The sequence below is a fragment of the Harpegnathos saltator genome, unplaced genomic scaffold, assembly GCF_003227715.2.
Source record: "Harpegnathos saltator strain DR-91 unplaced genomic scaffold, Hsal_v8.6 scaffold837, whole genome shotgun sequence".
NCBI classification, from domain to species: domain Eukaryota; kingdom Metazoa; phylum Arthropoda; class Insecta; order Hymenoptera; family Formicidae; genus Harpegnathos; species Harpegnathos saltator.
Window position 1 is genome coordinate 98,703 of NW_020230690.1, and position 144,179 is coordinate 242,881.

Here is a 144,179-nt window from a genome sequence, read left to right on the forward strand (position 1 = left end):
TTCATTTGAGCTCAATTTTTCAAACTTATAATAATCGATAAGATATTATTTAATTTTAGTGTGATGATACTTAACTACTGAGTTTATTGAGAAATAAATAAATAAATAAATAAATGCACACTCTTACAACTAAAATTTATTTCAGTAATGACTAATTATTTTCACCAGAAGATGGTAAAGTTATGAAAATAAACAAATTTACTCTGCGTGTTGTCCCAACAACTAAAGTATCAGTAGCAGGACAGTTGTATAAAGTAATAAATGCCATATTTCATCATGGATCGTGCATTGCAAGTGGTCATTACATAAGTATATTGTAAGATTTAAAAGAGATATCGTCTATATCTTTATTCCTTTCTCTTTTAATCTCTCTTCTTCTAGACCCTCCTCCTTAGTTAGAAAAAGGGGATGTTCAGGATGTAGAGGTTCCGAGCGATTAATATGAAACTCTTCTTATATTGAACAAGAATATAAGTATATATATATTTTAAAAGAACACAAATACAATTGTACCCGACACCGCAATTTATACCAAATATATCGCTTTACAAAGCTTGACGATCTACAACTTTGTCTTTCGACTCGACTCTATTTTTATTATCCGTCTCAACGTTAAATGGCAAAAAGCGCTGCTTCCGTCCGTTAGTCTCTTTTTATCTTTTCTCCATCCGCCGAATCTGAACTGTTGGGACCGGCCTTTCTCCCATGGCTCCCTCGGAATAGGCTGGTGCTGTCCTCCCTCGTCTGTATCTTACAGCTTGGCCATTCTGCTTCAGCTGCGTCCCGCGGCTGGTGCTGACCAAGCTTAAATAAGGGCGGATAACTGTGCGTCTGCTCTTCTCCGCCTACGTTGCTCGCGAGTTTCTTAATCTACGGGTTATCATACGCTTACTTCGCTCGCTCATTCGTTAACAATGAATTGCCGTCCGAAATTTTAATCCACGGCTTAATTTTATCTACTGATAAAATAGTATCTAATGGTCATGCTCGGTGATTGAAACCGGGTATATCTCGTACGACATATCTGTTATATCCTAATACTTTAGATATTCGATAAGATCCTTTATAATTTGCTTTCAGCTTTGAACTTTGTCCGGTTTTTGTACGACTGTCTCTAATTACGACTAAATCTCCTATCATGTACCGCGACGAAATTCTGTGTCGTTTATCGTAGTATTTTTTATTATACGCTTTTACAACTTCGTCGGCTTGTTGTGCAAGCTTCGTTTCGTTCGTCATTGACGTCGGTGATTTCTTTGACCCATTCACGAGTAAATCGTGCGAGTGCCGCGTCTGCGTGACTACGTTTGTCGTAACCTAGCAACGATTTGGATGGTGAACACTTAATGGATGCATGGTACGTGTTATTGATAACGTATTGCGCATGTCTTATTTCTTTTTCCCATTCTTCGGGTGTACTACTATCTTTTGTTAACACGGCTTTCAGAAAACGATTCGTACGCTCAACCATGCCATTCGCCCACGGTGATGCTACTGCTACTTTGAGATGCTTAATACGCTGTTCGTTTATGAATTCATTAAATTCGGTCGACGTAAAAGCCGTTCCTCGGTCGCTGACTAATTCGTTTGGATTTCCGAACGTACAGAAAATAGAGCGTAGATGTTTGATTACTTCTTTCGATCCGGTGGATCGAGTGGGAAAAAGCCACGTAAACCTTGTGAACGCATCTACTGCTACTAGAATATGTTTATTACCCTGCCTTGTCGATGCTAACGGCCCAAAGTGGTCAATGTGAAGGATTTCCATTAGATTTCGCGATACTGTTTCTACATGCAGTTCTCCTTCTTTATTTCGCGGTGAGTTATTCGTTATTATACAAATTATACAATTTTCTATATGATCATTATTTTTTTCCGTATCGATGGGAACCAATAATTCTGAATAATTCCCTGCACTGTCTTTTCGAGTCCGCAGTGTCCCATTTGATCATGATGGACCCTAATCACATTTACCGTCATCGTTTGTGGTATCACGAATTTTAGTCTTTCATCCTGTTTCCTATACAACAATCCGTCTACCAACGCGAATTTGGGATCATCCTCGAATTCCAACCGTCTACAAATCGCTTGAAGCTGGGGATCAGCTAGCTGCCTAAACTCCAGCTCTCTTTCTAATGGCATTTCATCTATATATCCTACATTTCGACTCAAGGCGTCCACGTGAGCCATCTTTTTACCCGGCCGGTGAGTCAATTTAAAATTGTAATTTTGCAAAGCCAATGTCCAACGTGCTATTCGCGGATTTAAGTTGGCTTTATTTACAGTGTATACCAGTGCATTACAGTCAGTGACTACGGTGAAGCTTCTCCCGTACACATAAACGTGGAACCGTTCGATCGCTCTAACCACCGTCAACATTTCAAGCTCGAAGCGGTGATACTTGGCCTCAACCTGATTAGTCGTCTTGCTGTAGAAAGCAATGGGTGCCCACACCCCGTCTTTTTGTTTTTATAATAATATCGCGCCCAGCTCCTGGATACAAGCATCGGTATGGATCTCCGTTTCCGCCGCTGGATCATACAGCCGCAGAGTTGGAAGCAATGTAAGCTCTGTTTTTAAAATATTAAAGGCTTCCCGACAATGTGGACTGAAGTCAAATACCGCGCCTTTCTTTAGTAGGTCTTGTAGAGGCCTAGCCTTTAACGCGAAATCTTTGATAAACTTTCGGAAGTACCCGGCCAATCCTAAAAACTGCTGCACCTGATGCGTTGATCGCGGTTCGCTAAACATTCTAATTGCCTCGACATGCCGTTTAATGTAATACCGTTCGCTCTCACGATATAACCCAAAAATTCGACTTCTTTGCGCAAATCAAGCACTTGTCATAGTTAAGCTCAAATTTATATTGTTTTAAAATAATCAGTACCTCTCTAATTATTTCGAAATGTTCGGCTATGTTATCCAATGCGATCAAATTATCAATATACACAATAATCTTCCCAGCGCTAATTAACGGTTTCAGGATTTGTAATAGTCTCTTTTGAAATTCGGCCGGTACTTCGCTATAGCCAAAGGGTAATTTTTTGTATTCATATTGGCCGTCTGGTGTGCCAAAAGCAAAATATTTTATGTCGCGCTCATCGATTTTTATATGATGGAAACCGTCTTTTATATCCAATAACGTAAATATGAATTTATTCGCCAGTTTTGCCAAGCAATCTTCCATTAGCGGGAATGTGTATTTTTGTTTTTCTACACGACTATTTAAAGCTCGTAGATCGACACATAATCGCATGCTACCGTTTCTCTTTTTCACCGGTACAATCCTAGCACAATAAGGCGATATACTTGGTTTAATAATGTCGCGTGCTAATAGGTTGTCAATAATATTTTTGATCTCGTCGCGTTCGACGAACGCAAACCGACGCAGGGCATACGCGTATATCGACTTATCTTTCAAGGGTACACGTATCGCGTGCCCGTCTTCGATCTCCTCGATTTCTTTGTTATTTATCGATAACAATAGATTTAGCAACCTTTCTTTTGTCTGTCTATCATAATCTATTTTGATATCGTCTAATCTATCGTTAACGGTTTTATCTAGGCCTTCCTCAATACATAAAGGCAATTGTTCGAATAAACAAACTCGCTCTACTTTTTCACTTCGTGGTCTGAAGACAAAAGAGATTCTTTCTTTATACAGAAAATCGCGTCCTAATATTATTTCTCCTTGGAAAGATTGTCTCGATAATACAAAAAGGTCGACATCATATTCTACGTTTTTTGTTGGCTCGAGTTTTAGCTGTATTTGCGCTATTCCTAAAATTGCCAACGGCTGCGCGTTTAAATTGTATAATTTCGTTCCGACCGATCTTAATATCGGTATTCTCGGCTGTATATATATTTTGTATAATTTTTCATTAATAAATGATACTGGGTTGCCTGTGTCAATTAGCGCTTTAATTTGGCATCGCTCACCCATTATAGCTGCGACCGGCACAAAGGGCTCGCTGACTCGCAGTTCCTGTTCCTGCTCCGGCGCTACCTCCTGCTCCTGCACCACGGCTACCGGTTGTCTCGGGGCATCATCTCCTGCCGCTCGACGTCCTCCTGCATAAGCTGGCGCCCTTACTGGAACAGCAGCTCCTTCCCTTCTCTTCAAGACTGGACACTCGAACTGCCGGTGCCCTTTTTCTTTACAAAAGAAGCACGTTGGCTCATTCCGACATTCCTTGTGGGGATGTCCTTTTCTATTACAATTTCGGCATTTTATCTCTTTAGATCGTGCAATATTAGATCCGATCGGCGCTCTCCTTTTTGTCTCGATCACGCCCTCCGCGATTCGTCTCATCTTGGTTAAAAAATCTTCGATCGTCTCCGACGATAACGACAAAGCTGTAGCTCTCAGCGCGCTCACCGCTATTCCGCTTATCAATAATTGTATCTTATTTTGTACCGACAATTCTGCTCGCTGCATCAGCGCTAATTTGTCCAGGGCGTATTGGTCAAACGTTTCTTTTGCCGCGTTCCATTTTCGATTCTCTATTTTATTTACAATTTTATAGAAGGGAATTTCTCGATCGAAAATTTTAAGTAACTAAATTTTAAGTCCTCTCTTACCCTTCTCCATGTTTGCAGCATCGGTCCGTACTGTGCGTCATACCATTTCCTGTTCATTTTTTCGACTTTTAATTGCTGTTCTTTAAATTGTAATCGCGTAATTGGCATGAGCTGGATCCCACTTCTGAAAAATTTTGCTGTAAGATTTAAAAGAGATATCGTCTATATCTTTATTCCTTTCTCTTTTAATATCTCTTCTTTTAGACCCTCCTCCTTAGTTAGAAAAAGGGGATGTTCAGGACGTAGAGGTTCCGAGCGATTAATATGAAACTCTTCTTATATTGAACAAGAATATAAGTATATATATATTTTAAAAGAACACAAATACAATTGTACCCGACACCGCAATTTATACCAAATATATCGCTTTACAAAGCTTGACGATCTACAACTTTATCTTTCGACTCGACTCTATTTTTATTATCCGTCTCAACGTTAAATGGCAAAAAGCGCTGCCTCCGTCCGTTCGTCTCTTTTTATCTTTTCTCCATCCGCCGAATCTGAACTATTGAGACCGGCCTTTCTCCCGTGGCTCCCCCGGAATAGGCTGGTGCTGTCCTCCCTCGTTTGTATCTTACAATATGTAGAGAAAGTAAATCTGATTGGATTGAAGCTGATGATATGCAAATAAGTAAAAAACACTGGCCCAGAGGCGCTACAAATGTTTGTATTCTTTTCATGGCAAAAATTTAACACGTTTATTAATAGTATCCAATATTAAAAAAAAATATCTTTTTAAAAGTTATTATTAACATAACATAAGTTTTTATAATATATGTACATAAACTTTTAACAGTAAAAATTATGTCGTTATAAAAATTATACAAGCGCAACACATATTGTGTTATTTTTAGAAATTTTAAACTCAAGTTATTTTTTTAAGGCATATATGCGTACGTAACTTAAGTTTTTACAAGTAGAACTTATAACTATAATAAAACTCTACAACACTATTCTACTGTACAAAAGAAGTGATATATTAGAACAGTAGCGCCAATTGAGAAACCTAACATACAGGGTGTTTGATAGCTGATCATGCAGACGAAAGATGAAGATAGATTGGGTGTAGCCGAGAAGAAAAGTCATGTACCATAATGTCAAATTGGCAATAGTTACCGAGTTATTAATTAAAACATGTGAACCAACGAGCGCGTAGAGAGCGGAGAACGGCCGCAGTAAGCACGTAGACATTTGATACAGGCGGAATCAACGTAAGCGACAAAAGGTGATCGCGCGCGACGAGGAGCGAGCGAGAGATTTTTCTTTATAGCTTTTTCCTTATAGCTCGCTCGCTCCTCGTCGTTCGCGCTCGCTCGCTCTTCGTCGCGCTCGCTCGCCTCTTGTCGCTTGCGCTCGCACGCTCCTCGTCGTTTGCGCTCGCTCGCTCCTCGTCGCGCGCGTTCGCCTCTTGTTGTTTACGTTGCCTATCGCCGCGCGCGCTCGCCTACCGTCACTCGTTGACTCCGCCTGTATCAAATATCTACGTGCTTACTGCGGTCGCCCTCCGCTCTCTACGCGCTCGTTGGCTCACATGTTTTAATAAATAACTCGATAACTATTGGCAATTTGACATTATAGTACATGACTTTTCTTCTCGGCTATACCCAATCTATCTCCAACTTTCGTATGCATGATCAGGTATCAAACACCCTATATATATATGATTATTGTATACTTCATGTTTTTAGAAATCTCAAATTCAAATTATTTCCTTTTTTAAGATATATATTATGTACATAACATATATACAATTTTTACAAGTAAAATTTATATAAAACTTACCTTTTTAAACAAAAAGGTAATAAAATCTATATAAAACTTACGTTTTTAAACAAAAAGGTAATAAAAAGGCGCCAAATACAAGCGCAACACGTATTGTGTTATTTTTAGAAATTTTAAACGCAAATTATTTTTTTAAGGCATATATGTGTAACATAAGTTTTTACAAGTAAAACTTATAACTATAATATCAGGTGTAGTAAAAAGAAATCCATTATTTTTCTAATAGATGGCTTTAGTTATCTGTATCTCGTGTTGTATAAGTCCGATCGGGTTCCACTAGATGGCGTTAGAAAGATGAGATTTCGTACTAAAAAAACTTTTCTGACAGTTTTGTGATTAGTTGACTGAGTTTTGTTTGAGCGCGCGTCAAAGATGGACACTAGCAAAGAGAAAATACGCTATATTTTAGTTTTTCTTCGATAAAGGCGAAAACGCAAGCCAGGCGGCTGAAAATGTGAATAGTGTTTATGGTCCTGATACTATAACAGCCAATCACGCGCAATTTTGGTTTCGTCGATTCCGTTCCGGTAATTTCGATGTCAAAGATGCACCACGCACTGGAAGGCCAATTGTCGAAAAAATCGATAAAATCATGGACATTGTCGAGTCCGATCGTCATGTAAGCACTGTTTCGATTGCCCAAGAGCTAAAGATTGCACAAAAAACCGTTTGGAACCATTTGAATAAGGCTGGATATAAAAAGAAGCTCGATGTATGGGTGCCACACGAGTTAACGAAAAAAAACCTCGTGGACCGAATTTCCATCTGCGAATCGCTGCTGAATCGCAACAAAATCGACCCATTTCTGAAGCGGTTGGTTATTGGTGATGAAAAGTGGATCACTTACGACAACGTCAAGCGAAAACGGTCGTGGTCGAATCGCGGTGAGCCGGCGGAAACGGTGGCCAAGCCAGGATTGACGGCCAGGAAGGTTTTGCTGTGTGTTTGGTGGGATTGGCAGGGAATTATCTACTATGAGCTGCTCCCCTACGGCAAAACTCTTAACTCGGAATTGTACTGTCAACAATTGGACCGTCTGAAGGAAGCAATCGCCCAGAAGCGGCCAGCTTTGGCCAATAGGAGAGGAATTGTGTTCCATCAGGACAACGCCAGGCCACACACATCGATAGTGACTCGCCAGAAGCTCCGGGAGCTTGGTTGGAAGGTTCTTATGCATCCACTTTATAGTGCGGATCTGGCACCAAGTGATTACCATCTGTTCCTGTCCATGGCGAACAATTTTGCTGGTGAAAAATTCGCTTCAAGAGAGGCTTGTGAAAATCGACTGTCTCAATTTTTTGCCAATAGGGACGAGGGCTTCTATGAGAGAGGCATAATGAAATTACCTTCAAAATGGCAACAAGTTATCGAACAAAACGGCGCATATTTGACCTAAATCGGATCGTTCTAACTATGGTAATTAAAGCCTTCAATTTCATGCAAAAATAATGGATTTCTTTTTACTACACCTGATAAAACTCTGCAACACTATTCTACTGTACAAAAGAAGTGATATATTAGAACAGTAGCGCCAATTAAGAAACCTAACATAAACCAGGTTTATGCATAAGTGTTTTCCGGTTTAACTAAGAGATGGCGCCAGCGAAAAGTACGCAGCGTATTAATTTCACACATACGTAATTCTGTTCGTCTGACATTAAACTACAAACATACACAAGTTGAGTCCGCCAAAAACTAGCGTCTTTGTTTTATCATTCAGTGATCATGTCGAGTTTTGTGCCTGAAAAAGAACATTTGCGGCACGCATTGCTTTTCTTATTTAATCAAAAGAAAAAGGCTGCTGAAAGTCAACGTTTGCTGGTAGAAACATATGGTGAACACGCTCCATCGATTAGAACATGTGAGACATGGTTTCGACAATTTAAAAGTGGTGATTTTAATGTGAAAGACAGTGAGCGCTCTGGTAGACCACAAAAATGCGAAAACGAGCAATTGCAGGAGTTATTGGATGATGACCCAACTCTAACTCAACGGCAATTAGCAGAAGCATTACATGTATCACAAGAAACAATCAGCAGGCGTTTACGAGCAATGGGGAAGATCAATAAACTCGGTAAATGGGTCTCACACGATTTGAATGAACGTCAAATGGAAAATCGCAAAGTCACTTGTGAAGTGTTGCTTCAACGCCACGAAAGGAAATCATTTTTTCATCGAATTGTGATGGGTGACGAAAAATGGATTTATTTTGAAAACCCGAAGCGGAAAAAATCGTGGCTTTCACCTGGCGAAGCCGGTGCTTCAACACCAAGGCCAAATCGCTTCGGCAAGAAGACCATGCTCTGTGTCTGGTGGGACCAGAGCGGTATTGTGTATTATGAACTCTTGAAGTCCGGCGAAACCGTTAATACACAACGCTATCGCCAACAAATGATTAATTTAAACTACGCATTAATCGAAAGACGATCGAAATGGGCCAGAAGACATGGCAAAGTGATTTTGTTACACGACAATGCGCCGTCTCACACAGCAAAACCAGTGAAAGAAACCTTGAAATCGTTTGGATAGGACATCCTTCCGCACCCGCCGTATTCGCCAGACCTGGCGCCATCTGACTAGCACCTCTTCGTATCAATGGGGCACGCGCTCGCAGAGCAGCACTTCAGCAATTTCGAGGAAATTGGAAAATGGCTCGACGAATGGTTTGCCGCAAAAGACAAGCAGTTTTTCTGGCATGGTATTCATAAGTTATCTGAAAGATGGGCGAAATGTGTAGAAGCCAATGGCCAATATTTTGAATAAAACAAAAATTAATTTCCCTTGAAAATTACGTGTTTTTTTGTACCAAAAAACCGGAAAAAACTTATGCATACACCTGGTATATATGATTATTGTATACTTAATATTTTTAGAATTCCTTTTTTAAGATATATATTATGCACATAACATAAGTTTTTACAAATAAAACTTATCAAATTATTTTTCTTTCAAGATATATATGTACATAAGCTTTTAAAAATAAAAATTATATAGTATTATAAAAATTTAACAGTTTATTAATAGTGTCCAATATTTAAAAAAATATCTTTTTAAAGGTTATTGTTATTCAGGAAGAACCTAGCTACAAAAAATGTCCATGGCATAAATTTTTACAAGTAAAATTTATCATTATTTATTAGAGCACTGAGTTATATGGTTATTTTACTTGTTATTATAACAAATTAATTATTATAACAATGCAATAAAAAATATTGTATACAAATAATCTTGGCGCGGCTGCACCAAAAACTATATTGAATTAAAACTTGTTTAATACATACATGACAGCATTTTTATTATAATAAATAATAATATGTACTTATAAATTCCCTCTATACATATACGGTGTAATGTTTTATTTAAGTTTATATAGTATTATATTAAATTATAAACCTTCATTATAGAATATAGATATCGAATGTGTATATATTCTACATATTTTGATATTTTTTTATTCAAAGATGTTATTCTTATTATAATTGACGAAATGTCAATGATATCTAATTTGACTTTTATGTACATATATCTTTAATATAGTTTTTGGTGCAGCCGCGCCAAAATTACTTATATTAAATATTTTTTATTGCATTGTTATAATAATTAATTGGTTATAATAACAAGTAAAATAACCATATAACTCAGTGTTCTAATAAATAATGATAAATTTTACTTGTAAAAATTTATTCCATGGACATTTTTTGTAGCTAGGTTCTTCGTGAATAACAATAACCTTTAAAAAGATATTTTTTTTAATATTGGACACTATTAATAAACTGTTAAATTTTTAGAATATAATATAATTTTTATATAATTTTATATATATAATTTTTACTTTTAAAAGCTTATGTACATATATAAAAGAAAAATAGCTCAATGAATGGTTCGCTTCGAAGGACGAGTCGTTTTTCCGTCACGGAATGCAACAACTGCCAGACAGATGGAAAAAAATAATAGCAAGCGATGGCAAATACTTTAATTAGTACACTTTTTCATGTTTTTTCATACTAAAGTCTTTTTTTGGAAGAAAAAACGGACCGAATTAATTCATACACCTAATAACAAGTACTAATCTTATAATTCATTATTATTATGCACTTCAAACGGTCAAAAGGATAATGTTTATGGTCGGAATTTGTTTTTTTATGTTGTAAAAGAAAAGGGAAGGTGTAAGTTGAATAAAAAGTTAGCTGTTTTTCTAATATTGGACACTATTTTTTTAATATTGGACACTATTAATAAACTGTTAAATTTTTATAATACTATATAATTTTTACTTTTAAAAGCTTATGTACATATATATCTTGAAAGAAAAATAATTTGATAAGTTTTATTTGTAAAAACTTATGTTATGTACATAATATATATCTTAAAAAAGGAATTCTAAGTATAAAATATTAAAAATATTAAGTATACAATAATCATATACACTCAAACGCAAAAAACCCGGTACACTAAAAATTTGGGAAAAAATTACAAAATTTCAAATCATCATAACTTGGTAAATAATGAAGATACAAATATGCGCAGAAATGCAAAATGAAGCTTGAAACGTCCTCTTTAAGAATATCTGAATGGCAATTATGCTCGGCCATTTTTTTCAAAATGGCGGATGATAAAGTGAGAGGATGCAAAATTGATAATCAAAGGTCCGTGTTTGCGATGGTGCATGGTGTGCATCAGGTATCGCAGCGTAATGGGACCAAATGCACATGAAAGTATAGAGTGTTATCTTTAAAATGCTACTTTACCGAGCTCGATGTGATCATTTTTCACTTTGTGTTCCAAATTTTGCTAAAAATGCGGTTTTCTTGTTAAATTTGCATATTTCAGTGAATAAGTATCGCATCAAGCTCTATAAAGAAGTATTTTAAAGAAAACATTCTATACTTTTAGGTACTTTTCATCCCATTGAGCTGCGACACTTATTTTACTCCATGCGCCGTCGCACGCTCGAACCTTTTTTTAGCAACTTTTCATGTTCTCCTTTTTATCGCCCGCCATTTTGAAAAAATATCGTTGCGCACAATTTCGATAGATCTTTCGAAAAGTACGGTTTCAAAGCTTTCAAACCGTTTTTGAAATTTGCTGCTAGGATATTTAGGTGTCGAGATATTCAATTTCGAATTTGCAACAAATGTCGATTCAGCGAGGCTTAAGGGACTAAGAGGCTCTGTGGTTCGTTTGGCTCTTTCATAATTTCAATAGCTGTGTTCATGTTTCTCTATATAATAATTTACATAACCAGCACAATATATTAAATGATTTACATTTATTATTTTGAAAGCCAGGGAAATGAAAGTAAAATTCAATTTAGATTCTTCATTTTGCGTAATCGATATTACGATAAGCTGTCATTAGCTCAAATTATGGTTGTAAGTCTTCCCAATATAAATCGCATGAAGTTTTACTGGTAGAAAAAGTCCCATTGTATGTAGTGTGTGTGTGTGTGTTTGTATGCCACAAGGATAAGGAGCCCGTGGTTCGTCAGCTCCACAGTATTTCAAGATTTCACTCCCTCCTTGTGGTGTGTGTGTGTGTGTGTGTGCGTGCGTGCGTGTGTGTGTGTGTGTGTGTGTGTGTGTGTGTGTGTGTGTGTGTGTGTGTGTGTGTGGTGTTACAGCAGAGATAAGGACCCCGCAGTTCGTCACTCCTGCAGTAATTAATGACTCCAAACCCTCTCTGCTGTGTGTGTGGTGTGTGTGTGTGTACTAATAGTGGGTATGACTGCCTCGTGCGCGTATTACCTCATTCATACGATCAGGCATACTCCTTATTAGTCTTTTAATTTCATCCTGCGTAATTGTATTCCATTCGTTTTCGAGAATTATTCGCAGTTCCCGCAGTGACTGAGGAGCAGGTACGTGATTTCGTACTTTCCTGCCGAGGTTGTCCCATAAGTGTTCGATTGGATTTAAATCTGGACTATTTGCTGGCCAATCGAGTCGATTTATGCCAACTTCATCGAAGAAATCAAGCACTCTTCTCGCAGTGTGTGGTCGAGCATTGTCTTGCATAAACAAGAAGTTCTCTCCGATGAAGGGTGCGTACGGAACAACATACGGAATGAGTGTCTTCCACGTATACATCTGCGTTCATATTCTTGTCAAAAAAGTGCAGATCTGTATGAGCATTAGCTGAAATTCCTGTCCAAATCATTACAGAGCCTCCATTGTAGTTATGCCTCTCACTTACCGTACAGTCTGCAAATCGTTCTCCACCGCGACGATAAACTCGTTCTCGTCCATCTGGAGAATAGACACAAAAACGAGATTCATCGCTAAAGAGTACTTTGCTCCAGTCTGCGTAAGTCCAGTCTCTATGCTCAACTGCAAAATTGAGTCGAGCTACGCGATGGTGACATTTAAGCAAAGGTACAGCTGCTGGCCTGCACGAAAGCAGATTTTGTTCCTTTAATCTTCTCCGAACGGTGTTAACGGATACATTAATGTTGCGGACATCCCTTAAATTGTTTCTAATTTGAACAGATGTTCGATGTCTGTCTCTTAACGAATTTGAAACAATAAATCGGTCATCATTGTGATTGGTACATCGAGGACGTCCCGAACCAGGCCTTCTATGGAAAGAATTGGTTTGTAAGTACCTGGCATAAGCACGTTGCACAGTTGACATTGACAAATCAAGTGCCTGAGCAACGTACCTTCGACTTCTGCCATCTTCAATTAAAGCAATAACTTGAGCAGCCTTTTCAGGATTTATCGTCGCCATAATCGACGCAATAATTTCGATGCGAAACAATCAATTATGGTTTAAATTGATGAAGTTGCACGAAGCAACGTGCCTCGAAAGGAAAAGATCACGGAAAAAGAAAAGTCGCACAAGGCAGCGCTTATCGGAGTGAACACGTTCGGAAAAGGAAAATTGTTTGTCTTTGTTTATTGTCTTGGCACATACATTTAAGAAAAATCCAGTCAAGCCAGGCGTTAAAGCCCGGCGCACCGACAGAATCTCAGTCAAGCCAGAACGTAAGCCCGGCGTACTGACAACAAACTCGCGAAGTCCAGCGTACAAGAGATAGTGCCATTATCGGCGGTGGACCGTACGAAGGCCAAAAGCTGTACGAAGGCAATCTCTGATCGTCTCTGCGGGCACTCTTATATGCCCTGGGCAGCTCGAACTCGCGTGCGAGCCGAGGGGCTCGCGCGCGCGACAATCCAGATCGCCGCGTCGCGGCGGCTCCGTGGACTAGGAGCGCCAGGGAATTTCGACGTTCAGGTGGCGTCCAGCGACTCGGCATCCCGCGCGCCGGGTTACCGCGAACTCAGGCGCGATCCTGAACAGCATATTCAAGCTGTGCACCATAATGGCCAATCGTACGGAGAAGGTAGAGAGCTAGGGACAGCATCGCGAACTAAAGTGTATACCACAGTGATCATGCGTAACTGAAGGGTAAGGAATAATAACTTTTGATAAAAATTAAATTTCCAATTCGCAAAATTGTGTAAATTATTGTATAGAGAATAATGAACGCGTCTATTGAAATTATGAAAGAGCCAAACGAACCGCAGAGCCTCTTAGCCCCTTAAGCCTCGCTGAATCGACATTTGTTGCAAATTCGAAATTGAATATCTCGACACCTAAATACCCTAGCAGCAAATTTCAAAAACGGTTTGAAAGCTTTGAAACCGTACTTTTCGAAAGATCTATCGAAATTGTGCGCAACGATATTTTTTCAAAATGGCGGGTGATAAAAAGGAGAACATGAAAAGTTGCTAAAAAAAGGTTCGAGCGTGCGACGGCGCATGGAGCAAAGTAAGTGTCGCAGCTCAATGAGATGAAAAGTACCTAAAAGTATAGAATGTTTTCTTTAAAATACTTCGTCGTAGAGCTTGATGCGATACTTACTCACTGAATTATGCAAATTTAACAAGAAAACCGCATTTTTAGCAAAATTTGGAACAACTCAGTGAAAAATGATCACATCGAGCTCGGTAAAGTAGTATTTTAAAGATAACACTCTATACTTTCATGTGCATTTGGTCCCATTACGCTGCGAAGCCTGATGCACACCACGCACTATCGCAAACACGGACCTTTGATTATCAATTTTGCATCCACTCACTTTATCATCCGCCATTTTGAAAAAAATGGCCGAGCATAATTGCCATTCAGATATTCTTAAAGAGGACGTTTCAAGCTTCATTTTGCATTTCTGCGCATATTTGTATCTTCATTATTTACCAAGTTATGATGATTTGAAATTTTGTAATTTTTTCCCAAATTTTTAGTGTACCGGGTTTTTTGCGTTTGAGTGTATATATGTTAGGTTTCTCAATTGGCGCTACTGTTCTAATATATCACTTCTTTTATACAGTAGAATAGTGTTGCAGAGTTTTATTATAGTTATAAGTTTTACTTGTAAAAACTTATGTTACACATATATGCCTTAAAAAAATAATTTGTGTTTAAAATTTCTAAAAATAACACAATACGTGTTGCGCTTGTACTTGGCGCCTTTTTTTACCTTTTTGTTTAAAAAGTGTAACGGCCGAACTCCGCGGTTCGGTCGCTGCTACGCGTTTCGCGCGGATAATGCTCGTCGGAGTCCGGATTCGAGGAGGAGTAAAGCAGCGAGACACTTGATAATGGCAATCGAAATAACTTAGTTTTATTGTATGCTTACTGGGATACAAGAGTTCGGCCCCGAAGGCGGTGTCGCGGGTTGCGTCTATAAGGCGCGTCTATAAGGCGCGTCGGTACGGTACGGTGCGGTGCGGTGAGCGGTACAAGCGCTCGTACGGACGGATAGGCCGTGCGGAAGGCGGGGCCTATTACGCGACGCGTGTAGATCGTAACGACGGTAACGGCGCGGTGATCGGTCTCGCTTCGCGACGCTGGGTGTCTCGGACAATTATCGCCCAATACTCGCTTCGGAATTGCTCGCGTAAAAATGGTCGCCGGACCGGAGATTTCGATTCTCGGTCGAACGCACGCACGCGAGTCGCGGGAGACGCGAGATGATTTCGTCCGTCGGGGCCGAAGACTCTCGACAGAGAAGGCGTACGCACCTTCCCTTTTCCCTACGTTCGTGGAGGAAAGCGACCAAGTGCTGCGGACACTCAGCGGAGACGGCGAACACACCGTCCCGGGTTCCTGGTCGCTAGACGGATCGCCTAAAGGCTGAGTACGCTCAGCGGAGTTCGCCGACGGACGAACCCCTGACTCGAGGCGGCGGGTAAAGGCGAGAGACTGTCGAGTACGCTCGACTGAGCACGCGTACACATGAGCCCAGGAAGACGGGAGACGGCCAAGTATCGAGAACGCTCGATCGAGACTGCGGACGCACAATCCCGTGTTCTTAGTCGCCGGTCGGGTAGTCGGAATACGGAAAGCAGAGCGAAACGGTCCGGATCTTCTAGCTATCGGCATAGAACGTCTATCTAGAACGGCGGTACGGATCGGTCTGGTGACTAGAAGCTCGATCGCCGCCGTTTTATAGTTGATCACGCTAGGATTGATACGGCGGCGATCGAGCGGCGCGCCTATCGACGCGAGGCACGGTGACGGCGCGTGATCGCGGCCGCGCGCGCTAGCGGCAGCGCGTGATCGCCGCGGCGCGCGATAGCGGCGGCGCGTGATAGCAGCGGCGCGATCGTTTCTGTACGTTAGGGTGGCGCAAAGCGCCGTTCTTCGGCCCGACAGGTGGTCGGTCGGGCCGGTAGTAACGAGGTGCATCTGCGCCTCATTACAAAAGGTAAGTTTTATATAATATATGTAACCGCCAAATTGATATGGGATATTCCGTGAACTATTATCGAGGTCCCTACAGAACCAGAATTTGCAATCCGGCCGTCCAAAATTTATGAAAAATAAATGAAGTGTCCGCCGTACCAAGCATCGCAGCGAATCACTCCAAAAATTATTTTACGAGATGCAAAATTTCGCCTCGTTGACGATACGTATAATTGTTAAACTGTTATAGCATCTTCCTTGAACTATCCCCGAAGACCTTACACAGCTAGATTTTACAATCCGGTCGTTAAAAATTTATAATATATAAATAAAGCATCAGCCGTACCAGGAGTTGCAGCGAGTCAGATGGAATACCATTTTACAAGAAGCAATATTTTGTCTTTTTGACGATACGTATTATTACCAAATTAATGCAGCATCTTCTTAGTACTATTCTCGAGATCGCTATAAAGCCGGATTTTGCAATCCAGTCGTAAAAAATTTATAAAATATAAATAAAACGTCCGTCATACCAGGCGTTGGAGCGAATCAATCGAAAAATCATTGTAGGAGATATAAAATTTCACCTCGTTGACGATATGTTTCACCGTCAAATTGTTATAGCATCTCTAAGAAACCTACAGAACCAGATTTTGCAATCAGGCCGTGAAAAATGTATCATAAGTAAATAAAGATGTATGAAGCGTCGGAGCGGATCACGTACAATATCATTTTACAAAATGAGATATATTACTTAACTAATGTAATATATCATCATCATATTGTTATAGCATATCTCTAAAACTATTCCCAAGATCCTCACTAAACCAGATTTTGCAATCAGGCTGTCTAACTTTCATTATAAATAAATAAAGATGCATCAAGCGTCAAGGCGGATCACGCGAATACAATTTCACAAGAAGAGATATTTCGCCTCGTTGGCGTTATATATAATATATATATACTCTTGCTACGTCTGCAAAGGTAATAAAAGAATTTCATAATATGCACTTTTTATAAACTTATATATAAACTTTATTTATATATATATATATATGTGATATAATATAAACTTTTATTGAGTGGAACTGAATATACATACATATTGGGGGTTACCTATTTATTTATTTAAATTTAAATAGCTTTAATTTGTAATATATATGATTCTAATAAAAACATTTATATTTTTATTTGTGACTCATTTAATTCCTGAAATAAAAAAATTATGGCGTTAAAGCGACAAATTTTATTTAATTCTTGGCGTCAAATTTGTGTCAAACTTTGACAGCAAAGTTTGCTGTGGATTTGGTGTCAATTTGGTATCGCGGCTGCCACCAAGATTTGCTATGGATTTGGCGTCAATTTGATATCGCGTATGACGTCAAAGTTTGCTGTGGATTTGGCGTCAATTTAGTGTCGTGTGCTGGCGCCAATATTTGCTGTGGGTTTGGCGTCAATTTGGTATCGCGTTGATACCAAGGTTTGCTGCGTATTTGGTGCCAATTTGCTGTCGGATTATGACATCAAGGTTTGCGCTGTATTTGGCGCCAATTTGCTGTCGGATTCTGACACCAAGGTTTACTGTGGATTTGGCGCCAAGGTTTATCATGTATTTGGCGTGAATTTGTTGTCGGGTTCTGCCACCAAGGTTTGCTTTTTATTTGACGCCAATTTCTTGTCGGATTTTTGTCAAGCCTTGCTCTGTATTTGACGTTAATTTGGCATCAAGTTGTGTACGCAAAGTTTGTTGCATATTTGTTAATAATTTATCGACATCATTTGAAATACCAGGTTTTGTTTCAAATTTGTGCTGTTTTTGCTGACAAAATTGTAGCATGTGTTTGGAATTATTTGGCATTACAAATTTGGCTATCTGGGATATTAACATAAGTATTACCAGCCTGAGAACAGAGTGACTTTATTATAATGTTGTCTTAGAGTTGTTTTTTTACATTTTTCTCCAATGTAAAACAATCTAACACTAAAATATTTTTCACATATACATTTAATCAAATGGACTCTGTGATTAGATAAGGGATTTTGTTCAATGCTGTGATTAATTAATTCCAAAAAAATATTATCGTTGTTGACAAAACATGTTAACACTTTAGAAGTCAAGTAATTTATTGATAATTTACCTTGGACATTTTCATTTTCTTTTAATGTAAATCTTAATATAATTTCACATTTTTTGCATACAATATAAACATCAGTAGATGGAAAAATTAAATTACATCTATTTTTAATGTTTATTAAACTAAAAATTCTTTTATCGTTATTAGTAGATTTTAAGGAAGATAAGCAGTTTTCGCATAAAATTATATTGTATAAATATTTTACTACAAATCCTGCAACGTAAGCAATTATTCTTTCAGAAAATTCAATGATTATTCGCATATCACTAATATAAGAATGGTTTTCTAAAATTTCCGTAACATTATTCCAGTCATAATATTCATTGTCTTGTAATCGATATGTCGGAGTAGAATTATTTATGACATCAATAGAATTTTGTGATGAAATATGTATAATAGAAATATGTTCTAAAGAAATACAATTACCTGAATTTATATCTTTTATTTCCGTGTGAATTAATAATTTTTTAAATGCTGATTTAAACTGAATAACTGTTGGGTTATTATTATGCCTACCGTGTGCTCTAATGCAACCAAAGAAGGTTTCCAAGTGATCTTGGCTAAATTTATATGTAGGTATGTACAATAATCATTTTTGCTTTACACATATATCTTCATACATATTTTTCAAATTATGTATACAAATGAAAAACCCAATAAAGCCAGTTTTTCGAGAACATGTGAGCACACTTTGATATGTTGTAGTTTTAGAATTATACAATTTTAATCCATTTATATAATTTGAGCATTCAGTTAATTTCTGAAAAACTTCGTATGCGTTTTCAGCATTTAAAGCTTTTTTAAAATGAAAACCTTTAATACTATGAGAATTAAAAATATCAAATAAATTATTAAAGTTATTAATAAACTTAATCGTAGCATCGCAATCTTCGAATTCGCTTAAATGTAATTCATATTTACATAGCTTTAAAGAATCAGCAACAGATCTGCTAAATAGTTGCGTGGCCAAACGCACTTTCATTTTCTGCCGGGTATAGTTAATATAAGCTCCTCGCAATTTGTTCCCAAGATGCATTCCTTCTGCTTCTTGATATTCATGTAACTTTTCAAAGTAGTTCCATTGAATTTCACAGTTATGCTCATCCAGTAACACTTTATAATCTCCCAATGTGTTTCTCACCAGCTTTAACAAGTGACAAGGATCGAAAAAAATATATATCTTTGTTTTAGAATTTGGATGAAGGAAACTCATTTCTGCATTCGGATCAAACGTCGAGAAAGATGGCACATAGGTTTTCCTTTCTTCTTTCGTATTAGGAGTTTCTACAGGATTATTATATGTTAATTGTATAGCTGCAGTAAAGTTTGATGAAAGACCATCACAAGTAATTGATATAATTTGCATATTTGTATCATGTAATAAGGATAAACATTGCAAAATTTCTTCTTCTGTTCTTGCTCTGATGTAATGTTATTTATAAAAAAATAACCAACAGGTATTTTCCAACATTGATTATAACACACTACCATAAATACTAAAGCTTCTTTTGCTACTGATGATCTATCAGTATAGTTATTGTTACCAAAATCGACATATCCAACAAATTTTTTTCCATCAAATGCAATATGTTACTTAATAGCCATTTCATCAAATATTATAGCACCAAGTAATTGATATTCGCAAGATGCAGTACGATTCTTTATACATTGGAAAGCTTCGTTAATAAATCCTGGTTCTGCGGACACCGAACAATACCATTTAGATAATGTTTTTGGATGTGGTAAATAGGAATTAAATTGTTGTCGAACAAAATTATAGGCCCGTGGTGAATAAAAATGGAGCGATAAAGCAAATGTTCGCAATTCAGGAGAATATTATCGGGATACAGGCTGTTTCTTAAGGGTTTTCATTTGTCATTTCAGTAATTCTTGATTGCACTCACCAATATCTGCCAGGATCTCCAATTGTTTATCAGTCAACAAATTTCTTTTCGCAATGTGTCAATTATGTTAATTTAGTTATGTACTTAATTTAGCAATTCTTTTCCTCGATCGTTTTACCATTAAATTTAAAATTTTTAACTGTTGGTCATAACGTTTAACTTTGTTCTTCCATATTGCACGAATTTCTCTTTTTGTTGGTGAATTAAATATCCGCTCCGGAGATACAGATGTCGATCGAGATACCATAGAAACTTTCTTTTTCATAGGTTCAATAACTGAAACAATATAAATTCAAGTTAATACAATTATATATAAACAATACTATTAATATATTTTTTCTATATATAGAAAAACATGGTTTTTTTATAATGTGTAAAACATTCAATACACAAAATTAAAAAATCACAAGCATACTATAATAAATTAGATAAAACCACTAATTCAGATTCTAATCATATCAGGTGTAGTAAAAAGAAATCCATTATTTTTCCAATAGATGGCTTTAGTTATCTGTATCTCGCGTTGTATAAGTCCGATCGGGTTCCACTAGATGGCGTTAGAAAGATGAGATTTCGTAGTAAAAAAACTTTTCTGACAGTTTTGTAATTAGTTGACTCAGTTTTGTTTGAGCGCGCGTCAAAGATGGACACTAGCAAAGAGAAAATACACTATATTTTACAGTTTTTCTTCGATAAAGGCGAAAACGCAAGCCAGGCAGCTGAAAATGTGAATAGTGTTTATGGTCCTAATACTGTAACAGCCAATCATGCGCAATTTTGGTTTCGTCGATTCCGTTCCGGTAATTTCGATGTCAAAGATGCACCACACACTGGAAGGCCAATTGTCGAAAAAATCGATAAAATCATGGACATTGTCGAGTCCGTCCGTCATGTAAGCACTGTTTCGATTGCCCAAGAGCTAAAGATTGCACAAAAAACCGTTTGAAACCATTTGAATAAGGCTGGATACAAAAAGAAGCTCGATGTATGGGTGCCACACGAGTTAACGAAAAAAACCTCATGGACCGAATTTCCATCTGCGAATCGCTGCTGAATCGCAACAAAATCGACCCATTTCTGAAGCGGTTGGTTATTGGTGATGAAAAGTGGATCACTTACGACAACGTCAAGCGAAAACGGTCGTGGTCGAATCGCGGTGAGCCGGCGGAAACGGTGGCCAAGCCAGGATTGACGGCCAGGAAGGTTTTGCTGTGTGTTTGGTGGGATTGGCAGGGAATTATCTACTATGAGCTGCTCCCGTACGGCAAAACTCTTAACTCGGAATTGTACTGTTAACAATTGGACCGTCTGAAGGAAGCAATCGCCCAGAAGCGGCCAGCTTTGGCCAATAGGAGAGGAATTGTGTTCCATCAGGACAACGCCAGGCCACACACATCGATAGTGACTCGCCAGAAGCTCCGGAAGCTTGGTTGGGAGGTTCTTATGCATCCACCTTATAGTCCGGATGGCACCAAGTGATTACCATCTGTTCCTGTCCATGGCGAACAATTTTGCTGGTGAAAAATTCGCTTCAAGAGAGACTTGTAAAAATCGACTGTCTTAATTTTTTGCCAATAGGGACGAGGGCTTCTATGAGAGAGGCATAATGAAATTACCTTCAAAATGGCAACAAGGTATTGAACAAAACAGCGCCTTGACCTAAATCGGATTTGACCTAAATCGGATCATTCTAACTATGGTAATTAAACCTTCAATTTCATGTAAAAATAATGGATTTCTTTTTACTACACCTAATATATATATATATATATATTTATGATATAATATAAACTTTTATTGAGTGGAACTGAAAAGTACCGATTGTTCATTGCAACACAGATGTATCAACGTCAACGTTTTAAAAATGTGGCACTGAAAAGTACCGATTTGCTTCACCCTCTTCGGATAGAATATGTGTGGTATATGTGTGTGATGTGAGGCGTAGGAGCAGCACACTACTCACAAGTGGCCCTGCGAAATATGTGTGATGTGTGTGTGCCTTTATGTGTGTGCGTGTGTGAGCGTGTATGTGGAATCCCTCTCTCCTGCAGCAATCCCTCTCTCCTGTGGCAATCCCTCTCTCCTGTAACCATGGATTGTCGCATCTGTAAATATTCTGTAAATACAAAAGTTTTTACCTTTTCAAAAAATTAAAATAAAAATAAGTATTATCATAACTGTCGTAATCAACATATTACCGTTTATTTTCTTCTTGTTTCTTTATGTATTTTCGGGCTCTTTCTCTTGTTCTTCCTCACGATCATCGCCCCATAAGTCCCTCTGGATCCTTGGTCCTCCTGCCGTTGTCCCTCGTCTTCTGTGCTTGTGCCGCTCCTTAGCTGTTCGTAAGGCCGCTTGCATTTGAGTTTGGAACTCGGAACGCAGAGGCCTTTCGAAATGCCGATTACGACATATACCATCTGGAAAATTATAAGTTATCATTATATATCATGATATGTATCATATAGATGCCGAAAATATTATCATGTGGCATGCATCGAACGTAGTGATATCATAACGACGTACTTGCTACATCTGTCAAGATAGAGTTAAGTGACATGAATATATAAAAGCCATTTCTTATATCAAAACTTAGACGATATTCAGCCTTACACATAAATTTGCAGATTGGGTAAGTTACTATCATTTTCATAAGTTCATAATAAATAACTTATATGTTAGGCTTAAAATCGTTAAAGTTGTGTTGCAAAGAATGGTAAGGCATTTATAGATTGCCGGTAATTATTCAGTTCAGGCCCCTCACCTCCGATTTGGCTGAAACTTACATATATTGTGTATTTTGACGCGTAGAAACTGAATCTACCCAGTAAGCAAAATGCTAACAAAATGCGCGCAGATTGACGCCAATTTCGATCAGATCTCCAGATCAAAACCATAGCCATCTGTGTCCTCATTAGGCTCGTGTTTTGTCGACAAGACCTGTATGACAGGCCGTGCGAGCAGATTGTCGGCAGAAACCGCGCAGGTCCTGCTGCCAAACTACACGTAGAGTCTGCGCGTAGAGTTTGCTCAGTTTCTGCCGCCAATCTGCCGTCAAATTACTGCAAGTCTTGTGCGGTTTTTGCTACAAATCTGCCGTCAAATATCTGACAACAGGATCTGGCGCATATTTGACCGCAGATTGGCGGCATAATTTGATATAACAGATTCTGTGTTAAATTTGTTGCCTATTTGCCATCAAACTATGATAGCAGGCTTTGTTCGAAATCTGCTCGCGCAGGTTTGGCTATCTGAGTATAAGTCAAAATCGTCGCTCTGCATTGTGAATTGAGATATAGGATCAGTTCTTTATAGCTGCACTCTGCTGAACTAATGCAATAAGTTAAAATCTGACAACTATATTTTTTCTCACTGTAAGTTATTGCATTAGTTTAGTAGTGCAGCTACAAAGAATTGACCCAATAATGGTTAAAGTTGACTAGGATGACAGGTTAGAAAACATGTCATACTAATGAGTTAATAGCAACACTAGTATACTCTGCCACCCAAACAGCAATAATTTTATAGTTTCTAGATATACTTTAGAAGAAATGTTAGATTAAAACAATTAAATCAGAATATTTATCAAAGTACCCAGCAAACACAATGTTACATGTAACGTACATGTTAGTTGTAATTTCTTATTAAATCTTTGTATTCTTAAATGAGTATATATATTAGATTATAAATAATAAAAACATTTATTAAAAGATATATAAAAACGCAGGTGAGCACGCGCAGAGTATACTAGTGTCGCTACGATTAGTTGCTGTGAAAGATTTCCTAACCTGTCATACCAACTTTAACGTTTCATATCTCGCTTCACGGTGTAGAGCGACGACTTTAGCTTACAGATTCGGTTTCTACGCGTTAAAATACATAATTTATGTGAATTTCAGCGAAATCAGAGCTGAGGGGTCTAAACTGGATGATAATTACCTTACCCAGATAGCCAAACCTGAGCGAACAAATTCCGCGTGAGAGTTGACATCAAGTGTTGATGGCAAATAGGCAACAAATTTGCAATAAACTTTATGTTATCAAATTTTACTGGCAAATTGCCACCAAATGTGTAACAAGGCTTGGTGCGGAGCATCTTGCAGTAAATTTGCGGCAAAAACCGTGCAAATTTTGCAGCGCATAACTTAACACCAAATAGGCACCAAACACTAAGCAATACTTGCGCACAAGACACGAGAGCAAATTGGCAGCAAATCCGCAGCAGGCCTTGCACTCAATCAGCTGATTGAGATGGTTGCGACGTGTGTTGGATTTTAAATGGTTCCTAACCTGTATATTGATAAATTTTAATTGCAATTTTGCATTTAAAAAGAGAAAGGTGTATATAGAAATAAATATTTGACAAAACAGACTGTATAATTTACTATACAAACATATATACATATAAGATCACGATATTCGTAATTATCGCTATTTACATGTAAACGAAAAGCGAGAAATGAAATATATGCGATGGGACATTAACTTGTGCATTCGTTGCAACTGATGATTCATCTCGTCCATCTCTTTCTGAAGACTGCAAAGTGGAAGTGGTATTTTAAAAGGATATCTCACGTATCATTTCCACACTTGGGTGAAAAGGTAAATATCTATAATTATGTTTTATATTGTAGATACTGTCAAAGCATTTCTTGAGAAGAACAAAGTAGGAAAATATAATGAAGAAGATATGAGAAAAAAGAGTAGAAACGATGTAAAAAAAGAAAAAGAAGAGAAAAAACGTAAGGAGGTAGAAGAACGTTTAATCAGTTTATGTAAAATTGGAGATCGCTGTGAGGTATCTGTTCCAAATCAACGAAAGCGAAGACCTACAGTTTTATATGTTGGTCAGCAGAAAATTATTATTTATAAAATAATCTTATACCAATAAAATTCATCTTTGTTTGAATCATGTATCCTGATTCTATATAAATAATTTATAACTATAGGTAAAATTGAATTTAACCCTTAGCACTCCGTTGGCTCCGCTGTGGAGACATCCATCATTTATTTCGTAACTCCGGTGGCTTCGCTGTGGAGACATTCTAGTATTAACATCAATACCTCTAGTTGCTTTTTGAAATTACAAGCACTTGTAATTTTTCCCGTTCAAAGTAAAATTTCTCTTTCCCAGACGCTCCACTGCAAAAGTGCTGCCGGAGTTGCCAGAGTAAGCAGTGATAAGAAAACGCGTGGAGTGCAAAGGATTAAAGATGACTGGTGGACTGGTGTTAAGTACAATGAAACTCTTGGCAAAAATGATAGAAGGTACAAGCATATATTTAATACCTCCTTATACTATACTAATACATATCTCTTTCTTACTTAATTTAATTTGTGCTTATTATATGTTTTCATTAGGCCGGGTCTACAATAGGTGTAATAAGCTTTTAGCTATTTGGTCTAAGCTTTACCAATCACTTCCCATTTCATTTCCTTTATGTTGTGATTTTTATAATATTTATTATCTTTTGCACACAAACAGGGATTTGCTTGTATAATTGTTATTAAAACTTCGTCGTCACCCAAGTAGAACAAAAAATCATGATGATATCAAAATGACAAGAAAATGACCGAATCATGATGAGAAAAAGAGTTTTTCTCATCATTTTGATGTCATTTTGATGTCATCGTGATTTTCTGTTCTACCTGAGCAGTGTCAGCAACATATTCTTCGTTGTCGGACATTTTGCCAAACCAGATCGAAACGTGCGTGAAAACGTGTACATGTGCCTAAATAATTTTTCTTATTGGCTTATCTTATTTATTACTGAGAGAAATCGGCCTTAAGCTTTAATTCTTAACTTCAAAAGTTTGGATTTACCAAATTTTACTACCAGCGCTGAAAATTTATAGTTTACGTGACACAAACTATATATTTTCAGTATTGACAGTGAATATCAGAACATAGCTTATATTGTTGCCTATGTTATTGCATTTTGAATAAGGTAAGTTTTGGAAACATCCCACATTAGTTATATACATTGTTCGAGCGTATACTCTTAAATAATTTTGTTACAGAAGTTGGTTAACATGGCCAATATGGTAAATATTATTGGTGCTGATATGCTTGCTGAAGCAGAAAGACATGTACAAAGAAATGGGAAACATTTCCGAACCCGAGAAGATCTATTTGAACTTCCAGAAAACCAATTCATAAAATTATTTCATTTAACTAGAAGACAGGCTGACAATATTATTGATATCGTAGAGCAATACCATCATCCAAAAAGATCTTCAGCATTAGATGCATCTGTGGAAGTAAGTTACTTGATTCCATATCTATCAATATTATATCTGCTTTTTGTATCCATCTCTATTAATCGTCATGTGGAGAAAAATTCCCGCTTTTGTTATTGCTTTTTCTCTATTGGTTAAGAGTCTCCTGACAGTAGCGACAACACCGCTGTCGAGTCGCATGCGACAATTGTCACAGGGGCTCGATTCCCGACGGTGTGCGAGTGAGATGCGTATGCGAAAATGTACAGTTTACGTTACATATAATATAGATTTTCGTATGCGCATCTCATTCGCACGCCGTCAGAAATTGAGTCCCAGATGTCATGCGACAATTCTCGCATGCGACATATCTCATACGCTTTCAAGTGGTCTGTTCTTTTTAGCTGCACTACTGAACTGGTGCAATAAGTTAAAGTGAGAAAAAATATAGTTGTCTCATTCTAACTTATTGCACTAGTTCCGTAGTGACCGCAGTGCAGCTGAAAAGAACAGACCAAATAATTGAGCCCCAGAGTTTTGTTGTCAGTTGTCAGTTGTAGCATGCAGAGAGGAGTGACACGTAGGAGTAAATAATTTACACATAAATGGATTTCGAGAATTACATGGTAGAACTGATACGTCAGGATATTGTGAAGGATCATCTTCAAGTGAACGCTTTAATACAAGTAAATATATGTATATATATGTATGATTCTATCTCATAAACTATGAGATATAACCTCAATCTCAACTTTAGATTAACATCAATTCTGGAAAAATAAGAAGGAAAGAAGAAGAGAAAATTAACATCATGTTTTACAATAATAAATAGTAGGATCATATTTACAATAATAAATAATATGTTAGGAATTATATTCTGATAAGCCAAATAACAAATCACCATGTATTTTCTGTTAAGGACATATAACAATGCACTGGGCTGTTGAAAGCATTAGATGAATTCAATACCGAAGGTAGAACCAAAATTACGGTGTTAGAATCCTCCATAGAGCGATTAGTGTCTGTTGCTGAAACCGAACCAAATGAGAAGAAGAAGACTGAGTTGTTGTCCATCGTTGACAGCTATAAGGAGCAATTAAATATGTTCTTGGTGGTCTTTCGCAAGGCTAATGTCGTTAGCACTTGTATCATAGAAATAGATAAATTAGCTAGGGAGGATCTGCTCTCCTTGCCAGAGGAGTGGCAAAATGCTCTTCGTAAACAACGAGACAAATAAAGTTTGATAGATTCTTCTAGCCAAATCACAGACAAATTATTCAGCATCGTAAGGCATCTAGCTGAGACAACTCAGAGAAGTGCTGATATATTGGACATATTGTGTACGTACTATATTTTTTAATTATTTCATAAAAATATTGAATTTATTAGATATCTATCATGCAGAATGAAGCAGCTATTATCCTATCTTGAATATCTTGAACATATGAGATGTGAGAATAGAAAAATATTTAACAGAAAATACATGGTACTGAAACAATTGTCTTATAGTAGTAAAATTTTATTTTCTAAGTAAATTAAGCTTTAAAATCTAAATCCTTTATCATTTTTTCCTAAGTTATTTTTTAAATAAAATGTTTTAATTAAAAATGTAATAAAATTTATTAAAATGTTTTTTTGTATCATAACTGATTTTGCATCATTCTTTATTATAGGTGATTGTATTTCTTTTAATAACTTATCGAAAAATAAACTCAGAAACAGCATTCCATTAAAAAAAACAAAGGTGACCTTCAAATCTTGAGAATCACCTGAAAAAAAGCGTTACCGCCGCAAGGATTACTTCTGCACCATGTAATTTCTCTCTTTGTTAGATAAATTATTATTTATTATTATCGTCTCACTATATATTGTCTGTTTAAGAATAATTATTACGATTCTACTGATTTTGCTGTTGTTTCAGTAACATCCTCTGACAAGGTTGATAACACGAGAAACGAGCTGAAGCATCAAGAGCAAGTGATAGTGCAATCGGGAAAGCTCTTAGGAAAATATGGTAAATGCGAAGTCACTGGTGAAGTATTACATTGGCCTTCGCGTTCTTCCTCGCCTGCGTGTTTTACATTTCACAAAAGAGACTGTTCTGAAAGCCCTTTGTATGTGATATTAATGAAATGGACTGATCATTTACGGTGATATTGCGATTGTAACATATTGCGCAGGAACTCTCACGATAAACGACATAGAGAATGTATGTACTATTTAAGAGGAGAAATCGGGTGAGTTTTTACAAGTATTTTAATGGCTTTACGCATGTGTGGATAAATTGCTCGTTAATCTCTGAAGGATGTTTTCATTCGGTCACCAAATCTTATTAAATAAACTCAACTGGTTGTATATAATGGTATCCTGTAAGAAGATAAAATATTTATTAAATTTAAAAATGTATACACGTTTCTACTATTCATTATCACTAAAATAACGATATCGCATCGCGAGACGCTATGGAAATTAATTGCTCGTACATTTTTACAACCGCTTATGAATTCCTCCCTGGTGACTATTACGTCTCTGTCTGTGTCCATCTCCTTGAAGAACTTGTCCACCTGGATGTTAACTGCGGGCTGGATGGTCTGCGCGTCCTGCACCATCTCATAAATCACGGATATTATGACCAACATTTCTCGCTTCGTGATGCAACCGTCTCCATCAAAATCGTAGAATCTAATAAAAAGTAAGTCCAGAGAGTATTTTGCATGTTATAACCTTCGAAATTATTGACTTCAATAAGTATCAGTGATCAAATATTTAATAAATATCCAATAATCAAGTAAAATTTCTATTGCGACTAATATTAACATTTTTAAATGTCACTTTTTAACTTTGAATATTATTCCGAGGAAAAATGATTATATATATAAATTTTCTCTGCACAGCCATCATTAAACAGCAAGAAAAAGGTAAAGTACAAAGTGGTCAGTCTGTGCCCGAAGAAGTTACAGAAAATCAAACCGAACTTCTTAACTGACACGAAATAAAAATCTTTCAGGTTGCGCTCGAAAATGAACCTGGAATCAGACAGTCCGTTACTAACAGCGATTACTGCTCATCCAAATATCCAAGAGAGCTGATCGACCATGCCGTTCACGATCGATGCTGTGAAAGACGAAGATCGCTGAAGCTGACGAAATCGTCACCGTCCTTATCGAAACTGTGGAAGACGATTTGCGTGTATCTGGTTGGGTCGCCCAATGGGAATAGTTTTTGGCGTATGTGGGTTTCAAATCGCTAGGCGTCGCACTGCGCAGCATCTCCGCCGGCGGACCGTATCATCGTCAGTCCCGAAAAGACGGGACTCTTAGCTGAAAATATTTGAGCGAACGTTAATTTAGAACGCGATATCGTGAATTTCTCGCGAAGAAATGGGAAAGAGATCTTTCCTTCTAAGTATTCTCTTGACGCGTGAAAAATTGGTCGCAAGTTTTGATACTTTTTTTGTAATCTTTTCTCGTAAGTTCTTGTAGTATGTAACGATTACCGTGCGCGTGTTAGCTCGTTTCATGTAGTGAAAAGTAAAAATAAGAAGTCTGAATAGTTTTGTATACTAATATTTCTTTCGTAGTCATAACATAAAAACTTATGCAATGTGACTTAACCCTTTCGTGTCTGACTTTTTTCTAGAAATAATCTGCGTCTAATTCACGTCTTACATAAGGTTTTTAGAATTGCTGATTATGAATTTGTAGTCAAAATTTCAAAATTTAGAATAGTATCTATAGTTGTAAAATATTTATATAGAAATTATATAGAATACACAAGTCAATATGTCCGCATATATTTCATTTCTCACCTTTCGTTTACATGTAAATAACGATAATTACGAATATCGTGATCTTATATGTATATATATTTATATAATAAATTACACAGTCTGTTTTGTCAAATATTTATTTCTATATACACCTTTTCCTTTTTAAATGCAGAATTGTAATTAAAATTTAGCAATATATAGGTTAGGAGCCATTTAAAACCCAACGTACGTCGCCACCATCTCAATCAGCTGATTGAGTGCAAGGCTTGCTGCGGATTTGCTGCCAATTTGCTCTCGTATCTTGTGCGCAAGTGTTGCTCAGTGTTTGGTGCTTATTTGGTGCTAAGTTATGCGCAGCAAAACTTGCGTTGTTTTTGCTGCAAATTTACTGCAAGTTGCCCCGCATCAAGCCTTGACGTCAAAACACAATCCTAAAGAGGACACAGTTGCATATGATTTTGGCATCAAGTTTTGATCGAATTTGCTGCCAATTTGCGCTCAATTTGCACTCTTTTGCTCATTGGGAAATTATGAAAATGTCCTTTGTCTCTTCTTTGTTTATTTATTGGACGTACTGCCCAACGACGTTTTTTTCTGTGTGCTTTAGCAGTTGATGTTGCATTAGCAGCATAATGTTAACCCAATGATTGTTATAAACATTGCACATACAACTACCTTATTTGAATCCATTTCATTAATACAAAGAATATCAAAATAGTTAAAAGTGAGATAATACACGTTTGACAGTTTTTAATAAACTCAAAACGGTAGTCTATATTAGAATTTATCTATGATTTACGGTATACAGCAAACCATTATAAACCAGAAAGTCTAAATTAGCGGCATAAGTTAACGGCCGTTAAGTTACCGGCATACGGTTACGGCCAGCATAAATGGGCCTTAATTCCCTAGAACCTATTTTCGTGAATAAGGTAGTAAGTTTTGTTATCTTACAGCATACTGAAAATGATTTCGGAACGTGAAAACAGTACTGTCAGTACCAGGCCCCTGACATTTGCTATTATATCCTTTGTTACGGTATGTCTACGTAATGAAGCCAAGCCGCTACGTGGCGCTAGCAACAGTCACCATGTGTTTACGTCTGTAATTTCAATGACTTGAGGTTAGAAGTGTGTTAAAGCTTCGCGAGAAAAATAACAAAATAAAAAGTAAAATCAAATATGTATCTAATAAAAGTAATCTTAATTTAATTAAATGATGTCGCGCTGTATTGCACTTGGTTGTACATCAGATTACACTTCTAATCATGAAACAGTTCATTTTTTTTATGTGCCAAAGGACGAAAATGTGAGAAAAGCATGGTAAGCAGCTTTAAGGAGAAACGATATAGTTGTTTTGAGTTGATATAACTATCAACTCAAAACAAGCTGTATGCCATCATCACTTTTTAAGTAGTGATATTTTGTGGAAACGTGAAATTTGTGATGAGAAGGGAAATGTTCTTGGTGTGGTAAGTTATATTAGTTATCTAAGTCATTTTTCCATTTGCTTAATTTACACCGATCATTTAATACTGATATAATATTCATCAAAAAGACTATTATACTAGTTTAATAAACCATTGTTTACATGCATAAATTAAAATTATTAAATAGAAAGTTACTATTTAGTACAAGTATTAAATAATCAGTATAAAGTAGACAATATAGTCAATAATGTTTAATAATTTATATATATATAACAGCAATATTCACTTATTGACTTATTAAATAATAATCATTTAAATAACAATTATGTAAGTTATACTTGTCATTATTAATTGTCATATTGTAAATATTTTCTTTAGTCTGCGCCATTTAAAATTCCAAGGCTACGTAAAGGGGTTGTGCCTTCACAATTCCCCTGGTTTGAAGAAACCCCAAATATAGAAGATATATATTCTATACATATTGATCAAAATGTACATGACCTGCATATTGAACAACATGAAGAAAATGAACATGTGATAGTACCATCATTAAATAATACAATAGAGGATCGTACGACAATGTTATCATTTGATAGCTTAATAGATAGTATAAACAGAAAACAGTTTAATATGCCAAGTCAATGGATGCACATACAATATTGCAGTAGTGACACACGATTATTGGTATTTTTTTTAGCAACATGCAACAAAATAGAAAATTATAATGACAGATATTCATTTAACCCTATCAAAGAAGTCATACTCAAAGAAGATATGACATTACAAATAAATGTCTTAAAGCAACCCGTTTTAAATACTCCATCACACATACAGATTTATAATAATATAAATAGAATAGAACTGCTACAAGAGATATTATTTTCTTTTGATAGTCTTGACATATGTTGTGGTACAAATAAAAGTGAGATTAAAGATGTTGAATATAATGAAGCTTTTAAAGATATTAATGGTATATGGAGACACAAGAAATGTTTATTACTTTCATCTCAGAAATGTAAATTTTGTGCCATTGCAAACAAATCTATAAATCAAAAATACCGTCGGAGAAAAATAATGAAATCAATTAAAAGAATAAAAATAGCTGTATCAAAAACAGAAAAACAAAAGAAAATTTTATTATTACGCAAACGATATTATAAAGCACAAAAAGCAAAAAATAGAGCTAAATATATATCAAATAAATTGAGAAAAGAACTTGCAGATAATATGATGAAAGTAAAAGAAATTTCAATAGAGAACATAAAAGACCAATTAAAAGAAACACAAATTTCTCAACATCAGTTAACTGCAATACAAGAAATAATAAAAGCTGCGAAACATACAAATATTAAAGGTCACAGATACAGTGAAGATTGGATACTATTACGTATGTTATTACATATGAAGTCACCTAAAGCTTATAACTTTTTAAGAAAAAACAAAATACTACCCCTTCCATGTATTAGAACTATGCAAAGGTAATATACGTTTTTTTATTATTTTAATATAATTTCTACTTAGAAATATGTATAATATGGTATGAGTATATGGCGATTTTTATATAACAATGCAATGTATGAATTGGTTTTAGATATATTTCACTTATTGATACACCATGCGGTTTCGACACAAAATTTTTTGAGATGTTTAAATTAGCATTGGAAAAAAAAGAAGAGAGACAAAAACATGGTGTAATTTTGCTCGATGAAATACATCTTAGAGAGTCTATTAATGTGAACTCTAAGAATCTCACATATACAGGGTTGATTGACTTTGGAAGTGAAGGGATACCATCATTTAATCTTGATGATAAAGCAGACCATGGATTAGTAATAATGTTTCAGCCACTTGCAGATTCTTATTCCCAACCAGTAGCAGTGTTTGCTTCCTGTATCAGGGGCCTGTATCAGGAGAAGTACTTGCGCAACTAGTAATTAAGGTATATACAATATGCAGTGCAAATATTTTTATATATATCATATTTTTCTCATAATTCAACAAAAAATTGCTAAATATGTAATATGCTTCATACTGTTTTTATTTTTTTCATATTATAGGCTATTGCATTATTAGAAAATATCAATGTTAAAGTCCATGGTATAATTACTGACGGTGCTGCAACTAATAGAAAATTTTGGAATATTGTAGGTGTATCTGGAAAAAAAGATGATTTAATTAATGTTTTTAATCACCCCACTGTAAACGGACGTTATATATATGTATTCTCAGATATACCACACCTTATCAAAACTATTAGAAATATCGATTATATAGTACATCATTACAGGTAAAATAATAACTCAATTTTTATGTGGTTGTGTGTTACTTCGTGCATAATGTACTATTAAAAGAGATTTCAGAAAATCGAAGTATTATTATTGTTTTTCGAAAAAATAGTGAATTTCTCTTATATTTCATTTAGCTTTTGACGTTATGCCGCGTCCTTCATAGATTTGTTTTTGACGTTTTGTGAACCTTTTACTTCATTTCTTGAAAATGAGGATCAATTTGATATTCTGTATATTCAATATAAAATCGATCCTTATTCTAAGAAAGTGAAATGAAATTCTTACGAATTCTCACGAATCGCCAAAAACAAATCCACAAAGAATGCGGCGCAAAGTTGGAAACCAAGTCAAATATTTATTCACAATGCGAAAATTTAAAATATTTAATCTCTTTCGTTTTTATTTTTAGCTCAATCCTGATGAAAAACATATCAAATGGGATTATTTCCGAATATTACATAATAAAGATAAATCGCTACCAGCTCTAATGCGAATATGTCCAAAAATAACAACCAATCATTTAATACTTACTAACGCAGCTAAAATGAGAGTTCGTCTAGCTACTCAAGTAAAACATCTTAACAGTATTTTATTTAACGTTTTAACAGATTATTTAATAGAACAGTCCAATAATTTACAAAATATATCTTTATATAAACGCCATTGTTATAGGTTTTTAGTAAATCGATGTCTCATGGATTGAGATTTTATAAAAATTTCTTACCTGAATTACAAGAATGTGATAACATTGCAAACTTTTGTGAATGGATAAATAACTTATTTGATGCACTAAATCGAAATAAAGTTTCTGAAGGTTTGACTGTTGAAAATACGGACTACAAAGTAAATTAAATATTTTCAATTAGTTAATAATTGTTTTGTAATTTATATTCGTTTTTTGTCTATATATTTATGTATTTTGAAGAAGCTAATATTATGCTAAACGTTCAATTTCTTAATAAATTTTAGAGATATCTCTTGAAAAATTAGATGCTTGGGAGCAACGTGTCCTTGATAGTACTATTAAAGAGGAAAATTTTTTAACAAGACAAATTGCTGAAGGTCTTCGCGTGACGATAAAATCAACATTAGATATAGTAAAATATTTAACGACAAATGCTGGTTTTCCCTCTGTTTTAATAGGCCGCTTGAATCAAGATTCACTCGAGGTTTGATAACAAAGCTCATATTTCAGTAATCATAATGTTACATGTAACATATATATGTTAGTTAAAATTTCCTACTTAACATGTAAATGTTATATAACACACATGTTACATAATAGCTACATTGTTGAGTAGGAAATTTTAATTAACATGTACGTTGCATGTAACATCGTATTTGCTGGGATGTGTCTCCAGGTAACAGAATAACATCTAAAGACGTCTTAATGATGTATTATTGACATTAAAGGCGTCATTAATAAATTATTAATGTCACTTGATGTCATTTTGTTGACTGGATATATATATGTCTATATATGCAAACATTTAATTATGAAAGACACATGTATATATATATATATATATACCCAATCCTAACATTATTTACATACTTAGAACATCTTTGGATCGTCCCCAGGAAAACCTTGCACTGTTAGAACAGTACATAAAAACATTAGATCATCTTAAAATATTGATTATAAAATCAATCCATCAATTCATGTGTGTGTATATTCTATGATATATTTAAAAATATATACAATACCTTTTAGAACTGTGACAAAAAATATTTAATTTTTCGTAATACCTTTGAACGTTTATTATAGGAAATATTTAAAACATTATTTTTATTACAAGTTAGTATTAATATGTTTCTATATATTGTTCCATAGAGATTTTTTGGTTCAATAAGACAAGCAGCAGGATCTAATGACCATCCCGGAACCCCTACCTTTCTCCAACTATATAAAATTTTGAGTACTTCAAGCATCCTTGAGCCCCCATGTTATGGAAATTGTTCTATTGCAGATAGTACAAAACCTATAATTTCTATATCTGATATAAAACAATTATATGAAAAACCAGATAAATCCTTAACAAAATTAAAAGACAAGTTGGATCATGCTGTTGAATACAGTGAATGGATTCTTGATGATATAATAATAGATCATGACTATCATCTACCTGAAATAACTGATTGTATCGTCTATTGTACAACGAGATATTTATGTAATTATATTTTAAAATTTACAAAGTGTGATATATGTAAGAACGCTATTACTGATCCCATAGCGTGTAGCCTTTTCCTGCAGCGCTGTTAATAAATATCAAAACTGATGGTCGTCTAACACATCCAAATTTAAACATGTTTAAATTTATAATTTACTTAGAAAGCTTATTTTCAAAATATTGTCATAGTGCTGATGTATATGAGACCATTATAGATAATATTTATACAGAAAATTTGTCTTTTCCATGTAAAGAACATGGTGATGCTATTTTAGCAAAAATAATCGAATTTTACATCTGTATGCGCATGAGGCAATATTGTCATAAAATTAATAATGTGAAAAAGAAACAAAGTCAAAATATTAAAAAAACTGCGAAATATTATAAAAATTAAATAAAAAATATCTTAAAACAACAAAAATACTTTATTATTTATGTACCTACCTTATTTTATACTATCTATTTTATTTTGTGTTATACATTTTGATTATATAATTATAAAGAAATATATATATATTTATATTTTTATTAATTTATATATATATATTATTATGGATCAAACATCTATAGTAAGAATTCGTAACATATACATATAAATTTGTATTATGCTATTGTGAAAAAAGCAAATGGACTTTCAATAAGTTCATAATAAAGTATTATTATCTACCTGAAATTACAGATTGTATTATCTATCATATAACAGTATATTTATGTAACTACATATTAAAATTTAGAAAGTGTAACATATGTAGGAACGCATTTACTGGTCCTATATCATATAACCTTTTTCCTTTAACATTACACATATATACTAACTGTGTTGACTGTTGCCAGCGCCGCGACTTCAATAAGTGGACACCTGAAACTACGAGAAACGGGGGGCTGGTCAGTACTGTCAGCGCATTTTGGAACGCAGCCTGTATAAATCTCGTTAAACACGTATAGGTTAACACGCTAATACGTAAGTATAGACAGATATTGTATTAAATTATCTATTTTGCGGAAATCGCTACATAACCTGTGTACGAAATTTTTCTTTTTTGTTCTAATATTGTGATTATTTCAATCATTTCAATCATTGCTCTATTGAGGGATTGCCACCCCGAGGCTTATTCAACTATATTAGCTTTTATCTTTCTGAAAAGTAAGTCATATATTTTTTTGAATATATCTCCCGTTTTTATTATTCCTATTTTTCTCATAAAATGAAAAATAATCTGAAGTGTTTCCCAATCCTCCTTCTCACTCACTCTTGTCTATAGCAAATAACATTCATTTTTTTAACTTGTCCAATCTTTTACATATAATTTCTCTCCTCATCATGCAGCTTACGTTTATATATGACATGGTTAATGTCCACTTTCTCTCACGGCTTCACATTCACAGCTTATATCATTCGTTATTTCCTTTCTACATGAGATTGATTCAGGTTATAATAATTATAGCTATAAGATTGATCGGCCAGGACACAATATTGGAAAACCTTATAGATATCAAACTACATCTTCCGATGAAGTCCCACATTCAAAAAAGATGGTAATACTACTCTGTGAAAATATCAAAGATGATGTAGAAGATATATGAAGATTTATATAAGATAGGAAGACTGGACATAGTTAATACACAGGGCATGTTGATACATTTAAAATTATTGCATGCTCGATTAATATAATTTCATTTGTTAATAATTTTTTAACAAACAACGGGTGATCGCTAAAACTTTTTGCATGTTCAGAATAATATTCTTGATAATATGTGTCAAGATCAGTGTCATTGCAGTATCCTCCCCTGAATAAGAATTTTACCTTAACAATTTATAACTTTTCAATCTTTGACTATAGAAATATGGACTATCAGTACCCCATTTTTCCCATTCATCGCTGTACTGAAAAATATATCCAACATCTTCGATATTTTTCGAGATTTAAGCCCAACCCTATCGACCAAAAACCAGGAAATTTAAACATATCTTAAGATGTATCTATCATAATAAAAGATATTTTATAGTCTATATATCATAAATGCAAAATAATTTTAGTTAATTTAGTCGATTTTATTAGATTATGAGGTGATAAATTACATAATTATAAAATGTAAAGAGAAGTTTGGAGTGAATAAATGCAATATAATACAAAATATACAACAATAAAGAAGAATATATGTATATTAAAATATATATTGAATTTAGAACAAAAATATTATCTTTTAATAAACATAATTTAACAAACGCAAACATAATTAAGACTAACAAGAAATAACGCAATTTAACAAATGCAAGCATAATTAAGGCAAAATAAATATAAATATTAAAAATAATATTTAAACATTATATCCATAACAAAACTGACCCTTAAAAAGAATAATTTTTGTTAAATCATGCCTGGTAAAAGTATGGTGTATTTTTAATGTGGTAGTTTTGCCATAATGAAACAATTTTATTTTAAAAAAGAAAAACAATTGATTTTATTAATATAAATTTATGGTTTTCCATAACACGTAACACTTCCATAAATTCATGTGTATGCATATCAAAGTTTATAAATAATGTAGATATATTAATATTTCTTAAAGTATTGGGAATCATCTTATGAAAAGCATTGAAACTAGTCAACTGACTATTTAGCCGAAAATCAAAAACTTTTGTTCCTTTCGTTATAATATTGTAAGTATCTACTCATGGATACCTTAAGAAGTCCAAACTTTTATGTTCAATGAACTTTGATGTGAATTCTTTGCAGTCATTTAGTAGTTCACAACACATCACATTTTAAAGAACATAACAATTTCTTCTCAATATATCCTGCAATATATATCATTACATGATTTTCAGGAAGATATATAGATTGTGAAACTTTCCAATTATCTATAAGTGTATCATCGATAAAATACTCATCTGTTAAGATGTCCTCATCTGTCTGACAAGTTTTATCTCCAGTTTCAGTATTTAACGTGATTAGCTGTTTGGCACATGAAACATTTAATATGGAAGTATCCAAAGGAACACAATTGCCTTGTAGGGAGGATTTTACTTTGTTGTGATGTAGAAGACGTTTATAAGAAGCTATAAATTGCTTTGTGTTTGGATTATTATTGTATCCTCCCATGGTTCTGATGTACGAAAAAAAAATTCTAAATGATCTTGCGAAAGTTTGTAAGATATTATATATTTTAAGTATCCTTTTTCTACATACTCATAAAATAACATTTTCAAATTTTTCATACATATGATGAAACCAATAAAGCCCGTTTTCGACTTTGTTTGTATAATCGGTTTTCCAGTAACCTCTAGTTTTAATACTGATAAATATTGAATACATTCATAAAAAAAAAATAAAAATTTTCTTTGCATTACCTATTGATAAAGGTTGTTTAAATTTTTTACTATATATGTTTCTACAATTAAGGCAATCTAAAATATCGTTTATAGTTCTACAGAATGTGGCAGTAACAATGCAATTAGAAAAATCAGGGTGTCGATCTTCATATAATTGTTCAAAAGTAACAGAACAACTTTCGCTTAAAGTTTGTGTAGCCAATTTTATACACATTTTATTTTTATACCATTGCACGTGTTTAGAAGTGAGTTTGTTCGCCATATGGAAATAACCGTTTTGTTGCATATTATTTAATTTTATAAAATATTCCCATTTAATTGCATTGTCATCACCATCATACAAAATTTAAGCTAATGTATTTCGTATTAATTTAATTATGTGTGCAGCATCCAAAAATATAGGAATATTATAATTCTTACTAAGGTGTATAAAATAATAATTGTCATTACTAATCATCACTCAAAGTCATTACTAATAATTGTCTTTCTTTAAATACGCACACATGTTCTGTGTCTGTCACTGGTTTCTGCACTAATTCTATTTCTTGCAATTTATTATGTTCTGTTATATCATTTGGAATATGTCTGGAAGTATAATTAATATATATTTCATCAGAGTGGATAGCAGATTCCATGTCTTCACATGTAGATAGTTCCTCATTATATAAACAAATCAATATGATAAATCAATCATATACTTTATAAAATATTAGTTTATATATATATATATTTGCATATTACATTAAACTTTTTTGTTTCACATATAACATAATGACCCTTACATATGTAGATTTAAATATTAAATTATGTATAATATTATATACAATTTTTTTGCTAATCACATAATGCTCTATATATATTATTTTATATGTATTATACAATATTGTATATTTCAAAAGATATTGCAATTTTTCATGATAAATGTACAACTCTAAAATTACATAATTGATTACTAATAATGCAATTATATCTTATCTTCATGAGGCTTATTTGGAAATATAGTAGGAACTGCATCCTTTTTCAGATGAACACTCATACCAAATTGCTCTATTGCATTAAATGCGAAATGTTTAATACAGATTCGACTATATTTCGTTGAATTTCTACCATTACTTTACTTATTCGAGCTGACTAAAGCATTTATCCACTTTTCCCCAAGATCTTCATCTTTAGGAAATCTGCAAATAATAGTAAAAATGTTACTCTTCAAATCGTACAATATTCAACTTTATTCGCTAAAAAAATAAGTAACATTATAATTATATTTATATTTCATCCTAACACAAAATATAGAAATTAGATTTAAATATTAAATTTTTAACTTACTCATAGCAAGGCACAGAACGTTTCTCTGTTTCTTTTTTGCTACGATATTTTGATGATTTGCAGCCTTGTACGAAACAATTAATAACCATATTCACGCTTTTTGTTGTATTAATTATCACGTTAACATTGCGTTAGAGCTCGGCAAAAAATGCACGCGACGGCCGATTTTCGACTATCTCCGCCCACCGCTGTTCCCTTTATCTCGCCACTCCGCATGCTGCCAACAAGCCGCTCGAGCCTCAGGAGCGTGTTTCCAACAGTTTTCCACGTCACCCATGAGGTACTATTGTTGACGCGTTTTTTTTAAAGTGGCATCCCCAGTAGGCCTAATCCACTGATGACTGTAACAACCCGTAACTAATTGAACAGAAGCGAAATAAAATATGTTAAATGAAGAATATTTAATTCGATTTTCGGCGTCTTTTATTAGTAAGAGCGGAAACGTCAATTTGCATATTGCATGTAGCGAGACGCATAAGACGTGGTAAGGAATCATCGTTTAAAGAAGAACGCTTCTCATTTTTTATAAACTTCATTTTCAAAAATGAAGTTTCAAAAATTAAGTTTCAAAAAAGAACTTCATTTTCAAAAATGAAGTTTATAAAAAATGAGAAGCGTTCTTCTTTAAACGACGATTCCTTACCACGTCTTATGCGGCTCGCTACATGCAATATGCAAATTGACGTTTCCGCTTTTACTAATAAAAGACGCCGAAAATTGAATTAAATATTCTTTATTTAACATATTTTATTTCGCTTCTGTTTAATTAGTTACGGGTTGTTACAGTCATCAGTGGATTAGGCCTACTGGGGATACCACTTTAAAAAAAACGCGTCAACAATAGTACCTCATGGGTGACGTGGAAAACTGTTGGAAACACGCTCCTGAGGCTCGAGCGGCTTGTTGGCAGCATGCGGAGTGGCGAGATAAAGGGAACAGCGGTGGGCGGAGATAGTCGAAAATCGGCCGTCGCGTGCATTTTTTGCCGAGCTCTGCGTTAGACCAAGCATTTGATAAATGACAGAATTTTAGTTCTGGGATTCCTCACTTAGTTGATAGAGGCGCGACACATCTTAGCTACCAGTCTGAAGTTAGCTATTGGCAGTCTATATTTCTATAATCAAAGTTTTCAATATTTTGGGAAATTGTATTTTTCCATTGGTCGCATTTTTCGAGGTCGCAGGTAAATTTTAACATTCTATTTATAACTCGTAACTTTCTCATGGAGAGGATGTGGATGCAAAGATAAACCGCGTACATGTGTGTTCCACTTCTTGATTATTTTTCTGAAATTTTTGGTCGTACCTCACGAAGAAATACTGAAATGTTTATGAAACGTCGGAAACAAATTCATGAAGAATGCGGCGCTAACTTAGAAACCAAATCAAATATTAAATATATATTTATATACATGTGTGTGCATGTACACATACATACGCACGCATGCACATACGCACACAATCTATGACTTAGAAATTGCGAAATTAAACAAATGAAACTTCTCGTCATTATCATCAATGTGTGATAATTTTTGCTCTATATGTCCCTCCGAGATTTTCTTTCATTTCATGAATGAACATCTGGGCAGCTGCAATCAATGGATTCGTTAAATAAAAGGTTTATTTAAATATGTAAAATCAACAAAACTTTGGCTACTATTGGCTATTTTTCTATATAATAACTTGAATTTGTTCATGATATTTGATTCTTTGGATACAGAAGAATAGTTGCCATTTTTGTTACATTAATGTTTACATATTCCAGAAGTATTTTTCTTTATCAAAAAGAAATATATTATTAAGATGTGAAAAGTTGATATATCCAAATATTTGCATATAGAAAAGCTACACTGTTTTGAAGCTTCATGGGATGAAGTTTCATGGATAAAAGGAAAAGAAATCTATTTGAGTTATAAGGTTCAAAACGATATTTGATATGAATATTAAAGAGATTGTTTGGAAAATCGGTCATTTTTAGTTGCGTAAAACTATTTGCAGCTTAAATTTGTTAATGAACAATGATTATGGAAAAATTGTTTAGCTTACGTTCGTGTGTTAGCATCTTGTTTGATCCATTATGCGATGCGATGTTCAGCATGCGACTTGTCATTTGCCCTACTCACAACCGAGGAAACCAGTCTAGAGTTGTTGCTTTATTATGTAGTGCGTAGTTAGTCTTTTGATAAAGCTTTCCGTCGTTCAAGAGCATGCGTGATGCACGACTATTACAATCGTCGAGTGGCAGTTGAGTGGCGATAAGCGAGTGTGCATGAGAGTAGAATTGTGTGTCAATCACCAACCAGTTTGCTCGTTCATACTCTGATCCGTGGTTCGTTAATATTGCCTGTTTCACGTCACCGGTAACTTGTACTCAAATCGTCGAAACTGCAAATGTGTGTTGAATCGATATTCGCTGGTGTATTGGAGGGACAGAATTCCAGCGAACAGATCTAGCGACTTGCAATCGCTGCTACATCGATCGATCGATCGTATGTGAGTGCGTGGGTGCACTCGTGTGAATACATCGTGTGCATCTTAAGAAATTTTCAAATTCCGCAAGAATACGCTACATTGAAGTGATCATCATGTACGTCGCAGCGCTCGACATCGGCACCACCACAGTACGCTTCCATATCCTAGACAAGAACGCAATCACAGTAGCTTCCTCATCGGAGAAGGTTTGTCGCGATTGATTATCCTCGATACGGAATTTTCGCATTTTTGAACGGCAAATTGTTGAAAGAGGAGCGTAGGCCGCAGTGCAGATAATTCTTGAAGCGGCGTGTAACGTTAATGACGTTATAACATGATAACGTTGATAAGCGAGTGGTGGGAAAAATGAAGGGTTATCAAGTTAGACTGCACTATATTCTTGAAATCCTGCGAAAACAGTTAAATACATTTTAAATATGGTTCACATTTGTCCTTTATATGGACCGAGTTAAATTCAAATTAAAACCAAATATTAAATTAAAAAGTAATTTAATTCAGATATGTTCTTAATATTCATCCAAATTAAATTTAAATATGATCTTACTATCAGATTAACTTTATCTAGGCGCATATATAGATCATATTAATATTTAATATGCATCTAACCAAAACTGAGCCTAAATTTAATTTTATATTTGGAACAAATAAGACTTTAATTAACACTTAACTTCGTTTTTATTTGAATTTAACTTGGCCCATATAAAGAACAAATCAATGTTATATTTAAAATATATTTAACTGTTTAGCGGGAGTTTTATGGAGTTAATTGAATGTTATTTTATTCGTTATCGTAATTAATAGAAATATTTTCAACCTAGGTAAAATTGATCTATCCACAGCCTGGCTACGTGGAAATAGATCCCAATGATCTGTGGGAGATAATAATGAAAGTTATCAAGGACACATTAGACGGTAAGCTATTTGGCGTCATCATGTTGCCTAATCGATTTGAGAATATCAATCTACTGAACTTTAACTTTTCTTAATCGTCATAATAATGATCGAAGCGAGATCCATGTACGCAATTCTCATAACGTGTGTTGTTACATGCGAGACGTAGTATAAAATGATTTTGAAATTGAAAATGATTTGCTTTATTTAAGAATTTGTACAGGATACGTACTGCTACTAACGAAAGCGGCGAACGAAATCTGATAACTAAAGCTGACGTCTATGAAACTAAGTAACATGTATAGGGTGTTCAGCGTAGTCGATACACGAATCGTCTACACGATTTAAATATTACCGATAGTTTAAAGAAAAGGTTGTAAGATGAACGTTCATCTAATTCATATAGACTATAACTTACGATAAAAGAAATTTGAAAAAAATTTCTTCATATAAAAAATCAAGGTCATCTCGAATTTTTTAAAATTGATGTCATGAAATCTTTTTTTACATAATATTATAGAATGCTTCAAAACGAATTCAACATACTATCAAAAACATAATTTTTATTAATATTAATAGCTATTTAAAAATAATAGAAAAACTCTAACTTATAGAATGATAACAGAAATTATATAATGTCTGGTGCGGCATAATAGATCGTTATTTAATTGAGCCGTTTTAATTGGACTATTTTTATGAAAAACATTATTATTATTATGAAAAATACATTATTATTATGAAAAACATTTTAAGACAACATTACAACGATATCTGCACTTTCTATATACAATTTTCAGAGCTAATGCGAAATATCTGTTTTAATATTAGGTCGTTAAGTATGAAATGTCCGATTTCGAATCAAAAGTTCGATTTATTATATCTCAAACTAGAAATAGTATAATTAATCCAAATATGCACTTAAACTATCGGCACAATTGTGCCATCTTAACGGTAGCTTATTTATGTAGCAGCGAAGAAGCCTGAAGAGCAGGTTACAATGAAATCATGGAAGACGTTGTTCACAGCTTGTTGCGAATTGAATATTTTTCCTTGCAAGAAATGGTCCAGTGCCTGGAAGAAGTGATAGTCAGTTGGTACAAGGTCTGGTGAATACGGTAGGTGGCAGAGAGTTTCCAGGTTCAGCTCCTGTAGTTTGAGCAACGTTGTGACATGTGGTCGAACGTTGTCTTACAAGAGGATTACCTGTGTCTATTGATCAATCTCGGCTGCTTGATCGCAAGCATTTTCATTATTTCGCCTAGTTGGTTACAGTACACATCCGCTGTAATCGATTGATCAGGTTTCATGAATCAGGTTCTGCAGTGGATATCAGCGCTGGACCACCAAACAAACACTATTAGTTTTCTTCTGTGAATATTTGGTTTCGAACTGTGTTTCGGCATTTCATCCATATCCAATCATTGTGCCGAACACTTGCAATTGTCGAAAAGAATCCGCTATTCATCACATGTAACAATACGATGTAAAAATGCTTTGCTTTTACGTCGTGATAGTGAAGAAAGGCAAGCTTCGAGACGACTTCTCTTCTGACGCTCGTTTAATTAATGCGGAACCCATTTATCCAGCTTCTTTATCTCGCTGATTTGTTTCAAGTGATCCAATATTGTTGGAATAGTAACGTTAAACCTTGCTGCTAATTCATACATAGTTTGAAATATATCTGCTTCCACTACAGCTTTAGTTCATCATTATCCTTGGTCTTAGGTCACCAACGTGGCTCGTTTTCAAGATTAAAATCGCCAGAACGAAACTTCCCAAACCATCGATATATTGTACGTTCATTAGCCACATCTTCAGCAAACACTTTGTTAATATTTCGAGTTGTCTGTGCTGCATTGGTTCTACGACGGAACTCATATTCGAAAATAACATGAACTTTTAACTTATCCATAATTACACAAAAATTGCTGTAACAAAGACAAAATTCGAAAGATAATCACAGACCAAAACATACATTTGAAGAAGTGATGATATACCTTCACAACAAAAGAAATACCAAAAACTTTAAAGATGAAATGCCAGAGATATCGACTGTCGAACTTAGTATTATACTTAAGGAAATCGGACATTTCATATTTAATGACCTAATATTACTTTTCCAATAAAATGATCTGGCGAACAAGGAATATATAATTCTAATAGGATGTATGAAGCAGATAAACGTTCACTTTACATCTTACATCTTTTTTCAAACTGTTTAAAATGTCTAAAAAATTATGCGAACCGTACCGCTAAATACCCTACATATTTATTTAAGAGCCAAAATAAATTCTTGTTCAAAAAAGAAGCACGATTAATACGTAATGCATACAATTAGTAAGTAATAATAAAAACTAGAATTTCTGAGAATAGCCTAGATAGGATGGTGATTAATTTAAAGAATGGGGCGAATTTGATATAAAAATGTTTTAGTTACAAAAATTTGTATAAAGATGGATTTTTTTACAATAAAATGTTATAACACATAATAATACTCGTATTCTTCAATACTTGTAACACCACCTCGTATCAACAATCAAAATTTAAAACAAGAACGCTTGGAACGAAATAATCGCGTTATTGGGGAGAAAGGGGGCTTTTCATGAGCCATTAATGAATAATCTGGAATGGATGAACGCAGAAAACTTTGGTTTCACGCATTTTTCAGTAGATACTTGAGGTTTCAATTTGAGACGCATTTGATCTTTGAATTTCGCATGACGCATTATACAGATGCGATTGATGAAGCTAAATAAAATTCAATCGATCCTGTCGCATAGAAGCAAGATTAACGTCGGCTTAAATTAAAACCTCGGCTACCCATCGAATGTGTGCTAAACCTCATTTCTGTATCTCGATCTGTTCCAGAATTTGTCATCGTTAACTGAGGTGATACCAATCGGACACATCAAAAGTAAGAAATTATGCCATTCTTAGGTGTTAGCCACACCCGTCGCATTTATTTCTATCAATTTAGATGCTTGCTATTCATGTGTATAATTTCGCTCGAAGCTCCAATTCAGATTGTCTATTGTATTTGTAAGCTTTATCGTAGCATTCGACTCGATTTCATAGAATTGTTTCTATTGTCATTTTTTTTCTTTTTTTTCTTTTATCGACCGATTGTATGAGTAGCGGAATTTTCTCTTCCATGATCAATCATGAAAATCTTCACAATTAAAACACAATAGTGAATAAAATTCTCGACTGTACTTGCAAAATAAAAATGAAAAATCTGAAAATAAAGACGAGACAAGGAAGAATAATTATAGATTAGCTCCTATAGTTAGTTGAATTTCGTTACTCACATGACTGCCTTCTTTTTATTTGTATGCTCTATTTTACGTTATCGTAACTATATGTCTTACGTTCGCAACTCGAATTAGATCAATTGGCCTTGTTTATGATTGCAGGCAGTAAAATCGATTCTAGATTAATTCAGTCCTTGGGAATCTCGTCACAACGTGCTTCCTTCATCACGTGGAGTTTAAAAACCGGTTTACCTTTCCACAGGTAAGGATATAATATTATATCGTGACACGATAAAGACGATCGGTAAAAATACTTTCGTATCAGAACGAAGCTTCATTATTACGCGTCGCTGATATTTCAGATTTATAACATGGAAAGATCAACGAGCGGCGACCTTAGTCGACGAGTGGAATCGGTCATTGATAATAAAGGGTCTACGTATGGGTTCGCACTTTTTGTACATGCTCACGAAGAACAAACGGTTCCTGGCAGGCAGCGTGATGAAATTTATGAATGTGCAGGTTTGTACACTAGTCTTACACGAATTATTCTCAACTGATTCTTTAGATCATCTAAAGCATTTAGTCTGATCTAAACTGTCATTAGTGATTTTGTTTTTGTTTGCAGGTCACCATGAAGTTAATATGGGTTTTTGAGAACATATTAGGTCTCCGGAAAGCCGCCGATAAGGGCGAAGTGGCATTCGGAGGTGTCGACTCTTGGTTTTTGTATAAATTAACGGGTAAGAAGTTGGAGAAGTAGGGAGTAATTTGCATCCGTTATTTTTTATATTTCTAAATATATCTTAGAATTCTCTAAAATTTCTTATGAAAAATCTCGATAAGATATTTCTTTTTTCTTCTACATATACAACAGAATGTTCCGATTAATCGATAGTCATGCGATTTCTTTCTCTTGTCTTTTTTATATAATAGGAAAACATGTAATGGACACTTCATGTGCCTCAGCCACTGGCATATTTGATCCGTTCACGATGCAATGGGCTGAATGGGCGATAAATATCTTGAGATTGCCGCGCAGCATTTTCCCAGAAGTGGTAGATACAGTAGGAGACTTCGGAATTACGCCCGTGGGCATGTTTGGCAGAGAAATTCGGATTTGTTGCTCGGTAAGTCACGAGGTATCCTCATTGTATAAGAAACCACTGAAGTTACATTACCGGTCAAAAATATTTTACCATCTACATATTACGTAATCTTATGTTAAAATGTACATAAACATTAGTTACCTTTATTTATATTTTATTTTATATAACAAAGATATTGTAGTAATGTTCGATTTTACTGGTAAAAGTACTTAAATATTGAATATATAGAGGCTGATCACAGAAACGTGAAATATTTAAATCTTTCACTATTTATTGACGGCGCGCACTGTGTGTTAGTAACCTTCAGTTTTGTACACGAAGTATGTATCTAAATAGCAACATTATATACCAACTATTTTAGACTGCTGCATCATTGTTTGATACTCGATAGTCGTTAGTAAGCCACGGTTTTCGAGACATACTACATGTCAAGCTAATTCTGTTTAGTGCGTATTATTAAAATTTATTAACGTTAAAAATATGACGAAGAAACGTGAAATTACTAATGAAGAACGTGCTGTGATAGTAGCATTACGTCAGGAAGGATACTTGATACGAGTACAATAGCAAAAAAGACTGGTGACACATCCCACTGTCCTGTACATTTTGCGGAGAAAAATGGAAACGGGCTCCAACTCTTCACGATCACGATCGGGAAGACCTCAAACGATGACAAAAAGTGAAGATAAGTTTATTTGCGTCGCAAGTAAACGCGAGAGGACTAAAACAGCACCGGACCTTCGTGAAGAATTGAATGGAATGCATGATATTCCAGTGTCAACTTCAACTGTGCAACGTCGTTTACGAGATTATGGCCTAATGGGATGCATAGCAGTTAAAAAGTCTTTATTGAGAAAGCAAAATAAGATTAAAAGACTCGGTTGGACTCGCAAACATTCAAAATGGACTGTTGAGTTATGGTCAAAGATGCTTTTTACGGATGAGTCAAAATTTGAAATTTTTGGAAGAAAAAGAAGAGTGTATGTCCGTCGAATGCATGACGAACGTTGCATAAATCAATATATTACGCCTACGGTAAAGCACAGTAGCGGATCTGTGATGGTATGGGGTTGTTTTGGCAACGATAAAGTTGGTAATTTCATTTACATAAAAGATACTTTGACGAAAGAACGTTACCATCGCATTTTGTAATATCACGCTCTCCCATCGGGGAAGAAATTAATCGGACGAGGATTCGTTTTGCAACAGGATAACGATCTGAAGTATGCTTCTAAATTATGCAAAAGGTACGTGGAGTCTAAAGAGAAGCAAGGAGAGTTGGTGAATATGGCATGGCCTGCTCAATCATCCGATCTCAATCCCATTGAGCTTTTGTGGGATGAACTTGACAGAAAAGTCAGGGCAATGAGATCAACCAATCTTAATCAGCTTTGGGAGTATTTGCAGATATGTTGGAGTGAAATTGCATCAACTTCTTTAAATAAACTCATAGCAAGAATATCGAAAGTGTGTGAAGCTGAACAGCTTCACGAACGTAAGGCAAAAGGCGGATATTTCGATCTAAAATATAATCTTTATTAATGTTTTTAGTTCTATTTTTCACGTTTGTACAATTCATTTACTTTATTACGATGAAAAAACCACTAATTCATAACAATATAATATGTTTAATTTATTTAATACACGAATTTCCGAAATTTTGTTGGTAGTAAAATATTTTTAACCGGTATTATACGTTTCGAGAAAAGAGAATATCAAAGAGATTCTTTCGTTTCTCATGATGATTCGATGAAATCAGATCGCTGACCAAGCGGCGTCGTTATTTGGTTCGAAATGCTTCTATCCTGGCGACCTCAAGATCACCATGGGAACCGGCACCTTCGTGAACGTTAACACAGGACAAGAGGCGCATGCATCTATTAAAGGTAATCTCGTATGCTTGTCATCGTACGTTTGTTCACAGCATAAACTGAATACATTCGAAGTATACGTTTACATATCACAATTAATTAACAATTAATCAACAATTAACTAACAATTTGTTCAGATATCTTCTTAACTTCACAATATAAAAATTTATACGTAAAATAATTACCTATGTACACTGTCTTCGAATGTTTTGAATATGAGTATATTCTAGCCGAACAAGTTTTCTCTGTCTCAGGATGCATGAATGTTAATGTCTTCTATAAAAATTCTCTTTGTATTATGATTTTTCAGCGCGAATATTGTATGTGAGTATATTCTACATGAGAAAGATTTCGAAAATAAACTATATCAAGATAGAAGTCAGAAATTATTTACAGGTCTTTATCCGGTTGTCGGATGGCGTATCAAGAATGAACTGATTTATATCGTGGAAGGATCCTCGAGTGACACCGGCATATTAGTCGAATGGGCCAAAGAAATAGGTGATTCATTAGCTTACGAATTGAGAAAGTGAAAAATTTACGACAATTCTTTCTATTGTGACAGATTCTTTCTATTTGAAAGAGAACATGTGTTCCCATTCATCTACGAGAAGCTTTTACTTTAGTTATTATATGTTAATTTAATCATGTCACTGCTACAGGACTTGTAAACAATGCCAAGGAGACTGCTGACATTGCAAAAAAGGTTAATGATTCTGATGGAGTATACTTCATTCCAGCATTCAGCGGCCTTCAGGTGTGATATAAGATTAGACTTTGGCTATTTTGAGTCTCGTGTTACGACGAATTGTCCGTCTCGACATCGAGTCGAATATCAAGCTATGATAAGAGTGTTTTATTTATCACACGCGAGAGACATCGTTCGCGATGAAGTTAAAAGAATTGTTTCAGACATTCTTCCGTTATGGTTTAAAGCATGCGCAAAAGAAAAAACATATTAAATCGGGAATATTTACGAGCGAATAAAAAAATAATGGAATAACATGTAACATAACATACAATATAAACAACAGAATATATAGTTATTATTTCAGGCACCCATAAATAATCCCGCGGCCGCAGCAGGTTTTATAGGATTGAAGCCTACCACGAAAAGAGCGCATATCGTCCGATCATTGTTGGAGAGTCTTGTTTTCAGAATAATAATGCTTTACAACTGCCTTTGGGAAGAAACCTCTTTCACATATAAAAATATCAGGTGAAAATTATGCAACAGTGATAATATCAAGTAACCAAGAAAGTTCGTGTCGTTTCTAGGTTTTGTTATTGTTAAACTACATATGCGTACACTATCAATTAAAAGTATGGTTATATATACTTAAACAAAAGTTTATTTAATAGAGAATTGACCAGTGTATAACACTTACGGGAATTAATTATTTAAAGTTTTGAAAAAGTGACTTCAATATAACTATGTCAAAATCAATTATTCGAACTTGTTTATTTTATGAATTTTCAAATTGAGTACTAGGGTTTCAGAGATCGAAAAATATCCTCCGCGTTCGAAGATGGAGTTAACAAACGTTGTGGTCGAAAGTGATTTCAGAAATTTGTCAGACTAACAAAAATTGATAAAATGTCGAAAGGGAGTTGAAACACTTTTAATAGCAAAGAGGAAAATTTTTATCAAACAATAGAGAAATTATTAGATTGTTAAGAAAAGGTTAAGAAAATTAAGTTAAAAAGGCGAAATAATGACTACTTTTCTGAATAAAATACTGTTGACCCTACCTTGTGTATCATTTATCTCTGTTGATTAAAACAGCACAAACTTTCTAGGTTATCTAACATGAGAGAAAAAGTTTTATTTTTGTAACGTTATCGGCTTCCTATGTAATTTTTGTTGGTTTCAAAATTGAATTGAATTTTGACTGAACGAGCAATATAACTATTCAGGATCGACGGAGGAGTTTCCGAAAATGATTTCGTTATGCAATTACTGAGCGATTTAACAGGATTGGAAGTGGAGCGTTCAGAAACTGTCGAGATGTCTATCTTGGGATCAGCTTTCATGGCTGGCTTGGAAAGCGGTATGATCGTTCATAAAAAAACAATTTTTAAGAACTTCGCGCCATTTCGTCTTACAAACGCTCATAATTGGTTCACTAGGATGTTTATGTTTAGTGAACAATAACTTTCAGTTCCTCATTTACTTGCAGGATTGTGGAATAGCAGAGAAGAAATATCACAACTTCAACAAATGAAAAAAATATTCAAGCCCAATAAGGATATATGCATATCTTATAAAAACACGATAGATCAGTGGAAACGAGCGGTTGATCGTTTTAAAAATTGGTATTGACCATGACTTTTGAAATAAAAGGAATGATAGTTTGCATCTTACAATTACATTAAGTCGTCAATCAAAGCGTAAAAATGCAGGAAATATTTTATATACAGGGTGTCCCATTTTAAAACCTTCATGCGAACATCTCTGAATGATCAAATTTTCAGCAAATGTTTCAGATAAAAGTTGTTGAGTTCAGAGGGGACCATTTGATGACGACCTTGACTTTGATCTTGGAGGTCACTTTGAAGGTTATTTGAAGGTTAACTTCGTTCTTTTTTAATGGAAACCCCTATTTTTTACTACAGATTTGTATTCTACATAAAAAGTTAAGAGAGTTTTATTCTTGATGTTTTTTTTTATATTCCGCCTCCATCAGGATGAAAATGCTGTTTAAACATCGCTAAAATGATTTTTTCGAAGAATGATTTCGACCTCTTAGTGTTAAGACAAGATCGGGGATAGATCCGGCCAGTTAAAGATGTGTATTCATGTATACCCATGTCATAGGGTTCAAGTGATTCAATCACTCTTTAATTAAGAAGATGCTCAAAAGTTGCACCATTTATCTATTGACAAAGTACAATTCGTCTTTGAAAGTGCCTAACAGTATTTAATAATACTTGGCGTGGAATGTTTAAGGCTCCTGGATGGTCATCGCGGACATATTGGATTTGTGACGTCATATGCGAAAAATGCCACGCTGAGAATTCTTGCGTGCCATTTCAAAATAAAATGATATTTTTCTAAAACAACATACAAAAGACTTCAGCATGCTTGTAAAAAGTTCCGAATTCTCCCCTTTTGCTTCAACAGTTAACCCTTTAACTGCTGAGATATTAAGTGGCCAGTATGACCCTCTTTGCTGAATTATTTTTACAATTCAGATTTTCACAAATTTACATTTTTTTATTAAAAAAAAATACAAACTAAACTAAACTTTTACAAACTAAATTAAATAGGTATTACACATTGAAAGTCCGAATCGAGTAAACTCGATCGTAGCAAGGCCGCCATTTTTTCCACACTCTAGTTATCTCGACCGTAGCAGTTAAAGGGTTAACGCAGAGTCGTAAAAAGAGGCCTATTCACGCGAGAAAACGCGTGGTCGAACAGCTGATCAAACGAGTAGAAATTATGCTTTCACACATCGTATTTCACAAAAAATCGAGAACTCGGAATTTCTTACATGTTTCCTGAATATGTCACACGTCACAGAAGTTCACTTGAGCGAATAATAAAAAAATTGCACACAAGAATAAATCATGCCATGAACATGTCACTTTTCCACGTGTAAGAATTGCACTGGCCTTATATTCTCTAACAGAATATAAGTTTATGTCTCTTGGCTTAGTGTAAGCCTTCCTTTATAAGACATGAGGCAGTATTGGTGCTCTTCGATTAAGGGAACACTAATGTTTAATTATGTTATGAATATTAAGTTTATTAACAAACACCCTTCTAAGCGAGATCAATTCGCTGACTTTAATTAACAAGTAGAAAGTCCGAATGCTTATAATTCAGCTCGCCGGCAATGATCACCCATTTTCAAGAGGCACGGTAGTGTCTTGCGCCAAGTTCAAGCGCAACGAAGGCTGTATTTCGATATTCACTGCCAGCACTGAAAATCTATAGTATAGGTGACACAAACTATATATTTTCAGTACTGGCAGTGAATATCGCAGCCGAAGTTGCGCCCGAACGGCGCGAGGTACACCATGTCTATTATACGTAAAACTGCGAGTTGAAGCGAGGTGAGATATTCATATCTCAGCAATGGCTGAACCGATCGAGAATTTTTTAGCCTTAATCGATTCGGCCTTAAAAAATAGAAAGCAGAATGTTCTTGTGATTTTTGTGTACGTTGTCTCTAAGTGGAGATATTTTAAAATAAAGTCCGAATCACGGAAAATTTCGATTCAATAAGAAAGTAAGAAACTTCGGATGCACAGGAGTGAGAATATGTGTGCATCTCGCTTTTCCGATCTGTGGTGCGATTCTTTAAGGTAGTTTTTCCTCAAAATAAAAGTTATGCTACAACGCTGAAATTTTGTACAAAATTAATGTTTATATTAACAAGTTACTTTGCGAAATCTTGGCTAAATTGACCGTCTAGTTTACGAGAAATATCCAATCGAACTTCGCCATTTTTGTCTAAAATTTCAATTTAGTTATGCATGCTTTTTTGCAAATTAAATGACTTTTCACAAACTGATGGCATAGTTTGCAGAAAATTAATTTTTATAGTGATATAACTTAATTAGAGGCTAAACAATTCTTTAAATTGCCTATTTTTTACTATTTTTTAACATTTTTTATTCTGACGTATGAGGAAAAAAATCCTTTCAATGGCCACTGCATCACAAGGAGTCATGATAAATATCTCATTCTAGACAAAACAAGTTAAACCCTTTAAGAAACATATTTTTTTGGAAAAGCTTGTCCACATAGTTATTGTGTAATAATCATCCAAAAATCGAAATACGCCCTCCTTCTTTCATGGTGGAGATCCCCCTTCGGGGTGTTGCAAAAAAAAAAAAAACGCAAGCGCCCGGGGGCAGCCAAAATATGGCGTCGACCCCGGGGCTTATTTCTATTATTTGCACCGGATAAGGAGGGGCAACGGTGGAGGTCGGCATACATGGACAGCAGGTCTTAAAAGGATAGCAACCTTTGACTTTGAGAGACTGTCAGCTTGTACCACCAGGTACAAGTAACAATGCCTCTCTCTGTAGTCGCCGTGCGCTCGGGATAGCACTAGAGATGTCGCTTCCGAACGATATCTCTCAACGTTATCTGGGGAGGGGAGAGTGTCGTGAGCGTGGAGCGTCAGATAGCTCAGTGGTCTAGAGCAGTCGCCCGGCAAGCGAAAGACCCGGGTTCGATTCCCGGTCTAGCGACTACCGCGCTCTCGATATTTTTCTCTCCTCGGAACGAAAAATGAGATGCAGGTCCCGAACGCACGGCGTCCCGTCGCCACCTAGTACGCCCTCCTTCTTTCACGAAATATCATCATTGTTTACATTTTCATAGCAGCTGACGGGAGAAAGCGATAGATGTGGCAACGCCTCTATCTGCTACGCGTGATATTCAAATACATTCAAATACGTTTGGCGTTAGATAATGTTTAAAAAATTAATTTCTTCTTTTTAATGATATGTATAAAATGAATTATAAAAATAATGAAATACAACAAAATAATATATAGGCATGTGATTTATTTAAACAGAATGATATATAATGTAGGTGGGAAATAAATTATTAAAAATATAATCTTTTAAATACTTTTATAAACGTAACATTTTTTAGGGAATCTATACTAAGCTTTTGAAATGATTAGTAATTTTTTCTAAAATAACAGGATCTTTTGTTATACGAGGCTTTTTGTTTATTACTTCGAATAAAAATAACATAAATGATGCCTCTCCTTTTTGCTCATAAAATTCTTTTAGCTGATTGTAACTTATACCTAACGACGAAATTTTTTTATCATATAAGAAGAGAGCGTACTCTTTAAAGCCGCAAAACCCTCCACTCTAGCGGTGATATTATTTCTTTTAATATAATTATTTACATTTAACGTAAATGCAGTAGCATTTTTGGTTAATATATCAAAAGATATATTTGAATTGATTAGTTCTTGTAATAGTAGAACGTCGTAAGTAGCCTTATGAAAGTTTTCATTAGAAATATTTTTGTTTAACAAATCTTGTGCAAGTTGAGAGAGTGTAAACATTCCCTTTCCTTTACGTTCAGGAAATTTTTGTTTTAATATTTTTAAACTATTACAAAATCCATAAACAATTTTATTGAACTCTTCAACTAATGAATGTTTAATGCACTCTTTTAACAAAAACGATATATCAAAAGTTGCATTATGAGCAACTAGTAAACAAGTTTTACTTAATTTATCTAAAAATGCATGAAATGCCAATAACGCGTCTATTATAGGTACTGTAGTTAATTTTTTATTTCTTAAATATAATTCACCATCGATATTTTGTAGACCATTAATTTCGGAGGCAGATTTATTGATAGCTTGAGTTGGTTCGATATAAACTGAAAATACATTATCATTAGCTACAGCTGCTAATTGTAAAATATCAGCATTCCGCCCTCGACCTGACGTTTCCAAATCGAATATAACGATAATACTATTTTCTTCTTGTAAAGCTGTTTTATTGACTAATTCATTTGAATTAGAATTTTCATAAATATGCTGTATCTCAAAAGCAATATTTGACTTATAAGTTACTCCTTCTGTTCTTTCCGTAGTCATACGTAATTTTTCTCTTTCTGAAACTAACTGAGTTCTACGACGTTTCTGCTCTTTAGTTTGCGCTTTGGTAGATTTTTTGCTACTATTTTCATCTAACTTTTTGCAATAATCTATCAAGTGATTATTTATAGGAACACCCAAGTCTCTCTTTATCTCTATTAAATAAGCGTTTCCTACGTTCTTTGTAAGAACAGCACTAGCTACTCGAATATCTCCTGATGTACTAGTATTATAACTTTCATTTTTTGGAAACTTGCTAGTCACAGTGTGATTAAATGCTTCATTAGCTTGACTATATGCCGATATACAATATTTAAACGCATTATCGGCGTATAGTGCAAATATATTTTGTAAATCACAGTAAAGTTCTTCGCTCTTAATAATAAACTTTGGTTGATACAATCCAGTCTTATCGTCAGAAATATTTTTGCACCAAGTGCCGCAATTATCGTGTTTGTTGTACAGATGATCAGGAATGCATCTTACATTTTTAGCTAGATCTTTACTACGCCCTTTATTCTGGAAAATAGCATAACTAAAGCATTTTTTAATGTGAGATATAAATCCTTTTTTGTTCAATTCTTTATGTTTTGACCGAAGATTATAAATTTTTTTAGATAAATTTTTATTCACATGGTTCGTATCAGCTAATTTAGATTCTTTATTTTGTTTATTAACAGCAGCCATTAGCGAACTATCCTTATCTCCAATTACCATTTTAACTTTAAGATTAGCTTCTTTTAATATGCTGCTATTAGTAATTAATTCGGCGCCAGCATCAGCTTCCATAGCTTTTGCGCTACCAGTAAAATTGTTGCGGCAATCATGCTCATGTACAGGTCTGCCTAGGTCACATAAGTGACATTTTCTATTTCGAGTTCGATAATCTAAAATTTTTTTTTATAAAAAGCCAATTATTGCGCCATAACCATTCAGACTATCGTAGCTTCTACCGTTCCCGCGTTTTGACCAACCCATATCATATGATATAATAATATTTACAAGGGCACCTAAACTTTTATCAAAATCTTCATCGTTATTATTGCAGTCTGCTCGAGCTACATCTGACATTTCATTCATAAATTCATCTCCAATTTCATGAGGCCTGCAAATAAAATGTAAAAAAACAAAAAATTAAAATGAAATAAAAAATGTAACATTTTTAATGAATTATATTTCAGAATTCAACCATTTTGTATTTTATAAATTTATTCATACGATTTTTATAGTTATATAATAAAAGTAAAAAACATTACAATAGCTTAGTGCAATAAATATTTCTAAATTCTTATAATAAACTTAAAAGTTATATCATTAAATAAAAAGATCAGTAGTAAATTAAATGATCGTTGTGGTATAAATTAAGATTACACGTATGAATAATTCATACATTTTTACAATTTGATACATTGAAAACTCATATTCAAGTTACGCATTTATATTTACATTTCTTTACGTAGTTTGTAACGAGGCGCAAATGCACCTCGTTACCACCAGCCCGACCGACCACGGGCCGAAGAACGGCGCTTTGCGCCATCCTAATCAATCGAGATTACTGATCGCGCGCCGTTATCTCGCGTCGCCGCTATCGCACGCCGCGGCGATCACGCGCTGCCGCTAGCGCGTGCGACCGCGATCACGCGCCGTCGCCGTGTCTCGCGCTGATAGGCGCGCCGCTCGATCGCCGCCGTATCAGTCGTAGAGAATACGACTATAAAACGGCGGCGATCGAGCTCCTGAACACCAGACCAGACCAATCCGTACCGCCGATTCGACCTAGATGCTTCATGCCGATAGTGAGAATATCCGGACCGTTTCGCTCTGCCTTCCGTTTTCCGACTACCCGACCGGCGACTAAGCAAACGGGATTTACGTCCGCAGTCTCGATCGAGCGTGCTCGATACTTGGCCGTCTCCCGTCTTCCTGGGCTCGTGCGTGCACGTGCTCAGTCGAGCGTACTCGGCAATCTCTAGCCTTTATCCGCCGCCTTGAGTCAGGAGTTCGTCCGTCGGCGAACTCCATTGAACATACTCAGCCTTTAGACGATCCGTCTAGCGACCAAGGACCCAGGACGGTGCGTCCGCCGTCTCCGCTGAGTGTCCGCAGCACTTGGTCGCTTTCCTCCGCGAACGTAGGGAAAAGGGAAGGTGCGTACGTCTTCTCTGTCGAGAATCCTCGGCCCCGACGGACGAAATCATTCTGCGACTTGCGTGCGTGCGTTCGACCGAGAGTCGAAATCTCCGGCCCGGCGACCATCTATACGCGAGCGATTTCGAGCTGAGTATTGGGCGATAATTGTCCGAGACGCCCAGTGTCGCGAAGCGAGACCGATCACCGCGCCGTTACCGTCTACACGCATCGCGCAATAGGCCCCGCCTCCCGCGCGGCCTGTCCGTCTCTATACGCGCGTGTACCGCACACCGCACCGCACCGTACCGTACCGACGCGCCTAATAGACGCGACCCGCGACAACGCCTTCGGGGCCGAGCTCTTGTATATAAGTAAGCATAGAATAAATCTAAGTTATTTATATTTCCACTCTCAAGTGTCTCGCTGCTTTACTCCTCCTCGAACCCGGACTCCGACGAGTCTTATCCGCGCACAACGCGTAGCGACGACCGAACCGCGGAGTTCGGCCGTTACAAGTTCATCTAGTTGTTCTAAGACTAGTTTTCTTTCTGTAGATGCAGCTTTTCTGCAGCTTCTTCTAGCTGCTGCTTCAATTGCTGGTCCAACCTCCTGTTCATATTTCTTTAATAATCTAGGTGAGCTTGTAGGAATATCGAGGCAGGCTAAAATCTTGTTTAATTCTGTACTACCCACTCCAGCATGTAACATACCTAATAATAAATTTGTCATATATTATTAAATATAGTATGCAATATACATAAAATTAAGATTTAATTTATATTTGTAAAGAATGATTTTACTCTTCAAGTATTTCTAAATAAATGATGTGTGCATAAATAATACTATAGGTAGTTTATAAGCTACATAGTTATTGACACAAAAAAGATATTAGAACTTACCTAAAACTACATTTGTTGTGAGATCATTGTGAATCTTGTCTATGAGATAAACTGTAGCCTCGTTATTGACAGCGTGATTATCTCCGGTGTCCACCCGACAAGCGACTTGACATTGCTGACAAATTACGGTGAAGATTGAATGTAATCCTTTTTTTGTTTCGTTCACAATATTCTCTAAAGATAAAGTACTTTTACAGCTATGGCACTTGAGATTTTTCCCTAAAGCTTGTATATTGACAATTCGATTTCCAACACAAGCGGGTTTTGTCGATGCACATGCATTTTGCTGATCTCGCGTAGAATTGAAACTATCACTACGACATTCTTGCCATCGCTTAGAATTGGCCTCTCGCACCTTTTTCCTTCGTCGTATTTCTTGTTTCTTCATAAACCTATCTTTAAATCGCGATTTGTCTGACGACATTTCTGTATGCACCTACATACGCGCTGCGTGGTTATGTTATAAGTCAGAGCTCGGCAAAAAATGCACGCGACGGCCGATTTTCGACTATCTCCGCCCACCGCTGTTCCCTTTATCTCGCCACTCCGCATGCTGCCAACAAGCCGCTCGAGCCTCAGGAGCGTGTTTCCAACAGTTTTCCACGTCACCCATGAGGTACTATTGTTGACGCGTTTTTTTTAAAGTGGTATCCCCAGTAGGCCTAATCCACTGATGACTGTAACAACCCGTAACTAATTAAACAGAAGCGAAATAAAATATGTTAAATAAAGAATATTTAATTCAATTTTCGGCGTCTTTTATTAGTAAAAGCGGAAACGTCAATTTGCATATTGCATGTAGCGAGCCGCATAAGACGTGGTAAGGAATCGTCGTTTAAAGAAGAACGCTTCTCATTTTTTATAAACTTCATTTTTGAAAATGAAGTTCTTTTTTGAAACTTAATTTTTGAAACTTCATTTTTGAAAATGAAGTTTATAAAAAATGAGAAGCGTTCTTCTTTAAACGATGATTCCTTACCACGTCTTATGCGTCTCGCTACATGCAATATGCAAATTGACGTTTCCGCTCTTACTAATAAAAGACGCCGAAAATCGAATTAAATATTCTTCATTTAACATATTTTATTTCGCTTCTGTTCAATTAGTTACGGGTTGTTACAGTCATCAGTGGATTAGGCCTACTGGGGATGCCACTTTAAAAAAAACGCGTCAACAATAGTACCTCATGGGTGACGTGGAAAACTGTTGGAAACACGCTCGAGCGGCTTGTTGGCAGCATGCGGAGTAGCGAGGTAAAGGGAACAGCGGTGGGCGGAGATAGTCGAAAATCGGCCGTCGCGTGCATTTTTTGCCGAGCTCTGTTATAAGTTATAGTGGTCGTGTTGTTGCTGAGCGAACAGCTATGATAATGCACCGTTGCCACTCGTTCTCTCTCGCATTCAACTACGTGGTACATGCAATTGATATATTTCAATATTTATTTTTCTTTTTTATTAATATACCGTAGTAATGCAGTACAACTTCATGTTAATTATTTATTCGATTTTTAGTATAAGAAAAGATACTTTTATATTTCTTTATAAAATATATTTTTATATTTCTTTTTTGTACTTTATGTTGACTTCCTCAGTTGGGGAATAACTACCTTAACTCGTTATTGGAGTTAACGACATTTTCGTTATCGTTACGCAGCTTTTCTACAGTATATAAAAGCTACGCAACGATAACAAAAGTGTCGTTAACTCTAATAACGAGTTAAAGAATCGCGCCGCAGGGGCGCTACGAGAGCGCTGAACAAGCAGACAGCAGCGAATGCGAGCGTGTAAGCGAGAGATATGCCAGAATATAGTATAGGACAAAATGTGCGAGAGAGAGTGTGAGAGAGGGGAGGGAGGAGAGGGGGAGAGAGAGAAGTGTGAGAGAGGGAGAGAGCGAGAGGAGAGAGGGAGTGAGAGAGAGAGAGAGAGAGAGAGAGAGAGAGAGAGAGAGAGAGAGAGAGAGAGACAGACAAGAATGAAGAGAGAGAGGAGTGAAAGAGAAAGGGAAATAAGAGAGGAAGAAAGGGAGAGAGAGGGTGAGGAGAGAGAGAGAGAGAGGAGGGGGGGTATGAAAGAGAAAGGGGAATGAGAGAGGGGGGAGGAGAGAGAGAGAGAGAGGAGTGAGAGGGAGGGAGGGAGGGAGGGAGGGAGGGAGGGAGAGAGAGAGAGAGAGAGAGAGAGAGAGAGAGAGAGAGAGAGAGAGAGAGAGAGAGAGAGAGAGAGAGAGAGAGAGAGAATAAGAGAGTGAGGGAGTGGGAGACTGGGAGAGTGAGAAAGTGTAAGATATACGTACACATATGTACACACACGTACATACATATAATACATTCGTACATACATATGTACGGTCGCGGACATAAAGATTGTCACTTTTTTTTTAATGACTTTCGGGACGCATCCCGACTCGAGAAAGATGAGAGCTGCTGTTCCTCCTGCAGAGCATTCCTGCGCAGTAACTCGCAACGAAAGATGAGAAATGAAATATACGTGGTATGACATAAGTATGTCAACAATAATTGCGTTTAGCGGAGAAAACCGCTCAATGAGCGATTAGTGACTATTGGTCCTTACTGTTAGATCCTTATATTCAGACCAATAACGTTAACAAATTATTCAACAGTTGCTCAACCGTTGAGTGTCGTGAACGCACCCAATTCTTACATTTTGAAAAATCAGCAGCAGAGCGATAGATATGTGGGGATTAATGGTTGATGCGGGGGAACCCCGTTCGGTGAAAACTGAAAAATGGAGGTGCCGCTGCACGCTCCGACCTCTTATCACCCACACCCACACATAGATCACGGGGTCACGGTACTCGTGCCCTAGGATCGTGTTCGGTCTCACAATACCGGTGGAACGCAAGGTCTTCAGAACAGAACTTTATTATTGTCTCTCACGTGTACGTGCGAACAAGAAATGGGTACGTGCACAGAGGCGCAAGATATGTGTCCGCGAAGGACAAACGCGGAACGAGACGCTCGCAACAGAAACGCGGAATGAGACGCTCTCGAATATGAGAATAAACCGCTCGCAAAATGTGAAGAATAAACCGCTCGCAAAAGTAGAGATTACCGCATGCAAATGTAACGTATGTGTAAGGACGTTCGCAATGTCAATACGAAAACAACACGCAAGCTGAGGCACGATGCCTCAGGCCACGCACGGCGTGCGGCAACAAAAACAGCACGTGCACACAGCGCGCGAGGCAAGTGGCACGCACGGGCGACGGAATATGCCGCGCGGGCACGCAGAATGCACGCGGAAGGCGCACGCGGCGTGAGAAATATTGCGGCACGACCGATGGGCGCGTGAATGCGCCCCGGAATGCACTATTGCGCGGAGATGCATTGCGCGGGGACGTGCGCGGGCGACCCGTCAAGGCTGCGGGGAGAGAAGGTCAAAACATTCCCCCTCCACTCGACTCGTCGGCGACACTAAACCACACCCACCGGCGCCGGCGGGTAGAGTGGAGGGGGAATGTTTTGACGGGTCATACTTCCCTACAGGCAAAAACTAATCGACTTTTGAAATAAGCAAATTATGGCTGACATTATTAGGGAGTTAGCAATTCTGGCTCTTGATCAGCCACTTAATTTGCATATTGTACTTGCGGAAAAACTCTGTGAGCTCTGCTGGATTCGAACCTGGGACCTCTGGCTCTTGAGTCACGCGTCTTACCACTACGCTACTACTATATACCCTGATGGAAACAACTAATTATATAGCCTACATATGGAAAGTATCGACGTCACAAGTTTTGGAAAAACCCTGTAGTAGGCCCTACCGCGGATTCGAACCGGGATCTCTGGCTCTCGAGCCAAACCGTCTTACTACCGCGCTACAGCTATACCTTGATGGAAACTAGCTATATCGTCTACATATGGAAAGTATCGACGTCACAAATTTCGAAAAAACCTTGTAAGGCCCTTTTTGTTGGATTCGAACCGGGGACCTCTGTGGCTCTCGAGTCAAACCGTCTTACCACCGTACTACTGCTGCTCTCTGGTAGAAACTGTCTTTACGACGTAGTCGTATAACGGAATGGAGATGTGCGTGTGTGTGTGTGTGGTCATCCCCATATGTGTGTTCTCTGGAAAAATCCTGTAGAGGTCCTTCTCGGATTCGAACCAGAGTCCGTTGGCTCTTAAGTCAAGCGTCTTATACGCTGCGCTATTGCTATACTCTGATGGAAACTAGATATATCGTATACATACGTCGAGTATTGACGTCACGAGTGGAAAATTTAGAAAATTCTAAGCCCTACGGACTCGTGACTCTGAGGCCCCTGCTCTTGAGGCGCGCGAGCGTGGGTGCACATGTTCGAGTAAATAAGGATAATTTCGGAGATAAAAACTACTCAGCGATTGTTAGAAGACGATACCTCCGGTTTATGTCTACCTCAATATTTTTACCTGTGTCCCTCGCTTTCGAACTCGAAAAGTTTACAACAGGTTTTGTTACCGCGAATTAGAGATCACAGGGAAGAGAGAAGAGGCGGAAAGAAAGGAATATACAACATTTTTATAGAATAAATTCACATTTTATTCTTATACATTTTTCTAATACGGGATTGAACCTGGTACATAGGGATGATGATCTAGTGATTTACGCTTACATTGACAAAAGATTTTCTTATACATTCGTACAATTAGCTGATCGTTTCGTTCGCAATCATTGGTAAATAAATTTTTAAAGGCATTGAGATTATAACCCCTGCACACAAAGTAAAGGAAAACAATAATAATGGCCACAAGTCGTCGATAAGAGACCCTGTAACTGAGAGATTCCATCGGTAAGTGGCGGAATTTCTTCTAAGACGCAGGAGAAATCGTGTGTCCCAGGGCGGCATCCCGTAGCTGTCAAAGTATGTGGCTGCTCCATTCTGATCGATGTAGAATGCGACCCAGTGCTGTCCTGGACGGTCGTGATTGTCCGTATTAGCGACTATTGCCGTCGATTTCGTCCACACCCTCGGTAGTCTGTCGGCTGGATAGACGTCTGTATATCTGGCGTTGAGATGTTGCAGCGCATGTTGAATTTCGAGCGAATTCATTTTATATAATTTCGGTTTACCTCTGGTAACATGATTGTTATAATCCTCAACGGTTCGACTGAATGCTCCTACTCAGTATTTGTTTCGTTCTCCTCTTCTTCAGTCGATGGCTCTTCACTCCCCGATTTGTAGGAGTAGCTATTTTCGCTCTCTTCCTCGTCAATTTTGGAAGACAAGTACTGAGCCACATAGACGTTGTTACGTTTCCCGATTGATTTAGCTTTGTTCGATGCACCAATGTTTCAATTTGTATGCGTTGCGTAATGCACAGTGATAACGACTGTGTTTTCTAAATGCGTGGAATGAGCAAGCTTCTACACGTTCGCTGGATGAAAGATCACTGAACATCGGCGAAATATTCTCCAGATTATACACGTTTCGGGCTAGTAAATTTTGCAAGTAGCTCGCTTTTTCCTTGCCCTTTGTCATGAAGTCACGAATATGACTCGTAATTTCACGCAACTGCGGGTAAAAATATTTCGGATTGCTCTCCCCGTTGTACCACTCGATACCATGATAACTCTGCGAAAGCCAGTTATTTATACACCTTGATTTTTCATTCAATTCCGCAAATAAATACTCTGGAGCTAAAATCCAATGACCGACGAATGACTCATTAACATACCGATAATAGCCATCTCCTTGAGACGTAGACATCGTTGCTATCGCGGAAACATTGTACTTCGATAATGACATCCATATTCCCTCTGTATATGCAATTCTGCTTCCCCCGAAACTATACTTTTCGCGCTTCGAAATCGACTGGACTCTTTTCTCAAAACCTTTACTCAGGAGGGTTATGATGTTGAAAATCTTTACATTGGAAGGGGAATGACGTCGAAAAGAAAAGTGGGGGATTCGTTTTAACCGCTATAATCTACAATGACTTGACGAGAAGAATCTATTTCCAGCACGCTTTCAAATTCAGCGTAAACTAAGCAGTTGATCGTTGCTGTGAGAGCTTTCTCGAATCGTACTTCCATTCGCAAACTACCATGTTTCACAAGGTTCCATTGAGCGCAATTAGCCGATAGATCAGGAGTGAGATTGAAGGCGAAAAGAGTATAAGCAGCAGGATAATCTTTTCTGGATATAGAATTAGTTTCGTTCAAAAAGTGAATACCCGTTCCCGAGAAAAGGATGTGATACGCTTCGGCGTAGAGCATCCCGTTACCAGAGAATTTTCGCTGTAACGGCCTGCTAGGGATTTGAGTTTCATCGACATACAGTGAAAAGAAATTTATTCCATAATGCTGGAAATTGAACGGATTTAAATGTCGGGCACCGTTAAATGCTTTGTTATCAACAAAACCGACAATTATACGCTTCGGTATTTGTCCAAGAATGACGCTGTCCAGTGTTTCTTCTACGACGCCAGTATAAATCACGAATAATTTAACTTCGACTCTCGTGAGCGGGTATTTAACAGTAGTCTTGGTCAACATTTTTGTATGAACGAGTAATATGCCTGGATTTATTCTAGCTCTTCTGATGAGTAGTGTAGCATCTAAAACGCGTATCCGTGACATAGTATTTCCCTCCATAAGACAGAAGGAATTTTTCGAACGAACAAGCCTCATGCGCACTTCGACACCGTTGATCAAGAATTTATCTTGATTGAAGACGTCGCAGTGAAGATGACCTATGAGATCCAGTGTTCGTCCTCCTTGTACAAAAGCGGCTCGCTTGTCGAGTCTGTGATTGCATGGTGTCGCTCCCAGTAGAGCGTCCATGTTCCCCGCCGTATCGTTGTACTACAGGCACGAAGCCAGATGGGAGGTTTTTACTGGTGAAGCATCATTTAATAACGCCTCTATGTAAGCGCGGTAAGCGTAAGCATTGTTTGAAGGAGACACGAGCTTTTGGTTGAAATATACGTCGAATTGATTGAACATCGAATGCAGTATATGGTTTACTGGGCCTACTTTTGTGGCGGTGGCTCCTGCTACAGTTTCCATTTCTACTCGTATGCGTAGCGACAGCATAGTGTGAGCAAGATCTATGTATTCTTCTCCATGCCCGGGTATGACGAATTCGATGGGCGCGTTGTCCGTGAGAGAAGACACGGGTTTGTAGTGCATCCATTGTGAACTCTCAATGCTGGTTTGTGTAGGCAGCAAGGTAAAGAGATCGAGTTCACTCTTTAAACATTCACAGGAATGCGTATGAAGAAAGGACATGGTTCGAAAGCGTTTGTTGTTGTTGTTTAGGAAAAATTGTCTGACGCGGTACGTTTCTTGATAACTCCCCGACGTTTAGCAAGGCCTCTTCCGCTTTTCTTCACTGAACGCTTCTTCGACGGCTTCTTCACTAGCTTCTTATTCCGTTTTTTCCCCTGTATGTTTCTTCGAGTCGCTTTCCTCTTACCTGATTTAGAAGCGTTGACTAGACGTTTGGGTGCAGATGATTTGCCGCTGTATCCGCTTAGCGTGACGAAAAGAAACTGAGCTTTTCCGATGTTTGCAGGAGTTTTATATCCAGACCTCTCCATCAGTTTGTTAATGTGTTCTTCCGCTCTTCTTCTGAGATTTGAGCCTGATTCCTTGAGGCGCGTTTTAACAGCTGCTTTCAACGGCGTGTTATTTTCCACGTCATCGAGTATATTAATTTCTGCGCGTAGAGCTTCTTTTCCAACAACACGCGCACCACTGGCCAGATATGGTAACACACGCCTGAACAGACTACCGAGAAAACTGCCGATACCATGACCACGCTGATACTGCGATTCTACAAAAACTTGCGGAATTTCACCTCCGCGACTTCCCCCGGATTGCGCTTCGTAATACTCTAAATAATGTGTCACATCGTGCTAATCACGACGTCTAAATTGTAATGTAACTGTCAACGTTCCAAATTCAAATGGTATTCTTTCGTCAACCTGATCTCTTATATCTATTTCGATCGTGCGGAAACATGTTAACCGTAATGGAATATAATTCGGCGGTGAAAAATGCTTCACCATGTTACGGCCATAGGCATATTTACCACCGTTGTATTCGACGGGGACTACACGGAGAAGAGGAGAATACACGTCTCCCGTTATAGGACTCACAAATGTCGCAATAAACAAAGAGTTTATCGGGTACACCCCGCACCGTACTAGCTGGTTCGTCGGACATAAGTTCACGTTTCGACATGATAAAAGAGTAAAGCCTTCCTTCTCCAACTTTCTGGGGACTCGCATTACGATCAGTATTGGGATGGTACGCTATACGCCCCTGTATAATTTCCGGCAAGTCGAGATGAATGAATTCCTCGTTCGGGCTATACATATCGAAGCCGAGCATACGAGCCACTTTGTCGGAAAACTTCACGAAATGAAGACTATTGCATTCTTTAATATCACATGTGCAGTATACCGTTACTTTACCACCCTGATGAGGATTCTGGCGCCAGGCAATGTGCGTTTTGAATAATGAGCTAGCGTTGTTTAAAGACTGTAACAGTTCGCTCACCGTGGTGTAAACACCGGAGGTTATGTGGGTAAGCCCGAATTTGGGTAAATGGTCGTCATTTTTTATGATGACTGATTTGGCGTTTTTGGTATTAATATTTTCACGCGGCAATGAAATGAATACGAGTTCTGTATCTTTCTCGGAGCGCACGTGTAAAAAACTAAAAGAGAATTGAATTTCGCTAAGCGCAACTTCCCATAAGCCCGTCAGCTTCACTTCTTGAGGCAATTCCGTAATAAATGAAGTAGTTGTATTTTCGGGATAGTGTTGCATGCTACTATTGCTCGGTAGTATCATGAGAAACTCGTTTTCCCCCATCATGGTTTGGAAACAGCTTTATATTCGAAGCAGCTATCCAGGAATTGAATTTAGAAGGGTAACCCCGTCGGCTGACGAAAAATTCTTTATTAGCTCCTCGTCTTCGGCGTCGTATCACCTTATCCACGATAAATTCTTCCTCTTGTAAGTTTTTGTTTACCCCGGCTAGTTCTTGCTCGTAAAATATCCCATCGATCACTTCGCCTGACAGATCGCTCAATTCGTACACACGGGGATTTCGCCATTTGAAAATACGGTGAATACGAAATATTTCTTCCGTCCAGTTCGCCTCATATCCTTTCTCAAAGACCCCTTTCGCTCTACTGACACGCACTAGTGTATCTACTTTGTATTTAGCTCCTTGACTATGATTTCTTCGATCGAGTTTATCGAGATGATGGTATCGCTGTTGCATATGTTCACGAGCGATGCGTGCGTTTTCCAACGTGACGCTTGTCGGTTCCATTTTAATGGTTGAATGTCGAGTGTGATTGTAAGTGTGCACGATGCCTTGCAAAACATCTATGTAGCGATGTGTATTTTTGTGTGTAAAATAGCGCCATAAACGTTCTTTGAGCGTTCTGTTGAAGCGCTCGATCATCGCTGCTTTGACATCAGGATTTCGCACCGTGCGAAAACTTATACTCTTTTCTTTCAGAAACTTTTGAAATGCTTGACCGATGAATTCTTTACCCTTGTCACTCTGCAACCACACCGGTACTCGCCCACTGCTTCTTGAGAACACGTGACGAAAAGCTTCCGTCACGCTGGCCGAAGTCTTACTTCGTATTGGTTCTACCCAGACAAATTTGCTAAACACATCGATGATTGTTAACAAGTAATAATAGCCCTCGTAATTTCGGAGATTAGCGAGTTCAACCAAATCAACCTCCCACAGATCGTCGATATTCGTGACGTTGTAATGCAAACGTGGAAATTTATGCCGTGTCGGTCGATGAAATATGTATGCATTCTGCGCCTGAAGCCAACGAATAATCTCTTCATGCGTGGAGCTAGGTCCTGCGGCTCGCGAAAGATTTTTTATCGTAGAGTATCCCGCATAGTGTGCAGGATCGTAGTAGAATTTTGCGAGGTCGGTCATTCCAGTGTGTTCCAACTGATCAAACGTCTTTTACTCGCTGATTTAGAAGCGTTGACGTTCACTCGCGTTTCACGCCTATATTGATCGGAAGTGATAAATGTCGCGTGTACACGCTCTGCGTCGGGTTCTTTAGCGAGAAACGTGTCTCCGATAGCACGTTTGCACGTTCGTTCTTTCGATAGTGGAAGTCGATGTGCATAGCTGTTAGCCGGCGAAAAAGCTATACTCAATTCTAACGGGTTCCAATCTATCACGCGTCTTTTACTCATTGGTTTAGAAGTGTCTCCGCTCATTCGCGTTTTATTTCTATTCTCTTTGGTTGTTACAAACAGAGCCCGTCCATCCTCGTGATCTTTTTTCTCAAGCGACGTCTGGGCAATCTTACGTTTAGACCAAAGCTGCTCGTCAGGTGATGGGAGCGGAGTGCTGCTACCTCTCGGAAGAGTTTCTCTCAATCTCGCGGAAAGATCATTTTCTTCCGTGACTTCTTCCAGTAATTCTCGATTTCCTACAAATTTCAAAGGAGTATCCACTTCACGCAAAAGGCGTGCAAGCTGTATTCTCGCTACTGCTCTGCTGGTTTCTCGTTCACGAGCCGCGTCGTTCAAGAGGTGGATGATATTCGATCCTCTCAGAATTCTATCATCTATTGTCACTTTTTCTTTTTTGGTCACGCAGGGGAAATCCATCATGGATACCTCCGACCCTTGGGGGAGTCAGGGGGTTATGTCGGACTCTTACCGACTAAAACCCCTGCGGGATGCCTACCTGTCGGACCGGTGAGAGAGGAGTCAGGGGAACTACTCCCGTATTCCCTCCCCAATCCCCCGGCTCCAGGACTCAAAGGGAGCCCCTCGCCATCAATGCACCGCACTCTGTTCCACCAAGGGAATCCAGGATGCGGTTCCCGGTCGATTGCCCGACCGTTGGCCTTCTGGTTTCGCCTGAGGAGAGAGGGGATATCCGCCCTCCCTTCTTACCCCTCCTCCCTGCTATTCAGGGAGGAGAGGGCTTTTGGAGAGTGGGCCCACCTCCAAGTGGCTTCCCACTTCCCTCTGTCCCTAGTAACGACTCCTTTTTTTGTTAACCCAGGAGAAACCCCTTATGGGTACTCTCGGTCCTGGGGGGGGGGGCGAGGGTTATGTCGGACTCGCACCGACTGAAACTCCTGGGGGGTGCCTCCCTCAAGAGCAGCGAATGGCGGCTGCACGTACTGATCGCCTCATTCCTTGTGCTGGACCGCCGCCACCATGAGCCCCAATGGGCCGCCACCTATAGCCACCGTGACTATAGGACTTATGGGGGTTTGAGAGAGAGGGGAGCCATGGCTAGACACATCCCTGTTCCGTGGGTGTTTCGGACCTCAGAGAGGTCTCAGTCTCACCCCAGGGAATGTGCCGCCGTATTGGCTCCAAACCGCTGCTCCAAATGTCCCCCCCCCTAACTCGGGAAGGAGGGAGTGCTTCCGGACGACAAGTCGTCCACACTCCCCTCTATTCCCGGGTCAGAGAGCGCCGTCCTATCTAGGGGTGCATGAGGACCCAGGGCTGGGTGTTTGACTCTCTCCCTTTACATGGAGGGAGAACACCCGGCCCCGACCAACTAGTGCTGTAGGGGCGGAGAGGGAGGGGAGTACCCGCCCCCCTCCTCAACCTCACCTCTGGTATTCGAGATGGGGCTAGGAGCAGTGACCCGAGCCTCCCCCCGGGCCGCCGCTCCTCTTCCTCCTCTCCCCCTAAACAGAAGAGGGAGAGGGGGGAATCCCCGTTCCAGCCAACAGGCCTGGATAGGGGAATCTCTTATCCCCGGATCGCGCAGCATGCCCTGATCCCGCTGCGGCAGGGGAGAACGGTCCCCCTCTACACGAGAGGGACCGAACTCCTCCCCTCCACCGCTCGGGACCTCTAGCGACCCCCCGCGTCTACTTGACTCCGTTGACACCACCTCGACGGTTCCCGTCATCTGCGGGCGAGCTAACTCGCCCGCTTCCACCGTCGCCCCAACAGCAACGGTGCACTCATTCTCTTCACCATTGGGAGGGCGGCCACGAGGGCGCTCCCCGCGTGCTCTGCCGCCCCCACTTGGTGGGGACGCGAGCCCACAGGACGGACCAGCCATCCTGGGCGAGCCATGTAGCTCGCGTCCCTCCCATTCTCCCAGCATACGGCGCAATCAGGGCGCGCAACGCACGCCCGCGCCGTGTGCCCGCCCCGGCCACACCGGTAGCACAGCGTGCTACGGTCTGTAGCCGCTGTGCATTTCGCCCGGGTGTGACCGAGGCCCCAACACCTATGACACTGGTGTGGTCGAGCCGCCAGCAGAGTCACGCTGACGGTCGACCACCTCAGTAGGAACCCGCCTCCCCTGACCGCCGCAACCGCAGCAGCCAGGGGGAGCCTAGCCCAGGCCGTTCCTCTCTCTGGATCCCCCCACCTGAGGGGGCCCAGAGATACGAGTTCTGGCCTGCAACCCGCGCTGCAGGCCAGAGCCGTTTTAATCCCCTCGGAAGTCGCCGCCTCGTTTAACCCCCCGAGGCGGACTTCCCCCATCCGCACAGGGCGATTTACGACCGCCTCTGGTAGAACCTCGCGAAGGCGGGCCGCCAAGCACGCCGCCGGGAGGTTCCCGAGATTGTAAGACTGTCCACCTGCTCTAATTGTTCGGCGTCTCGTTTTCGTGTTGTGTCCCGCGCACTTATTGTGCGAGTGAGCGGTGTCGCTTCCACGGAATTAACGCGACTAGTAATTGTACCGGGGTTTCGGAGCTTATCGATTCCCGAGACCGAATAAGTCGTAGTACCGCTTAGAATACCGCATTCTTATGTTTTCTCACCCGTTCCCGAATTTCCGCCAGAATCCATCCCGTCTACCGACTGTAATTCCCGTAGATCTACCGGGTCCGTCGAACTCTCGCGTCGCGGCCGACCGTTAATTATTTCTTTTTCGTGTTGGTGATCGGTGCGGCTATCCGCACCTGGCGCTCAACACTTTTGTGCGAGTACGAACGGCCGGGGCGCGTGGGCCGACGGCAATTTGCCGACGGGAAAAGGAAATAACGTCGCAAATTTTTGGCGCCCAACGTGGGGCCCGATAATAAATAACTAATTTCCGCTATTCCGTCGGGACAAAGGGACGGTGAAAATTTAAATAGACAAAGAGTCGGGAGAACAAGGAAACGTTGCGTTTTTTTCCACGTCTCGAGCAGTTACCGTTTTCCGTGTTCCGGTTTTTGCCGATTCCTAGCACGACTTTCCGTGTTTTCGGTTTTTTTAGTGGATTTTCGGCACGCACGAGACCGTTTATCGTTGTTCACGAATTTCCGGTTGTTTCCGTTCGGTTTTTTTTTTAATTTCTTTTCGTGATCACGCTCCGCTCGGGATATCGAGGCTGCTCTCGCTGTGGTGGTGTCCCGGTGCTTTGTATTATTAGCCACGAAATTGTTTTTGTGTGAATATTTGTGTTGGGGACCGGTTTTTTTTCTCGTTGGTGACGTCCCTTCGTATACCGTAACGGCTAATAGCGCCGGGAAGGCTCCCGTCAGGCTTGTAGCCTCCACACCAAAAGACTTTCTTTTCTTTCTCCTTTCCTCGCTTCGGATTTCTTTCGGCGAGCGCCTTCTGCCGTCTGGTCGAGTTAGGGATATCGTACCGTTTCGCCGTTTCGTGCCGCTATCGGATAACCATGCCGGAAGAGACGGATCGTGAGGCGTGGGTTTACGAGATGCCACTAGAACAGCTACGGGACCAGGCGACCGTGCGCGGCATTAACGCCACGGGCAATGCGGCGACGCTCCGTGCACGCTTGTTCCGATACGAGCAAGCTGAGCGCCGAGACCCCCCGCCGCCGTCGCCGGCGGAGGACGCGATGCGTCCGCCGCTGTCGAGCGATGACGTCGCGGGGAAGCTCGAGGAGCCGAAATTTGCGGAGCGCACGATCCTCGAGCCAGGGAGACCGGCTCCCGACATCTTGAAAGTGCCGACGGTGCGAATATCGTCGCCGTACCGGGCGGGGGTACCGCCGCCACCGTTGTCGCTACCACCAGAGGAGATATCTCCTCTTTTCGTGCCGTCAGTTCCGAGATCGCCGACTCGAGGGCCGGAAACGTGCCCGAGTCATCCCGCCATGTCGACCAGCGACGCATACAACGCAATGCGTCGCTGGAATATAAGTTTTTCCGGAGCTAGGGGGAGCGACGTGGAGGCGTTCCTCCTGCGGATTCCGGAGGGGCGGGATATCGTGTCGATTGCCGATGCCGATCTAATGAAATATATGCCGTTTTTCCTTACCGGCATAGTATTGGAGTGGTACCGAATCGGGATGTCTCGATGGGGGTCGTGGCGCGAGTTCGAGGTCGCAATACGCGCGCGATTCGGTGACCCCGACTTCCAATTCGCGCTGCGCGACCAGATCCTGCGATGCACGCAGGGGGAGCACGAGCCGGTCGCCGATTATCTGACGTGCATTCGCGGGCTGTTCGGGCGGCTCGATCCACCGTGAAGTGAGGTCGAGCTAATGAATTACGCGTATCGGAATATGCTCCTGCGTCTGCAGATCGCCGTACACCGTGATGATTTCGTGACTATCGATGCGTTAGAGAGGCTCGCTACGCGCGTCGAGCGAAGTTACGCTGCCGCGAGCCAGTACCGTGCCCCGCCGCCTCCAGAGAGATCCGCATGTCCGGATTTCGCCTACCGGCCGCCGCCGCGCTCGTCTCGGCCGTCTCCGACGATGACGGCCGAGCAGCTACCGAATTACCGAGTCGCGGAGCGGGAAACAGTTAGTGAACGCGAGCGTCCAAGCGCCGCCGAGGCGACGCGTCGACCGGCGGGGACGACCCCGCCGGCTGCGGTGAGAGAGGATCGCAGGGCGATCCCTCGAGCCGGGGGCGCGGGAACAGAGGCGAGGAGAAGTACTCGGCAGGAAACTGCCGGGGAACCTGCCTCCGGATCGGCCGCGCGTAGCGGTTCCGACAAATGTTAGAACTGCGAGTCGATCGGTCGTTTGGCGCGCGAATGTCGCGCGCCCCCGCGCGTCCACTGTTATCGCTGCGGGAGAACGCAGCATACAGTGAGGACGTGTCCCTCGTGCGCGGGAAACGGGGGAAGGAGACGTTAGAGAGGGTCCCTGCGTCTCCTCCCGCTTCCGAAGCCCGCGAAAATAAATAGAAGGTGGCGAGCTCATATGGTGCGTTTGAAGGGAGCGAGCGTGCGTCCCTGCAGTATTTGGAAATTTTAGTTGGTGACTATCCCCTGCTCGGATTGGTCGATACCGGTTCGGATCGAACCCTTTTTGGTGCAGAGGGTATCGACGCAATCTGCAAGCAGGGAATATCGTTTTCGAGTACTATGTCATCCCGGATTCGTCTGGCGGACGGTACGCTGACCACGCTGGGCGGGTCAGCGGACGTTATTATCGAATTTCAGGGACGCCAAGAAACGCTCACGATTGGCTTTTTAATCTCGCAGTACCGGTCATCCTGGGGATGGACTTTCTCTCGAGATTTCGTTTAGTTATCGATTTCGCCAGGGGCGAATGGAGTTTCGCGGATGACTGCACTGAGCCGCTACCCCTTTTGTGACGAGCGCGGACAACAGAGCTTTTGTTGCGGGGTCTCGAAATTGTCGCGTGAGGAGGAAGGTAAGCTCACGAAATTTATCGCAGATACCGTACCGATCGCTGCCGAAGATCCTGGCGTCACGTCGCTGACTGAGCACAGGATCGACGTTGGAACGCATTTACCGATTCGGCAACGATGCTATTTAGTGTCGCCTAAAGTGCAAGAGGCGATCCTGTGGGGAAGTTGACGTTATGCTCAAGGCCGGAATTATCGAGCCATCCGGTAGTGAGTGGTCAAATCCGGTCGTAATGATAAAAAAACCGAGTGGCAAATACCGCTTCTGTATCGACTTCCGTAAAGTAAATAACATCTCGAAGAAGGACGCGTACCCGTTACCAAACATTCTCGACAAATTACGGTCCGTGCGTTACAACTCGACTATCGACTTGAGCCAAGTTTATTTTCAGGTACCGTTGGCAAAAAAGAGCCGCGAAATTACCGCTCTTTCCGTACCGGGCAAAGGCCACTATCATTTTACGCGAATGCCGTACGGATTATCGGGGGCTCCGGCCACATTTCAGCGGCTCCTCGATAAATTAATCGGGCCGGAAATGGAGTCCCATGCATTCGCGTATTTAGACGATATCGTGGTAGTTACCGAAACATTCGAAGAACATCTCGAATGGTTATCGCGCGTTCTCGCAAAAATTAGCTCGGCCGGACTTACCGTAAATTTAGAGAAATGTGAATTTTGCCGCTCGGAAATGAAATATCTCGGATTTTTGGTGCATCGCGACGGTTTAAAGGTAGACGACGAGAAAGTTCAGCCGCTTCTCGAGTACCCGGCGCCGACCAATTTAAGGCAATTACGCCGCTTTTTAGGGATGGCGTCGTGGTATCGCCGATTCTTACCGAAATTCGCGACAATTAGTGAACCACGCACGTGATTGCTTCGGAAAGGCAAGCGATGGGAGTGGAAGGCCGAACAAGTTACCGCTTTCGAGAAGATCCGAAAAGATTTGACCACCGTTCCAATTCTTTCGTGCCTGAATTTCGAGTTACCGTTTACCGTGCAGACCGATGCGAGTTCCGTGGACGTGAGAGCTGTGTTGACGCAGACGATCGACGGGGTCGAGCGCGTCATCGCGTACGCGAGCCGTGTACTCACGGACGCGGAAAGAAAATACAGCACCACGGAGCTCGAATGTTTAGCGGTCGTTTGGGCAATAAAGAAATTTATACCGTATTTGGAAGGCTACCGCTTTACTGTTATTACTGACCGCAGTAGCTTAAGGTGGCTTCACAACTTGAGCAATCCCACGGGTCGACTTGCGCGATGGGCCTTGGAATTATTAGAATACAGTTGCGAAATCGAACATCGAAAGGGAGCACTACACCATATTCCCGACGCGTTGTCGCGCATGTATGAAGGAGATTCCGAGATCCCCACGGCGGCCGCAGTAATTAGTGAAGGACACGATCTCGAAAAGAATATCGAGTCGGAGGTACCGGAGACCTCCGACAAATGGTACCGTAAACGTTTTCGCGAAATATCGAACGACCTGAAACGATTTCCGACGTGGCGAGTTATCGAGGACAAATTATATTTTTTGCGGCCAGCAAAAATCGTATCGGATTTAGTGGAGGATCTCGATCGTTGGAAGTTAGTGTTGCCGGGCGAATCGCGGGGCGAGGCGCTCGGGGAATCCCACGATCATCCTCAGACGGGCCATTTGGGCGTCGAGAAGACGTATCATCGTTTCGCCGTCGCCTATTACTGGCCAAATATGTACCGAGATACCGTAAATTACGTTAGACGATGCGAGGTCTGTCAGCGGACCAAGGTGGACCAGCAGGCCCCTGCCGGCCTGATGGGGCGGAGGGTCGTCGAGAAACCCTGGACAGTGGTCGCTGCCGACATAATGGGCCCGTTGCCGCGCAGCCGGGCCGGTTATTCCTATCTGATCCAGGATTTATTTTCCAAATGGATGAAGTGCCGGCCCTTGCATAGCGCGAACGGAAAGCTCATTCGGGCAGCTCTCGACGATCTCGTGATATCGCGCTGGGGAACACCGAAGGTTTTGTTGACAGACAACGATACCGAGTTCGTCAATAAGGATATCGAACAATTCGCAAAAGAGAACCAAATACATTGTAGTACCGTACCGCCGTATCACCCGCAGGCCAATCCGGTCAAGCGGGTGAATCGGATTTTAAAGACAATGATCGTGGCCTTCCTCGGAACGGACCATCGCGAGTGGGATGCGCATATTACCGACTTCCGTTTCGCATATAATTCCGCGCACCACACGTCGATCGGAACTTCTCCCGTGTTCCTCAACCTCGGGCGCGAATTAGACCCGCTGCGTTCCGTGAGGAGACGAGCGGAGGAGAATATCAAGATAGCGCCGCGGGCTTCGGCCGAGTGGTCGAACCGCATGAGTCAATTAGTGAAAATACATTCGTGGGTTACGGAGAATCTGGAGGCGGCGTACCAACGACAATCGGCGCGATATAATCTGCGTAGACGTCCCGTTGAGTATCGGCGGGGCGATTTGGTGTGGAAGCGACAACATGTGCTCTCGTCCGCGGCTCATCACACTGCGGCAAAATTAGCGCCGAAGTTCGACGGCCCGTTTAAGATTATCAAAGTACGGTCGCCGGCGGTTTGTGAGCTCGCGCAGCTTGACGGGAAGCCAGCTGGGAAAATTCACGTGAAGGAATTGAAACCTTACGTGGCCCCGATCATTTCGTAGATTGCCGTACCGTACCGCTGAGAGAGAGAGAAAGAGAGATGTCGGACACACAGCGGAAGTGGGAGGCCTTCCACTTCCGCTGTGTGTCCGCTGTGGCCGCTACCGCGGGGTCTTCCGGGGCATCGCCCAGGAGTTTTGGGCGGCGGCCCCGCGATTTATGGGACACGTACCGGAGGGAGACCACCACCACGAGGGGGGCGGTGGTGAGAGAGGTCCCGCCGATGAGGAGCGCGTCCATCCAAATGGACCCGCTGCCCCGCGTCGTGCACTATGTGCAGACGCAAACAGAGGGGTGGTGGGACCTCTGGGAGGATTTACTCCTCCATGTCCGACAGCAAGCCGCGTGGTAGGTGCGAGGGAGCCGCTCGCCGACTCCGTGGGAGGCCAGCCCGCAGTCCGCAACAAGGGAGCCGACCCCGGGAGCTGCCGGGACATATCACGGAGCGGAGGAAGGTCGTCGGTCGCGATCCCGAGGAAGAGCCGGGGGCTGCTGGAACTGCGACAGCCCCGGACACCGGTAATCGGCATGTTCTCAGGGCCGAAAGGCCGAATTTTGCTACCGTTGCGGGGAACGGGGAACCACCTTGCGGGATTGCCCGCGGTGCCGCGAGGAATGGCGAAGAAGCGGGTGATACGACTACCACGTACCGCTCCCGACTACCGCGTACCGTTCCCGGGAAGAAAAGAAAAAAAAAATTTTCTGTTTTGCTGAAGGGGAATTTTTCGTTATATAATTTTGTGAATTGGGGGTTCTTTTTTTTTTGTTTCGCATATGGTTCCGAAATAAAGCGGACGCTTTTGGTGAACGTTAGCATTTTTCTTTCCCTACTCCACCCTTCTTCTCCTTCCCCCATCTTTCCGTGCGCCGTACCGAGACTCGCGGGGGGAGACCGGAAGGAAGAGCAGGTGACTGGTCAGCGGTGTAGGTCACGCGACTACGACCTTTACAGGTCTTCTCCGGGGAGGGGGGAGTTGTGACGTGGCAGCCGCGGAGGCGCCCGTCACAATATGGCGAACCCTATACCGCGAGGCGGGGGGGGGGAAGAGATCCTAAGGGTTGCGCGAATTACAAAGGACCCTTCCCCGAAATCGTAATTAGTTATTATTATTAGTGGTAAGAGCGCGCAGGTGTGACGGTCCCGCGTCTCCGAGCTTTGTGCCCCTGGACCTCTTGCGCCGACCATCAAGACCGGAGGAGCCAGGAGGGAAAAGAGGACGTCACCCATCGCCAGGACAGCCACATCAGGTGAATGCTCCCCATTATCTTTCTTATTATCGACTCCCGTATCGCCTCAAAAGATTCTCGCTGCCATTTTCGTTGTCCACAGGCCAGTAGGAATATCGAGCGAAAATACCGTCGCTCCCGTGCTCGACGCGTGACCGAGTGCGAGAAAAACCCGGCCTAGGCGCACGCGAAGACAGCGGAAGCGCGAGAGAGAGAGAGAGAGAGCGCGCGCGCGAGAGTGAGACCGAGCATCCGTCCCGCGGATCGAAAACAAAGATCCGCGGAAGGATTCCCGTACTGGGAGAGAAAACGAGGAACGGGGAGAGAAGAGCTTCTACTCAAAACAAAGATCTGTTTTGTGGAAATAAAAGAGAGGATTACCGCTTTCGCTCTCTCTGATATCGCCAGTCTGCTTCCGACTATTGCGGATCGCCTGTTATTAGCTACCGAATACCGCTGTGGAAGAGATTCATTTTTTGCCGTTAGCGAGCGATAAAGATTTTGTGTTCCACTCGCCCAAGGAGATACCGTCGGTAGCTGCGTTGCGCCAGAGCGAGCGGAGGAAGGAGAACGAAGGACCACGCCACCGGGAGGTTCCCGACTGTGTAAGACCGTCCACCTGTTTTTCTCTTTTGGTGTCCCGTGCGTACCGTGTCTCGGTTACTATTTGTGAGCACAGAGCAAGTCTCGAACTCGCGAGAGAACGCAGCGAGGTGTACCCTATCGAAGAGTCGGACGGTACCGATTCCCGTGACACAATAAAAGTGAGATAATCCAAACGCTCAGGGCTACTCTCTGTTTCCCGATAACTCCCCGGATTTCCGATCGAACCCTCCCATCTACCGACTTTAATTTCCGAGGAGCTATCGGTCCCGTCGGATTCGCATGTCTCGGCCTTTTGGGGGTTTTTCGTTAGTGTTGGTGATCGGTGCAGCCCGCTGCACCTGGCGCCCAACACTTTTGTGCGAGTACGAACGCCGGGGCGCGTGAGCCGACGGCAATTTGCCGACGGCAAAGAAGATAACGTCGCAATGTGTTATAATTTTGACTTATTAATAGTTACAATATTATTGCGATTGCTGTTTAACGCAATATCTATACTATAGTATATGAGTCTAACTAATAACTTGCAATTATGATATCCTACGTAATACAGCTGTTTGCTAATCTCTACTATCTCTAGATATCTCTAGATCTCTTGATATCTTGTGGATATCAAATGACAAAAATACTTCAGTATATTATGACAATATTCAAATATCCGCTTTTTATTACATTTTTATAACAAAATATAACATTGATATAATTGTTATATTTCGTTTTAGATGTAATAAAAAGCAGACTTTTAATATCACAATAATGTTATACTGACAATTTTGCCATCTGCTGGTATCTGTGGAAAAAAGATTAACACATAATTATGTTATATGGAATTGTATAATTACAAAATGTTGAATACATGTGTTTTAGAATGGTTCAGTTGCATATATTAGAGCTATAGTTAGAGCTATATAATGTTATATTATTTAATTTTGTATATTACAGCTATTACGCCACTCTATACATACACACACACACACACACATATGTATATACAGGGTGCACGATTTATCTGAAGACATTGAAATATCTCGAGAACTATGCATTAGATAAAAAAGTGGTTAATGAAAGTTGTTAGTCTCGAAGGGGGACATCCAATGATACCAAACTCGACTTCCCACCCCACCCCCTGCGGGTGGGGATTGGGGGCAACTTTGAAATCTTAAATGGAAACCCCCATTTTTTATTGTAGATACGGATTCTACGCCACAAAATACGTAAATTTTGTCCGAAACTTTTTTTTTGATTCGCGATAGATGGCACTGTAATCGCAAAAAATTATATTTTCCGCAATTCTCCAGAAATGATCATTGGATTGAGAAATAAAAAATACCTGTTCAATATTTTTAAAGAACATAATAAAAGTTATTCCCCCCCATCCTCTCGGAGTAGGGTGGGTGGTATCGTTCAAATCTCAAATGGGAACCCGAATCGAAGAGGGAACTGCTCGACGCGCCACTGTGGGTGTATGGCGAACTACGGCTTATTATGAAAGGCAGTGCAATGCTATCTATCACGAATGAAAAAAATTGTTTCAATAAAAATTTCACGTATAATCTAATTCTGCAATGAAAAATGTGGGTCCCCATTTGAGATTTGAACGTTATCACCCACCCTATCCCGAGAGGATGGGGGGGGATAACTTTTATTATGTTCTTTAAAAATATTGAATAGGTATTTTTTATTTCTCAATCCAATGATCATTTCTGGAAAATTGCGGAAAATAATTTTTTGCGATTACAGTGCCATCTATCACGAATAAAAAAAAAAGTTTCGGACAAAATTTACGTATTTTGTGGCGTAGAATCCGTATCTGCAATAAAAAATGGGGGGTTCCATTTAAGATTTCAAAGTTGTCCCCAACCCCCACCCCCAGGGCGTGGGGTGGGAAGTCGAATTTGGTATCATTGGCTGTCCCCCTTCGAGACTAACAACTTTCATTAACCACTTTTTTTTATCCAATGCATAGTTCTCGAGATATTTCAATGTCTTCAGATAAATCGTGCACCCTGTATATAGGCATAATAGCTGTAACTTTATTGCATATATATTATATAACATTGTTATTGCAATATTACAATAGAATGTTGCTGTGTTATTGCAGTATAATATTGCTGCAGTATTGCAGTACAATATTGCTGCGCTATTATAATGCAATATTGCTGCATCATTGCAACGCAATATTACTGCAAGCGGACATTTTAATGTTGCTGCGATATTGCTGCACCATTGCAGCAACATTTTGCAATGATGTTGCAATGATACAATCTTGCAAAACAAGATTGTTGCAATGTTGCTGCAATCTTTCTGTGCTGTATGGGAATATTCGCACAATATACCGATATGATGAAAAAAACATTTTATGCATATATATAGAATGTTAAAATGAGACTAGTTTTGATATTTTATATATGTTAAGAGAACATGCAGTAATATATTCAAATAATATCCGGAGAAGATTATTGGTACTATGTCAAAAATGTTCATAGAATGTTCATAGAATGTTTGAAAGACAAATTATCTAAATTGTACAGTCGTTTGCAAAACAGTATTGCCATTTATTTTTGGTGCAATTTTAAATCATAGCCGATGGTCCAACGAGAGAATTTATTTTATCGGAAATTCCATATCCAATTTGGATCGAAAGTTCCATATCCAAATTGGTTTTTTTATTACACCAAGGCACATTAAATGCATATATTCTAAAAGAAAACTGCTAATCATATCAACCAAAGGTATTCTTTCTAAAACTGAATTACCTATATGATGTTCTGATTGGACTCTGTTATGAAAATTTTCATCCTTCTTTTAACACAATTAATTTTAGGATAATATACTCTTCCTTTTATATATTTTCCTTTTTGCATACATTTTGTACATGAAAAAAATTCAGTATGGCCTTTACAATAATAAGTGATTTTGCTGGAGCATCACAAATTAATGCTTTAATTGCAAATGGTATCATATGGTTTTTATAAATAAAACCTTCTTTTGATAATTTTATAGCTTCTATTGTAAAGTCTTCTAAGAAATCATTTACGTTACTGGGTTTTTCATAACCATGATATACAACTATCACTCCTATATATTGACGATTTTCTTGTAGCTTATCTCGAGAGCTTTCCAAAATACTATAATGAAGTAATTTCTTATTAAGTTCTTTCCGAGTTATTACGTTTGAAACTTACAGTACCGTCGGCATTAGCATTACTCAAAGTGTACTGCGCGGAGGTTGCACGGTCGGATTTACACCTCGCGTGTGTGTGTGTGTAGGTAGCATTTTGCAAGCTATTGTTTCTTACTTTTTCAATTAATCAAATGTTCAAAATGTCTTCCTTCTATTACTTAGCAATGAGCTAAACGTCCATAGAAACTATTGATCACATGGCTTATTTGTTCTAAAGTGATCAGAGATGCTTCCTGCATTATTCGATTCTTCAGGTATTCCAAATTACATGGTTTCGTCGCATAAACCTTACTTTTGTTGTGTCCCCAAGAAAAGAAGTCAAAAGGAGATAGATCAGGTGATCTAGCAGGCCACTCAATAGCACCTCTCCTACCTATCAATCGATTAGGAAAAGAACGGTTTAAAAATTCTCGAACTTGTACCGCAAAATGAGGACCTGCTCCATCTTGCTGGTACCAAACGTTTTGCATGTGTGCGTCAAATAAATTTTCAATTTCAGGAATGATATGATCTCGCAATAAATTTTCATATTTTTTAGCACTTAAATTACCATCTATGAAAAATGGACCAATCATAATACCGCGACTATAGATCCCTGTTCAAACATTCAATTTTTGTGAATATTGTGTGCGAAGATCACTCATCCAATGTGGATTTTCATCACTCCAATATCTACAATTGTGGCGAATAACAGCATCATTTATTTGAAATGTGGCTTCATAAGAAAAAATGTAGGTTCCTTCAATTGACGATCCGAAATCACACCCAATTTAAGTGTTTTTTCGGTGTATAACATCCAAAATTGAGCGTTTATTCGATGTATAACATTCAAAGTTGAGCGTTTTTATCGTTTATATTTTATGTTTAACACCCAAAATTAAGCGTTTTTTAAGTGTTAACACTCAAAATTGAGGGTTTTTTTCATAAGGGCTAATATACATATATGTTATATGAACAATTTTTTGTACGAAAATCTACAGTTTACACATAAGATTCCTGAGGATAATAACGTCATCAAAGATTCTTAAAAATATCGCATATGTTATTTTATATCACTAGAATATTACGATAAACGAAATTCCAAGATTTGGTCACAATGTCATCATCTTTCTTATATATTACTTATATTTGTTTATTCTATTGTTAACACAACTGTAACGATATAGTCAAGCGATATAAATATTTTAGAAACTAAAGTGATTATTTTAAAGTGTTTTTATTAGATGTACAACTTTGCTTCTGCCGTTTTCCTATAAATGACTTTAGCGGTAAGTAGTGGTCGAAATAAATAGATCATAGACGTCATGCAATAAACTTGGGCATCTGTCAACATAACCCCTTAGAAACATTAGTCAATTTGTATCTGCGTCATAAAGTTATTCTCGATTGAAAATGTCAGTTTACGAGCCAAATTCTCGTCATTTGCGGGAGGTTTTAATTTTCTGCTTCAATATGAAGAAATCTGCGGCTGAGGCTCATCGAATGCTCTCAAATACTTATGGTGAGGCCGCTATTAGTGAAAGAACGTGTTGTGAGTTGTTTCAACGCTTTAAGAACGGTGATTTTCATATCAAAAACCGGTATAACGGTGAAAGAGAGAAGGTTTTCGAAGATGCAGAATTGGAGGCATTACTTAATGAAGACTCGTGTCAAAGTCAAGAAGAATTGGCACGATCATTGCGAGTGACTCAACAAGCAATTTCAAAACGCCTCAAAGACATGGGAATGATTCAGAAACAAGGAAATTAGGTGCCGTACGAGTTGAAATCGAAAGATATTGAACGGTGTTTGTTTGCTTGTGAACAGTTACTTGAAAGGCAAAGACGGAAGGGATTTCTGCATTGCATTGTGACTGGGGACGAAAAATGGGTTCATTACGATAACCCCAAACGTAGAAAATAATGGGGATATCCCAGACATGCTTCCACGTCGACGCCCAAACCGAATATTTACGGCTCCAAGGTCATGCTCTGTATTTGGTGGAACCAGCTCGGCGTAGTGTATTATAAGCTGTTAAAACCGACTGAAACAATCACAGGCGATCGTTATCGAACGCAATTAATGCGTTTGAGCCGAGCATTGAAAGACAAACGGCCGCGATACGAGAGACACGATAAAGTGATTTTGCAGCATGACAATGCTCGACCCCATGTTGCGAAAGTGGTCAAGACATACTTGGAAACGTTGAAATAGGAAGTCCTACTCTACTCGCCGTATTCTTCAGACGTTGCTCCCTCTGACTATCACTTTCGCTCAATGGCACACGGCCTGGTTGAGTAGCACTTCTGGTCTTATGAAGAAGTAAGAAATTGGATTGATTCGTGGTTTCAAAGGATGACCAGTTTTTTCAACGCGAGATTCGTACGTTGCCCGAAAGATGGGAGAAAGTAGTGGCCAGCGATGGACAATACTTTGAATCATAAATGTATAACCAGTTTTTTACAATAAAGCCTCGAATTTCGGAAAAAAAGCGGAAGCAAAGTTGTATACCTAATAGTTAGCGAGATGTCGTAAGTAAAGTATTGAAAAAATTACCGAGTTTTCCTTAAATATCTCAAAAAATATTAGGCAAATAAAAAAATATTTTAGACAAAAGTTGTTAATATTAATTGGTAGGAAAAGATGATGTAATAAAAATGGAGATTCCTATTGTTACGTCCTGCAGATTTAACTAACAAAATTGTCTTTTCCTCTCGCGGATTTATATTCTCCTAATATAACTATAATAGGAATATATACATATATAAATATAAATTAGGAAATAGACCCATCTGGCGAACAGCCGTCGCGCCAAATGAAAGGCGATTCGGGAAAATTCCATAACATGAAACAGTGCCCTGTTGTAAAAATCTACGTCTTCGTTTAAAGTTTATATCTGGATAGTGTTCGCCAAGTGTGTCCGTCGTCCTAGCTATAAAAATTTGAAACTCCGCGCTAACAAACCTTCAGTAAAACAAAGCAACTCAGAGCATTCCTGCTCTAAAACTTGAAACTTACATCTTCCCAATCCAAAACTATATGTGCCCTATCAGTCAACCAACAAAGCTTACTTCACTGATAGTCGTAAAATCTGATCTCAGCCTTTGATTTACGGCATTTTGATTTTTCCAGCCGGCCACTTGTATACATTTCTCTTTCTCAAAAATCCACCACCTCCACGCTTGTCGCGCCTAATTCATTCAGCCAATCATATATCCACCTAAAACTATGAGACACCCACGCTCCACCCTTTAGCCCTTCCATATTCATATCTCCAAAAACTAACTGTCTCCTCCCACGATGTCTAATAACTTCGCTAATGGCTGAGACCTTTTTCCCACTAAGACCAATTCACACCTTCCTCAAAGGCCATCTCTCTACCCACCCTGATAGCTTCTGCCTCCGATTATCACTATAAAAACCGCGGTAATCCGCCTCCGCGACACTTCCACTTCTACTTCTAATTCTACTCTGAAAAAGGCAGTCACATTCTCACTCGGATATTTTGTTTTCAATATTCAGATATTCAGATAATATTTCTAACTCATATATCCAAGTTTGTGCAAATATTCAAAGAAATCAGCAAAAAAAACTATTAGTGTTTGTGTCATAATTGGACAAACGGAAGGGAGTGGACGAGCACAACCTAACCTACCGAGCAGGAGCTATCAAACTACAATTTTATTTTTTGCTCACCTCCGGGATAACAGGAGTCAGCAGTAAGTTCTGTTTTTTTATATTATTGTGAAAGAAATAACTCGGGATAAACTAAACGAGAAAAGCTTTATTTACAGCCAAGAAAAACGGATCTTAATCAATCTTAAAATAATCGCACGAATTCGCTTTACGTCCGTACGCTGTGACAGGACTAGAGCGACTCTCAACTCTAGTTGTTAGTAAACAAACTCCTTGACAACGATAACAGCTGTCAAACATTCTCTATATGCCTTCTTCACAGTCTTCTCCCAAGAGCGTGGGAATAATACGTTCCCCAAAGGCGTGGACACAACAATATATACCCTTATTTATTGGTTCCACCCGTTTATTGAAATACATTTTTAATGGGCCATTATTGTCATTCTGTGGTATCCATCCAACAAGTCCTTCATTTCTTTGAGACGGTGTACGAGACTAGAGATCTATATGAATTCGAACACCAACTGCAATATCTCCGTTCCATCATAAATATTTCATTTGAAACAGATTTTCACCCAGACCCGACACTCCTACCCCCTTTTCTACTCCGACGTCTACCTATTAGTCCTCCCTCGTCTCCTACACACGCTTCTACTCCTTCTACCCCTTCAATATCGTATTCTCCCGTCTCTTTTTCCGAATTATCCACCTCCTTAAATTCTCCTGACCGCTCTCGTTCCCCCTCACCCGACTAACTTTCTATTCATATTCTTCCCCTTTTCCTTTCCTTCTTCTTCTTTCACTTCTCATATACACACACATACACACAACATCATTTAAGTAAATTGTAATAAACCGCGCCGCATAACTTTCTGTTGTCACTCTTATTTTAATAAATTTGGTATTAATTTATTTCCATCAGTTAATTTCAAAATCACCCCACTCTTCCAACAGTCAACTCATGGTCCTATCCCCGGTAAAGGGATTCACGTCCCTGACCGAAGAACGGACCGCTCGTCGTACATCGGTGCCCGAGTAAAGGGACCCGTCGGGTCCTTGACCCGTCCACTGACACGCGTGTACGAACGAGGTTCGCCTTACTCGCGAACGAAAAGGTTGCGTTCCTCCTCTAGGACGTAACACTATTTAAAAAAATTTAAGTTGACCTTGACCTGATCTTGGCAACGTCATTCAAGGTTAAATTGATAAGATCAATAGATAGACCTCTTGAAACCCTGCAATATTTATATTTAATATTTTTTTCTAATACGTAACTCCTCTGAAATATTCAGAGGTCCCGGGAGTTTGTATATACCCAGTATGTATATCACGTATTGTATATCTGTGTCCCACTGCGCATGCATGAACAGAGAGTGAGAAAATTACATGGCACCTCTTTCCTGTCCTTTTCTATTTGATTTCCAGTTTCACAGAAGGATACGCTCGGTCTATTGTTACTATGTCTATGAGTGAAACATAAGGAAAGAGGTAACCCTAGACTGTATTATTTAACGACGATAATAGTAGTTTTACTACTCGCATATTTCATAGCAGCAGGAGAGAGAGAGAGAGAGGGAGAGAGAGGGGTGGAGAGGCGGTGGCAGGAGGCGAGGAGGAAGGGGAGAGAAAGGAGAGGGGAAAGTGGAGAAAGGTCGAAAAGTTGAAGGCGAACGGATGAGAACGCGGTCAATATACAGGGTGTATAAAAAGTCCCGGGATCCCTGAACATTTCAGAGGGGTAACAGTTTAGAAAAAAATGTCAAATGTGAATGTTGCAGGGCAGAACAGGAGACAATCTACACATTTCGGGCGAAATTCAAGAAGTGACACCCACCGTCCTCCTTCCACCGCTTCGCGCTCAGCGACCAATGGCGACGATCGCGATGCATTCAGGTCCGTCGCTGTATAAGAAATCAGCTGAAGCGAACCCTCACGTTATATTATCATTAAAATTTTTTCCTCGTTTAATAATCACTTTAAAATATATATGTTTATGTGTTTTACATATATAGAGTCTGTAAAGTAAGAGCGTGTACGGCATAAATGGCAGTTGGCTTCAAATATCGTTCTAGTTTTTTTTAGCCGTATTGTGAGGCATATCTCAAGCACAAGCTTCGAGAAAAAAAAGTGTGCACTTTGAAGCAGCTGACACGACAAATTTGTCTCATTTGGAGGTCTTTACCGAACGAATACGCAGTCAACTTAGTGGAAAGTATGCCTCGGAGATGCCAGGTAATTATCAATGCCGATGGTGACTGGACTCATTATTAATGGTATAATATTTTTCTTCTTATGGAGTACAACACATCCATGTACTTAAAAATCATTAAAAATAAATTTTTCTACACATTAACCCGTACACGCTCTTACTTTACAGACTGTATATATAAATAACGCATAAACATATATATTTTAAAGTGATTATTAAACAAGGAAAAATTTTAATGATAATATGACGCGAGAGTGCGCTTCAGCTGATTTCTTATACAGCGACGGATCTGAACGTATCGCGATCGTCGCCTCGGCCGCTGAGCGCGGAGCAGTGGCAGGGGAACGGTGGGAGTCACCTCTTGAATTTCGCCCGAAATGTGCAGATCGTCTCCAGCTCTGTTGTAGCTCTGTTCAAGAGATCTATCTAATGGTCTTATCAGTTTAACCTTGAGTGACGTTGCCAAGGTCAGGTCAAAGTCAACTTAATTTTTAAAAATAGAAACTGCCATATTTTATTACATTATCCTTTTCTACCAATTAATTTTAACAACTTTTATCTGAAACATTTTTTTATTTGTCTAATATTTTCTGAAATATTTAAGGAAAACTCGGTAACTTTCTCAATATTTAATTTACGATATTTCGCTAACAATTTGTCAGAAAAGAAAATACTAGATTTTTTTATTCTATTTGGTCTCAAGAATATTATTACAATATACAATACAAGAATATTGTTACAATAGCGCCTTTTGTTAATTTGATGATTTTGAAATTTCCAAAGATCAATAAGTTAACAAAAGGTATGACATTATTGTAACAATATATTTTTGAGACGAAATAAGATAAAAAAGTCTAGTACTATTTTTTCTTTCGACAAATAATTAGCGAGATATTGTAAGTTAAATATTGAAAAAGTTACTGAGTTTTTCTTAAACATCTCAAAAAATATTAGGCAAATGAAAAATGTTTCAGACAAAAGTTATTAAAACTAATTGGTAGAAAAAGATGATGTAATAAAGAAATGGGGGTTTCCCCATTTAAAAAAGTTAAGTCGACCTTGACCTGATCTTAGCAACGCCACTCAAAGTCAAACTGATAAGAATAATAGATAGACTAATAGATAGACCTCTTGAAATCTTACAACATTCGTATTTAACATTTTTTTCTAAAACGTAACCACTCTAAGATATTCAGGAGGTCCCGGGACTTTTTATACACCCTATATATCGCTCTACAAAGTATAATTGAAAACGCTGTATGATAGACATCGTATAGCGTGAAACATGTAATAAGTAAAATTGCATGACTTTCTATACAGCGATGTCTCACGTGGGTTGTAGGAACGCGGCAGCAACACGCGAGATCGTTTATCAGCTGTTAGTTGCTCGCTAGCTCGTAAGGTTCATTAATGATTACACGCAGGAGCATCGCACATTTTACACAAATTTAGCCCTTATAGACATCACAAATATATATAGCTCTACATTTTTCCGCGTCTTATTCGCAATTTGACGAGATTAAAAGATTTTCTTAGTGCAGTGAAGTTTCTATATGTTGGTTTGCTTCCTAGCTTATTTCGACGACGAATCATCCAAGGTCTTTTGTGCGGTTTACGATCCAATCGAGGAAACTGTGACGAATTGCGTATAAAATTCCACGACCGGCGAACGTAAGTTCTCTCTTACATATTACGCTTTACGATATCAAAGCTAGATTTGTGTGTTCAATACAGTGTTTACTATTTGAATATCTCGGTTATTGACTGAATACTCGAATTCTTCAGTATTATTACTCAGATATTTAAGTATTAAAATATTTCTCAAATTATTCGAATATTCAAGTATTACCCTAGTAATAGAAGATTTTGAATACTATAAAGTATTTGATCAACAAGTATTTGATCATCAAAATTTTATTATCAAAATATTATTATAATATTATTAATATATTAATATCGGTTACTCGTATGATACTCGGATAGTATTAATATTATATTAATATCAACCGAGTAACCAAATTTTTAACCGAATAGTTTTAACCGAATTTATTCAGATCTGAGTGTCTCAAATGTTCAAATATTATTCATATATCTTATAGAAATACCTAGTTTATATTGACGACGTGAGTCTTTATTATATACTAAACAGAAATATATATTACTCATAATACAAATAGCTTAAAAATAAAAACGAATATAACTCGTTGTCAGCGAAAGGAGATCGAACATATTGTTGAATATTCGTTTATTCCGTTGTGCGAATTATTTGATACTTGATCTTATAGCAGATGTAATTGCAAATGAAACCACGAAACAAGGGATTAATTCCCGACTAACATTTTAATGCTTATCAGTGTTCGCTATAATTCACGTCAATTTATTTGTTTAGATTCGTTTGGGACGACATAAGATGGTATGGCACGTGAGATGCTTGAAAGACGCGGTGATGCCTATCATATGGCTCAATTGTATATTTTGCATGGGAGTGTTCGAGATACCCTTGCATCGACCACGATTTTCTTTAAGTATTATCTACGCTGTCACGATGGTGATCGGGTACTTCGTTTTGCTGTACAATGGAATTGTCATTTTTGAGGAAACGTTCAATTGTAATCTGGCTCTATTTTATTGCGTTGTGGTCGTCAATATTTTAGTTGCTACTCTATCCATAATCTTATTCTGGTGCAAATCACAGGTATGTCTTTCTGCATGTCTTATTGGACGTAATATTATTTCATGTCAAATTATAAATATCATAATCAATATTAAAATCACAAATAAAAAGGCAATCAGAAAAAACCCAACACTTCCGAAAAATATCTTTTACTAACTCTTAAGAAATACATTTTCCTATTGAATATTGATTACATAGTAAAATTTATCAAGGTAAAAGTGTGTTTCAATTCTTCTGCCAGTGATTAAATTGTTTTATAAAATCACCATTTTATTAATTGATATAATATAACATAAATTTAACCGATATGAATTAAATCAATAATCGGACTTAATGTTTTAAGAATTTCAGTATGTTACTTAAGAGACTCAGTCTTGTAGACGACACCTTGGAAGCATTGGGTGTAAAAAAAAATTATCGGAAAATCTTTTGCGACGTACTTTGGTGCATGGCCATTTGGGTAGCGTGCATGATGTTACTGAACATCATGCATCTAGTATGGATATGGCGTGACAATGGATATTTAAGCAATCTTTACACAGCCTTGTGCTTCGGTTTCCCGATTATGATTAATTCCGTGGTGGATGTCACTTTTAGTTCGCTGATTAGGCAAGTAACATATCCTTCCAGGAGAGAGACAAGGGGAAGAGATGGAGGATAGGGAAGGGGGGAAAGAGAGAGGAGGGAGAGAGAGAGAGAATTAATTGACTAACATATATCGCGAAAAACCCAAAATAATGTATTTATAAGGCATCCCACGAGAAATTGCTGAAACTAAACTAATTAGTTCTCCCTTCCTTTAAAACGGGTTTTAAGGTTAATAGTTGTCCGTCTGAAGGTCTGTAGTTTTTTTCTGGTTGTCATAGAAACAATGATAGAAGTTTATGCGTGTCATCATGAGCTATCTCATGACGGAAGAAAAGGTCTATTTTATCGAGTGCTCTTCCTTTTTCCAGGAAAAATATATAGTAGTTCTTATAAAAGGTTCCGTATGAACACATAACGGAACACATAAAATTATGAGAGAAAACACACTGAAGAGGTTAGAATTCATTAATTATTTAAATTTAGGCGTCACATCACTCTATTTTTTGGCAATAAATCTGCATTAATATAATTTTTTGTGCTGTTGTTAACAGAATTACGTTAACAGAATTATCCATAATTTTATACCATATGAAACTATCCAAGATCGTAGACACAATCTCTCATGTCTTTCTATGTCTGTAGTTGCAGAAGAAGATATTGAAAAAATTAAGAATTATTTTGAACAAAATCCAAATACTTCCATTCGGAAAGTTGTCTTTCAAATACGAGGATAGTTTGATAAGTCAGTGACTTTTTTAATAAAAGATATTTTTTTCGGCAAATAAGCGTTTTATTTCTCAACGTATTAGTCTCCTTTTAGCTCGATACATTTAGTCCACCGTTTTTCCAATTTTTTTATTCCTTCCAAATAATAGGTTTTCTCAAGGCCCTCAAAATAGGCGTTTGTTTCAGTGATGACCTCTTCATTCGACCCAAATCTCTTACCGCCCAGCCATTTCTTCAGGTTTGGAAACAGGAAATAGTCGCAGGGGGCTAAATCTGGTGAATATGCTGCATGGAGTAGCAGTTCGTAGCCCAATTTATGGATTTTTGCCATGGTGACTACACACGTGTGCACCCGTGCATTGTCCTGATGGAACAGCACTTTTTTCTTCGCCAAATGCGGTCGTTTTTGTTTCAAATCAATATCGAATCTGTCTAAAAGCTCTGAATAATATTCGCCGGTGATCGTTTTACCCTTTTCAAGGTAATCGATGTGAATGATACCGCGTGCATCCCAAAAAACTGTGGCCATGACCTTATTGGCCGACAGACCCACCTTGGCCTTCTTTGGTGCACGTTCACCCGAAGAAACCCACTGTCTTGATTGTTCCTTGGTCTCTGGTGTGGTGTGATGGATCCATGTTTCGTCTATGGTAACGAAACGGCGCAAAAACTCGTTCGGATTGCGGCTGAACATCGCCAAACACTCCTTTGAAATGGTCACACGGTTGCGCTTATGATCGAGTGTGAGCAATCGCGGCACCCATCGCGCGGATAGCTTTTTCATGTCCAAATATTCATGTAAAATGTGATGTACCCGCTCAGTTGAGATGCCTACAGCCTCAGCCACTTCACGCACTTTCATTCTCCGATCGTCCAATATCATTTCATGGATTTTATCGATGATTTCTGGCGTGACGACCTCTTTTGGGCGACCTGAACGTTCGGCGTCACTTGTGCTGGTACGACCACAACGGAACTCAGTAAACCACTTCTTAACCATTGAAATTGATGGTGCAGAGTCCCCATAGTATTTATCAAGCTTTGTCTTGGTTTCGGTGATGGTTTCTTTACGCAAAAAATAATGCTTAATCAGCACACGAAATTCACTTTTTTCCATTTTCGTTAAAATTCACGAGGTTGTCTGCTTTCAATGGCTGTCAAACACTAACTAAATGGCGCAGCTTGCCCAAACTTGTACAAACAGTAGTCTATTAATAGATGGCAGTTGACGGGAGCAGTGCTGCATTTAAAGTTACTGCGCGGAAAATTCAAAAAGTCACTGACTTATCAAACTGCCCTCGTATTAAGTATCAAAAACAATGATATATAGGATTTTAAAACATTTCCTGAACACGCATCCGTAAAAATAACATCTCATCAATTGCTAACTGAATGCACTATAACGAAACGTGGAATTTTACAAGACAATAAATAGAATGCTTGAAAATGGAAATCTTAATGAAAAATTGATAATTTACATAGACGAAGTTAAATCTGGCTAAATGACATTAAAGATAATTGTTATGTCGGAAATCTAAATGTGCCAGATTTATTAATAGTTATTAAAAAGGTTGTCGGATATTAAAGACGACATGATGGAATAAATTTTTACGAGTTTTCGTGAAAAAAATTGAATTTTGTATAAATGTAGATGGTGCGCACTTCGAAAATGTTTATCACTAGCTTTGATCATTATTATATTTTTTATCATTCTTCACAAAAAAAATAAATTGATACAGTGATATTTTTAAAATATTACTTATCCCCATTAAAAACTGCAGACTTTCTTTTTTTCAACATAATTACTGCTTTTACAATAACTGAATACGTTCGAAAAGGACAGCTGATTAGTTTTAGCAACTTCATATGGGATACCCTGTACAATTCTACCTATAAATGATATGAAATGAAATTCCAACTTTATTTTTAAAATATGACGCGAAATTTGCAATTGTACAGATGTATCAAATCGAAGTTCCGATATACGAACATTTTGATTAACAACATAGTGCTTTCCACGAACAACGAGAATGTCTTGAAAATCCATAACAAGCCCAAGGACACGCCCGTGGCAATAGTCACGTCGAACTACAAAAACAACAAGGATATGATAAAACATCTCTTGCAGACGCTCAAGTAAGATCGATATTACTAAAAATAGAGAGAGAGAGAGAGAGGAGAGAGAGAGAGAGAGAGAGAGAGAGAGAGAGAGAGAGAGAGAGAGAGAGAGAGAGAGAGGAGAGAGAGGAGAGAGAGGAGAGAGAGGAGAGAGAGGAGAGAGAGGAGAGAGAGGAGAGAGAGGAGAGAGAGGAGAGAGAGAGGGAAAGAGAGAGAGAGAGAGAGAGAGAGAGAGAGAGAGATCTTTTATGTTGTAAAACAATTATGCATCAGCGTTATAACGTAATTTCTATACATACACGTATCCTTATTCGACGAATTATCGTATAATTGTGATCTTTAATTACACAGGTCTACAGAAAATGGGATCATGATTGTTGTTGGGCAGCTGGGGGTCGTTTCCCAAGTAATTTTCTGCGTAGAATCCGAATCCGAGGTCAGAAATGGCCCATCACGTCAGAATTTTGAGGTATTTGAGGTTATATACTCGAAAAAATAGCTTTTTAGGTTACTTTTGAGGTTATGTATAGGACGCACAAAATTTTTTAGCTCTTTTCTTCTAATTGCATCATTTAATACTACTTTTTCCCTTCAAAATGAGCTGTCGAATGGTCATCTACGATTTTTCCTTGCGAAGTTACGGCCATTTTAAGATAACATGATGAATTCCAAACGCTACGCCGTTATAACCCAACAACCTCATGAGCATTCACATTAAACCTGTAAACTTTGAACTATAAACCCGAAAACCTGGACTGAAAACTATATATGGGTTTTTGGGGTTGCTGATTACGAATCTGATCTCAGATCGACCCCAAACCTATTATAATATCCTATTATAATAGATTAACCTATTATAATAGGTATAACCTGTTATAATAGGTTTGGGGTCGATCTGAGATCAGATTCGTAATCAGCAACCCCAAAATCCCATATATACAGTTTTCAGTCCAGGTTTTCGGGTTTATAGTTCAAAGTTTACAGGTTTAATGTGAATGCTCATGAGGTTCTTGGCTCATGGGTTATAACGGCGCAGGGTTTGGAATTCATCATGTTATCTTAAAATGGCCGTAACTTTGCACGGACAAATTGTAGATGACCATTCGACAGCTCATTTTGAAGGGAAAGAGTAGTACTAAATGATGCAATTAGAAGAAAAGAGCTAACAAATTTTGTGCGTCCTATACATAACCTCAAAAGTAGCCCAAAAAGCCATTTTTCGAGTATATAACCTCAAATATCTCAAAATCCTGACGTGATGGGCCAATTCTGACCTCGGATTCGGATTCTACGCAGAAAATTACTTGGGAAACGACCCCCAGCTGCCCAACAACAAAACCTTGTAGACCTGTGTTATTAATTATGTTTTATTTGATTATTATCCTAATTAATCCTTTTGTGCCTGATGGGACATATATAGTATATCGTTCCAGTCCTTCAAAAATTCATATCTTTCATAAAAACCTTCATAAAAATAAAGATAACGATTCCTTACTGGGCTCATTTTAAAGATAAAGGATAGAACTTTTCACAAAAGAAATTAACATCTTATAAAATTTACCGCTTTATCTGCATACTTTGTCAAATAAAATCTTAAAATAGGAAAGTGAAAAATATATATATTTTTCATAAAAATTAAAATAGCAAGTTCTCTTTGAGATTATTTTGAATGTCAACGTAAGGATTATATGAAATAAAGTCGTTACTTTATTTCAAAATAACTAATTCAATGTAGCGGAACGAAATGCTAAATTTTGTTATATTTACATATAAGTTGACACACACACATACACACACACACATATATGTGTATACTTTAATAATTTTTGAATAATTAACCATAATTTGTTAGCTCAAAAATTTATTATAAATGAATACTGTACATAATTATTATACAGTGCCTACCAAAAGTTCCGGGCCACCTAAATAATTTTTGAATAGTTTGAAATATAGGATTGAAATTTGTAGGGATACAATGAGATCACAAAGTCTATTATTTAACCACAAAAACACCCATCTCCACACCTCCGGGGAACGGAGGGATGGGGGAGCCAAAAAATCTTAAATGGCATGTTGGGTTAAGTGAGGGCTCGTTCGAAAGGGCTTTTCGAGACGAAAACAATACGAGGTCGCCGAGTTCTCTACGATTTTTTTTCGTAGAGTTATGATCATTTGAACATTTTTATTGAGATTTTGCGATAACGAGGGCCTACGGCGACAACAGAAGAAAGATAAGGCTTCACGCAGGCACGCGCGTTCCTTCAAATTTCAATCCTACATTTCAAACTATTCAAAAATTATTTAGGTGGCTCGGAACTTTTGGTAGGCACTGTATATAAGATGTTCTATAACTTAATACGAGAAATTCGTGGAGACATAGTAGATTAAAATAAATATAAAACTCCCGTACCGTTTTGGGATATTCGTAATAGTTATCGAGTTATTAATTACAGAAAAATGTAAACGCATGGTGGGATGGATGATTTAAAAGTATTGCAACCGTTCTGCCATAGCGTAGTTCAATCGATCTAGCAACTGTTGGCAGAGTTCGGCGAGATGTAGAAGCTGCGAGACAAAACATGAATAGCGGCATGTTGTTCTTTTCGTCACGCACCAGCAACAATTGTTGGATCGACTAGACCGCGCTGTGGTCAGAGCGGCAGCAACGCTTTTAACCCATCTCGGCGCATGCTCACCCATCAGATTTCTGTCATTAATAACTCGATAATTATTACGAATATCCCAAAACGATGGGACTTTTATATTTGTCTTAACTCGCTTTATATATCCAGGAATCCCTCGTATTAAATTATGGGATTGTATATACAGGGTACCTCTTTCAGACCACCTGAATAATATCTCGTGGAGATGGAGAGCGGATTAAAGTGAACACATAAATCTCATACCGTTTTGCGAAATTCGCAATAACATAGGCCTGCGAGATTTTCCCCATGGAGATTTGGTGTTTTACTACGTATTTTTTTGCGTTGAATCTGTATCTGGCTTTATAATTTGTCTAGCGCGTTAGAATTTTAAGATATTTTAACTTAAAAGCGCAAAAAAGGCCGTTTTTTGACATATGCGGATGCAAATAACTTTGAAACGCAATGGTACTCGTTAATTTGATCAACAGATTTGGATTCCTCATAACAAAATCTATGAAAATGCATATACATGGTTTCCGAAATGGTTAAATATTTACAACTCTAGGACACTTTATATTAACAAATTCCATTTTCTTTGGTACCTAAGCACCGAACACTTCATCAGATCGATTTTTTCAGAACTTTCTATCAAAAGGTTTTTCGGGTCACTGATTACGAATTTAAAGTCAGAATTTGGATTTTCGAAATGGCAAATCAAATATGGCAGCCCGAAATTTAAAAAATCGTTATAATTTTGCTAACAATCACTATCAAGGGATTTTTTGGGTCGCTGATTACGACTTTGAAGTCAAAATTCGGAAATTCAAAGTGGCGGATCTAATATGGCGGATAGGATGATGAGATAGAGCATAATTCAGCCAAATAACGCAAAATAGGCCAATGAGCCAGCTAACTAGAACAATATTCACTGAACTAACTTTACATAGAGATCTTCTGTTTCACAAATTACAATCTACACTTCTGGAATGAACTAGTCACTTCGTTCCACAAACAAATATTAGGTGTACAACTTTATTTCCGCCGTTTTTTTTCCGAAATTCGAGGCTTTATTGTAAAACTGGTTATACATTTATGATTCAAAGTATTGTCCATCGCTGGCCACTATTTTCTCCCATTTTTCGAGCAGCGTACGAAGTTCGCGTTGAAAAAACTGGTCATTTTTTGAAGCGATTCACGAATTGATCCAATTTCTTACTTCTTCATAAGACCGGAAGTGCTGGTCAATCAGGCCGTGTGCCATTGATCGAAACAAGTGATAGAGGGAGCAATGTCTGGAGAATACGGCGGGTGGGGTTGGACTTCCCATTTCAACGTTTCCAAGTATGTCTTGACCATTTTCGCAACATGGGGTCGAGGATTGTCATGCTGCAAAATCACTTTATCGTGTCTCTCGTTATATTGCGGCCGTTTGTCTTTCAATGCTAGGCTCAAACGCATTAATTGCGTTCGATAACGATCGCCTGTGATTGTTTGAGTCGGTTTTAACAGCTCATAATACGCTACGCCGAGCTGGTCCCACCAAATACAGACCTTGAAGCCGTGAATATTCGGTTTGGCCGTCGACGTGGAAGCATGGCCGGAATATGCCTATGATTTTCTGCGCTTGGGGTTATCGTAATGAACCCATTTTTCATCCCCCAGTCACAATGCGATACAGAAATCCCTTCCGTCTTTGCCTTTCAAGCAACTGTTCACAAGCAAACAAACGCCGTTCAACATCTCTCGGTTTCAACTCGTACGGCACCTAATTTCCTTGCTTTTGAATCATTCCCATGTCTGAGGCGTTTTGAAATTGCCTGTTGAGTCACTCCCAATGATCGTGCCAATTCTTCTTGACTTTGACACGAGTCTTCATTAAGTAATGCCTCCAATTCTGCATCTTCGAAAACCTTCTCTCTTCCACCGCTATGCCGGTCTTCGACGTGAAAATCACTGTTCTTGAAGCATTGAAATTACTCACGACACGTTCTTTTACTAATAGCAGCCTCACCATAAGTATTTAAGAGCATTCGATGAGCCTCAGCCGCAGATTTCTTCATATTGAAGCAGAAAATTAAAACCTCCCGCAAATGACGAGAATTTGGCTCGTAAACTGACATTTTCAATCGAGAATAACTTTATGATGCAGACACAAATCGACTAACGTTTCCATGGGGTTATGTTGATAGATGCCCAAGTTTATTGCATGACGTCTATGATCTATTTATTTCGACCACTACTTACCGCTAAACCCATCTATTGGAAAATGGCGGAAGCAAATTTGTACACCTAACAGTTTAAATGAGGACGTACTACAGTGTCCTTAGTTTGACCTTGAAATGTGTATGTAAAGTCAGTTGAAAGGCAACTTAACTTTTTTAAATAGAAAGCCCAATATTTTTTATTATATCTTCTTTTTCTACCAGTTATTTTTAACAACTTCTGTCCGGGAAATTCTTTTATTTGCCTAATATTTTTTGAGATATTTCAGGAAAACTTGATAACTTTTTTAATATCTAACCTACGATATCTCGCTAATTATTTGTCGAAAGAAAAAATGGTACAAGACTTTTTTACTTAATTTAATTTCAAGAATATATTGCTATAATAACGCCTTCACTTTTATTAAAAAGTTTATACGGGCTTTTAAGGCCTCCGAGATACATATGTAAGATCGAAATTCTCAGTTTTTGCCAGTAAAGAGGATCTGCAGTGGTCCGATATATTTTATACCTCCCTGATATCCCCACATTATCAATGTATTCTACTAATTAGTTTACGTATATATATTTCATATATATATATATGTATGTATATATATATATGTATATATATATACACTCAAACGGTACAAGTATAAGTACAGTAAAAAACCCGGTACACTAAAAATTTGAGAAAAAATTACAAAATTTCAAATGATCATAACTTGGTAAATAATGAAGATACAAATATGCGCAGAAATGCAAAATGAAGCTTGAAATGTCCTCTTTAAGAATATCTGAATGGCAATTATGCTCGGCCATTTTTTCAAAATGGCGGATGATAAAGTGAGAGGATGCAAAATTGATAATCAAAGGTCCGTGTTTGCGATGGTGCATGGTGTGCATCAGGTATCGCAGCGTAATGGGACCAAATGCACATGAAAGTATAGAGTGTTATCTTTAAAATGCTACTTTACCGAGCTCGATGTGATCATTTTTCACTGAGTTGTTCCAAATTTTGCTAAAAATGCGGTTTTCTTGTTAAATTTGCATAATTCAGTGAATAAGTATCGCATCAAGCTCTATAACGAAGTATTTTAAAGAAAACATTCTATACTTTTAGGTACTTTTCGTCTCATTGAGCTGCGACACTTACTTTGCTCCATGCGCCGTCGCACACTCGAACTTTTCTTTAGCAACTTTTCATGTTCTCCTTTTTATCACCCGCCATTTTGAAAAAATATCGTTGCGCACAATTTCGATAGATCTTTCGAAAAGTACGGTTTCAAAGCTTTCAAACCGTTTTTGAAACTTGCTGCTAGGAAATTTAGGTGTCGAGATATTCAATTTCGAATTTGCAACAAATGTCGATTCAGCGAGGCTTAAGGGGCTAAGAGGCTCTACGGTTCGTTTGGCTCTTTCATAATTTCAATAGCTGTGTTCATGTTTCTCTATATAATAATTTACATAACCTACACAATATATTCAATGATTTGCATTTATTATTTTGAAAGCCAGGGAAATGAAAGTAAAATTCAATTTAGGTTCTTCATTTTGCGTAATCGATATTACGTAATAAAGATGAATTGCGTTTTAAGATACCGCTGTCATTAGCTCAAATTATGGTTGTAAGTCTTCCCACTATAAACCGCATGGAGTTTTACTGGTAGGAAAAGTCCCATTGTATGTAGTGTGTGTGTGTGTGTGTGTGTTTGTATACCACAAGGATAAGGACCCCGTGGTTCGTCAGCTCCACAGTATTTCAAGATTTCACACCCTCCTTGTGGTGTGTGTGTGTGTGTGTGTGTGTGTGTGTGTATGTGTGTGGTGTTACAGCAGAGATAAGGACCCCGCGGTTCGTCACTCCTGCAGTAATTAATGACTCCAAACCTTCTCTGCTGTGTGTGTGGTGTGTGTGTACTAATAGTGGGTATGACTGCCTCGTGCGCGTATTACCTCATTCATACGATCAGGCATCCTTATTAGTCTTTTAATTTCATCCTGCGTAATTGTATTCCATTCGTTTTCGAGAATTATTCGCAGTTCCCGCAGTGACTGAGGAGCAGGTACGTGATTTCGTACTTTCCTGCCGAGGTTGTCCCATAAGTGTTCGATTGGATTTAAATCTGGACTATTTGCTGGCCAATCGAGTCGATTTATGCCAACTTCATCGAAGAAATCAAGCACTCTTCTCGCAGTGTGTGGTCGAGCATTGTCTTGCATAAACAAGAAGTTCTCTCCGATGAAGGGTGCGTACGGAATAACATACGGAATGAGTATGTCTTCCACGTATACATCTGCGTTCATATTCTTGTCAAAAAGGTGCAGATCTGTATGAGCATTAGCTGAAATTCCTGCCCAAATCGTTACAGAGCCTCCATTGTAGCTATGTCTCTCATTTACCGTACAGTCTGCCAATCGTTCTCCACCGCGACGATAAACTCGTTCTCGTCCATCTGGAGAATAGATACAAAAACGAGATTCATCGCTAAAGAGTACTTTGCTCCAGTCTGCGTAAGTCCAGTCTCTATGCTCAACTGCAAAATTGAGTCGAGCTACGCGATGGTGACATTTAAGCAAAGGTACAGCTGCTGGCCTGCACGAAAGCAGATTTTGTTCCTTTAATCTTCTCCGAACGGTGTTAACGGATACATTAATGTTGCGGACATCCCTTAAATTGTTTCTAATTTAAACAGATGTTCGATGTCTCTTAACGAATTTGAAACAATACGAGGGCGGTCCGATAAGTACTTAGCCTCACCGCCCGATGGCGCCACTATCGCAAGAGAAATTTACTATCGTGTAGTATATTCTCGTAGACGGCTACTGTCGAAATTTCAGCCGAATCGGACTTATAGTTTTGTTTTGACCGCGTGTGGAAGCGGGCGTGTCCGCGGATTTAAAAAAAATGGAAAAAGAGCAATATCGGTCGGTGATTCGATTCTTGTTTTTGGAAGGGAAATCGCGCAGCGAAATCAAAGAGCGCTTGGATGCTGTGTACGGTGACTCTTCTCCTTCGATGGCGACCGTCAAAAATTGGTTTAACGAGTTTCAACGTGGTCGCACGTCGGTTTTTGATGAGCCACGGCCAGGTGCCCCGAAAACGGCTACCACGGAGGATAACATGATAAAAATCCACGATCTCGTATTGACAGACCGCCGATTGAAGGTGCGCGAGATAGCTGAGACAGTAGGCATCTCAAAAGACCGCGTGGGTCATATCCTGCATGAAGTTTTGGGCATGAGAAAGCTGTCGGCGCGATGGGTGCCGCGTTTGCTCACTCCGGACAACAAGCGCAACCGTGAGACCACTTCAGAGCAGTGTTTGACGCTGTTTAGGCGCAATCCGAAGGAGTTTCTGCGTCGTTTCGTGGCCGTCGACGAAACATGGATCCACTGGTACACACCAGAGACCAAGGAACAGTCGAAACAGTGGACTTCACCCGGCGAACGTGCTCCGAAGAAGGCGAAAATTGTCCTATCGGCCGGAAAGGTGATGGCCACCGTTTTCTGGGATTCACAAGGTGTGATTTACATCGACTACCTGGAGAAGGGCAAAACGGTCACAGGGCTGTACTATGCCGAATTATTGGGCCGATTCGACGCCGAATTGCAGAAAAAACGGCCCCACTTGGCGAAGAAAAAAGTGCTCTTCCACCATGACAACGCACCGGCTCACACCTCCGCTCTCGCCACGGTCAAATTGGTCGAATTGGGCTACGAACTGCTGCCCCATCCACCGTATTCTCCAGATTTGGCCCCGTGCGACTTCTTTTTGTTTCCAAACTTGAAAAAGTCACTCGCCGGGCAGAAATTTGAGTCGAATGAGGAGGTCATCGTCGCCACGGAGGCCTACTTTGCAGACCTCGAGAAAACGTATTTTTCAGACGGGTTAAAGAAGTTGGAGCATCGCTGGGTCAAGTGTATCGAGCTAAAAGGAGACTATGTTGAGAAATAAATCGCCACTTTTCAAAAATTTTCGTTTTTCTTTTGTAAGCTAAGTACTTATCGGACCACCCTCGTAAATCGGTCATCATTGTGATTGGTACATCGAGGACGTCCCGAACCAGGCCTTCTATGGAAAGAATTGGTTTGTGAGTACCTGGCATAAGCACGTTGCACAGTTGACACTGACAAATTAAGTGCCTGAGCAACGTACCTTCGACTTCTGCCATCTTCAATTAAAGCAATAACTTGAGCAGCCTTTTCAGGATTTATCGTCGCCATAATCGACGCAATAATTTCGATGCGAAACAATCAATTATGGTTTAAATTGATGAAGTTGCACGAAGCAACGTGCCTCGAAAGGAAAAGATCACGGAAAAGGAAAAGTCGCACGAGGCAGCGCTTATTGGAGTGAATACGTTCGGAAAAGGAAAATTGTATGTCTTTGTTTATTGTCTTGGCACATACATTTAAGAAAAATCCAGTCAAGCCAGGCGTTAAAGCCCGGCGCACCGACAGAATCTCAGTCAAGCCAGAACGTAAGCTTGGCGTACTGACAAACTCGCGAAGTCCAGCGTACAAGAGATAGTGCCACTATCGGCGGTGGACCGTACGAAGGCCAAAAGCTGTACGAAGGAAATCTCTGATCGTCTCCGCGGGCACTCTTATATGCCTTGGGCAGCTCGAACTCGCGTTCGAGCCGAAGGGCTCGCGCGCGCGACAACCCAGATCGCCGCGTCGCGGCGGCTCCGTGGACTAGGAGCGCCAGGGAATTTCGACGTTCAGGTGGCGTCCAGCGACTCGGCATCCCGCGTGCCGGGTCACCGCGAACTCAGGCGCGATCCTGAACAGCATATTCAAGCTGTGTACCATAATGGCCAATCGTACGGAGAAGGTAGAGAGCTAGGGACAGCTTCGCGAACTAAAGTGTATACCACAGTGATCATGCGTAACTGAAGGGTAAAGAACGATAACTTTTGATAAAAATTAAATTTCCAATCGCAAAATTGTGTAAATTATTGTATAGAGAATAATGAACGCGGCTATTGAAATTATGAAGAGCCAAACGAACCGCAGAGCCTCTTAGCCCCTTAACCCTCGCTGAATCGACATTTGTTGCAAATTCGAAATTGAATATCTCGACACCTAAATATCCTAGCAGCAAATTTTAAAAACGGTTTGAAAGCTTTGAAACCGTACTTTTTGAAAGATCTATCGAAATTGTGCGCAACGATATTTTTTCAAAATGGCGGGTGATAAAAAGGAGAACATGAAAAGTTGCTAAAAAAAGGTTCGAGCGTGCGACGGCGCATGGAGCAAAGTAAGTGTCGCAGCTCAATGGGACGAAAAGTATCTAAAAGTATAGAATGTTTTCTTTAAAATACTTCGTTATAGAGCTTGATGCGATACTTATTCACTGAATTATGTAAATTTAACAAGAAAACCGCATTTTTTGGGACAGCAAAATTTGGGACAACTCAGTGAAAAATGATCACATCGAGCTCGGTAAAGTAGCATTTTAAAGAAAACACTCTATACTTTCATGTGCATTTGGTCCCATTACGCTGCGATACCTGATGCACACCATGCACCATCGCAAACACGGACCTTTGATTATCAATTTTGCATCCTCTCACTTTATCATCCGCCATTTTGAAAAAATGGCCGAGCATAATTGCCATTCAGATATTCTTAAAGAGGACATTTCAAGCTTCATTTTGCATTTCTGCGCATATTTGTATCTTCATTATTTACCAAGTTATGGTCATTTGAAATTTTGTAATTTTTTCCCAAATTTTTAGTGTACCGGGTTTTTTGCGTTTGACTGTATATATATATATATATATATGTAACATATATTGCTGGATTATTTATGAATTCCATAGTTTAACATAAAATCCTGATATAAGTGACAGCATATCAGGTCAGTATTCAGATGAAAATAACGGATTAATATCAATCGTGTGAACTGGCTATATTAATGATGGTAATACTTATCTCCTTTTATTCTGACGATTTCGTCATGTGCTAAAATGTTTAATATTAGGAGTACAAATAAGTTTCCGCCGTTTTCTATCAAAAATTAGGAATTTATTGTGAAATAACGGTACATTACGTTTTATTCAAAGTATTGTCCATCACTAGCCATTACTTTTTCCCATCCTTCTGGCAGCATTCGGATACCACATCGGAAGAACTCTTCATCTTTTAAGGTTATCCACTAATCGACCCAATTTTTAGTATCTTCATATGATGTAAAGCGCTGCTTAGACAGGCCATGTGCCATTGACCGGAACAAGTGATAATCGGAAGGGGTAATGTCTGGTGAATACGATGGGTGGGGTAGGACTTCCCAATTAAGTGTTTCCAAATAGGTTTTGACCGGTTTTGCAACATGTGGCCGAGCGTTGTCATGTGGGAGAATAATTTTGTCGTGTCTGGAGTAGTAATGGGCGCGTTTTTCCTTGAGTGTTCGGCTCAATCTCATTAATTATGTTCGGTAGAGAGCTCCAGTAATGGTTTCGCTCGGTTTGAGCAACTCATAATACACGACACCAAGCTGATCCCACCAAATACACAGCATGAGTTTTTTCCATGAATATTCGGTTTGGCAGTCGATGTTGAAGCATGGCCAGGTGGTCCCCATGATTTTCTCTTCTTTGGGTTATCGTAGTGGATCCATTTTTCACCAGTCACTATATGATGCAAAAAACCCTTTCTTTTATGCCTGGCAAGCAGCATTTCACACGTGCAAAATCGGCGTTCAACGTCTCTCGGCTTCAGTTCATATGGAACCCAATTTCCTCGTTTTTGAATCATTCTCAACGATTTTAAATGATGTGAAATTGCTTGTTGAGTCACTTCTAATGTAAGTGCAAGTTCTTCTTGCGTTTGGCACGAATCTTCCTCCAATAATGCTTCCAATTCCGTGTCTTCGCATATTTTCGGCCTTCCACCAGTGCTGGGAGATTCAGAAAATTTCCGGGCGTGCGCATTAAGCAAACGCTGTGGGAACCTCAGTACCGTATTAATTTAAAGGTATTTTATCGCCCGTAAGATACTATGGATTGAAAATTGCAATCGCATAAATCAGATAATCTAAATCTTGGTTGTTTAAGTTGGTTCAGCTGTAATTTTCAATCTATAGTCTAATACGGGCGTAAGATCCCTCGTTTGAAAGAAAATATGAAGGAATTGTAGGGAGAATAGAAAAGTCTATGAAAGAAACAGAATATTGTTCATAATTAATAATAAACATATAATTTTATTTTTTAATAACTGCAGAAAAATAATATATGAATACCAACATTTGTTGTAATAGCAAGGGAAACTGCGGAAAAACCTTACTAATGTTCTTACAATAAAATTGTACAAAACAAATAAACGTTAAAAAGAACACTTATGTTAATGTTGAACACAATACTTAATACTATTATTAATAATATGTAAATATTTAATATCACACCCTTTCACTGTTATTGAACGTACCTGATGCCATGTCAACCAATCTTTAAAAATGTTCATACCTAACGCTGTTCTAAATTTTTGTGCTCCAACTTTTTTCTTCTCGATGCCACTGGTTGAAGGTTGGTCATCCATTTTCACAGCACTTAATATTTTATTTAACAAAAAATGAACACTATGATTGCACTATCACTATTCTTATACATTACATATAAACACTAAGTAACACTTACATTACATTAATTAACGATATTAATAAAATATAATGTTGATGTAACATAACATAAATATAACATATTTAATGTTTACTGGGTAACTTAACCCTAAACCACGCATTCGCGGAAGAAACGCGAGAAAACAACTACGAAAAACACAGATATTTTGCGCGGGCCCCTCCATGCCTCCTCTGTCATGAGTTTTAAACCGTTAGTTGTTTTTGATATATATGTAGCTTTACGTCACTTCAGGCATGCGCTGTAAGCGTGGGAAATTCTTTGGATCCCCCAGCATTGCCTTCCACTACGTTCTTTGTCTTCCACGTCAAACTCACCGTTTTTAAACTTTTGAAACCACTCACGACAACTTCTTTCACTTAAAGCAGTCTCACCATATACTTCTATAACAATCGATGCGCCTCAGCTGCAGATTTCTTCAAATTAAAGAAGTAAATCAAAAGTTCCCGCAAATGACGCTTATTCGGCACAAAACTTGACATTTTCGCACGAAAGAAATTATGTGATGCTGATACGGAGTCACTAATACTTCAAGGTTATGTTGTTACCAGATGTCCAAACTTACGATATTACGGTCTACATCTGACAATTTCAACATAACCTTCTGGTGAGGCCATCTTTTGTCAAACGGCGGAAACTTATTTGTACTCCTAATATATTTTTGCCTTTTTTGTAATTAAATAATATTTTGCAATATTATTTTTTATAATTTTGTATTATTTTTCATTGGCTACTTCTCGGGAGAAGCGCAAGAAGCAAGCAATAAGATTTTTAGAAAATCTCGTGCCCAACATAGGAGAATGCAGTCGCGACGAACTACTAATGAAGATATTATGCAGTATCTTCTAATATCATCAGATCTGGTAATTAGTAATCTAAGGATAACACCCAAAAAAAAGAGAAAGATTTATCTGCAGAAGCTAAAGAGTTATTATTTAATTGAAACAAAACAGTCTTATACGTAAAATGATAATTTTGTACATTTTGACAAAATGTTACAATAAATATAAGATATGTTACAAATATGTTACAATATAAGTTTGTTAAGATACATTATAGATATATATGTTATAGATATGTTGTGTTATAGATGAGTTGTTTTATAAATGTTTTGTGTTATAGATGCGTTATAAATATATCATAGATGTTACAGATGTTTAAATATATAACAAAGTATATACAAAGTGTTTAAACAGAAAAACATAGTAAAATGTCAAAACCACAACAACATATTGTACAATACAAAAAGTATGAAAAATAATATAAAATTATAAAAAATAATATTGCAAAATATTATTTAATTACAAAAAAGACAAAAATATACTAAACATTTTAGCACATGACGAAATCGTCAGAATAAAAGGAGATAAGTATTACTATCATTAATACAGCCAGTTCACACGATTGACTTTAATTCGTTATTTTCATCTGAGTACTGACTTGATATGCTGTCACCTATATCAGGATTTTACGTTAAACTATGGAATTCATAAATAATCCAGCAATATATGTTACATATATATATATATATATGCAATATATATACGCAAACTCATTAGTAGAATATATTGATAATGCATGTGGGGATATCAGGCAGGTATAAAATATATCGGGTCACTGCAGATCCTCTCCACTGGCAAAAACTGAGAATTTCGATCTTATATATGTATCTCGGAGGCCTTAAAAGCCCGTATAAACTTCGTCCGATCCAAAAATATTCGATATTTTGCAGGTTTTATACATTTGACAAATTTGCGCGTCCGCCATTTTGAATTGAGGGCCCGTTTAAAAAACGGGCTCGATACGATTGTAGAGCAATTCATCGCGAATAAATTAAAAAAAAAGCATGGAAATCGGTTAAGAATTACGCCGTCTAGCGATTTTTGTTCACAAAAAGACCCATTTGTTCCACTGTGTGGTGAGGTAAAGGGAATAGCGGTCGGCGGAGAAAGTCGAAAATCGGCCGTCGCATGCACATTTTGCCGAGCTCTGCTCTATCTCATCATCCTATCCGCCATATTAGATCCGCCACTTTAAATTTTCGAATTCTGACTTCAAAATTGTAATGAGCGACTCAAAACCCTTTGATAGTGATTGTTAGCAACATTATAACGATTTTTTATTTTCGGGCTGCCATATTTAATCCACCTCCATTAAGTTAGCCCCCACACAGCGAAAATAAAATATCTATTAGGTGCAAAATTAAGTGCTAATTAGGTGCTAATTAGGTGCTACAATCCCGAATATGGTGCTCTCGCGGTTTGGCAGAAAAAAATAAAATAATGGGGGGGGCTAGCTTAAGGTTAACTTAGCCCCCCCCCCCCCAAATAAGAAAAACGTACAACTAACACGTAAAATCGAAAACAAATTATGTTAAAATTAGGTGCTCTAAGAGATAATTTGCGGATATTAAAAATATATCGCCGTTCAAAAATTATAACAAAATAAATATGTCATTTCAACGATGACTGTCCAAGAGAGAACTTATATTATAAAATTAGGTGTTCTCGTGGCTATGGTATCAAATTACACATCCCTTCACGCACTGTCGAGATACCCAAGCGCCGAATTAAGTGTTCATCTCGTTTTGCAAAAATTCGTACTTAAACGTCGGCTGGCGATACAAGAGAGAATCTGTCTTAAAAAATTAGGTGTTCTCACAATACTGGTCTCAAAACACTCGTCTTTTGATGCCTTCTCGAGATATCTAAATGTCGAATTTGGTGCTCGCGTAGTCTGGCAGAAAAGAAATAAAATAATGGGGGGGGGGGCTAGCTTAACGTTAACTCAGCCGCCCCCAAATGAAACAAACCTTTAACCAACACGTAAAACCGAAAACCAATTATGTCAAAATTAGGTGCTAATTAAGTGCGCCAAGAAACAATTATGAGATATTAAAAATATAACGCCCATCAAAAGTTATAACATAAAAAATATATCATCTCAAGGATGACTGTCCAAAAGAGAACTTATATTATAAAATTATTATTATCATTTATTATATTGTCTGTTATGTAATATCTATTTATTATTAAAACCATTGCTTTTCCATATAAGCATGGGCCAGTTTGACACACCATTTATTCCAGTTGCTTATTATTTTTGAAAAAATATTTGTATTAAGTTTTTATTTCCTCCGTGGAATTGGACAATTTTTGTTAAAAAATGTTTTCCTAATCATAATCGACTGGATTGGGTAATTATTAAAATGATTCAACTTATATACAGGGTGTTTGATAGTTGATAATGCAGACGAAAGTTGGAGATAGATTGGGGTGTAGCCGAAAAGAAAAGTCATGTACCATAATGTCAAATTGCCAATAGTTATCGAGTTATTAATTAAAACATGTGAGCCAACGAGCGCGTAGAGAGCGGGGGGCGACCGCAGTAAGCACGTAGACATTTGATACAGGCGGAGTCAGTGAGTGACGGTAGGCGAGCGCGCGCGGCGAGAGGCAACATAAACGACAAGAGACGAGCGCGAACGACGAGGAGCGAGCGAGCGCAAGCGACAAGAGGCGAGCGAGCGTGACGAAGAGCGAGCGAGAGCGAACAACGAGGAGCGAGCGAGCTATAAGGAAAAAGCTATAAAGAAAAAGCTCGCTTGCTCCTCGTCGCGCGCGATCGCCTCTTGTCGCTTACGTTGCCCCTCGCCGCGCGCGCTTGCCTACCATCACTCATTGACTCCGTCTATATCAAATGTCTACGTGCTTACTGCGGTGGCCTTCCGCTCTCTACGCGCTCGTTGGTTCACATGTTTTAATTAATAACTCGATAACTATTAGCAATTTGACATTATGGTACATGACTTTTTTTCTGGGCTAAACCCAATCTGTCTCCAACTTTCGTCTGCATAATCAGCTATCAAACACCCTGTATATATTTCATTATAAATCATATGTACTAAAGACATATGTAATATTTCTGTAGTATATATGATTTATAATGAAATCTATACTACATGGGCTGAAAAGTCTTTGGCCTGACATATAGATGGCGCCACAAACTAAAAATCCTTATATTTCCTATAGAGTACCAACCTTAACTTAGATGCTGTAAAAATTTCATGATATTTCGTTGACTCGTGTACAAGTTATAGCTTTCGAAGTGACGTTACCTCTGAATTTATCTTTACTATGGAAAAAAGTGAATTTCGTGTTTTGATTAAACATTGCTTCCTGATGGGAAAAAACACTGTTGAAGCAAAGGCATGGCTTGATAAATGTTACGGCACATCTGCCCCACCGAATTCAACCATCAAATATTAGTTTGCTGAGTTTCGTCGTAACCGTACGAGCACAAATGATGCATCACGTTCAGGAAGGCCAAATGAGGCAGTTACTCCAGAAAACATCCAGAAAATCAGTGAAATCGTGTTGAATGACCGCAAAATGAAATTGAATGAGCTAGCTAACATCATAGGCATCTCAAAGGAACGCGTTGGTCATATCATTCATGAATATTTACACATGAAAAAGCTTTGCGCGCGTTGGGTGCCGCGTTTTTGACAATTGAGCAAAAAGCGGAACGTGTTCGACTTTCAAAGCAAAATCTGGCCCTGTTTAACCGCAATAAGAAGAAGTTTTTGCGTCGATTTGTCACAATGGATGAAACATGGATCCATCACTACACACCGGAGTCCAATCGGCAGTCAGCGGAGTGGTTATTGCCTGGTGAAAGCCGTCCGAAGCGCCCGAAGACACAACAATCAGCCGGCAAGGTTTTGGCCAGTATTTTTTTGGGATGCGCATAACATAATATTCATTGATTATCTTGAACATGGTAAAACTATCAATAAAGAATATTACTGTACATTACTGGATCGATTGGACGACGAGGTCAAGGTCGAACGGCCACATTTAGCAAAGAAAAAAATTTTGTTTCACCAAGACAATGCTCCAGCTTACTCGGCTCGCGATACGACCGATAAATTAAAGAAATTGCGCTATGAATTGGTCCCGCATCCCCTGTATTCTCCAGACCTGGCCCCCAGCGACTATTTCCTTTTTCCCCGACTGAAGCAGTGGCTCGCTGGTAAAAGATTTTACTCGAATAAGGAGGTCAAGTTGGAAACAAATGCCTATTTTGAGGGACTTGACACCGAGCACTATAAGACCGGCATCGAAATGTTAGCGGACCGTTACACTAAGTGCATTACTCTAAATGGAGATTATGTCGAGGAATAAAACACTTTTTTCATTAAAAAAATCGTTTTTCATTGTTAAGCCAAAGACTTTTCAGCCCATGTAGTATACCAGGTGTGTCGGTAATTCCTTTCCGGTTTTTTCGCTAAAGAAAACACATTATTTACAATGGATAGTTAAAATATATTTATTCAAAGTATTGGCCATTTGATTCTATACATTTTGCCCATCTCTCAGGCAATTTATGGATGCCATTCCAAAAGAACTGTCTCTCCTTTGAGCTAAACCATTCATCGAGCCATTTTTTAACTTCTTCGAAATCGGCGAAGTACTGCTCTGCAAGCGCGTGCCCCATCGATGCGAAAAGATGGTAGTCGGATGGAGCCAGGTCTGGAGAGTACGGCGGGTGCGATAAAACTTCCCATCCAAGTGATTTCAACACTTCTTTGATTGGTTTTGCTGTATGAGACGGCGCGTTGTCATGCTGCAAAATCACCTTATCATATCTTTGAGCGTATTGTGGACGTTTTTCGATCAATGCACAGTTCAAATTGATCATTTGTTGTCGGTAGCGATCAGTATTAACTGTTTCTCCAGGTTTCAACAGTTCATAATATACGACACCAACCTGGTCCCACCAGACACAGAGCATGGTCTTGGACCAAAGCGATTTGGCCTGCAGTCGATGGGCCGCCTTCGCCAGGTGATAACCATGATTTTTTTCGCTTGGGATTTTCGAAATAAATCCATTTTTCATCACCCGTTACTATTCGATGCAGAAATGACTTCATACCTTTCATACCTTTGAAGCAGCATTTCATTGACGATTTTTCGATTTTCCAATTGCCTGTCATTCAATTCATGTGGCACCCATCTTCCCATCTTTTGGATCTTTCCCATCGCTTGTAATCATTCACAAATTGCTACTCGGCTCACATTCAACTTTTCTGCCAATTGTTTTTGAGTTTGTGTTGGGTCTTCATCCAATAACTCCTGCAATTCCGCATCTTCAAACGTTTTCGGCCTACCAGGACGTTTTTTGTCTTGAACATTGAAATCACCACATTTGAATTGTCGAAACCACGTTTCACATGTTCTTATGGTTGGAGCATGCTCACCGTAAGTCTCTACCAGCAAACCATGACTTTCAGCGGCTTTTTTCTTTTGATTAAACAAGAAAAGTAATGCGTGCCGCAAATGCACGTTTTCATGCACAAAACTCGACATTTTCAAAAAATTATTAATCTATAACGCTGTTATTTTGGCGGAACGTAACTTGTGTAGTTTTGAGGTTAATGTCAATAGAATAAAATGACATATGTATCAAATCATAACATTGCATACTTATGGCTAGTGACATCTGTTACAAAAACCGGAAAGTAATTACCGACATACCTGGTATACCATATATATAAGTTGAATCATTTTAATAATTACCCAATCCAGTCGATTATGATTAGGAAAACATTTTTTAACAAAAATTGTCCAATTCCACGGAGGAAATAAAAACTTAATACAAAAATTTTTTCAAAAATGATAAGCAACTGGAATAAATGGTGTATCAAAATGGCCCACGCTTATATGGAAAAGCAATGGTTTTAAAAATAAATAGACATTACATAACAGACAATATAATAAATAATAATAATAATTTTATAATATAAGTTCTCTTTTGGACAGTCATCCTTGAGATGATATATTTTTTATGTTATAACTTTTGATTGGCATTATATTTTTAATATCTCATAATTGTTTCTTGGCGCACTTAATTAGCACCTAATTTTGACATAATTGGTTTTCGGTTTTACGTGTTGGTTAAAGGTTTGTTTCATTTGGGGGCGGCTGAGTTAACATTAAGCTAGCCCCCATCCCATTATTTTATTTCTTTTCTGCCAAACTACGCGAGCACCGAATTCAACATTTAGATATCTCGAGAAGGCATCAAAAGACGAGTGTTTTGAGACCCATATCGTGAGAGCACCTAATTTTTTAAGACAGGTTTTCTCCTATATTGCCAGCTGACGTTTAAGTGTGAATTTTTATAAAACGGGACGAGCACCTAATTCGGCGTTTGGATATCTAAAGAATGCATAAAAAAAACGAGTGTTTTGAGACCCATATCGTGAGAGCACCTAATTTTTTAAGACAGGTTCTCTCTTGTGACCTGTATGGCCTGCTGACGTTTAAGTGCGAATTTTTGCAGAACGGGACGAGCTCCTAATTCGGTGTTTGAATATCTAAGCAATGCATAAAAAACGAGTGTTTTGAGACCAGTATTGTGAGAATACCTAATTTTTTAAGACAGATTCTATCTTGTAACCTGTATCGCCAGCTGACGTTTAAGTGCGAATTTTTGCAAAACGAGACGAACATTTAATTCGGCGCTTGGATATCTCGACAGTGCGTGAAGGGACGTGTAATTTGATACCATAGCCACGAGAACACCTAATTTTATAATATAAGTTCTCTCTTGGACAGTCATCGTTGAGATGACATATTTATTTTGTTATAACTTTTGAACGGCGATATATTTTTAATATCCGTAAATTGTCTCTTGCAGCACTTAATTAGCATCTAATTTCAACATAACTTGTTTCCGATTTTACGTGTTGGTTGTATGTTTTTCTTATTTGGGGGGGGGGCTTAGTTAACGTTAAGCTAGCCCCCCCATTATTTTATTTTTTTTCTGCCAAACCGCGCGAGCACCATATTCGGGATTGTAGCACCTAATTAGCACTTAATTTTGCACCTAATAGATATTTTATTTTCGCTGTGAGGGGGCTAACTTAATGGAGGTATTTGATCCACCATTTTGAAAATCCAAATTTTGACTTTAAATTTGTAATCAGTAACCCGAAATATCTTTTGGTAGAGAGTTCTGAGAAAATCGATCTGATAAAACGTTCGGTGCTTAGGTATAAAGAAAATGGAATTTGTTATTGTAATATAAAGTGTCCTACAGTTGTAAATATTAAACGATTTCGGAAATCACGTATATGCATTTCCGTAGATTTCTTCATGGAATCCAAATTTGTTGACCAAATCAACGAGTATTATCGCGTTTGAAAGTTATTTCCATCTGGAAATGGAATTTCCATCTGAAAATTTATAAACGGCCTTTTTTGCATTTTTAGGTTAGAATATCTTAAAATCCTGACGTATGAGATAAATTCTACGGCCAGATTCGGATTCAACGCAAAAAATTACGTAGAAAAACACCCTTAGATCTCAGTGGGGATTCAAAAATGTGATTTTCGCATCCCTGTGTAATTTTCGAGAAATTAATGTTGAAAGATCAAAGGAAAGCCAAACGGCGGAGAACGAGCCGCTTGAGCCGTAGAAATATGATAAATGTCTATAATAAAAAAATTATGGTAAATCAGAAAGCAATAAAAACTAATAAGAGAATCTAATTGTTTTCTATCACAATCTATCGTTTTATTGTATCGGAAGAAATCTGAAAGAAATGATATCGTTTTCAATCGTTCTTTATCGTTCCCTATTAAGAGGATATTTCAATTGTTTGAATATGACAAAATTACTGTCGAGAGTTATCGTGTTCTATCGTTTTGTTTGATTTTATTGTAAATCAACTATTAACAGTCTGTTGTAAATAATAGTTTATTGATGTGATAGGAAAATTCAAAGTTCTTTGTCGTATAATTATGAAAGGAAATCTATTGTTGTCAATCGTATATCAATAATATTTGACATAAAATTGATCTTTAGGTATAATTGGAAGGCGCATCATAATGTATCGTGAAGTCGTTACATCAAGAGTAGATGTTTTTCCATTCATACTATTACAAAATCGTAATATGTTATGACTAAGTATCTCGCACATCGTAATTCCCTAAGATACAATAGGAGAATATGAAGGACCAATTGTGAATATACAGTAAGCTTTCGGATGCCTTCCTACGTAATGAAACAGTAGGTTGCAATAGAAAACAATTAGATTCTCCCATCGGTTTCTGTCGCTTTCTATTTTTTCGATTACTTTTTTTTATCACAAATATTTATCATGTTTCAGTTTGAACTATTTTTGCTTTCTTATAAAGTAATCTCGTAATTGCAACTACAACTGTATATCAGATATCGACGCAAATCTAGGCGCGGTGAGACGTAGAAGCATCGATTGAAGGATATCTATGATAAAAAATAATAGAAAAATAAAATGCAATAGAAACTGATGAAAAAATCTAATTTTCTATCGCAATCTATCGTTTTATTGTGTCGGAAGGAATCCGAAAGAAATATTAATGGACGAATATTATACATATACGATTGATTCTTCATCTTTTTTTATCGTATCTTAATAGAGAATTATAATGCGTGAAATACTCACAAGAAACATCCGCGAAATGTGTATCTCCAATTTCGACAAAACTTAGCATATTTGTAAAGTAGCCAAAAATAAGAGACCCATACATTTTTATCGGCAATGGTACAGATAAAGGGTAAAACTGCTCCTGAAAGTTTTATCTCTTTTATGCTATTTCTATAATTGCAGATAGGAAAAATTTTTTAAATAAAAATTATACGGTTTTGTATGAAAAATAAAATAGGCTTTATTGAGATAAAATATATTTTAAATAATAACAAAATTTCAAGTTTAATTATTAATTTATCAGATTCATTATATGGAAAAGAAGTTAATATTTTTCATTCTAAATCCATCTATATACAGGGTTTTAGAAAAGTCTGGAAACGGTCAAATATCTCGAAAACGAAACGTTTATGAGAAAAACGTTTCCAACCAAAGTTATAGGGTTTTAAAAGTTCCATTAAATGATCATATCCGTTTGACCTTTAGTGGAGAGGTCAAGGCAAGATCAAGGCCAAAATGACTTTTTTAAATAGAATACCCCATTTTTATCACAAAGTGTTAAAAATGACAGCGAGGCGTTTCCAAAACACTACTTGATGATCTATTTTGGTTGAGAATTGTCTGAGTTATGAGCTTTAGAATTTACGATGCCGCCAGCATTAGTATTATCCAGGACAGACCTCGGCAAAGTGTACAACATTCGGCCGATTTTCGGAAGCTACGCCTTCTATCTCCCCTTACCGCGCGGTGGATCCAGCAACTGACGGTCGCGGCTCGCGACCTCAGGACCGTTGAGATCATAAGGCGCATCTATGTGATGCCTACTAAAGGTGCGTTCGGGGAGCGTGTCGATCAGTGCTAACGCATCATTCAATCCTTGTACATGTAACGAGCGATAAAGATAGAATAACGTGTTAGCACTGATAGCATACTCCTTTAACGCACCTCAAAGACTGAGAAATAAATGTATCGATACAACTATATGTTTCTAACTAATATTTCTTACAAACGCCTTTTTTTCTCAAACGCGTCGGCAATAGTACGTTATGGGTGACGAGGAAAACTTATGTTACCTTTTAATTATAAAAATATAAGAAAAAAATATATATATACTTATACAAGTATATATTTGTACAAGTTTGTATGAAATATTATACTACATGGGCTGAAATCTTTGGCCTGACATATAGATGGCGCCACAAACTAAAAATCCTTATATTTCCTATAGAGTACCAACCTTAACTTAGATGCTGTAAAAATTTCATGATATTTCGTTGACTCGTGTACAAGTTATAGCTTTCGAAGTGACGTTACCTCTGAATTTATCTTTACTATGGAAAAAAGTGAATTTCGTATTTTGATTAAATATTGCTTCCTGATGGGAAAAAACACTGTTGAAGCAAAGGCATGGCTTGATAAATGTTACGGCACATCTACCCCACCGAATTCAACCATCAAATATTGGTTTGCTGAGTTTCGTCGTAACCGTACGAGCACAAATGATGCACCATGTTCAGGAAGGCCAAATGAGGCAGTTACTCCAGAAAACATTCAGAAAATCAGTGAAATCGTGTTGAATGACCGCAAAATGAAATTGAGTGAGCTAGCTAACATCATAGGCATCTCAAAGGAACGCGTTGGTCATATCATTCATGAATATTTACACATGAAAAAGCTTTGCGCGCGTTGGGTGCCGCGTTTTTGACAATTGAGCAAAAAGCGGAACGTGTTCGACTTTCAAAGCAAAATCTGGCCCTGTTTAACCGCAATAAAAAGGAGTTTTTGCGTCGATTTGTCACAATGGATGAAACATGGATCCATCACTACACACCGGAGTCCAATCTGCAGTCAGCGGAGTGGTTATTGCCTGGTGAAAGCCGTCCGAAGCGCCCGAAGACACAACAATCAGCCGGCAAGGTTTTGGCCAGTATTTTTTTGGGATGCGCATAACATAATATTCATTGATTATCTTGAACATGGTAAAACTATCAATAAAGAATATTACTGTACATTACTGGATCGATTGGACGACGAGGTCAAGGTCGAACGGCCACATTTAGCAAAGAAAAAAATTTTGTTTCACCAAGACAATGCTCCAGCTTACTCGGCTCGCGATACGACCGATAAATTAAAGAAATTGCGCTATGAATTGGTCCCGCATCCCCTGTATTCTCCAGACCTGGCCCCCAGCGACTATTTCCTTTTTCCCCGACTGAAGCAGTGGCTCGCTGGTAAAAGATTTTACTCGAATAAGGAGGTCAAGTTGGAAACAAATGCCTATTTTGAGGGACTTGACACCGAGCACTATAAGACCGGCATCGAAATGTTAGCGGACCGTTACACTAAGTGCATTACTCTAAATGGAGATTATGTCGAGGAATAAAACACTTTTTTCATTAAAAAAATCGTTTTTCATTGTTAAGCCAAAGACTTTTCAGCCCATGTAGTATATATAGTTGTATCGATACGTTTATTTCTTAGTCTTTGAGGTGCTTTAAAGGAGCGCGATGTCAATGCTAACACGTTATTCTATCTTTATCGCTCATTACACGTACAAGGATTGAATGACGCGTTAGCACTGATCGACACGCTCCCCAAACGCATCTTTAGTAGGCACCACATAGATGCGCCTTATGATCTCAACGGTCCTGAGATCGCGAGCCGCGACTATTGTTGGATCCGCTGCGCGGTAAGGGGAGATAGAAGGCGTAGCTTCCGAAAATCGGCCGAAGTTGTAAACTTTGCCGAGTTCTGATCCAGGATGTACCGCGTAGAGGTTGCATGGTCGGACTTTACACCTCTGTGTATGTGTGTGCGTATGTGTGTGTGCGCGCGCGCGTGTGTATGTAGACGGGTTTTTACCCATCTACATATAAGTGTTCAAATTGCCTTCCGCCTGCTGCTGACAATGACTAAATCGTAGATGAAATTCATTTAAAACGTTTCGTCTCATTTCTGGTGAGATAAGATTTACTTGGTGCAGTATGCGTTCCCTAAAATTTGCCAAGTTAGCAGGTTTCATTGCGTACATATGGTAATAAATTACTTGTAAATTGTCATTAGACTTATAAATCATTTGTAGGAGCTCATCCTTATTCTTCGATAAGGAAAGTAGCACAGACGTGATCTCCATATGTAGTATCCCCAAAAAAACATTACGAGTTTTTGGTTATCGGACCCTTCTTTATCGAAGAAAATTTATTAAATGCTAGATATTAGGTGCAGATTGTATTCGTCATACAAGTAACAAATTACTTGTTCGTATATTAAGTCAAAGTAATTTCTTTTGCAAAGTAAGAAATTACCTTCGGTAGTCGCCAAAATGATATTGACTGAAAGAGAAAGAATTACAATATTGATGATGCGAGAATATGGTGACCGCGTTAGGTCCTCCGAACAAGTAGCGACTTTGTTTAACGATACTTATGCAGATTGTGAACCAATTTTAAAGTCTACAGTTCAAAAACTGTCAGACGATTCGAAGAAACGGGTCTGTCAAGGACTGCCCACGGAGTGGTAGACCAAATCAGCGACACATTTCAATAAAAGTTTGGACGTGATGCAATCATTTGCAGAAAATCCTAATTTTTCGATAAGGAAAATAGCATAGGCGACTGAAGTTAGTACATTTTTCATTCATAAAATTATAATAAAAGAAAAATGGCATCCTTTTAAAATAAAATTTACTCAGGAGCTAGCGGAATGTGATTTCGATAGAAGAAATTAGTTTTGCGATGAAATAATGCGTCGACGCGATAATGATAACACTTTTCTTGATAATATTATTTTTTCCGATAAAGCTCCTTTCGAATTACCATGGTAAATGGAACGGTAAATCGTCAGAATTGCCGCTATTGGAATGACGAGAATCCTCATTGGATGCATGATCTCCATACATAGTATCCCCAAAAGCTGAACATATGGACGGGTTTTTGCTAATGTGGTATTATCAGGTCCTTTATCGAAGGAAATTTAAATGCCAACACTTATCTAGATTATTGCGAAATCAAATAGTTCCTGCTATTGACAATTTGTTTGACTGAAATATATAAAATATTTGGTTTCAACGAGATGATGCACCGCCACACTATGCAGTAGTAGTGCGTCAATTTCTAACTGATATTTTCCCAAACTGATGGATAGGAAGACATGGAGAAATAGAGTGGTCCTCTAGATCACCAGATCTTTCTCCATAGGACCACTTCTTATGGGAGAATGTTAAGAACAATGTGTACGCAACGAAAGCCTGCTACTTTGGCAGACCTTAGGGAATGCATACTGCATCAAGTAAATCTTACCTCGCCAGAAATGAGACGAAACATTTTAAATGAACTTCATCTACGATTAGGTCACTGTCAGCAGACGGAAGACAATTTGAACACTTAATTCAGTAAAAACCCCGTCTACACACACACACACGCGCGCGCGCGCGCACGCACACGCACACGCACATGCACACGCTCACGCACACGCACACGCGCACGCGCACGCACACGCACACAGGGGTGTAAAGTCCGACCATGCAATCTCCACGCGGTACATCCTGGATAATACTAATGCTGGCGGCACCATAGATTCTAAAGTACATAACTAGACAATTCTCAACAAAAATAGGTCATTAAGTGTAGTATTTTGGGAACGTCTCGCTGTCATCTTTAATACCGTGTGATAAAAAATTGGGTGTCCCATTTAAGAAAATCATGTCGGCCTTGACCTCGCCTTGATCCCTCTATTCAAGGTCAAACAGATATGATCATTCAATAGAACTTTTAAAACCCTACAACCTTTAGTTGGAAGCATTTTTCTCAGAAATGTTTTGTTTTCGAGATATTTGACCGTTTCCAGACTTTTCTAATACCCTGTATACATAATACATATATTTTACATTTTTAATTTTTCACTACACATTATAAAAATTTGTTCACAGTAACCAATTTAACCAATAAGAATAAAGTACAGTAAGAATAAATAATAATCTTCTTAGAAAAAGATTAAATAATCTGTGTATAAAAAGAAATTTTTATTAAAATTAATAAGATTTACACCGTACACATAACATATATTAAGTGCGCAACTAAGTTTCCGGGTCTTTTTGACCAATGAAAAATGGAAAATTTCAAGAGAAATACAAAAAATGGTATATTCAAAGTGTCGTTCCTCGCTAGCTACACTTTTTTGTCATCTCTCTGGCAATACATGAATACCGCGACGATAAAACGACGCGTCTTTGGACCGAAACCATTCATCCAACCAATTGTGCACTTCTTCGAAATTGGCCAAGTGTTGCCCAGCCAAGCTATGCGCCATCGACCGGAATAAGTGACAATCGGAAGGGGCCAGGTCTGGCGAGTGCGGCAGCAGATCCCATTTCAGCGTTATGATGGTGTCCTGAACGATGGAAGTGCGATGGCATGGAGCGTTGTCGTGCTGTAATATCACTCGTCCGTGTCTCATGTCCCATTTTGGCCGTTTTTCGAGCAATGCATGGTTCAAATTGATCAGTTGTTGTCGGCAGCGATGCCCATTGACAGTTTCGCCCGGTTTCAGAAGCTCATAGTACACGATTCCTTTCTGGTTCCACCAAACGCAAAGCATTGTCTTCTTTCCGAAGCGATTTGGCCGTGCTGTCGATGTTATGCCAGGTGAAAGCCACGATTTTTTGCGTTTGGGATTCTCGAAATATATCCACTTCGCCAGTAACAATTCGATGCAGGAAACTCTTTCTTTCATGCCGCAAAAGCAAAATTTCGGAAGTGGCTCTTCGATTTTCCATCTGTCTCTCAGTCAACTCATGCGGCACTCATTTTCCTTCTTTTTGAATTTTTCCCATGGCATGTACCAGGTGTGCCGGTAATTCCTTTCCGGTTTTTTCGCTAAAGAAAACACATTATTTACAATGGATAGTTAAAATATATTTATTCAAAATATTGGCCATTTGATTCTATACATTTTGCCCATCTCTCAGGCAATTTATGGATGCCATTCCAAAAGAACTGTTTCTCCTTTGAGCTAAACCATTCATCGAGCCATTTTTTAACTTCTTCGAAATCGGCGAAGTACTGCTCTGCAAGCGCGTACCCCATCGATGCGAAAAGGTGGTAGTCGGATGGAGCCAGGTCTGGAGAGTACGGCGGGTGTGATAAAACTTCCCATCCAAGTGATTTCAACACTTCTTTGATTGGTTTTGCTGTATGAGACGGCGCGTTGTCATGCTGCAAAATCACCTTATCATATCTTTGAGCGTATTGTGGACGTTTTTCGATCAATGCACAGTTCAAATTGATCATTTGTTGTTGGTAGCGATCAGTATTAACTGTTTCTCCAGGTTTCAACAGTTCATAATATACGACACCAACCTGGTCCCACCAGACACAGAGCATGGTCTTGGACCAAAGCGATTTGGCCTGCAGTCGATGGGCCGCCTTTGCCAGGTGATAACCATGATTTTTTTCGCTTGGGATTTTCGAAATAAATCCATTTTTCATCACCCTTTACTATTCGATGCAGAAATGACTTCATACCTTTCATACCTTTGAAGCAGCATTTCACTGACGATTTTTCGATTTTCCAATTGCCTGTCATTCAATTCATGTGGCACCCATCTTCCCATCTTTTGGATCTTTCCCATCGCTTGTAATCATTCACAAATTGCTACTCGGCTCACATTCAACTTTTCTGCCAATTGTTTTTGAGTTTGTGTTGGGTCTTCATCCAATAACTCCTGCAATTCCGCATCTTCAAACGTTTTCGGCCTACCAGGACGTTTTTTGTCTTGAACGTTGAAATCACCACATTTGAATTGTCGAAACCACGTTTCACATGTTCTTATGGTTGGAGCATGCTCACTGTAAGTCTCTACCAGCAAACGATGACTTTCAGCGGCTTTTTTCTTTTGATTAAACAAGAAAAGTAATGCGTGCCGCAAATGCACGTTTTCAGGCACAAAACTCGACATTTTCAAAAAATTATTAATCTATAACGCTGTTATTTTGGCGGAACGTAACTTGTGTAGTTTTGAGGTTAATGTCAATAGAATAAAATGACATATGTATCAAATCATAACATTGCATACTTATGGCTAGTGACATCTGTTACAAAAACCGGAAAGTAATTACCGACATACCTGGTAAATGTTTGGAAATACCTTGGCGAGTCATGTTTAATGCCTTCGCAAGTTGATCTTGTGTTTGCGTATCATCTTCATCCAATAACGCAATAACGAAGATCGGCGTTCTCAATTGTTTTTGATCTTCCGGAGCGCTCCTTGTCCTCAGTGTCGAAATCGCCACTTCTGAAGCGTTTAAACTAATCTTCACAGGTAGCTTTCGATGGTGCATATTCGCCTCCTCAAGCAAACGACGTGCTTCAGCTGCACTTTTTTTCAAGTTTAAGCAGAAAAGCAAAGCTTCCCGCAAATGCTGTTTATTTGGCACAAAGCTCGACATCTTCGTTGTTAGAAAAAATATTTTTGCGTTGCGATATGTGTTGGTATTACGACTGGTTATTGTTAACATATGTCCAAACTATAAAAAACACAACTTCCGACATGTATGTCGACTATATGTGTCGTTAGAGCCATCCATGTGTGAAACCCGGAAACTTAGTTGCGCACCTAGTAATTCCTGTAACTTTAAGAATAATGTCTTCATAATATTTTCTTCTTAATCTTACAAGGAAAGGGTCGGAACTGTCCCTGAACCGATTTTGATGGGCTTTGAATATGTTGTGGAACAACAAAAACTTAGACACGTATTTTTTTTATCGGCGTATCTCAAGGTTTAGAGAGTGAAACAACTAAAAAGAAATTAACATTTTCATTTTTTGCGAATATCTTCTAAAATACGAGGTATTTGAAAAAGTGATTCCTACAAAAGTTTTACAGTACTTTATACTATTTGCAACGGTATATTCACATTTTTCAAAAGTGTCAAAATTTTCGACCTCCCCTATCCCTTTAATTTTGCAAAATTAAAAAATTTCATGAGGACAAGAATTAAACAGTATTTGATGCCGAATCCATTCATATACAGGGTAGCCCACGTAAAGTGTTACAAGTCCATAACTTTAAAAATATTTATCAAATCAAAAATTTTTTCATAAGGAAATTTCATGTATTCGAGAGGCCTCTCTAACTACGTAAACGTAAAGTCACCCCCGCTTCCCCTTTAAGGGGAGAGAAGGTAACTTCATAATTTTAAATAGAACCCCGTACGAAATTGCATATTTGGATTTTACGGGAAAAAACAAGTAAATTTTATCTGAATCATCTGTTTGGAAAGTGCTCCTATCAAAAGTTATAAGCATTTAAACCGTTAGCGATTTCATTCATGATTGAACTCCATTGACACAAAGTTGCGTTCGCGATACAACAAAAAACAAAAAAACAACGAAAAAACAAAAAAGACCTTAGAGTACATACTTGATGGTAACCAAACGTAACATAAATAAACACATTTATCGGGAAACGTACATACAGATCACAGACCCGTTTCCCGATAAATGTGTTTATTTATGTTACGTTTGGTTATCATCAAGTATGTACTCTAAGGTCTTTTTTGTTTTTGTTGTATCGCGAACTTTGTGTCAATGGAGTTCAATCATGAATGAAATCGCTACAGTTTAAATGCTTATAACTTTTGATAGAAGCATTTTTCAAACAAATATTTCAGATAAAATTTACTTGTTTTTATCCGTAGAATCCAAATATGCAACATTTCATTGGGAGTTTCATTTGAAATTATAAAGTTCCATCCCCCCCCATCCCCCCTTAAAGGGGAAGCGGGAGCGATTTTACGTTTATGTAGTTAGAGAGGCCTCTCGAATATATGAAACTTCTTATAAACAATTTTTTGATTTCATAAATATTTTTAAAGTTATGGACTTGTAACACTTTGTACACTTTGTATTGTGGGCCACTCTGTACAATAATACAATATGATCATGATTAATTTAAAAAAAAAACGAGATGATATTATCGTACTATAAGCGCCGCGTTGTAGATAGATATTATATTATTTCTCTTCAATTGCGCTGTACTTAATAACATTCTTATGTTTATTTCCTCATACATGCAATATGCAAGAGAATTAATTTTAATGACATAATATGCGACTTATTACACAAAATAAAAATGTTAGATACATGAATGTGCATATAAAAGGTGGATCATTTAAGTTAATAATGCGAAATATCACAAAAACAAAGCATTAGAGAAAGAAATGTCTTACATAAAAGTTGTATATTAGGTGTACAACTTTGCTTCCGCCATTTTTTTCCGAAATTCGAGGCTTTATTGTAAAACTGATTATACATTTATGATTCAAAGCATTGTTCATCACTGGCCACTACTTTCTCCCATCTTTCGGGCAGTATACGAATCCCGCGTTGAAAAACTGGTTATCTTTTGAAGCGATTCACGAATCGATCCAATTTCTTACTTCTTCATAAGACCGAAAATGCTGCTCAACCAGACCGTATGCCATTGATCGAAACAAGTGATAGTCAGAGGGAGCAACGTCTGAAGAATGCGGCAGGTGGAGTAGGACTTCCCATTTCAACGTTTCCAAGTATGTCTTGATCACTTTCGCAACATGGGGTCGAACACTGTCATGTTGCAAAATCACTTTATCGTTGTGTCTCTCGTTGTATTGCGGTCGCTTGTCCTTCAATGCTCGTTACTCAAACGCATTAATTGCATTCGATAACGATCGCCTGTGATTGTTTTAGTCGGTTTTAACAGCTCATAATACACTACGCCGAGCTGGTCCCACTAAATACAGAGCATGACCTTGGAGCCGTGAATATTCGGTTTGGCCGTCGACGTGGAAGCATGGCCGGGATATGTCCATGATTTTCTGCGCTTGGAGTTACCGTAATGAACTCATTTTTCGTCCCCAGTCACAATGCAGTGCAGAAATTCCTTCTTTCTTTGTCTTTCAAGCAAACAAACGCCGTTCAACATCTCTTGGTTTCAACTTGTACGGCACCTAATTTCCTTGCTTCTGAATCATTCCCATGTCTTTGAAACGTTTTGAAATTGCTTGTTGAGTCATTCCCAATGATCGTGCCAATTCTTCTTGACTTTGACACGAGTCTTCATTAAGTAACGCCTCCAATTCTGCATCTTCTAAAACCTTCTCTCTTCCACCGCTATGCCAGTTTTGGACGTGACAAACATTGTTCTTGAAGCGTTGAAATTACTCACGTTTACGAAATTACGACACATTCTTTCACTAATAGCGGCCTCATCATAAGTGTTTGAGAGCATTCGATGAGCCTCAGCCGCATATTTCTTCATATTGAGGCAGAAAATTAGAACCTCCCGCAAATGACGAGAATTTAGCTCGTAAACTGACATTTTCAATCGAGAATAACTTTATGATGCAGACACAAATCGACTAACGTTTCTATGGGGTTATATTGACAGATGCCCAAGTTTATTGCATGACGTCTATGATCTATTTATTTCGACCACTACTTACCGCTAAAGCCATCTATTGGAAAATGGCGGACGCAAAGTTGTACACCTAACAGTTTAAATGGGGACGTACCACAGTGTCCTTAGTTTGACCTTGAAATGTGTATGTAAAGTCAGTTGAAAAGCAACTTAACTTTTCTAAATAGAAAGCCCAATATTTTTTATTATATCTTCTTTTTCTACCAGTTATTTTTAACAACTTCTGTCCGGAAAATTCTTTTATTTGCCTAATATTTTTTGAGATATTTCAGGAAACCTTGATAAGTTTTTTAATATCTAACCTACTGTTCAAGAGCTCTATGACGTTCAGTCTGAAAATTCGACCGAATCCTTGCTCCTTGGCCGGGTATTCTCGGATGTCGGTTACTGTAGCCGTTTATTGAAATCGTGTCACAGCAATCAATTCCAACCAAATATAAACAGACGAACAATAGCTGTCGATCCAGCTCGGTGTATCTGTATATTTTGAATTATGTTTATTTAGGTCTCGTTACGACACATTTACCTGTTTCTCGAAAGTTCGACCGCTGAGATCATGCCGTGAATATAATGGCTAATCGCGCGAGGATTCGGCCTGTGTGCTTCTAACCGGCAATCGAGCCTATCTTGTGCGTTTATCTCGACGCCTGAATCTGCTGGTCAGGTTTTCGTGCGCCGATTGCAACATAGCGAAGTTGTCGCGCCGTTCTTGGATTTCGTGCCGGAATTCATCCGTTTATTGTCATCGTTTTTTTTTGTTTTTTGTTGTAAGGCCCGCGGTCACTCGGTTCGAGCGTGCTTAAAGTTTTGTTGAGAATTAAATAGTTGAAACGGATTTTGACTAAACCGTCTTTTTTTTGGTGGATCTCGGGACTGTCTCCCTGTCTTGGCGTCCTATCCCCATCGGTCCATCGACCTCGTTGCTCAGCGCTGAGCAATACCGGAATCTCTGCATAGCGGTCAACTTCTGAGCTGAGAACGCGACCGCGTGAACACCTACGATATCTCGCTAATTATTTGTCGAAGGAAAAAATGGTACAAGACTTTTCTATTTAATTTAATTTCAAGAATATATTGCTATAATAATGCCTTCACTTTTATTAATTTATTGATGTTTCGAAATTTTAAAATCATCAAATTAACAAAAGTCAGGGCGCTATTATAATGATATATTCTCAAGACCAAGTAGAGTAAAAAGGTCTAGTACCACTTTTTTCCGACATATAATTAGCGAGATATCGTAAATTAAATATTGAAAAAGTTATAAAGTTTTCCACAAATATCTAAAAGAATATTATACAAATAGAAAAATGTTTTAGACAAAAGTTGTTCAAGTTAGTTCAACTAGTAGAAAAAACAATGTAATAAACAATAAAAGTTTCCATTTAAAAAACGCAAGTTGACCTTCAAATAAGCTTGAAAATAGAGGTCAAGGTCAAAGTTAAGGTCATCATAAGGTAGCTCACTTAAATTCCTACAACTTTTATTCAGATCATTTTCCTTGAAACTTCAATACTGAAGTGATTAGGGTGGTTCGTTACTTTTGGGACACTCTGTATAACAAAATACGCGTTGCGCGTATACTTGATGCCTTTTTTTACCTTTTTGTTTAATATATTGTGACGTGGTGGCCGTGGAGGCGCCCGTCACAGTGCGAACTCTCGGTCCCTACGCGAGAATTGCAGGGGGGGAGATTATCGCGCGAGATTTGCGGGGGGGAGTGAAGCCGAGTTGCCTCCCTCGACTTAAGTAGAAATTAGTGTTAAGAGCGTGCAGGTGCGACGGTCTCGCGCCCCCGAGTTTTGTGCCCTTGGACCTCCCGAGCCGACCGCCAGGACCGGAGGATCAAGAGGATGAGGGGGACATCGCCCTCGACCAGACTCTGGCACGTCAGGTGATTGCTCTCGATTCTCGTTTCTATTACCGAATTATGTGTCGTCCCGAAAAGTATTACCGCTGCCGCATTTGTTGTTCCATAGGCCACAGACACAACACGGAAGAAGGAGACGGGAAACCGGCGATCACGCTCCCGACGTATGACACGATCGCCGAAGACAAGGCGCGCGGATCCCCGGGCGAAACAAAGAGAGAGAGAGAGAGAGAGAGAGAGAGAGAGAGAGAGAGAGAGAAAGCGAGAGCGAGATGAAGTATCTGTTCCGCGGAACGACAACAATGATCCGCGGAAGGATTGCTGTATCGCTGGAGTAGGCGAGGAACGGAGAAAGAAGAACCCCCTCGCAAAAACGGAGCGAAAGAACGAGATTCCGTTTTTCCGTTAAAAGAAGAAACAGATTCGATTTTGGCCTCGAAGAGACGAGATCCATTTTTCGACTCGAGACGAGACGAACCGCTTTCCGCTCGCCGAAGAGAGTACCGTTCGTAGTCGTAGGAGAAGCGTTTTTTGGTGTTCCGACGGTCAAAAAGAAATCCGTACCGCCCGCACATTCCGAAAGTTCCGATCCCGATCAGGGAATAGCGAGTGCTGTGCAGTGCCGTGCGGCATCGAGCCAGGCAAGATTTGTGGAGGAGTGGAGCTGCATTCCACCTCAATCCCGGACCGACCCGCCCGAGGATCGTCGACGCCACGCCGCCGGGAGGTTCCCGAGATTGTAAGACTGTCCACCTGCTCTAGTTGTTCGGTGTTTCGCTTTCGTGTCGTGTCCCGCAAACTTATTGTGCGAGCGAGCAGTGTCGATTCCGCGGAATTAACGCGACGAGTATTTGTACCGGCCTGCGGGGTTTTAGAGCATGTCGATTACCAAGACAAAATAAATCGGCTTAACGATTAGAACACCGAATTCTTTTGTTTCCTCGCCCGTTCCCGGATTCCCGACCGAACCTCCCCTACTACCGACTGAAAATCTCGAGGAGCTACCGGTCCCATCGGATTCTCGCGTTGCAGTCATTCGGGTGTTTTTTTGTGTTGGTGATCGTTGCGGCTATCCGCACCTGGCGCCCAACTTAGCGTGTCGTTTGGTGTGTGGGACTACGACGCGCGGACCGACGGCGATTTGTTGGCGTTTAGAAATAAACGTCACAATAAATATATATATATATACAGGGTGAGTCAATTAAAGTGTTATAGACTTATATCTTGGAAATGAATAATTTTAGAGAAAAATATTTCAGACAAAAGTTGTATGGTGTCAAATGTGACATAAGAAGGTATCATTGATTAGACTTTGATTAGCCATTTGAAGGTTACGGGAAGGTCACCAATAATTTTTCAAATAGAACGCCCTACTTCTTTTGGCATATTCTTATAACGTATTTCAAGAGCTTTCCAAAATACTACAACAAAGTATTTTTTTGTTAAGTACATCCCGAGTTATGAAGCTTCAAATTTACAGTATCGTCGGCATTAGCATTACCAAGGTGTACCGCGTGGAGGTTGCACGATCGGATTTACACCTCTTGTATGCGTGCGTGCGTGTGTGTGTATGTGCGCGCGCGCGCACACACACACACACACACACAAATACACGCACGCACATACACACACACTCACGCACGCACACAAGAGGTGTAAATCCGCCCATGCAACCTCCACGTGGTACACTTTGGATAATGCAAATGCCGGCGGTACTGCAACTTTGAAGCTTCATAACTCGGGTTGTACTTAACAAAAAAATACTTTGTTGTAGTGTTTTGGAAAGCTCTTTAAATACGTTATAAGAATATGCCAAAAAAAGTAGGGTGTTCCATTTGAAAAATTGTTGGTGACCTTCACGTAACCTTTAAATGGCTAATCAAGGTCTAATCAATGATACCTTCTTATGTCCCATTTGACACCATACAACTTTTTGTCTGAAATATTTTTCTCTAAAATTATTCATTTCCAAGATATAAGTCTGTAACACTTTAATTGACTCACCCTGTATATACAGGGTGGACCATTTTAACCTTTAATGGAGAATAACTCGACCGGTGAGCGAAATAATGAAAAAAGTTTCATACAAAAGTTGTTGGACAAGAAGGGGGACGTATGACCATATCCTTGAATTTGACCTTGAGTTTGACCTTAGGGGTTATTTGAAGGTCCAATAACATTTTTTAAATGGAATTGCCTATTTTCGACCCCGGATTTGGAAAGAGCGGGAAATTTTAGAATAGGATATGGTATGATCGATAAGATCAAATGTCATGTTTTGAGGTCATTTCAAAGTCAAAAGGAACTTGTACGTGTATTCATGCGAAAATCGTATCTGTATACGGGGATTTCTAAATTATCTTCTACACTTAGCATTACCCAGAGACAACGACGTGGACGTGGTAGAATTCTGCCTCTTTCGGGGTGCTTGTTTAGAGTGAGTCCCCTTGCCTCTCACTATGCATACTTTGCTATTGTTAATCTAGCTATTCAAAAGGTTTTCGAAAGTTGCATCGTTAGCATTTATGCAATAATTGAGCCTTCTTTGGAAATGGACCACTGTGCTGAGCAAGACATTTCGTGGAATCGCTTCACAAGCTCGTCTTATGCGATTTTCCATATTGTTGTTCCATTGTTGTTGGTTCTTCTTTGAAAACAACTTCTTTCAAATAGCCCCAGAGATAAAAATCGAGTGACGTCAAATCAGGAGAACGAGGAGGCCATGCAATCGGACCCTCTCGACCAATCCATCGGTTCGGGTACCTTTCATCTAAAAACCTCCTGACTATACGTGCAAAGTGCGGTGGTGCACCATCCTGTTGGAAGAACATCCTTCGCCTGGTTTCCAAGTCTACGTTCTCCAACAAATGAGGCAATTGGTCTGTGAGCAAATCGAGGTACGTATTTGCATTCACAGTACGTTCGAAAAAGAATGGACCGACCAAGTATCCATTAACAATCCCGCACCAGACATTGAGGCTCCAGCGGTGTTGATTGTCAATCGCTCTATGCCAGTGCGGATTGGTATCGGACTAATAATGGCAATTATGCCGGTTCAACTCCCCTGTGTTCTTGAACGTCGCTTCATCGGAAAATATCACAAATCTAAAAAAATTAGGATCCCGATCGATCTGCTGTAAGGCCCACCGGCAGAACTCGAGGCGTCGATCAAAATCGGCAGGTAATAATAATAATAATGTTTGGGTCAAAGTGATATGATAAGCATGGTACTTCCGATCCTTCAAAATTCGCAAGATTGTGGACTTCGGTATTCCTGTGGATACCTCCAATCTACGGCTCGAAATATGAGGATCGAGGTAGACCGATGCCAAAATAGTCAGCACTCGAACGTCATTCTCGTCATATTCGTGATGACGACGTTGACGTGTCATTTGCCCAGTACGTGCCCTCGTGGTCAAATTTCTGATCGTCACGTTACACGGATGTCGTCTCCTCGGAAAGCGCTGAGCGTAAAGTGCTGTGGCATTCACATGTGGCCGGTAGGAGCACGCAGAGAAAGACAATATGTCCACGTCGCTTCCGAGTAATGCTTACATTTTTCACTCGTAAGGAATTATTCGCTGAGAATACAAAATAGTGTTATCATTGTTATTATTATCATTATCCGCCCAAAAATAATATTGATAATAATAATTATAACAATAATTATTATAAAGCTAGTATAATAAATATTGTTCATTGAGATAAAACTCAATTATTACTTGATTTTGATCGACGCCTCGAGTTCTGCCGGTGGGCCTTACAGCAGATCGATCGGGACCCTAATTTTTTTAGATTTGTGATGTTTTCCGATGAAGCGACGTTCAAGAACACAGGGGAGTTGAACCGGCATAATTGCCATTATTGGTCCGATACCAATCCGCACTGGCATAGAGCGATTGACAATCAACACCGCTGGAGCCTCAATGTCTGGTGCGGGATTGTTAATGGATACTTGGTCGGTCCATTCTTTTTCGAACGTACTGTGAATGCAAATACGTACCTCGATTTGCTCACAGACCAATTGCCTCATTTGTTGGAGAACGTAGACTTGGAAACCAGGCGAAGGATGTTCTTCCAACAGGATGGTGCACCACCGCACTTTGCACGTACAGTCAGGAGGTTTTTAGATGAAAGGTACCCGAACCGATGGATTGGTCGAGAGGGTCCGATTGCATGGCCTCCTCGTTCTCCTGATTTGACGTCACTCGATTTTTATCTCTGGGGCTATTTGAAAGAAGTTGTTTTCAAAGAAGAACCAACAACAATGGAACAACAATATGGAAAATCGCATAAGACGAGCTTGTGAAGCGATTCCACGAAATGTCTTGCTCAGCACAGTGGTCCATTTCCAAAGAAGGCTCAATTATTGCATAAATGCTAACGGTGCAACTTTCGAAAACCTTTTGAATAGCTAGATTAACAATAGCAAAGTATGCATAGTGAGAGGCAAGGGGACTCACTCTAAACAAGCACCCCGAAAGAGGCAGAATTCTACCACGTCCACGTCGTTGTCTCTGGGTAATGCTAAGTGTAGAAGATAATTTAGAAATCCCCGTATACAGATACGATTTTCGCATGAATACACGTACAAGTTCCTTTTGACTTTGAAATGACCTCAAAACATGACATTTGATCTTATCGATCATACCATATCCTATTCTAAAATTTCCCGCTCTTTCCAAATCCGGGGTCGAAAATAGGCAATTCCATTTAAAAAATGTTATTGGACCTTCAAATAACCCCTAAGGTCAAACTCAAGGTCAAATTCAAGGATATGGTCATACGTCCCCCTTCTTGTCCAACAACTTTTGTATGAAACTTTTTTCATTATTTCGCTCACCGGTCGAGTTATTCTCCATTAAAGGTTAAAATGGTCCACCCTGTATATATATACAGTACTGTATATATATACCTGTATATATATACCTGTATATATATACCCTGTATATATGGTAAATATAAAATAGGCATCAGACCCATCGGCGAACAGCCGTCACGCCAAATAAAAGGCGATTCGGTAAAATTTCATAACAGGAAACAATGCCCTGTTGTAAAAATCTACACGTCCCCGTCGAAGGTTTATATCTGGGTAGTGCTCGCCAAGTGTGTCTGTCAGCCTAGCTATAAAATTTGAAACTCTGCGCTAACGAACCTTTAGTAAAACAAAGCAACTCAGAGCATCCCTGCTCTAAAACTTGAAACTTACATCTTCCCAATCCAAAACCATATGTGCCCTATCAGTCAACCAACAAAGCCTACTTCACTGATGGTTATAAACTCTTATCTCAACCCTTGATTTACGGCATTTTAATTTTTCCATCCGGTTACTTGTATACATTCCTCTATCTCACAAGAATCTACCACCTCCACGCTTGTCGCGCCTAATCCATTCAGCCAATCATATCATATCCACCTAAAACTATGAGACACTCACGCTCCACCCTTTAGCCCTTCCATATTCATATCTCCAAAAATTAACCGTCTCCTCACATGATGTCTTTTAACTTCATCCTTAATTTCTAATGGCTGAGACTTTTTCCCACTAAGACCAATTCTCCTTCCTCAAAGGCCATCTCTCTACCCACCCTGATAGCTTCTGCCTCCGATCATCGGTATAAAAACCGCGGTAATCCGCCTCCGCGACACTCTGAGAGACAGGAAAAGGCAGACACACTCTCACTCAGATATTCTGCTTTTGAGCATTCAGAATTTAGAAGTCAGATTTCAAGTATTCCAGTTTCAGATTCAAAAAAGATCCGGGCATTCAAATATTCAGATAGTATTTCCAAGATTCATATGTCCGAGTTTGTGCATATTCAAAGAAGTCAGGAAAAAGCACTAGTGTTTGTGTCATAATTGGACAACCGGAAGGAAGTGTGCGAGCACAACCCAACCTACCGAGCAGGAGCTACTAAACGACAACTTTCATTTTTTGTTCACCTCCCAGATAACAGGAGTCAGCAGTAAGTTCTATTTTTTTATGCCCTTATTTATTGGTTCCACCCGTTTATTGAAATTCATTTTTAGTGGGCCATTATTATCATTCCGTGGTATCCATCGAACGAGTCCTTCGTTTTTCCGAGACGGTGTACGGGATTAGAGATCCTTATGAATTCGAACACCAACTGCAATATCTCCGATCCATTATAAATATTTTACTCGAAACTGATTATCACCCAGACCGGACACTCCTACCCCCTTTCCTACTCCGACGCTTACCCTTTAGTCCTCCCTCTTCTCCTACACGCGCTTCCATTCTTTCTACCCCTTCAATATCGTATTCTCCCGTTTTTTTTCCGAATTATCCACTCCCTTAAATTCTCCTGACCGCTCTCGTTCCCCCTCACCCGACTAACTTTCTATTCATATTCCTTCCCTTTTCCACTCCTTCTTCTTCTATTCCACACACACATACACATACATATACACACACCATCATTCAAGTAAATTGTAATAAACCGCGCCGCATATCATTTTGTTGTCACTCTTATTTTAATAAATTTGCTATTAATTTATTTCCATCAATTAATTTCAAAATCACCCCACCTTCCAACAGTTGACTCATGGTCCTATCCCCGGTAAAAAGATTCACGTCCTTGACCGAAAAACGGACCGCTCGTCGTATGTCAGTGACCGAGTAAAGGGACCCGTCGGGTTCCTGACCCGTTCCCTGACACGCGAGTACGAACGAGGTTCGCCTTTCCTGCGAACGAAAAGGTTGCGCCCCTCCTCCAGGACGTAACAATATTTAGCCTATTTATTTATTCGATCAATGGCTTATTTTTAAGATCTTAAGTGAAAACAACAAATAAACAAAGATTTCACGAACATATGCTTTCATTTGTGTGTATTGCCGTCTATTGCAAAATTTGGATGCATTTAATTTCATGGTTTCCTTTTCAGGGTTTTATTTGGGTGTTATTTTGAGAGTTTCCTTGGATGTTATTTTGAGGGTTTTCGTTGAACATTAACCCTCATTTGGGTATAACCTTCAAATGATGATCCGAGATCACACTCAATTTGAGTGTTTTTTCATTGTACCGAATGTTTCAGACCATCCGGGTCACCCGATTTTTTTGTAAACACCTCATTTTAGAGCAAAATGTTTTAAACAAAAGTTGTAGGACTTCAAAGAATCTATTTACTGATGCTAGAAATTTGAGTTTAGGATAACCTTGAGGAGCCCAATCAAGATCAACATAAAAATCTTAAATGGAAACTCCAATTTTTGGTTTCACCGTCTTTTTCCACCAATTAATTTGAACAACTTTTGTCTGAAATATTTTCTTATTTGCCTAATATTTTTGACATATTTAAGGATAACTAGGTAACTTTTTCAACATTTTACTTACGATATCTTGCTAACTATTCGTCGAAAGAAAAAATAGTATTAGACTTTTTTACTTTATTTACTATCGAGAATATATTACTATAATAGTACCCTTTTATTAATATACTTTTATACTTTTATTAATATTTTTATTAATTTAATAATTTTGAAATTTCCAATGGTCGATAAGTTAACAAAAGTTAGGGCACTATTATAGTAATATATTCCTGATAGTAAATAAAGTAAGAAAGTCTAATACTATTTTTTCTTTCGACGAATAGTTAACGAGATATCGTAAGTTAAATGTTGAAAAAGTTACCTAGTTATCCTTAAATATGTCAAAAATATTAGGCAAATAAGAAAATGTTTCAGACAAAAGTTGTTCAAATTAATTGGTAGAAAAAGACGGTGTAATAAAAAATTGGAGTTTCCGTTTACGATTTTTATGTTGATCTTGACTAGGGTTTTCAAGATCATCATCCCAAAGTTAAATTTATAGCATCAATAAATAGACATTTTGAAGCCCTACAACTTTTGTTTGAAACATTTTCCTTTAAAATGTCGTGTTTACGAAAAAATCGGGTGACTCCAGTTATTTGAAACACCCGGAATAACACAAATTGAGCGTTTATTCGGTATATAACACTCAAAGTTGAGCGTTTTTTTATCGGTATTTAATACCCAAAGCGTTTTTTGAGTGTTAATACCCAAAATTGAGGATTTTTTTTCATAAGGGAGGAGATTAATTATTGGAAACAGTTTGGTTGTCGGGATAATCTTCATGTCCGGAGATCACACAGTAAACTCCTATTATTAGATAAATACTTATTTAACTATATGTATAGTAGGCTGACTAGGCAAATCACAGTTAACGCGAAGGAAACTTGCAAGACGTCTATCTTTTGCGACGGTTGTAAATGAACAAATCTCTCCGCTCTTGCACGCGCTTAGCTGTCAAGCGGCCAATCCTGAATCCTGGTTGTCCACGCCCACGTCAGATTAAAGAGCGCAGGTGCAATAACGCACGCAGCTACGCTATAGTAGCCTGAGTTCCGATATTCATTGCGTAGTGAATATGATCGGAACGCAACCAATGGCTCTCGTAGTCAGCGCGATGTGCGATGCAACACGCGACGCGTATAATATCCAAAGTAGAATAGCTAGGCCGGTTCTAACCCAGGAGTGCTGAGGGGGGTGCGGGGGAAGCGGGGAACTCAGGGCGCGTGGTATGACGTCGCGCGGGGAAGGAAAACTCATGGTGGGACGTCACGCATACGTCACGAGAAAAAAAATGTGGTGGGACGTCACGCAAGATGGTGACCGTGATGTCATGCATACGTCACGAGAAAAAATGTCATATAATGTGTTTTAAATGTCCCCTCGTAATTATCAAACTGAAATAATATACAGCGAACTGAAATTATATACAGTGTTTATATAAAATAACTAGTATGTTTTGACCGAAATAGTTACATATCGAACATCTCTCCAACGTCTCTCGAATGTCTATTGAACGTCTCACGAACGTCTCACGAACGTCTATCGAACGTCTATCAAACATCTATAGGTATTTTTATCAATATAATTAACATAATTAACATAAAAAATCCTAAGAAAGGGGATAAGGGGAAGTTGGAAGAAAGGATCTGGTCTAAAGTAAAAAAGATGTATCATAATATATAACAAAGTAATTTATTTATACTTTTATTACAATTTGTAAACGCTGCAATATAATGGTGCTGTGTATTACAATATCACATTTTGACCAAAATATTTTTGTCAGCCGTCGACCTCCCAGACTGCTGATACCAAATCGTAGGTCTACAAGTACTATTGTGGTATCAGATAAAGAAAGGTATGCATATCTTATCATAGGATGCCTGTGAAGCATTTAGTGCTGCATCATGTAAAGATATGACTATTTTGGCTAGGTTTTTCCGGGAGTTATAATAACGAGAAGAGTGGCAAAAGTGAAGCATATAGATTTAATTTTGTGTGTATTTACCAGTCAGAGCTCTTTCAGTATGGATCGTGAAAACATAGAGCATGAAGAAGTAGAAGACGAAGAAATAGAAAACGAAGAAATGGAAGACAAAAAAGTAGAAGACGAAGAAATAGAAAACGAAGAAATAGAAGACGAAGAAGATATAAATCATATACTCACGGATGATAGTAATTATGATAGTGACAATAGTAATCAATTAGTGAATGAAAAAGTGAAGAAATTGGAAGTTTCAGAAATTAATACTTTGAGTGGCCAAACAAAAGTGTGTTGCATTTATTTTTCATATAATTCTGGAGACAATTTACGGTTCTGCACATCATGTTTTGTTGATGGCGTTCGCGATACAGTTACAGAAATATTTGCAGTGCGCAAACACATCACCGAAAGACACGATGTGATTGATGGTGTATTTTGTTCAAACTGTAGAAACCCCGTCTACCAAATAACACCATGTAATCTGTGTCCAATATGTATGCACTAATATGACATATTTAAAACAGAATTCTTATATACGGTACAAAAACTTCATCCAATACACTATACAAGATAAAAAGAAGCAGGAAGAATGTAATAACGATATGTGTGTGTGTGCGTGTGTGTGCGCATGTGGAAGACAGAAGAGCTATAAAAAAGTTCAAATCAGAACATTCTATAATTTAGTCGAAGACAAACAGAGTGGACGCCAGACTGCTGATACCAATCATAGGTCTATAAGTCTATTATTGTATCAGATAAAGAAAGGCATACACTTAGGCAAAGTCCACAACGAGTTGATATGAGTTTAAGACTCAGGAATGTGTTTAATAGTTCGTCGAGGAAGTTTCCCGAATTTTGATAATGGCATGTATTTATGAAAGAGTTAAGGGCTATAAAATGTTCAAAGCAGAATATTCTATAATTTAGTCGAAGACGAGCAAAGCGCGCAGTTACAGTGTGTTTACAACGTTTTGCTAGAAAAATGGCAGAATCATCATTATCATCATTATCAACCGTAGAACGTGAACTGCAGAACCAGGCCGCTCAATTAGGCTCGCTAGACGAATACCTCGCATGGGAACAAAAGTGCGACGAGTGTCTCGAGTCGTTGGAACAGCATAGCCGAGCCAAACAACCACGACTATCGGTTGGTTCAGCGCACTCGATGGTTGCTCGTATAGCGCAACTCGAGGGTTTAAAAAATACTTTGCGCAGACGTTTTGTATACGCAGGTGCCGGACATTCGACACTTGTTTGGCGAGAAATCGATACAGCGTTCAATAGTCGCATATCAACCGGGGCGATTGTAAATACAGACTATATCGACCCTCTTCGATTCCTCCAAGATGTGAAGAATATCGTGCTCGAGCATGTGCGAAGCGTTATGAAGAGACATGGTAGCATAAAAGTGAATACTGTGTTCAACGGTGAATTTGTGGCAGGTAATAAACGCGCGAACAAGAGCATTAATACGAGGAACGTTGAACTTTTTTTCACATCCGATCTAGACAATTGGTTCGCGATGCGTGTTATCGAACCCACCTTAGCGTCCATGGAAGAATTTCAGGAACGAGATAGCGGGTGGACACTCTCGCGCATACTCAATCTGACCGTTAATGTTAACAAGTACAATCCATTACATTCGAGATGTCATATCGAGTTACCGCGCGAAATAAAAATGAAGCGGGCTATAATCAACGTGCAATCTATGGACAATGCATGTTTCGCATGGGCAGTGGTTGCAGCGTTATGTCCAGCCGACAAACACGCAGATCGTCAATCTTCGTACCCACACTATACATCGGTTTTGAATATGCAGGACATTGAATTTCCAATGCGCATAAATCAAATTAAAAAGTTTGAACGGTTGAACGATATCTCGGTCAACATTTATAGTGTGGAGAAGAGATATGACAACGCGACAAAGAAAGAAGGAAACGTGGTCGCACCTATACGTCTTACGGAACAGAAAATGGAGAAGCATGTCAACCTGCTGCATATCCCAGATCCGCGAGATGATGATAACACTGGGCACTTCGCGTGGATCAAGAATTTGTCCCGACTCGTCAGCTCACAACTGAGCAAAAAGGAACACAAAAAACATATTTGCGACCGGTAAGTATACACAAAGAACGCAATGTATAATGTGACATATACTAATAACAAATAATGTTTTTCCAGATGTCTACATTACTTCAGCTCGAGCGAGAAGCTGGAGAACCATACCGTCGACTGTCAAAAAATGAATAACTGTGCCATCATCTTGCCAAACGATGACAACAAATGGCTCAGCTTCACCAACTACTGCAGGAAGGAGCGGATCCCGTTTATAATTTACGCCGACTTGGAATGCATCCTGGAGAAGACACCGAGGGAAGAACAAACGAGTTCGTATGCGTATCAACATCATAGCGTATTTAGTATAGCATATTACGTTCGATGTTCCTACGACGAGTCATTATCCGCGTATCGATGTCGTCGCGATCGGGATTGCATCTCATGGTTTGTCAAAGAACTTGAAGAACTGGCACATCGTGTAAAGGATATTTTGTCCGCAAATGTCCTCATGGAAACTTTGTCGAAAGAATAGTGGGAGACATTTCAAAACGCTATGCTGTGCCATGTGTGCGAGAAATCATTCGCAAAGGATGATACACGCGTGCCCGATCATTGCCACCTGACTGGACGGTACAGAGGTCCCGCGCATTCCAATTGCAATCTAAATTATCAAGACAGTTATTGCATTCCCGTGGTCTTTCACAACTTATCCGGTTATGATTCACACTTTATCATCAAAGATATAGCAACCGCGTTCGAAGGTTCAATCACTGTACTACCGATAACCAAAGAGAAATATATTTCATTTACAAAGACTGTAGGAAACATGATGGATAGTAAGAATAAATGGAAAAATTGTATACAATTGCGGTTCATCGATTCGTACAAATTTCTCAGTAGTAGTCTCGGTAAATTGGCGTCTTTTCTCGACAACGACAAATTAAAAATTGTTCGGTCCGAATTTTCAAATTTGTCCGACAAGGATTTTAATTTATTGACGCGAAAGGGGGTCTTTCCGTACGAATACCTTGATTGCGCGGACAAGCTGCAGGATCGGTGTTTACCGCCGCACGAGTCATTTTACAATTCGTTGACGGGTGACACGGTATCTGAGAGCGATTACGCGCACGCCACGAACATCTGGCAACGGTTCGCCATTCAAACTTTAGGTGAATATAGCGACTTGTATCTGAAGATTGATGTCTTGTTGCTGGCCGATATTTTTGAAAATTTCCGCAATAGTTGTATCAAAAGTTATGAGTTAGATCCCGCGTATTATTACACTTTGCCTGATTTTACGTGGGATGCTATGTTGAAGCATACGGGCGTTAATTTCGAACTGCTCACTGATATCGATATGGTCATGTTCATCGAGCGCGATATTCGCGGTGGCCTCAGTTAATGTTCCGGTAGATATGCAAAAGCCAATAACAAGTACATGCAGTCTTACGATCCATTGCAACCATCATCATACTCGATGTACTTCGATGTAAATAATTTGTATGGTTGGGCAATGTGTCAACAGTTGCCATACGCCGAATTTCGATGGGTCGATGATGTATCGAATTTCGACGTATCATCAATCGCACTAGATTCACCTATAGGTTACATTCTGGAGGTTGACTTAGAGTATCCGCAACATCTGCACGACGCACACACTAACCTACCGTTCTGTCCGACGCGGGGCAAACCGCCAAACAAAAAGCAGGACAAGCTTCTCGTAACCTTATGCGATAAGCAGCGTTATGTGATTCATTATCGCAACCTGCAGCAGTGCACGCGTCACGGTCTTCGTATTGGAAAGATACACTCAAATATACTCAAATTTGCTCAATCTTCATGGCTCCGCGATTATATCGAACTTAATACGCAGTTTAGAACACGCGCGACAAACGATTTCGAGAAAAATTTGTACAAATTGATGAACAACACGGTGTTCGGTAAAACTATGGAAAACGTTCGCAATCACGTAGACGTAAAACTATTGACAAAATGGGATGGACGATACGGTGCTGAAGCAAAGATTGCGAGACCAAATTTTCATAGCAGAAGTGTCTTTTCGGAAAATTTAATCGCCGTTGAGCTACGTAAACTTGAGGTGAAATTCAACAAGCCGATCTATGTGGGTATGTGTATCCTTGACATATCCAAGATCTGCTTGTACGAATTTCATCACGAGTACATGTCTCCTCTGTATCAGAACAGATGTAAAGTAATGTACACCGATACTGATAGTTTAATCTACCATATCCAATGCGATGATATTTTCGAGCACATGAAACGTGATATTTCTAAGTTTGATACGAGTGATTATCCCGCTGATAATGCGTACGGTATACCACTTGTCAACAAAAAGGTACCAGGTCTGATGAAAGATGAAAATAACGGAGCGATTATGACGGAATTCGTCGGGCTCAGAGCAAAGATGTACGCGCTAAAGGTAGACAGCAAAAATGACACGAAGAAGGCGAAAGGTGTGAAGACCAATGTCGTAGCGCGAACTATAACGTTTGATGATTATATGCAGTGTCTGAGAGATGAGGTCAAAAAGTAACGTCGTCAGTCATGCATACGATCCAAAATGCACAAAGTCTACACCGTCTCCGAACTGAAAACTGCTCTGAGTCCGTATGATGACAAACGGTATATCGTACCGAATTCAACAGACACTTTACCATGGGGACATTACAGGATACAATTGTAAACTAAAAAGCGATCATTGTGCATATATGTATATTGTAAAATGAAAAGCGATCATTGTACATATATTTGTTTGTAAGAAATATTGTTAACTATAATAAAAGATGGTTTATTACAAGCTGTTTATAATAGGATATTGTAATATAAAAGTGTTTATAACAAAGAATTGGTTACAATACATTTTCTTTGTGTATCCAAGAGTTGTGCGAATTATCAAACCCCAACCATTTCACTAAAACCTTGTCGCCGCTTTTTTGCAACACCTTTTCCACGAGATAAACGTCAGGATTAGCAGCGCGATGCAGTTCGTATTCGTAAAATCCTCCGGCAATAGACTTTCCGCGAGAATCCTCGAGCAGATAGGTCGCTGGATTAGTTATCTGCACTTTGACGATTTTAAACACTTCGGTTGTCCAATTCGGTGTATAGCCTTTTTCAAAGATGGTTTTGAATTTGCTCACGCGTACCAGATCACCCACTTTGAATCTCGCAGGCGCAGCGATCTTTACGTTGTTGTAGACTGTGTGTAGGAGCTTATCAGCGATTTCGGGTGTCACATCGATAGGACGCATGCCGATAGTTCGATGTTTCCGTGTGTTGTACTCCATGATAAGGTGTGGTAACGAGTCGATCCATTTGTATGTTCCATTCAACGTAAACATTTTCCACATGTCGTTCTTTAACGTGCGGTTGAATCGTTCCACAACAGATGCCTTCATTACCGAGTACGTAGAATAATGATTGATACCGTGTTTTTAAGGAATTTCTGCAGATCCGCA

At 38.7% G+C, this 144,179-nt stretch overlaps 10 protein-coding genes, 2 long non-coding RNA genes and 1 pseudogene across 20 annotated transcripts in view; 7 read left to right on the top strand and 6 right to left on the bottom strand.

Annotated features, from left to right (window-relative positions):
- The first annotated feature begins 26,772 nt into the window (after positions 1-26,772).
- On the top strand, positions 26,773-29,924 carry LOC112590491 (uncharacterized; annotated as a pseudogene).
- LOC112590492 (neurocalcin-delta B-like) lies at positions 28,547-29,580 on the bottom strand. Of its 2 annotated transcripts, XM_025307189.1 has the most exons (3): positions 29,364-29,506; positions 28,795-28,993; positions 28,547-28,678 (listed from the first exon to the last, which is right to left on the bottom strand). In XM_025307189.1, the coding sequence occupies exons 2-3, from the start codon at positions 28,948-28,950 to the stop codon at positions 28,631-28,633; spliced, it is 204 nt and encodes a 67-aa protein (XP_025162974.1). In that variant the 5' UTR covers positions 28,951-28,993; positions 29,364-29,506; the 3' UTR covers positions 28,547-28,630. The 2 variants fall into 2 exon arrangements, with proteins under 2 accessions (XP_025162974.1, XP_025162973.1); XM_025307188.1 differs by lacking the exon at positions 28,547-28,678 and having other exon boundaries at positions 28,796-28,993; positions 29,364-29,580.
- A 417-nt stretch (positions 29,925-30,341) lies between the features above and the next one.
- On the top strand, positions 30,342-32,599 carry LOC112590493 (uncharacterized). The gene is made up of 3 exons (XR_003114263.1): positions 30,342-31,203; positions 31,380-31,551; positions 31,888-32,599. It is a non-coding gene; the product is annotated as an uncharacterized LOC112590493 (long non-coding RNA).
- A 3-nt stretch (positions 32,600-32,602) lies between these two features.
- LOC112590494 (uncharacterized) lies at positions 32,603-35,441 on the top strand. 3 transcript variants are annotated; one of them, XR_003114264.1, is made up of 6 exons: positions 32,603-32,987; positions 33,101-33,448; positions 33,567-33,796; positions 34,207-34,365; positions 34,470-34,640; positions 34,767-35,441. It is a non-coding gene; the product is annotated as an uncharacterized LOC112590494 (long non-coding RNA). The 3 variants fall into 3 exon arrangements; XR_003114265.1 differs by having other exon boundaries at positions 33,658-33,796; XR_003114266.1 differs by lacking the exon at positions 32,603-32,987 and adding an exon at positions 33,026-33,046.
- Positions 35,442-36,749: 1,308 nt separating this feature from the next.
- On the top strand, positions 36,750-52,893 carry LOC105189934 (putative glycerol kinase 5). 6 transcript variants are annotated; one of them, XM_025307185.1, is made up of 15 exons: positions 36,750-36,929; positions 37,060-37,112; positions 37,414-37,504; positions 43,061-43,305; positions 43,939-44,032; positions 47,425-47,524; positions 47,625-47,784; positions 47,891-48,005; positions 48,199-48,392; positions 50,131-50,257; positions 50,639-50,743; positions 50,905-50,999; positions 51,286-51,461; positions 52,160-52,293; positions 52,423-52,893. In XM_025307185.1, the coding sequence occupies exons 4-15, from the start codon at positions 43,213-43,215 to the stop codon at positions 52,563-52,565; spliced, it is 1,536 nt and encodes a 511-aa protein (XP_025162970.1). In that variant the 5' UTR covers positions 36,750-36,929; positions 37,060-37,112; positions 37,414-37,504; positions 43,061-43,212; the 3' UTR covers positions 52,566-52,893. The 6 variants fall into 6 exon arrangements, with proteins under 6 accessions (XP_025162970.1, XP_025162971.1, XP_025162972.1 ...); XM_025307186.1 differs by lacking the exon at positions 37,060-37,112; XM_025307187.1 differs by lacking the exon at positions 37,060-37,112 and having other exon boundaries at positions 37,421-37,504.
- A 3,434-nt stretch (positions 52,894-56,327) lies between these two features.
- LOC112590497 (uncharacterized) lies at positions 56,328-57,900 on the bottom strand. Its single transcript, XM_025307194.1, has 4 exons — positions 57,804-57,900; positions 57,463-57,674; positions 56,454-57,348; positions 56,328-56,332 (listed from the first exon to the last, which is right to left on the bottom strand). Exons 1-4 carry the CDS (start codon positions 57,898-57,900, stop codon positions 56,328-56,330), a joined length of 1,209 nt encoding a protein of 402 aa, XP_025162979.1.
- Positions 57,901-58,210: 310 nt separating this feature from the next.
- LOC105189937 (uncharacterized) lies at positions 58,211-60,466 on the bottom strand. The gene is made up of 2 exons (XM_025307195.1): positions 59,853-60,466; positions 58,211-59,669 (listed from the first exon to the last, which is right to left on the bottom strand). Exons 1-2 carry the CDS (start codon positions 60,280-60,282, stop codon positions 59,371-59,373), a joined length of 729 nt encoding a protein of 242 aa, XP_025162980.1. The 5' UTR covers positions 60,283-60,466; the 3' UTR covers positions 58,211-59,370.
- Positions 60,467-65,773: 5,307 nt separating this feature from the next.
- On the bottom strand, positions 65,774-66,643 carry LOC112590498 (uncharacterized protein F54H12.2-like). Its single transcript, XM_025307196.1, has one exon. It carries the CDS (start codon positions 66,641-66,643, stop codon positions 65,774-65,776), a length of 870 nt encoding a protein of 289 aa, XP_025162981.1.
- Positions 66,644-68,642: 1,999 nt separating this feature from the next.
- LOC112590499 (uncharacterized) lies at positions 68,643-69,785 on the bottom strand. Its single transcript, XM_025307197.1, has one exon. The coding sequence runs from the start codon at positions 69,783-69,785 to the stop codon at positions 68,643-68,645; it is 1,143 nt and encodes a 380-aa protein (XP_025162982.1).
- A 20,496-nt stretch (positions 69,786-90,281) lies between these two features.
- On the top strand, positions 90,282-95,086 carry LOC109504486 (uncharacterized). Its single transcript, XM_019844556.1, has 4 exons — positions 90,282-90,604; positions 91,323-91,628; positions 91,951-92,216; positions 94,881-95,086. Exons 2-4 carry the CDS (start codon positions 91,344-91,346, stop codon positions 95,059-95,061), a joined length of 732 nt encoding a protein of 243 aa, XP_019700115.1. The 5' UTR covers positions 90,282-90,604; positions 91,323-91,343; the 3' UTR covers positions 95,062-95,086.
- A 44,179-nt stretch (positions 95,087-139,265) lies between these two features.
- LOC112590503 (uncharacterized) lies at positions 139,266-140,777 on the top strand. Its single transcript, XM_025307201.1, has one exon. It carries the CDS (start codon positions 139,625-139,627, stop codon positions 140,759-140,761), a length of 1,137 nt encoding a protein of 378 aa, XP_025162986.1. The 5' UTR covers positions 139,266-139,624; the 3' UTR covers positions 140,762-140,777.
- A 99-nt stretch (positions 140,778-140,876) lies between these two features.
- Positions 140,877-141,243, top strand: LOC112590504 (uncharacterized). Its single transcript, XM_025307202.1, has one exon. It carries the CDS (start codon positions 140,885-140,887, stop codon positions 141,230-141,232), a length of 348 nt encoding a protein of 115 aa, XP_025162987.1. The 5' UTR covers positions 140,877-140,884; the 3' UTR covers positions 141,233-141,243.
- Positions 141,244-143,570: 2,327 nt separating this feature from the next.
- Positions 143,571-144,179, bottom strand: part of LOC112590500 (uncharacterized) — a 1,302-nt gene continuing 693 nt past the window's right edge. Inside the window, exons 2-4 of the mRNA XM_025307199.1 lie at positions 144,149-144,179; positions 143,868-144,077; positions 143,571-143,780 (exon numbers count right to left, since the gene is read on the bottom strand). The exon at positions 144,149-144,179 is cut by the window's right edge and continues 248 nt beyond it. Coding sequence (XP_025162984.1) covers positions 143,571-143,780; positions 143,868-144,077; positions 144,149-144,179 — 451 coding nt within the window. The remainder of the gene's footprint in view (positions 143,781-143,867; positions 144,078-144,148) is intronic.

Excerpts from the sequence above, each read along its gene's own strand:
- LOC112590492 (XM_025307188.1), bottom strand. The coding sequence starts at position 29,580 with ATGCTGCGCAGTGCGACGCCTAGCGATTTGAAACCCACATACGCCAAA. Across the intron at positions 28,994-29,363 it reads TTGGATGAGCAGTAATCGCT|ATTCTACGATTTTGATGGAG; the intron begins GTTAGTAACGGA and ends ACTTTTTATTAG.
- LOC105189934 (XM_025307185.1), top strand. The coding sequence starts at position 43,213 with ATGTACGTCGCAGCGCTCGACATCGGCACCACCACAGTACGCTTCCAT. Across the intron at positions 48,393-50,130 it reads AAATTCGGATTTGTTGCTCG|ATCGCTGACCAAGCGGCGTC; the intron begins GTAAGTCACGAG and ends CGATGAAATCAG. Across the intron at positions 51,462-52,159 it reads TTCACATATAAAAATATCAG|GATCGACGGAGGAGTTTCCG; the intron begins GTGAAAATTATG and ends ATAACTATTCAG.
- LOC112590497 (XM_025307194.1), bottom strand. The coding sequence starts at position 57,900 with ATGTCAGATGTAGCTCGAGCAGACTGCAATAATAACGATGAAGATTTT. Across the intron at positions 57,675-57,803 it reads TATTATATCATATGATATGG|GCAGACCTGTACATGAGCAT; the intron begins GTTGGTCAAAAC and ends TATGTGACCTAG. Across the intron at positions 57,349-57,462 it reads AATTAGCTGATACGAACCAT|AATAAAGGGCGTAGTAAAGA; the intron begins GTGAATAAAAAT and ends GCTATTTTCCAG.
- LOC105189937 (XM_025307195.1), bottom strand. The coding sequence starts at position 60,282 with ATGTCGTCAGACAAATCGCGATTTAAAGATAGGTTTATGAAGAAACAA. Across the intron at positions 59,670-59,852 it reads AAATGTAGTTTTAGGTAAGT|GTATGTTACATGCTGGAGTG; the intron begins TCTAATATCTTT and ends ATTTATTATTAG.
- LOC112590498 (XM_025307196.1), bottom strand. The coding sequence starts at position 66,643 with ATGGACGCTCTACTGGGAGCGACACCATGCAATCACAGACTCGACAAG.
- LOC112590499 (XM_025307197.1), bottom strand. The coding sequence starts at position 69,785 with ATGACCGACCTCGCAAAATTCTACTACGATCCTGCACACTATGCGGGA.
- LOC109504486 (XM_019844556.1), top strand. The coding sequence starts at position 91,344 with ATGGTATGGCACGTGAGATGCTTGAAAGACGCGGTGATGCCTATCATA. Across the intron at positions 91,629-91,950 it reads TATTCTGGTGCAAATCACAG|AATTTCAGTATGTTACTTAA; the intron begins GTATGTCTTTCT and ends TAATGTTTTAAG. Across the intron at positions 92,217-94,880 it reads ACTTTTAGTTCGCTGATTAG|ATGTATCAAATCGAAGTTCC; the intron begins GCAAGTAACATA and ends GCAATTGTACAG.
- LOC112590503 (XM_025307201.1), top strand. The coding sequence starts at position 139,625 with ATGGCAGAATCATCATTATCATCATTATCAACCGTAGAACGTGAACTG.
- LOC112590504 (XM_025307202.1), top strand. The coding sequence starts at position 140,885 with ATGAATAACTGTGCCATCATCTTGCCAAACGATGACAACAAATGGCTC.